Here is a 144,179-nt window from a genome sequence, read left to right as displayed (position 1 = left end):
CAGAGACTTTGTACTAGGGTCGGTCAAATAGACTACCCATACCAATGTTCTATCCAACCTCCACTTGTCTTTAATGTAAGGGAATGAAATGACTTAGATTTTGAAAGGCCTGGATTCAAATAAGGACTTTGCCTCACATGCAGCTGTGGGACTTAGAGCAAGGTAATTCACTCCACTGAGTGCCAGTTTCATCATCTATATATCCAAGATAATGGCACCACCCGATGGAAGAAAAGTGAAGATTAAAAGGAATAATGCATAGGAAACACCTAGTCCAGTGCGGGGAATGTAGTAAGCCCTCAGAAATCTTGGCTCTCTCCATAGCTCTTTCATCTCTCTTCAGCAAAAGCCAATTCTACTGTGACATTGGCCCTACTGCTTAGTATAAGAAAATAAGAAACAATTATTTGAGCTGACGAATTCAGATACAAGGCGTGATGCAGTCCACAATGTACGTAGTTCTGGCAGTAGCCATTTGAAGAACTCCTCCCTTTCCTGTTCTTGCAAAGAATGGGACATAATTGCTCGGGAATATATTTGGGGTAACCAGGACTGATCATTTTGCTTCCCGGCCACCACTTTGTACAACAGAGAGGAGTACTCTGATATTCTTCTCAGGTAGGAGTCTAACATGGTACCCTCCTGGGCCCCAACCTAAAACACAGCAGCCATACCTCGTCACTGTTGCCATCCCATCCTGAACGACAGCCACTGTCCCCATTCCCCATCCCACCAGAGCTCATCCTAGAGTTCCAGGCCATCATCTCTTGGTTTCAGGCTGAATTCCCATTTAGCTTTTCAATGGCGTGGCCTGCGTACATGAACCTCAGTATCAAGAGTGAAGGGGCAGGGTGGAGTGTGTACCCTCGAAAGTGCAGGAGAGCACTTTGTCTTTAAATGAGAAGTGAGTGCATTTTACCCTTTTCTCCTTGTTTTCTCTTAATAGTTTTGCAGGAAAGTGGTTGAACTTGGAATTCTGGGTCTACCATCCCCCTTAAGTGGCTTTGCTAAGTGGCCAAGCATCCATTTGGCCCTGGCTTTTCCTTCCATTAATTTACTACATTCTAATATCTGTCAGGAATTAATCTGGGGTCCAGTTTCCTGTTAGTAACATTCCTTCTATTCCAAGCATTCCAGGAGCCTACTATTCTGTTTCACAGGGTTATCATTCATCCTTAAAGAGGATGAAGGAGGCAAAAAGTAAAGATTAGGAGGCTGTGTAAAAGGTGGCGCTAGACTTGGAGTCGTGGGTTCAAGACCAAGTTCTGTCACTAACTTGACACACTCTTAGTGAGATACTTCCCCATTTTGAGCCTTCCTCTCTCCAACTGTAAAAACAGAATTGTTAAGGATTATTCAAACTCTAATATTCTGCAATGGATTTAATGAACCCTCATTCTGGGGCATAACCCATGTTTCAGACACTTTGCCAGGTGTGGAAAAACCTTTGTGGGCAAAGAAGTAAAAATTCTAGCAGGCATGGGTTTCCTGAAGCTCCCTAGTATTTCTGGTAGACAAAGAGGGTACTTTTGGCATGTGTACATCTAAAGGGTCCCCAGAGATCCTGATGTGAGCTACCATACACAACGTATAGTTCTGCTGGAGCTGAAGTCTTTATAGTATGTTACTATAGAGGCTCTGTCTGTCCCACCTGCCTGCCCCTTCTTACTGAGCCATATGTAATCTCCTCTATTTGGCCTTGGTTCTCTTTCCATGAATTTACTAAATTCTGATATTTACCAGGAATTAATCTGGGGTCCGTTCTCCTACACGCAAATTCTCATGCAAATAGCTACATAGATCTAATTCTCATCTCTCCTCTCCTCCCTCTGCCATAGGCATATTTTCACTTGGATTCTTACTTTTATCAGATTCCACATTATTTTATCAAATTAAAAGGGAAATTTAAAATTTGCAAAAATGGTATGAAATTCCAAGCTTTGTCTTGTAATTTTTTTTCTGGTAGTTTCCTTGAGGGGGAATAAAATGAGATAATATGCGTAAAAGAGTTTTAGGAAGAGACAACTAAAAAGCTTTATAGACTCTTCATAAAGTCAAGTGGATTGCTATGTAAACGCCATGTAAATCATCATCATCATGACCATATTTTTAAGAAGAATGTTACTATAGATACATTCTTCACTTGAAGAAGCTCAATTCTTAACAATGGAATGTTATAGAAATTCTCACTGACTATAAGCTATCAAGTTCATCTGTAAAGGAGAAATAAATCTATATATAAGCCAGTCTGAGAATTTCGATAGCAACAAGATTCAGAAAAGTGCAGTCAGTGAGCACAGTTGGGGTTAGTAGGACACATGTCTTAAAGCCACGTTTGTCTTTAAATGGTAGTGTCTGCTTGGTGGCCATGGCAAGGCCACCTACATCTAGTCTTACGTCGGCTAGCCTTGGATGAGTCACTTAAATCTCAGATTTCTCAGACTTAAACCCACCTTACTAGATGTTATCTAGACCTCTTCCTTTGTGGACATCTGTGGGTGCCATGAACTGAGTGGCTGCCTGGTTAGGGGAAGGGTGTGTCTTTGAAGTGGAACAGAGCTGAATGTGAATCCCTGCTTTGCCGCTAACATTAGGCCTGAGGAAGGTCACTTCCTTCTCTAATCTTGGTTTTCATATTTTCAAAGTGGGGTTAAAACCACCTACTTTTTGAGTTTTTCTGAGGATATAATGAGATAACCCATGAAGGGCCAGGCACACATAGAAAATGTTCAGTAAATGTCCATTCTCTTCCCTTCTCCTCTGTTATGGTATCCAAGCTTGGTTTTCACCCATCTGGATGCTCTAGTCAAGGGTGGGGGCAAAAGTAGGGATAACTTATTCTGAGTGTCCAAAGCAATGTCCTGGGCTTCTCTAGAGCAGAATCATGTGGCGTTTTAAAGGTTTAATTCAGAAGTTTGAACCTTTTGGGAAACAGCCAGGAGACAGCTGTGGAAGTTAATTGTTCCAGAAGTGGCCTTTGGTGCCCTGCTGCCCTCTCAGCCAGGGCAACCCTGGACTACCAGTTGGATCCATTTCCCTTGATCAATCCCTTTGGGTTTGAAGGGGGACAGAGATTCAGGAGGTGAAATCTGAAGGTAGATTCCAGCAGAGTTTTAAGAGCTTCCCAGCTTGGCAGGCAAACAGCCTTTATTTGGGAAATTTCACTTGGTCTTTAAAATGATATACTTAAAAAGAGGGCATAAAGCAGCAGCAGAGAAAACTAAGAAAGTAAGTCTTTTTGAGTTGAGCAGGTGGAATCTGCCTGAACCTCAAGGCTGTCTGCTTTGACCTAGTAACGAAGACAAGAATGTGTAGTGGAAAACAACCTACTAAGTTTTGGAATATTTGTGTCTGAAGCCACAGGCATGCCCATTTTAAGTATGGAACATACAAAATGTGTGATGGTGCCTGCAATTGCCCACAGGGATTTCATTTTCTATTGAATCTTGACTTTTCCCTAGAACTCGAATCAGGTCACTTACGGGTTAGAATGTACTTGACAAACAAAATATAATGTTGCACTTTTGACAAATAATTTCAGCTGTTTCTGTTAAAGAGTGTTTCACTTTAAGAAAAAAAGTTTTGACAAATTCAGCACCACTTTTAGCAAAACAGTGTGGCAGTTTCAATCAGAGTTACAATGATGTTAACACACAGCAGCATTCAAAGGAATTGTGGCCATAGGCCCCAACCAGGTGCCTTGATATACCAGACAGAAATTCAGTGAGACTTTTTTCCTGAGGTTGATATGTTCCTTGTATTTTTTTTCTCTGTGATTCCAAGAGGAAATGCTTATAATTATTGGCTCTCTATGTAATGATTATCACATTTTTATTTCAGAGCAAAGACTCCTGGAAACACATTCCTTGTGGTAACCTGAAACTCCCCATTTGGGCAAGATTCTGATTGATTTCAGCAGAACAAAGGGACAGTTGCATCTCGTTTGAAACCCAAATGAGGTGCTCCATATTTCATTCTAAATTGGGAGTGATAATGGTTGGGTAGTCATTACTTCGAGGGGAAAAATAAAACAACAATAATACTGAACAGTGCCGGTGTACAGTGGCTCTTTTCTGGGCTGGAACTGGCTAACCAAGAATTGAAAAGTCATTCTCTGGGAGCCTGAGCAGGAACCTGCAGTCTGCAAACACTTATTCCCATCAACACTACTCCAAGGAGGTGCCGAAAAGCAGGGTCCCTCATTCTGATCTGTGTCTGTCCTGGTATGAATTATCAGAGGGGAAACAGGAAATGGATCGACACTGTTCATAAGTAAGGAGGCCATGCAGGAAGGGAGGTCCTTCTGCTTTCAATCAAGAGAGAGGGTACAATCTGAGGTGTCATCAGTACATCTCAACAGTGGTAAACCCAGGCTTGTAGTGAGCTGGGTTTCTTTATGGATAGCATTACACACTGTGTGAGTAAGAATTATTTCTTGTATAGAATACCTGTTACATCAAAAATGTGGGTGGAAGGAAACACACTGGACTGGTGAAATAAGCAAGGCAAATAGTGTTTCTCCACTCAACGTTAGACCTGACAGAGGAAATACTATCATTATTATTGTTAATGTTATTTAATAATACCTTTCTCTATTCTCATTATGGAATACTCAGAGAGAGAAAGATAAAAAATCATTGCTTTGATGGAGACGTTTAGAATCCAGAGCTTAGAAGAAATTTATTCTGTGCCACTGGATTATTCATGTTGTAGTGAGCATTGCTAGCCTTGCTTTAATGTTATTGACACTGATCCTTGCTTTGTTGACATTTTGAGTAGGTACTATTAAGAGTTGGAAACTAATTTGCTTAATTTCAACCTTGCTAATCCAATAAACTTCCCTGTTTACTTTGCTTGCTCAGCAAGCCTTTGAAAATGAGACTTTTAAGTGACTTCCTTCTCCAGGATATGTTTGTACATGGGCACTTGGTCTTAATCAGAGAGGGATGAACTTTTCCTGGGGTGGATGTGGTTGGAGGTGCTGCCCAGCAGGGGCAGGAGTAGGACACTGGAAAACTGCCATCCTCTCCTGAGTCACTTCTTCTCAGTGTATAACTATGGAATTCCCTTTGAAATGAGTTCCCCAACACCAAAGAAATGCCCATATATAAATGCAAGCAGAAAATACATTCTTTTTTTTTTTTTTTGAGGAAGATTAGCCCTAAGCTAACTACTGCCAGTCCTCCTCTTTTTTGCCGAGGAAGCCTGGCCCTGAGCTAACATCTGTGACCATCTTCCTCTACTTTATATGTGGGATGCCTACCACAGCATGGCGTGCCAAGCGTTGCACCCGCATCCAAACCAGTGAACCCAGGGCCACCGAGAAGCAGAACGTGCGAACTTAACCGCTGTGCCACCGGGCTGGCCCCAACATGTTCTTTTATGATTTGACATTTTATTAGCCACATCTCAATTTCTCTCATTTGATGCAAATCAGTGGGAATTACTTATATTTTGAAGAGCGTGTTGGAGATGAGTTGTGTTTTAAAACCTATTTTTATTCAGTAGTTTAATATTTTAGCATCAGAGTCCACCAAGATACTAGCCATCTCTTTGCTATAAATCAGGTATATTTGAAACTGTATTGTGTATTTATTAAATTACTATGGCCATTTATGCAAAAGACCTGGTATTTTTCTCTCTACAAAGCATAAAACAGTCAGTTTTATAGAAATAACATACAAGTGCCCATTATAGTATAGAGTGGGCCCATCTTCATCAAGATAGTCCCCCAGGGCTTAGCATAATATCCTTCTGATGCAGAGCAGTTCAATAAATATTTGTTGAATGAATGATTTGTGTAGACTGCTGACAGGACACTCAACTGGCTGTGAGTAAATGCTTCATGTACTCAGAAAATATCACCAGAACTGTGTCTGTACAGAGCCAAAAGCACATTAAAAATTATTCAAACCAATTCTTTGGTAATACGTAAGCAAAACTAATGGCCTATTTGTTCCCCAATCATCCCTCAGCTCCAATTCTCAGTTTGTCTCTGTGTCCTGTAAAAACAAGCCTGGGGCAGGATACCCCATTATTCCCTTACATTTTGTTTGTTTTTGTGTTGTTTTTTGTTTAAGGAGAGTGTTTCTCCTGTAGTCCAAATGAAGGGTGGTCCTTTCCATTTCAAACTAATCATAACAGTATGATTGGAGAAGAATAGCCAGGCAAATTTTATTTTACTGGCCAAAAGATTAGTCCAATGTAAAGAGGAATTTTCTTAATTCTGAGACCACAAAGCTGTGGGAGAACTCTTGGATGAAACTCATAACCCAGCAGAGAAGGATGAAAGGAATTTAAAGGTGAATTTGGGGACTTTCGAAATTTAACACTGTGATCTGGTATCAGAGTTAAATTCTTTCCAAAGCCACTGTGAAATCAAGGTGGGGGAGGGGTGACTTACAGAAAGCTGAACACTATTAAAATTATATATAAAAATATTTACCAGTCTCTTTTTCTCTCCGAGCCAACACAAGTTTTGAAAACTTCTCCAGATAAGATGCTATTGTATTTTATTGAGCTACATGTTCTAACAAATTAAAAGATTGTTGTGTTTCGTACAGAAGATAAAAGTATACATAAATCAGCAAATTGCAGGGTTAAACAGAGATCTTGTACTGCAATTTTGCAAATCTGCAGATCCAGCACAATTTGAGGAGATAAAATACCGGTGAGGCTGAGAGTGGACTCGATCCTTCCACGGCAGATCAAAGGTAGATATAGCAGGAAATAAATTCCTAAATTAGTGGCTAAATGGTTTCAATGTGAGCATTCCTCCACGGCCTGGAGAGTCCTGTGCTCATGGGAGTTTCAAAGACATCCCCTTGTACACCCAATGAGAGAACCCGGAGACAGAAAATAAAGGAGCAGGGCTGCCTTGTATATTACTATACAACCTTCAACAAAGTTGGAGATAAAAAGTGCTTGTTTTTCCAAGAGCTAAACAATAAGGTAATGTGTTTTCCCCCCAGCGTGCCCAATTGACTATGCTCATTTATTAGTTCAGTGCTGGCCATGTGGTTGGTTTCAATGAGAGCCCTCAGGATGTAACAGGTCCTCAAGGATAATCACCCTGGTTTTCCTAGGGTTCATTCCACCAGGGGTCATCCCTCTTAGCTTTAGGGACTCCGGTTGAAGAGATAGTATACTGTTATTTGGTTAAAACTGCACAGGCTTCTGTCAAACCGAAGTTTGCATCCTGGCTCTCACTCTTACTCTCTCAAAGCCTTGATGCCTTTATCATAAATGGAGATTATAACACTGATTGACTGGATTGCTGTACGGGACAAATGAGATAAGTGTGGGGAGTTGTTAGTGTAGAGGGTGGTGTAAGGAGGCACTCAGTGCACGGCAGCCCCGTAGCATCATTTTCCATTCTCAGGAAGGGTGGGGATTTTGACCCTAATAGTTTATTTGATAACATCCCAATCAACTGGGTATCCAGTTTATGGTAAACTGTCTATGAGAAAGTTAAAAATGAAACAAGCAAACAAAAAGTGTTTATGTAAGTTTTCTAAATTACTTTTTTTTTAGTTTTTATTTGAAATTTGCAATTAATTCTTGTTTCTTTTTATAAAGATTAGTTAATTTTTGCATATTCACATACTTGCTCAAATGCTTTAATAATTCCATCTTAACCAATTTATTTGATGGGATACTTGCTATCAGTGTACTGGCTCACCCATATAAAAATTAAAAAGGATCACGATTTTTAATTTAACCATCATTAAAATTAGTATTTTTTCCAAAGCAATATACTTTGACCTAGAGATTCAAATTCTTTTCTTCTCCTTTTAAACTTAAGAAGTTTTTCTGTTGTGAGATATTTACTATGAATTCCCTCCAATTGTTACAGTTTCTTCTCTGAACACACCTATAACTCTGAGCTGAGCTGTGTTTTCTATCCTTCATATCCAGTATGTTCTTTTGAGTCATTTCAATCTTTATCCTTTTATTCCTGCTTTGCCCCATCTGTACATGTCTCAAATGTACTTATAAATGTACATGTATGCCTTTCTGAATTGAATTAATTCTAGATTACAACAGAGCACAGATTCCAAAGAATTTTCTGTTAAAGGGATACATCCGTGCAAAAGCAAAATAAAACAAAACCAAAAAGAAAAAGACAATAAAACCTAACAAGAGTTTAGGATAGGTAGATACTTTAGTTTCATCTTAAGCATCGCTAAAACTATAAAGGTCCCCAGGTTAACAGAGTGTACACCAGGAATGACAACCACAGAACACACATATTGACATTCCCCATGCCTATGCCCATGCAAGATGTTGCTAATGGGTCATGGTATTCTTCATCATGGATCCAGTATGAACCCTCAGAGGTCTTCATCACAGCTCTCCAGGCAGCTACCACCAATCACTTGGAAGTGGCACATGTTAAGAAATCCATTTGCCATTGCAAATCTATTAAAGTATTTTCAGCTCAACAGTACCAAAATGTGTAATGCAAAGCTTTTTTTTTTAAGCTTCTAGAAGAATTTTTGAGCACCTCTGTTCTTAAGTGACTCTATTTGCCAGAACCTACATTTAATGTCTGTTGGGCAGTTTTCCTCAGTTTCCCTTCTGAGGGTAGGCGGTAATCACAGTATTCCCCAAGTTGCTGTTCCTGATCATTTGCTTGTGGTTGAGATTGATTTCTACTTGGCTGCTAATCCCACGCTTCTAGTGGTTTTCTAGTTCCATCTTGCATCTTTTTTCCCTGAATGATTGATTGTTCTGACAGGTGATACAAGACAATTTGGGTGCACATAATGAGTTTACTGAGCACCTGTTATTAAATAAGAATGTGGAGAGATAAGAGACACAGAGGCACAGGGAAACCTTGCGTGTGCAAACTTGGCATTTGATAACTCATGAGAGCCACTTATTGAGTGTTAGTTATGTGCCAAACACTTTATCCACATCATCTATTTAATACCTCTGACAACCCCATGAGTTGGGCGTAATTATTATTTCCATTTTACAGATAAGGATATGAGGCTAACAAAGTCTAAGTTAATTGTCTAAGGTCACACAGCTATTAAACGCCAGAGCCTAGATTCAACCTACATCTGTCTGATTCCAGAGTCCATTCTCTTAACCATTATGCTTTCCTGCCTAAGATGTCAATAAAAATACTTCCTTCAGTAAAAACAAACTGAAGATTTTCTTGTAAGGCATCAAGCCAATAATAATGTCCTTTCATATAATAAGTCAATTCCTTCTGCTGTGAAAATGGAGCCTCAGAATGGTGTACATGATAAGACTCTGCGTAAACCTGCAGGAAAGGAAGGTCTACCATGCACTGCACAGAAACAGAAAAGAGAACAGGACAGCCTAGAGCAGGCTGCTTTCATATTTTACACTGAAACAGACTACAAATACGTGTGTGATCAGGCAACCGCCGTGGCCCCTGCTTTCAATTTTTTGTCTGTCCCACTAAGCCAGGAGAGAACTTGGGGAACTCCTCCCACTAAGCGATTAGCTTCAGGAAGGTTGAGACTGTTTTTTCTAGGCGCCCTTCAGACGCAGCACAGTGACTGGTACACAGCAGGTGTTGAGTAAATGTTTGCTGAAAGCATGAATGCTTACTGCAAGGGATGGAAGGGGGAAGGAAAAGAGGAAGAGAAGAGTGGGGAAAGCAAAACAAGGAAGGAAAGCTGGAGGAGTAAGGAAGAATAAAGAAAAAATTCATATCCTTTAACATCCTGCCCTGGTCCTGTCCCATGGTGGAACTGTTCTACCTACAAGTTTACCTGCTTGGGCCTCTGTCTATTATGGACTGTCAAACGCCTGAGTGTTACCCACTCTGGGCTTTTCTTCTCCTCGCATTCCACCTGTTTTGCAGCTAAGACCTCCTAGTGTTCATTGCCACTTTTCTCGGGAGAGAGCGGTAAGTGATGCTGGGGCAGTGGGGCAAATGGTAGGAGGCAGGGCCTCTAGGTTCTGCTCTCTGCCAGATTAGCCTGTCTCACCCCTGATCAAGTTGCTGCTAGAACAGCATCTGGAACCCCAGACACTAAGGACCCTAACCAAGGCCCACTTCTATCCAGACCCAATATCCTTTTAGGGTCTAGTGGTCAGTATTGGCTACTTGGCCAAAGGGAGGAATTTACCTCACTGTGACATTGTTCTATCTAAAAGTCACAGGCTCAATGTGGCTTCCTACTATAAAATAGGCCATTTCACCACTGGCCCACATGAGACCATCCTCAACCCTTTATCTGCTATGAATTAATTAGCTTTGTCTTAAAAAGCAGGCACTCTGCTTTTCATACAGATTCCTGTAAGTCACACCTGAAACAATTTTGGATTTTCCCACTAGTCTTTGAAGACCCCACGCTAGCTGCCCCTCATGTTCTTTCTCACCACAATGCACTTACCTGCTCAGGTATCATTCTCGACTGTCTCTCTCACATCCTATATCCAAACCATCATCAATCCTTTCACCGCCACATTTGAAATGCGTGCAAAATCAGACCACTTGTCACCAGTTTTAGTATTATGATCCAATCCACATCACTGTTATCATTCCAGTTCCACTGAATTAGACTCCTTCCTAGTTCCACAGCATCCACTTTTTTTTTTAACTTTTTTTGTTTTTTGAGGAAGATTAGCCCTGAGCTAACATCTACCACCAATCCCCGTCTTTTTGCTGAAGAAGACTGGCCCTAAGCTAACATCTGTGCCCATCTTCCTCCACTTTATATATGGGATGCAGGCCACAGCTTTGCTTGCTAAGCGGTGTGTAGGTCCACACCCAGAATTTGAACCAGTGAACCCCGGGCCACCAAAGTGGAACGTGCGAACTTAATTGCTGCACCATTGGGCTGGCCCGCCACAGCTTCCACTTTTGACCTCTTCATTCCACTCTCTACAGAGCAGCAGGTAGTCCTTTTTAAGACAAAGTCAGATCATGACACTTCTTTGATCAAAACAGTCCATTGGTTTCCCCCTTCTCACTCAAAGTAAAATCCAAAGTGCTTAACTTGTCCCACAGACTCCATATGAGCTGGCTGCCAAGCTCATCCCCAACACTGTCCTCTTCACTCTGTCTTTTCACACAAGACCCCTTGCCAACTGTGGAACATTCCAAACACCTTTCACCTCAGGGCCTTTGTGTTTATTCTTCTCTCTGCCTTGAATTTTCCCCAGAGATCTGCTTTGCTCAGTCTTTCACTTAATCCAAGTCTCTGCTCGTTGTCACCTCATCAGAGGTGACATAGTTCCCATTCCCTTATCCTGCTAAGCTTTCCTTCACAGCACTTATCATCATCTGACACATGGCATATATTCATTTACTGAACGTGCATTATCTCTTCATTGAGTAGAAGTTCCTGAGAGCAGGATTTGGTGTGGGGTACTAGAGTACCTCAGCACAATACTTGGAGCAGAATTGGTGTTCAGCAAGTCTTTGTTGAGTGAGTAATGCAATAAACATCCAGAGAGCTTTCCGGAGGGGTTTGATGGAAGGCAGGAGTAGTTTCAGAGTATTAAGGCCTAGATCCAACCTAGAAAGAAGTGAGGCCAGTTGCTCTTCTGACTACATGTGCATCCCCACACTGCTGTTCTGCAGTGGGCCTGAGCCCCTTCTGGTTACATTGAAGTCTTTGCTGGGCGAAACCAAGGTTGGGAGAATAGAAACACGTGGGCCCACCTATACTGCTTCCCCCCTGCCCCACTGTGGGCCCATGATTCCTGCTTGATAACCTAACAGCTCTTGGTAATAGTGAATAAATGAGTTCAGTCTCCCAAACAGTGAGCCAATAGGCCCTTTTAAAAGTTAAACTGAGTCACTGAGGCATAATGATGAGCCCAAGGTCATTCAGACAGTTGGACAAGAAATAAGGATTAAAATCTAGACTACTTCCCTTCTTTTGGGTGTTGGCTATCAAAAACATTGTGCTTGGAGTTGGTCCAAGTTTCATGGATGTTTTGTTCAAACAGAAATGAAAGAGAGCCCCTAAAAAATAGACTGATTTGTTAACTTTCCAAAGTTGTGGTCATTGTGTGCGATACGACAGATGAGTTTAAGCGATCAGAGCATTAGCAAGCCTCCCTTTGGGTTTCTGAGACTGCTTCTCTCTGTTTGCAGACATAATATTCAGTTTCTCCAAAACATCTCTGGTTACTGAAAGTAAATTTTGTGGGAAAATGGTGACGATGGTCAAACAAAGAGTTAACACAACCAAAACAAAAAATCCAGTTTGACATATTTTTACAACGTTCTTTACACTAGAGAGTGGTAGAGAAAAAACAGCATTTTAAGTGCTGCTCTTTTTCCCATTAGGTTGTCTGCTTTTACAGGTGGCAAGTTTCAGCGAGATCTAAAGGCGAAAGACTCATGCAGAGATGGTCTGGAGCAGAAAGACTTGACCCGCCTGACCTCCTGCCCATGCATACAACATAATCACTCACAAAATAGATACTAAAATAATGTTAGCAGCCGCCTGGCCTAAACTAATAAAACTGAGCACATTGGGAGTGAAGGCAGAAGGCCTGTCCTTAACTCACCCCCTCGGGCCTCGGCATTAGCTCTTCTCTGGCCTGAATTAAGGGAGCTCAAACCAAAGGGCTTTTTGCACCTCCCTTCTTTCCTTGTGTCATTCTGACACTCTCTTTTTTTTCTAACAGGGCCTGACTCAGTGAGTTCAAATGCCCTTCTCTTTCTCACTCACCACATGCAAACTTTAATTACGGCTGTCTCTACATAACACCAACATAGATTGTTGAGAGGCGAAACAGTTAGTCAAATCACTGAGTCTGGGGCCATAAAAGGAGGGAGAGGGAAAGGTCAGAGAGGTCACGAATGACAGCAAAAAATACCCCAAGTGTTTAGACAGGCTCCTTTTCACCACACTCTCTCCTTTTGGCTATAAGCACCAAGCCCTTTCCTTTCATTCTAGGGAACAAACATTTCTTCAGTAAAGTAGATCTACATTGCTCCAAAGCCATTCTCTTCTTCTTCTTTTTTTAAAATTTATTTTTTAATTTTATTGAGGTAACATTGATTTATAACGTTCTATAAATTTCAGATGAAACAGTAAGGAGATTCCTCAAACAATTAAGAATACAACTACCACATAATCCAGCTATTCTACTTCTGGGTGTTTATCCAAAGACTGTGAAGACACTAATTGGAAAGGACATCTGTGCCCCTGTGTTTGCTGCAGCGTCCTCACGGCAGGCGGGACCTGGAAGCATCCTCTTCTTCTTGCTGCACACGAGCTTCCTCCACTTAGTATCTCTGTGTTATCCACACTAGCTGGAGAACTGCTGATCTTCCCTAAAATGTTCCCTTTCATAAAAGAGAAATCTGAAATTCAAAATGTTAAAACCAAGTTCACAGCCTCAAAAAAGATAATTTAAAAAACTTAAATAAATAATAAATTTGAAGATTAATTTAAAAAATTAAAGACCAACCAGGGAACTTACATTTCTCAACTTAAAAGTTTCAAAGGAATGAATACTGATTGAGATGCCTTCCAGGTGCTAATAATAAACTAAGTTATATACATGTTGTAAAAGAACTTCCAGACCCCATTTCTCCTCCTTGTAGCTTATACAATAGTGATCATGGAATGAGTAAACAGGTGATGATTCCTTAGCTTTGCAGACTGAAGAGATATCAGCTTTACATGGGACGTTTCACTGCCTCCAGTGCTGCTGTCCAATGACTCATTTCAAGTTGGACTTACAAAATTCCCTCCAGGTTGCTATAAGAGAAGGATAAAACCCAGAGGCTGTAGTCACAGAGAAAACAAAGAGAGACAGAAAGCATCTTGGAGAAGAGCAAGATGAGCCATTTCCACTTATCTGTTCATGGCCCAATCATTCTGCCGAAGGTGTTGGAGCAAGCAACGCTCGTAGGAATATGGTTCATGAGTGCTCCAGATTAAGATCTGCATGTTCGAAATATTTCCAATAGGAAGACTGACAATGGACAATAGACTTGACCCTAACAGCTACAATCCAAGCTTATTGGGCTTCAGCTGCAACACGTCCAGCCTCTGGAATGTAATAAATATAATGAGAACAGCTTTTGATTTGCTGTAATAATGACAATAATGGTAATAGATAGCATTTAAGTGCTTTTGTGTATTTTACATTTATTATCTAATCCTGTTATATTCTAAATAAACACGTATTGCTTAAAAATTAAAAATTTCAAGGATTGTTGCTTTGAAAAGGGTAATTTGACAATCTGAACTTTCATGGACTGTTGCTTTGAGAAAGATGATTTGACAATATGTATAAAAATTATATGTACTCCTTTGAACCCCAAATTCCAATTTTTGCTACTTCAGTATAGAAATATTCATGCAAGTTTACACAATAATTTGTACATAGATATTCATTGTTGCATTATTTACAGATGGGAAGACTGGAAATAACCTGTTTATCAATAAGCATTTTTATAACTAAATTATGGAACATCCATAGCAGAGAAGTTAGAAGTACGGGCTCTGACGTCGGAAAACTCAGACTGGATTTTAGCTCTCCTTTCCTGTGGGGACTTGACCAAGATGCTTCACCTGCAGATACTTGTTTTTTCACCTGTAAAATAAGGAAAATAATCTAACCCATCTATTGGTGGCTGTGAGTAAAACTTCATTTTTTATTTTTTTTTATTTTATTGGGGTAATATTGACTTTTAACATTGTGTAAATTTCCTGTTGCATTATTATATTTCAGTTTCTGTATAGACTGTGTTATGCTCACCACCAATTGTCTAGTTTATAAGCATCACCATACACATGTACCTTTTTCCCCCTTTTGCCCTCCACCCACCCCCTTCTTCTCAAGTAACCACTAGTCTGTTCTCCTTATCTATGTGTTTGTTTGTTTATCTTCCACTTACCAGTGAAATGATATGGTGTTTGTGTTTCTCTAACTTATTTCACTTAGCATAATAGCCTCAAGGTCTGTCCCTGTTGTTGCAAATGGGACAATTTTGTCTTTTTTATGGTTAAGTAGTATTCCATTGTATATATCTACACACCACATCTTCTTTATCCAATCATCAGTTGATAGGCACTTGGGTTGTTTCCACATCTTGGCTATTATGAATAATGCTGCAATGAACATAGGGGTGCATAAGTCTCTTTAAATTGTTGATTCCATGTTCTTTGGAGAAATACCCAGTAGTGGAATAGCTGGAATCTGTGGTAGTTCCATTTTTAGTTTTTCGAGAAATCTGCACACTGAAGACAAAGCACATAAATCATTTAGCACAGCATCAGGCATACAATGAGTATTCCATAGTGTTATGATTCTTTTTATTATGATTATTATAACCATACTGTGGTTATAATAGTATGTTAATAATACGTTACATATAGTATGTTATAATGCCTATTACAACTGTAAGAGTCTATTATATATAATAGCATGTTATGATAGTGCATTTATAATAGTATGGACTACTATGCAGCTATTAAGAATAATGAAATAACTCAACCTGTGTTGGTGTAGAAAGAGTCCATCACCATAAAACACATCACTAACTAATAGCACCTTTCTTGCTGAATGCTCTTCCTCACTCTTCCTCCCAGCCCCATTAGACTGCAAATTACAAGAGAGTAGGGACCATCCTTGCCTTGCTCTCCACAATATCGCCAGACCTAGAAAGATGCCTAGCACATACTAAAACTAGCACTACATAAAACTTTACTGAAGGGACAAATGAATAAATGAGTGAAAAAATAAATAAGTAAAACATTATATATATGTATATTTAAAAGTCAGAAACAAATATAACAAATTGCTGACAGTGCTTTTCTCTGAGGAGGAGAATTATAGGAGGAAAGTAGATTTTCATCTACTTTTATACTTATCTATTATTTGAAATTATTTAATCAAGTAATGACAAAAGATATTGCCATGTCAGGACTATAAAAACCTAAATGATGCCATGAAAAACATGTATGCTTACAAACAGAAACTGGAGAAGAACATGCATACAAAAATGGATAATTTTCAGGTAAGTTGTACTCTATTTTCTCTTTTCTACTCCTTTGTTTTTACTCTAATCCTGTTGTTTTAAAATCTTTTAAATATATTATATTTAAGCATTCTGATAAATAAACTCTCAAACAGGGATAAAATGCATTTTCTGTAATTTTACCATAAGAACATCCACTATGGGTTTTATAATCAGAAAAGAACTTTATTACTAAAGTTTTAGAGTTCCTTAAATAAATTTAGGAAAACACAGAGAATGAATTTTTTTAAATGTAGAAAATTCATTAAATTTAGAAGAAATTCTTAGCATTTCAAGATAATCTATCTCTCAATCACTATTCTAATATTCTAGACAAAATTCAAATTGAAATGCAGAGAGGATAAAATCACAGAATTTATAGTTAGAAGACTAGAGAAATCTTATAAAGTTAACTAAAATCATGTCAAATCTACCACAAAGAAATACAGAGCATCAATCTCCTTTCAAACTGACATTCATATTAATTGGCTTGTTACTATTCTGAGCTAAATTGGAAGTTCCCTGAAGGCAGGAACTCTGTTTATTTTGCTCTTTTGCTCCATTTTTTTTTTACTCCAGTGCTAATTACAGAGCCTGGCACATTGTGAGCACTCAACTTATTTTTAAATGAATGAATCATCTTTTGAAATGTAACAAAGAAATTTAAAGGAGGAAGCAGAAGAGGTTGGAACAAAAGATAAGAAAAAAAGAGAGGGAGAGGGAAGGAGGGAAAGAGGAAGGAAGGAAGGAAGGGAGGGAGGAAGGAAGGAAAGAAGGAAAGAAGGAAATACTAATTAGAAAAAAAGAAGAGACAAGATGAGTCAAAATGACCTTTCTGTCCTCTTTTTATTTCTCCTTTCTATGATTACAGTGGTGAAACAAGAAATCATGCACACCAGGTCTTTTTTCAGAAACTGACTTCAGCAGCGGCTATGGCAACATTTTCAAAATTTATTAGTTTCTGGAAAAAAAGGATGAGACTTGAAGAGAGAGCCTGTAACAACATTTATTCTGGACCTCAGTCTAATCTGAAGCTACACATCTGGGAAGGGTAAGAAGTCAAAAAGCCCAATTTAGCCCTTCAGTTGTGGCAAAGGGCAGATGGCTTAAAAATAGCATGAAGAAAAAAGACAATAGCTAGTTGAAATTGACACCCTATTTCTTAACAGCTTAAATAAAACACAGAGATAAATCAAGCCCAAAACGAATGAGCATGAGCCACAGGTTACTTACCATAAACCTAATCATGCATTCTAAAAAGATTCTTCCTTTTTATTTCCATGAGGAAGATGGGAGCAGAAAGGTAAAAGAGAAGGGGAAAGGAAAATAATGAGCTATATTTGTCCGAAGCTTTTAGTTTTCTGTCTATTTTGATCTCTCCCTGAGATCCTTGGCAAGTCCATTTTGGATGGCAACAGCAAAATTAGGAAGCATTTTTGAAGTGAGCTTGATTCTTACATCCAGTAGGACTAAAGGAATACATACTTGCTTGTCAAGTTGTACACTCATCCTGGAGGGAAGAAGAGGACTCAAAGAACTCTAGGTTTTCGTATGTGCATGTGTATGTGTGTGTCTCAGGGAGTGGAATGAAATCAAGCTATAAACTAGGGATAATCATATCACTGTTTCCTTTAAGATACAATTCAAACTCCTTCATCGGCTATTTCCTGCTTGCTAACACAGCCTCATCCTCCATTTTCCTTCCCATGCATTTAGGGCGATCTTCTCACTGACCTCTCAGGAAGTCAGTCCTGCTCATTCCTGCCTTTTTGAACACTCTGTTCCATCTGTGTGAAATGTTCTTCCAAGCCTTATCTACCTGGCCTATGCATGCTCCAAAACTCAGTTTATAAAACACTTTATGGAACTTTCCCAAAACTCCCCAATAGAATTAGTTGCAGATTTAGTTGCCTCCTTTTCTGTGATCTCACATCTCTTTGCTTGTATGTCGACCACAGAGTTTTGTCATCTGTTCATGTATATTTATAGATATTTCTTTCCCACTAGACCTGAGATTCTCAAGGGCAGAAGCAATCTTATACTATCCCTGGCATAGAGGAGACACTTAACAGAGATATGTTACTTGAACTACATTGAGAAGTATTCAGACTCTGGCCATTCCCATAAAGAAGATAACTTCATGCCACTTCAGCTCTTAAGATGAAGGGAATGATTCTGAGAGGAACACTCAGGCATGACAGAAGTATGGCAGATTGACCATGCAAACACTGAGGAAGAAAGTGTAACAATCAAAGAGGTGGTAAAAATTAAAAAAAAAGAGCTGGTCCATTTGTACTCTCTACAGATTACAAATGGGGTAAGGGCATTAGCAGGACTTGAGAGGCAGCAGAGTCCAATAGATAAGAAGGAAAACAGACATGGGTTCAAATCACAGCTTGGCCACTTAACCTCAAGTGATATATACTTGGATGCGATCTTTCAGAATAAACGAATCTCTGTGCCCACTTTCTTACCTGTAAGATGTGTCTGTGGTGAGGATGAAATACATTAACAGGTGTAATTACTTAGAATAGTTATTGGCATGGACATACACAAATTCATAACTCACTACACCGGTGAAATTCTAAACTCCGAAGTGCCAAGTTTGGAAGCAGAATCTAGCTAAGGTACAAAGTTCAACAATCTCACTCTCAAGTTTGATCTTCTCAGCTTGTTCTCTTTGGAATGGCATGGACTTAAGCTGTGGGACAACTAAACCTCACAAGGTGAATTCATTTTCCAGTTAAAAAAAAAGCTATGCAGAAAATAGAACCTTCTGGAAAATAACTTAACACATCCTGTTGGTGCTTTGTGGAAACTTTAACGAGTGCTATAAGTATATAATAAACTGTGTGCATCTGTTATGTGCATAATAGGCTTCCATGACATACATGATATTGCTGAGAAACATGGTGGCAGAGACTTCCCTGTCAATGGGAGAATTGCTCTTGTTTCCCCTGATATGTAACTGAACTCAGTGCAGCCAAGGCTGACATATTGAATGAGGTTCTGCAATACTTCAAAACGGGTTTGTGTTTACACTTCATTGTAAGATTTTTTAAATGGTTTTAAATGACTCAGAGGAAGTTATGTAACATTTGTGGAGACACGTACTAGAAAATAAACCAGGAACCACAATTGTAGTGTTAGAGGTAGCTCCTGAATAAGGCTTCCTTCTCTTTTATTTATTTACAAAGTATGTTTTAATTAACAACCAGGTAAATAGAGGAGTTCCAGTTCTGGTAATGGCCAAGTAGCTTGTATTGGACTAAGCCTCTTACTGATGACAACTATAAATTCTGGACCAAAAAAAAAAAAAAAAGGCTCTTGGAAGGCAGTGGAGATAAATCAAAAGCAGGCAGATGCTAGAGGAGATATGACCTTTTAAAGATGGGATGCCAATTAGGTAAGATTCACATTTATCCAACTTTTCGGTCAAGGGCACTCCTTAGTTTGTGTGAGAATAAGACATAGAGCTCAGACAGAAGGAATCAATCTTATTGGACCAAGGAGTCAGAGGTTGGATTTTGGGATGCCAGCACTGCTGGGTTTTAAGGGCGAATATCCTGGAAAGGAGGTAGTCATGAGAAAGGAGCATATATTCGCATAAAAATTCCTCTCAAATTCTTGGCTGACTCTAAAACTACGAATGTGCTGGTCAAGACTCTAAGGAGAGATCAGTAGCATATGCAGCTGGAATTAAAAGAGCTGAGCAGAAATGTGAGCAGGTAAAGTGCTGGGGAGACAGAGTTTAAAGCTCAAGTCCTATCAAGTTAGAGGGAATTAGTAAACACCTTGGTTTCCCATTAAAACCTCGGAAGGACCATGCTTTAGAAGTCAGGACTCTATCCCAGAACTGAGGGCTAAAGACAGAACCAAAATAAACCCTTCCTAATAAATCCCTAAAGCCAAGCCTCTGTATAAATGAGATAATTTATCAGTAATTTAGCATTTGCTAAAACAAAACTCAACACTCTTTAAAAGGAAATGACAAAATTTAGAATCTCAATGGTGCATCTTCAACAACAAAACATATGGTCTTATTTAAAATAAGAAATTACTAGACAGACAAAGAAGCTGGAAAAAGTGACCTATAATTCAAGAGAAAATATAGTCTACAGAAGGAGACCTATGGATGATACAGGTGTTGAAATTAACAGATAAGAACTTCAAAATAATTATGATAAATATGTTAAGGAATGTAAAGGAAAAGATGGATATAACGAATTAAGAGATAGGGGATTTCAGGGGAGAGGTGAAAACTCTCCAAAGAACCAATTAGAAATCTTAGAACTGAAAAATAAAACATCAGAAAGTAAATCCTTATTAATGGACATAGTAACAGATGAAAAACTGCACTGGAAAGGAGCAGTGACCTTAAAGTCAAGTAAATAAAGTATTATTTACACCAAGCCACAGAAAGGAAAAAAAGATTAAAAAATAAAAGAAAAGAGCCTCAAGGACTTGCAGACAAAATCAAACAAACTTTTGTGTAATTAGGATCTCAGAAGGAAGGCAGAGAGAAATTGGGGCATAAGTGTATTTGAAAATCCCCCAAATTGATGAAAAACAAAAATCCACTGATCCAGGAAGTTAAGTGAACTTCAGGCAGGGTAAACAGAGAACAAAACATGGACTGTTTATCAAAAAGTTTGTATATTAGGCCATAAAATTAGAGTACTTTTCTCTGACTACAATGGAATTAAATTAGAAATTAACAACAATAATATATGCAGGAAATCCCCAAATATTTGGGAATTAAATAACACATATAAATGATCCATGCATCACAGAAAAAATCAGAATGAAAATTTGAAAAAAGTTTAAACCAAAAGGTAGTGAAAACACGATAAATCGCAACTTGTGACGTGCAGTTAAAATGCATGGGGAAAGTTTTTAGCTCTAAGTGCATATATTAGAAAAATAATTAAAACTTATACCTTATGAGGATGGGGAAGGGAGAGAGAAAATTAAATTCAGGCAAAGTATAAGGAAGGAAATAATAAAGATGAGATTGACAACCAATAAATCAGAAAACAGTCTCTGCCCCAAAAACAATAGAGAAAATCTGGAGGCTAAAGTCACTTCCTTGCAAAAGTGAATGAGTTTGATAAATCTCTACCAGGAATAATCTAGATCCAGAGAGAGAGAGAGAGAACACAAACTAGTAATAACAAGAATGAGAGGAGGGGACAGCATTACTCATACTACAGAAAATAAATAATAAATGGAGACTATGAATAACTTTGTAAGTAAATTTGAAAATAAAATGAAATGGACAAGTTCCTTAAAAAACAACTAACACAAGGTATAGAAAATCTGAATAGCTGTTTATATATTTAAAAAAATTGAGGGGCTGGCCCCATGGCCGAGCGGTTAAGTTCGCGCACTCTGCTGCAGGCGGCCCAGTGTTTTCTTGGTTCGAATCCTGGGTGCGGACATGGCACTGCTCATCAAACCACGCTGAGGCAGCGTCCCACATGCCACAACTAGAAGGACCCAGAACAAAGAATATACAACTAAGTACAGAGGGGCTTTGGGGAGAAAAAGGAAAAAAATAAAATCTTTAAAAAAAAAATTGATTTTATGGGGGCCAGCCTGGTGGCACAGTGGTTAAGTTCGCACATTCTGCGTAGGCGGCTGGGGCTTCCCCAGGTGGGATCCCAGGTGCAGACCCATCACTACTTGTCAAGCCATGCTGTGGCAGCATCCCACATATAAAGTAGAGGAAGATGGACACGGATGTTAGCTCAGGGTCAGTCTTCCTTAGCAAAAAGAGGAGGAGTGGCAGCAGATGTTAGCTCAGGGCTAACCTTCCTCAAAAAAATAAAATTGATTTGATATTTAAGACTTTTCCCCAAAAGATAACTTCAGGCACAGATGGGTTCACTGGGGAATTCTACTAAAAAATTAAGAAAAAATAATGGCAATTCTGCACTAAAAGCAGAGGAGGAAAGAATACTACCTAACTTGTTTATGGATCCAGCAGAACCCTGACACAAAACTCTGAAAAGTGCAATACAGAACACAAAATTACAAGTTATTATTTTTCATAAACATACATGTAAAAATCTTTAATAAAATGTCATCAAATCAAACCCTGCAATATATAAATATATAAGTATACACACACATATATACATACACAACACAATATTGGCAAATTAAATCCAGTGATATATCAAAAGGATAACAATTCATTGCCCTACATCAAAAGGATAATAGTATATTAACTCAAGTTGGCTTAACATTTGAAATGAGTCAATTAACCACATTAAAGTAGCAAATTATATGATCAACCTAATTGAGGCAAGAAAAGCACTTGACAAAATTCAACACTCATTCCTGGAATAGAAGAGCTTTTTCCATCTCATAAAGAACATCTATTAAAAACTTGTAAACAACGTGATATTTAATGGTGAAATATTGACTGTTTTACCTCTAAATTGGAGGAAAGACAAGGATACCCACTCTCACCACTGCTACATATTATCTAGAAATTGTACTCCTAGGTATTTAATGCCGCCAAATGAAAACATATGTCCACAAAGAGATTTGTAGAAGAATGCTCCTTTCAGCTTTAGTCATGATCACTCCAAACTGGAAATAACCCAAATATTCATAAACAGGCGAATGGATAAACAAATTATGGTATAACACTACTCAGTAATAAAAAGGATGAACTACTGACACAAAAACCAGTATGGATGAATCTCAAAAACATCATGTTGAGTGAAAGAAATGAGACAGAAAAGAGTACATGATGTGCAACTCCATTGATATAAAGACTAATAAGAGGAAAAATCGAGGTATAGTAATAGAAATCAGAAGAATGGTTGCCTCTGTGTCGGGGGAGCAGGGAGGATTGACTGGAAAGGGGCACAAGGGAGCTTTCTGGGGTAATTGAAAAGTTCAATATCTTGATTGGAGTGGTGGTTATATGGGTGTACACAATTGTCAAAACCCATCAAATTGTACAGTTACAATCTGTGCATTTTATTGTACATAAACTAAAACAAAAAATCCATAAGGCGCAAAACAAAGAAATGAAAAATAATAACCAGGTGATTAATTAAAGGCAAAATATTTTTATTGGTTGAGTTTGGAAAGGATTTTTACATGGGAAAATGAAGAAATGAATACCAATTCTCTACCATCTCTTACAGAAAACAGAAGCAGAGGGAACACTTTCTAACTTATTTTATGAGGCCAATATTACTCTAATACCAAAACCATACAAAGACATTGTTAGGAAGGAAAATTATAGACCAATATTTCTCACGAAGATGGATGCGAAAATCCTCAACAAAATATTAGCAAATTCAATCCAATATGTATAAAAAGAATTATACTCCATGTCTAAGTGAGATTTATTCCAGGTATGCAAGGTTGATTCAACACTTGAAAATTAATTAATGTTTCATCATATCAACAGACTAAAGAAGAAAAATCATATGACCATGACAATAGGTGCAGAAAAAGCATTTGAAAAAATCTAACACCCATTCATGATAAAAACTATCAGCAAACTGGGAATAGAAGGAAATTGCCTCAACTTGATAAAGAACAGCTATAAAAAACTACAGTTATCATCGTACTTAATATAAAAAATCTAGATGTTTTTCTTCTAAAATGGGGAACAAGACAAGACTGTCCCTTCTTACCATTCCTACTCAAGAGCATACCAGAAGTCCTAGCTAACGCAATAGGACAGGAAAAGAAAATAAAACATACATAGACTGTGAAGGAGGAAATAAAACTTTCTCTGTTTATAGGTGATATAATTTTCCAAGTAGAAAACCCCAAAGAATCAACAATAACAACAAAAAATTGCTGGAAATAGCAAGTGTTTAAAAAAAGGTTGCAGGATACAAGGTTAACATATAAAAGTCAATTGATTACCTATATAATAGCAATGAACAATTGGAATTTTAAATTAAAAACAGAACACCATTTACGTTAGCACCCAAACAGGAAGGAAATACTTATCTATAATATAACAAATATGTACAAGATCTATAAAAAGAAAGATACAAAACTCTGATGAAATAAATCAAAGACCCAAACAAACGGAGAGATATTCCATGTTAATGAATAGGAAAACTTATTATTAACGTGTTAATTCTTCTCAACTCTATAGATACAACTAAAATTTCCAAGGAGTTATTTTGCAGTTATTGACAAACTGATTCTAAAGTTTGTATGGCAAGGTGAAAGACCCAGAATAGTCAACACGATAATGAAGAAGAACAAAGTTGGAGGACTAGCACCACCCAGCTTCAAGACTTACTGTGAGTTGACTATATCTCAATAAAACTGGGGGGAAAAAGGCTTACTATAAAGCTACAATGGTCAAGACACTGTGGTATTGGCGAAAAGAATAGGCAAATAGATCAATGGAGCAGAATAGAGAACCCAGAAATAGATGCTCATAAAAATAGTGAATTGAGGGGCTGGCCCCATGGCCGAGTGGTTGGGTTCGCGCGCTCCACTGCAGGCGGCCCAGTGTTTCGTTGGTTCGAGTCCCGGGCGCGGACATGGCGCTGCTCATCGGGCCACGCTGAGGCGGCGTCCCGCGTGCCACAACTGGAGGGACCCACAACGGAGAATGTACAGCTGTGTGCCGGGGGGCTTTGGGGAGAAAAAGGAAAGAATGGAGTCTTTAAAAAAAAAAAAATAGTGAATTGACCTTTGACAAAGAAGCAAAGGCAAGCTAATGAAGACAGGACAGTCTTTTCAACAAATGGTGCTGGAGAACCTGGACATGCATATGAAAAACAAACAAAAAAGAATCCACGCACAGACTTTACATCTGCCCCCCAAAATAACTCAAAATGGATCAGACCAAATTGCAAAATTCAAAACTGTACAACTTTTAGGAAAAAAAAGGAAAAAATCTAGGTGACCATGGACTTGGCAATGAATTTTTAGATGTAACTCCAAAACTCAATCTACGAAAGAGAATGATAAATTGAACTTCATTAAAATAAAATAACTTCTGCTCTGCAAAACATATTGTTAAGAGAATGAAAAGATAAGCCACAGAGTGGGAGAAAATATTTGCAAAATACATGTCTAATAAAGGACTTGTGTCCAAAATATACAAGAATTTTACAACTCAACATTTAAAAAAAAACCCAATTTAAAAAAAATGAGCAAAAGATCTGAACAGACATCTCACGAAGGAAGATATACAGATGAAAAACAAGCTTATGAAAACATGCTCATTATCATACATCATTAGATAATTGCAAATTAAAACAGTGAGATACCGCTACCTACCTACTAGGATGTCTAAAATCCAAAACACTGACAACATCAATTGTTGAAGATGTAGAGCGACAGGAGCTCTCATTCATCGCTGACGGGAATGCAAAATAGTACAGCCACTCTGGAAGACAGCCTGGTAGATTTTTACAAAGCTAACCATACAATCCAGCAAATCTATTATTTACTCAAATGACTGAAAAACTGTTTCCACACAAAATCTCCACAAGAATCTTTATAGCAGATTTATTCTTTTTGTGTATGTGTGGGGAAGATTGGCCCTTAGGTAACATCTGTTGCCAGTCTTCCTCTTTTTGCTTGAGGAAGATTGTCACCGAGCCAACATCTGGACCAATCTTCCTCTATTTTGTATGTGGGATGCCACCCCAGCATGGCTTGATGAGCAGTGTGTAGGTCCACACCTGGGATCTGAACCTGTGAACCCCAGGCCACTGAAGTGGAGTACATGAACTTAACCACTATGCCATTGGGCCAGCCCCTGGCAGGTTTATTCTTAATTACCAAAACTTGGAAGTAACCATGATGTCCTTCAATAGGTGAATGAATAAACAAACTATGTTACATCCACACAATGGAATATTACTCAGCACTAAAAATAAATGACTTATCAAGCTAGGAAATAACATAGAAGAACCATAAATTTACATTGCTAAATGAAAGAATCCAGTCTGAAAAGGCTACATACTATATAATTCCAACTACATGACATTCTAGAAAAGTCAAAACTATTGAGACAGTAAAAAATTCAGTGGCTGCCAGATATTCAGGATGAAGGGGAAGAGAGGAATCGGTGGAGCACAGAACATGTTTAGGGAAGTGAAACTATTTTGCATGACGCTGGAAAGGTGGCACTGTGACATTACGTGTTCATCAAAATTCATAGAACTGTACAACACAAATGGTGAACCTTAATGTAAACTACGTACTTTAATTAATAATAATGCATCAATATTAGTTCACCAACTGCAACAAATGTACCACAATAATGTATGATGTTAATAATAGGAGAAACTGTATGGGAATTTTCTGTACTTTCTATGCAACCTTTTTGTAAATCTAAAACTGCTCTAAAAAAATAATACAATCTACTTTTTGAAAATGGAGAGCATCATCTCTTCAGTAAATCAAGTTTGGGAGAGCTTGGCCCAAACAAAATTAAACTAGTTTCTTTACTGAAAGAATTTTCAGAGCCTTTAATATGCTGACATGTTCTGGATTCCCTGCAAGAGAGGCAGTGTATACAGCTTTCCCCAAACTTACTTGACTGAGAAGTTGGTCTTTTTAGAGTACGTCAAAGGACTGCTGTTCTTCAGAACACTTTGGGAAGCACTGTAACAGAGCAGTGAATTAATGACTTTTAAAAAAACTTTCTGTGCATGCCTGAATAGAAAATGATACCACACATGAGGCAATTTCCCATTTTCCCAATGATGAAATCTAAAACAGAATTGTTATTACCTGTTCTAAAATATCAATTTTTAGAGAATGTAGTGAAATAATCAACTTTCAATTTATGATATTTAATTTCTTAATTTACTTATACACATGTACATGTGAAAATTGAGAAATATATTGCTTTATTCCACTCTCATATTTCATAAAACAATTTTATTCATATTTTTCATGTGCCTCTTCAACATTTACCTCTCTGACAGAGGGATTTCAACATGCAAAGAGACACTAGAAGTAACATGATGAAGATGGCAGAACCTCTGTCAACCTGGATTCCTGAATAATGCTTTGGAGACGAACTCCTATCAACGCACAAACATCTATCAGGACTCTTATGGATGTAAGTCTCATCCCTTGCTACAGCATCATCTCAAAATCCAGATTTCCATAACCTAAATCAGGTCCAGATGCAGTTGAGTCTCCTTTGGCATATTTCCTTAAATAGAGCTCCTCAAATACAATTCCTCCCAATTTCAATATCTGTGAACTAAAGAGACAGATTACCTCCGTACACACCAAACAATGGTGTTACAAACATAAGATAACTACTAAAGACACACCTGTTCAAAAATGGGAAGAAATTAAGCACACAGGGACCACAGATCCATAGAATTCTGAAATATAGCTGAGCATACGTTGAAAGTTCCTTAATTAGAATTTTTTCCTACTTCCGCCTAGGAATGATTCTTCATGACTCTATCCTCTGAGCTTCTGGTTCCACCCTCTGGATCATTCTACCATGAAAGGCAACCTGTTTTCAGCTGACTACTTTTCTCAATTTGTTTGCTGCTTATAGAAAATTGGTGGTCCAAATATCTCCTTTTATTTTGTACTATTTCCATCCCTTTCAATGTATGCTGATGGTGTTTCTGTCAACATTCTTCTCTTAAAATCTTCGTGGGTCTTCTACGAATCTTTTTTTTTTTGTCCACTCATTAAACAAAAGCCACATCTTCAGATCTCTTGGAGATAAGTCTTCCTGTACCTTGGTTTCTGACAAAATTGCTGATCTCAGAAGACGTTCGACTAAACACTTCTCTAAAGTACCATCTTAAATCCTTCTGAAGTCATATTTTTGCAGTCATACTCCATGTTTTATTATTAAAACATGTTTTCCTTGGGGCCGGCCCAGTGGCACAGTGATTAAGTGCGCACGTTCCGCTTCTTGGCGGCCCGGGGTTTTCCAGTTCAGATCCCGGGTGCGGACATGGCACCCCTTGGCACACCATGCTGTGGTAGTCATCCCACATATAAAACAGAGGAAGATGGGCACGGATGTTAGCTCAGGGCCAGGCTTCCTCAGCAAAAAGAGGAGGACTTCCAGTAGTTAGCTCAGGGCTAATTTTGCTCAAAAAAAAACAAACAAAATATGTTTTCCTAGCAGTGCCCTGGATTTGATCTTCTCCTAGAAGCTATTTCTTAATTTTAACATTGTTGTCCATCAGAAAGACTAGAAACTTTCATAACCAGCAAGTCATGGCTTCTTTTTTTTAAACATTCTTTCCTTTACCTTATCACTCTTCTCTCGCATTTTGCTTTTAGCAACAGGAAGAAACTGGGTAGCACCTTCATCACTTTATGTGACAATCTCCTTAGCCAGATCACCTAGTTCTTTGGTTACATTTTCTTCTTTCATGTCACTATTGGTGACAGTATGGCTAAACTCTCTGCTAGTACACAAGAATCCCCTTTCCTGCAGTTTTTAAATGTTTCTGTTAACATTTACCTCACAATTCTTTAAACTCTAACCAGCAGCCTCCTTGAAGGCCATCAATCTTCTACTAACAGTCTTTTCAAGAAACATTAGTCTTTCACTAACACTATTCCCAAAGTCCTTGAAAAGTTTATACTATCTGATTCCAAAACTACTGTTCCTCAACCTTAGTTAGTGTCTTCTTTTTGTTTGTTTCTTTCTGGTAGCACCTCACTTCCAGGTGCCAAAACCTTCGTTAGTTCTCTGCTACGGGCTGAATGTTTGTGTCCCCCCAAATTCATATGTTGAAACTTGATTAATCCCCAATGTGATGGTATTAGGAGGTGGGTGTTTGAGAGATAATTACATCAAGTTGAAGCCCTCATAATGGGATTAGTGCTCTTGTGAGAAGAGAGAGGATAGAACTTCTCCTCGCATCCTCTCTTCAACATGCAAGGACAGAGCAAGAAGATGGCAAACCAGGAAGTCAGCTCTCACCACAACCAAACAGCACTCATCAGAACTGTAACAAATAAACTTCTAAGACATGCTCTATTGCCACATAACAACGTACTCCAAACTTAATGGCTGAAAAGAATAAAACATTATTATTTCACACAATTTCTGTGGGTGAGGAATCTAGAAGCTGTTTAGCTAGGTGATTCTAGCTCATGGTCTCTTGTGAGGTTGCAGACAAGATGTTAGCTGGAGTTGCAGTCCTCTGAAGCCTTGCCCGGGGCTGGAGGATTTACTTCCAATTTGATTTATTTCCATGCCTGGCACATGGGTGTGGGATCTTGGCAAGAGGCTTTATTTCCTTACCACATAGACTTCTCCATTGGGCTAATTGAGTGTTCTCATGACATATAAGATGGCTTCCTCCAGGAGGAGTGATCCAAGAGAGAGCAAGGGGAAAGCTGCAATTTCTTTTATGACCTAGCCTTAGGAGCCACTCTCTGTCACTCCTACAATATTTTATTGGTTACCGAAGTCAGCTCTATTAAAGGTGGGAGAAAACTACACCAGAACTCCAGAAGGTATGAATCATAAGGGGCCATCTTAGAGGCTCGCCACTACAGTATGTTAAAGTGCCTAAAATTACTCCATCAAGTACAACTACAATAATCAACACAGCCACTTTGGAGGTCATCTCACAGTTTTCTAAAGCAGAAATGCCATCTTCGCTTTCATCTAGGTTGTTTGAGATAGAGCATTAGCACATTTTGGATTTTATACTATATTGTCATCGAAAATTTTATCCCAAACCACAAACCTCCCAACCCATTCATATAATATAACAGATATCCATCCTATTTATTCTACTCTTCACAATATAACCACTTAATGCATTGGTTTTTAAGGTATTCTTTAAAAACCTTAACATTTAACATTTGCAATTTTGAGATTATACACTAAGATATAATTATGAAATAATTCATTTCCTTTTTTATTATGATTCCTTTTACCAATTTTCTCAGGTGGCCTTCGTAAAACATCCAAGCCAGCACTGATTATAGTCATTTTAGGCTAATGTTTTTCCCCAAACTATACCTCATTATCTAACATAAAATATTTGACAGACTACCTGTAATAGTCTAAGGTCTTTAAGGCAAGTTCTTCCTTTATAAGTACTAATTTTGAGAAAAAAAAATTGCCTCATATTTAGACGTCGTATTAGTTTTTAGGGCTACCATAACAAATGCTGCAGACCGAGGGGCTTAAACAACAGAAATTTACTTTCTCACAGTTCTGGAGGGTGAACATCCGAGATCCAAGTGTCAGCAGGTTTGCTTTCCTCTGAGGCCTCTCCCCGAGGCTTGCAGAGGACCACCTTCTACTGTGTCCGCACACGATCTTCCCTCTGTCTGCGTCCTGATCTGCTCTTCTTACAGGACACCAGTCATACTGGATTAAGGACCACCCTAACAACTTCGTTTTAAATTAATTGTCTCTTTAAAGGCCTTGTCTTCAAATATGGTTACACTCTGAGGTACTAGGGATTAAGGCTTCAAAATATGAATTTTAGGGGGATACAATTCAGCCCATAACAGGCATATATGATATTTATACTTTGTCTTTTTCTATACAGGTTTTAGGATGACTCCCAAGAATCCAACAAAGATTATCTAAATTAAAAACATGGAAAAGAGGGGCCAGTGCAGTGGCGTAGTGACTAAGTTTGCATGCTCTGCTTTGGCGGCCCAGGGTCTGTGGGTTTGGATTCTGGGCATAGACCTACACACCACTCATCAAGCCATACTGTGGCAGCATCCCACATACAAAAGAGAGAAAGATTGGCACAGATGTTAGCTCAGGGACAGTCTTCCTCAAGCAAGAAGAGGAAGATTGGCAACACAAGTTATCTCAGGGGCAATCTTCCTCACAAAAAAGAAAAAAAATGGGAAAGAGAAGATGATAAACATAACCAGAGTCACAAAATAAAACCAGGAGTGAGGCCAACAAAAGCATTCTATCATGACTTCCATAATAACTTCGGGTGGCCCTCTGATTTACCTAAAAGTTTCCAGCTAGTCAATATAAAAAGGGAAATGAGGCCAATAGCACAGCTTTTTTTCATTTGTGACAGCCATCTAGGATACAATGCTGTGAGAGTGGTGTAACAGGTTTATTCCAAAATCATTCAGTATAGTGGGTTGAATTATGAACTACCAAAAGGTATGTTCACTCAGAACTTCAGAAAGTGACAATATTTGGAAAAAAAAGTCTTTGCAGGCATGATTAAGCTAAGGGCCTTGAGATGAGACCATCCTGGATTAGGATGGACCCTAAATCCAATGATAAGTGTCCACATAAAAGAAAAGGGGGAAGAAGACACACGGAATTTTATGTGAAGATGAAGGCAGATTGGAGAGGAGCATTTACAAGATGAGCACCAAGGATTACTGGCAGCCACCAAAAGCTAGGAGAGAGGCATGGAATAGATTCTCCCTCAAGGTTTCCAAAAGGAATTAACTTGGCTCACAGCTTGATTTTGAGCCTCTGACCTCCGGAGTTGTGAAAGCATATATTTATGTTGTTTTAAGCCTCCTTTGTTTATGCTAATTTGTTAGAGTTGCCACTGGAAACTAACACACAGGACATCATATTCTGGGATCACCATACTTTCTTCCCTTTCTCTTACACTTTCCATATGAATGTGGGTGCTCAGGATGTTAGCTGTGAGTCCCTGCATGATCTTAATCATCTCAAAGATGTGTCACTATATTCTGTTTACTGAGGCGGAAAACTGGACCAATGTATTTAATTTTATGTTATTTTAACTGTAAAAGCAACATAACAACAATGTAGTAAGGTAGGGATATGGACAATTGAATCCTCTATAATGACACTACTTATCATAAGTAGATTATTTTGCATATTTCTTTCCAGTTTTACATGTACATGTGCACATGCATATATAATGTATACATGTACTCATAGCTACAATTATATCATGATAAATTACTCTTAAAAAATACTCCAACGTAAAGGCTTATCTGAGTTTGCTACATACTTCTTGCATTTTTTGGATCATGACTAGGTGAAGATAACTAATTTTGCACATTTGATATAAAGAACAGAACCTAGTTTTGATCTAGTCCTTTGAAAACTTCAAATATTCAAGGCTATGTGGGTGCGTTATGTACTTATGAGATGGTTGAAGCATATCATATACTTATTAATAAACAGCACATGTCCAAGTTATCACGCTTCTTTGTAAAAAATGCCCAATTCAAAATAAAATTAGCAAGAAGAGTTGATTATTAGGGAACAATTGATTGCATAAAAGATTTGAGTTTTTCTCAACTTAGAGAGTACTCAGTTAACATTTTACTTTTGTTGTTGTCAGCTAATTGTGATATATATGGAGAAAGTATTTGCCATACATTTTCCCATGGATGAGAGTAAAAAAGAAATATATGAAATATATATTTTATGGTTCTCCCAGCACTACCAAAACCATAGATTCATGGGCTTCCAATCAGCTGTAAGCCTTACTCTCATCAATTGTGTTTTCTTTGATACCCAGAAGTAGATTAATAAATCTTCATGTAGTCTTTTAAATCTGTATGATGAAAGAAGTCAGCTGTCTGGCGGGGGTGTGCATTCCTATATGGTCTGTTGTGATTATTCTGTGATTCACCCCAGAACTCTCATTTCTGCTGCCATCACCATGGTCCTGTTCTTTTGCAGTAGTCATCAACCACAGCAATGAATCAAAGAATCAACATAAACTACTTGGTAAGTCAGACTCACAGCCTTTGTTGTTGGCAGTCCTTAGCCTTAATAGCCGTTTCTCCTACTTTTTTATAGCAAGGATGTCTGGTGTCTGGGTTCTCCTATTAGGCTTGGAAACACTGATACTAGTTCCTGAGAAGACTTGTCAACACTATCAGAAAAATCAGGTTTCACTCTATGAACTGAATGAAATAGAAAGTGAACTCTTCCTCTAGTCACTGATTTCATAGTATGATAGCTAAGTATTTTGGAATAACATTTGAATGCCAGGAAACACGCCAAAGATTTAATTTTCATGATCTCATTTAGTCCTCACAATGACCCTCTGGGTTGTCCCCATTTTATAGAAGAGGAAAATGGGGCCTAGAGAAGTTAAGGAACTCAGGCAACGCAGAGCTAAAAAGGAGCGAAAACAAAAGCCTTCTGACTTGAGATTTTCTTGCTTTAGAGTCTACCTTAGCCATGACTCCAAGCTGCTTCCCCAATGAACCAATTAAAGGACCATCTAAAACCAAAATATCTGCTTTTTATTTCCATTTTGGTCAGCTAACTCTGCTTATGTACAACTAATTGTGCTTATGTATGCTTTGTGAATGAAGAGCTAATCAGAAGACTTGCATAATATACCTTTGGACTGTTGCAATAAAAAGGTGCCCTACTGAATCTGACATTGGCAACCATCTTGAAATTATCAATGAATATGTTTCCACACAGCTTGTAATTATGTCTACACATTCTAACAGGCTTCTTCATGTTTTATTGGGAAGATGACCCATTTTTCTTCAAATTTCTTAGTCTGGCTTTACTTATTTATCTGAGATATTTTCTTTCATTGTAGAAATCCTTCAGGCATCCCATACTGTATCATTATAGGTTGGCATTTGACACCATATAAGAATCTGCAACAGCGCTATTGATTTCTGGATTTTTCTCATGTACATGGGTATCCTAATTCTGAGCATTAGTCTTTCTTTCTACATGTATGAAAGCTTTCTGATAGTGAAAGCAAAAATGAAGCCTTCACTTCCTCTGTAAATATTTGTGCAGTGACCTATGACTACTGGCCAGCCTGCCTGCCAACACCCCATTAGAAATCATCCCTTTTACAATTATCTACTATCATTTGATAACCTCTTGGGGTTAAGAGTACAGATGTAAGATCTCTGAGATTTCTGATGGGAATACTTCATATCCCAAGTATGTTTTCTCTTCAAAGTGACATCACCACAGGGAAACATTTTTCAAATAATTTGGCCATCAAGTTATGAAAACTTCCTTAGAAATATAAAGAAAGAAGTACTCTGCATCTCGAACAAAATTTTTTAGAATCTAGGAATGAAAGAAAAAAAAGAGAAAATCTTACTAGTTAATTAGTCTTAGAAGGTCTTGGTGTGGTGAGGTGACAAGGGCCAGCGAGGAATAGTGTCATCGCAAAGACAGTATTATATGACATTTGTATCAAATTCTAATGTCATGAAAGCTCATGATTACTGGCTTTTGCTCAAAAGACAGCTTTTATATTTAAAATTGGAGCACAAAGATGATTTAGTGTAAGTTATATAAAAACTTACTCCTAAACAGAGTAGTCAAACATCTGTCCGTGGGTTAAGATTTGCATCTCCAAGTTTCCTAGTACCTGCTATTATTTTATGGATAAACGTCACTGAGGAAGCTCTACAGCTACCTCTTTAACTTGTTCTTGTTACATGCCATCAAGTCATCTTTGACTCCTGGAGACCCTACGAATGAGTGATGTCCACAATGTCTGGTCCTCAACAGCCCTATTCAGCTTCTGTAGACTCATGCCTATGGCATCTTTTATGGAGTCAATGCATCTCATATTTGGTCTTCCTCTTTTCCTGCTGCCTTCTACTTTTCCCAGTATTATTGTCTTTTCCAAGGAATCCTGCCTTCTCTTGATGAGCCCAGAGTAGGACAGCCTCTAGTCAAGGCTTAATTTGCTCTAGGACCCACTCGTTCATCTTTCTGGCAGTCCAGGGTATCCTTAGAGCTCTCCTCCAGCACAATACTTCAAATGAATCAATTTTTTCCAGTCAACCTTCTTCACTGTCCAGCTTCCGCATCCATACATAGTAACTGGGAATATGAAAGTGTGGATAATATTGGCCTTAGTCTCTAATGACACTTCCTTATACTTGATGATCTTTCCTAACTCTTTCATTGCTGCCCTTCCAAATTTCTTTAACTTAAAGCACTGAATTCCTCCAAAAATGCTCTGTCAAGGCTACAAAGAAGATTGCAGAACTAGGAAACTGGACTCTGAGGAAAACTTTCCCCTTTGAGGACCAGAAATGGACCACTATGATAGAAGTAAGACCTGTGACGTGTAAACTTCTCAAATTCTAGTTCTCAGGGCATGGTGTGTATGTGCGTGTGTGTGTGTGTGTATTCCAGTGTTAAATTTTCTTATAATTTGTTGAGTCAGAAAAAATACATTGAATACATATTGAGGATCTACTTTATACCATCTTCTGAGTTATGCACCTCCCATGCAGAGATAATGGTAGTAACAATAATAATAGATCACATTTACTACAGAATTACTGAGTTCCAGGCTCTATTTTAAGTACTTTACAGGTAATATCTCATTTGATTTTTACAACAACACTATGAAGTAGGTACCGTTATCTCCACTGTGTAGATGAAGAAACTGAAGCTCAAATAGGTGAAGAAACAAAAGATATGCTACTAATAAGAAATGGAGCCAGAATTTAAACCCAGGCAGCCTGACTCCAGAGTCCACTATGTTATACAACCTTGTTCATGCTCCTCAGGAGCTCACAGCCTGGCGAGAAGAAAAGCAAACTCAGATTATCTTAGAGATCTGCAGAAAGAAAGAGGATGCCCAGTTATCCATCTTCCAAGTGTGGGGTCAGGGAGGACTTTATAGAATTGATGTTAAAGCTGATTCGTGGAGGGTAAGTAGCACTTCTAGATGAATGAGCTGAGGAAGGGAGTTTCAGATAAAAGCAACATGGTGAACACAAATATGGATTTGTGCAACAGCGTGGAGTGACAGAGTCACTGTAATGAATCAGTCACCACTGGAACGTAGGGCACATACAAAATGGGAGGCTTGTCTGAGATGAGCTGGATGGGTGGGTGGGAGACAAAGAGGGAAGGGCCTCACTTCCTATATCACAAACTAAGTTTTTCTACAAGCCTATGAAGGACTTTACGCAGGACATTTGCATGACCCAATTTTTATTTCAGAAAAGTAACCTTAACGTCTATGTTGTGTCAGATTTGAAGAGGCCAGGGCTGGAGGCAGGAGAACAGTTAGGATGTTACAAAACCATTCAGGCAAGGGATCCGGGAGCCTAAAGTCAGCCGTGATAACAAGAATGAAGAGATCTGTTTGAGAAATGTTATGTGCTAGGACTGAGAGAATTGAGAGGCTGACTGTGTCTGGGTGTGAGGGTGAGGGAAATGATGAGGTAATGGTGAGGTCTCAGGCTACTAGCTTGAGTAACTGAGTGGGTTATGGTGCCGTTCCCTTCCATGAGGCATATGGGATGGAAAGCAGAGGGAGGGAACACTCTGAGTTCTCTTTACATCCTGCTCCTCACCCACTCCTCTCTCCTCTGTGCCCCAAGATCACCCTGTGATGCCATTATTTGGATTTCACCTTGTTTTATAGTTGTATCTACCTGTCTTCAGCACTAGCTTATGAGCTCCTTGTCAGCAGAGACTTTAATGTATTTTTCATTCAATAAATGTTCTTTAAACGAGTGAATGAAGAACACAACCATTTTTTTAATGAATGGATAATTAACATTCAAAGGAAACTTCCTCTGTTAATATTCAACCGTTTGTCCCTGTTGTGCCTTCAAAATACTTGAAATAAAATGGATTCTTCTTCCACAAAATATGTTATGGGTTTGAAAGCAGGGATTGCACCACAATTCTGACTCTGGTCTGTTATTTTTCAGTTTGAAAATCCCCAGTCCCTTCAAATGTTCCACATACAACATAGCTCTCATATACTTTATCATCCTACTTGCCTTCCTCTGGACATGTTCCAGTCTGTCTGCGTTCTTCTTTAAATCAGATACTCTACTAATCCGACCCATACAGAATGCAATGTGGCCATTACTTCTGAAGAGGGGTGAAAATAGGTCATTTTCACAACTAAAGTCAGAATTATTTTAAGAAAGAAACTGTATTTATAAAATTAAATTAGTCAGCAGCTTGAGGTAGAAAGTGAGACCTTGAAGTCACGGGTTAGTAGGAGTCAAGTAAGCAAAAAACTAAACTATCCTATCTTGGAAACTAGTAGGAATTGTGGATTGGAGAAGAGTTGGAGATAGTTAGCCTAAGGACTTAATTTTTGGGAAAATTTAATTGAAATGCAACGTACATAAGACTGTATAAAGTGCATGAATCCAGAGTGTACAGCTCAATGAATTTTTAGAAAATGAACACACTCAGACTGTGAAATAGAAACATTATCAATACCTACCCCTTATTTTGTCCACTTCTGGTCATTCACCGCCATCAAGGGAAGTACTGACTGTAGGAGGTCTTATTTCTCTGTCCCCTAGCAATGACCCTCTGCTGAGGTCCAAGCCTGGATTGTCCAGTTAAGACGTCCCTGATGAGAAAGTTTCCCTCGCCTAGAGTAAAAACGTTGTGGATTATCAGTGTCAATCGACTATCAACCTAGGGCTTCAGAATCTCACCAGTTATTAGCAGGTTCCCTCCCTTGGTGGGGCCTTGTCTTCCATGCAACACAAAACTGCTTGGCCAAGGTTTTGGCTTAGTGTTTAGCTTTCTGCCCCACACAACTTTGGAATTCAGGGAAAAGGTCCCCCAAATCTCCATTTATGTCACTTCTGTGCCATATGACAACCAAAATCTCTACTACTTTCTTTATCCCCCATCGACCCATTCTGCCCTTGCCAACTCCAGATACTCAGACTCTAGCCTTCACCAAGAATCAACACGTGCCCCCAGTGACAGCTGTTGTTCCTCAGCTTTTCTCTGAATATTTCTTCTCTGTCTGCAATTTTACTCCCTTTAGTTTTCAATGTTTCTGAAGCTCTCTGCTGCTTTTAAATATATTGGGAATCAGCAAACTTTTCTGTCAAGACCAGATAGTAAATATTTCTGGCTTTGCAGGCCAATATGGTTTTTGTCGCAACTACTTAATTATGCTGTCATAGCACAAAGTAATGCCAAAAAATAGACATGGCCAGGTTTGGCCTGGGGGCTATAGTTTTCCAAATTTATAATTGTTGCAATTTATTGAATATTGCTAGTTCTTCAATGAGATAAGAGGTCCACAAGACCTAGTCCATTCCAGCTGGAAGAAGAACTCTACCAGAGGACTTTGGAGAACAAACATGTCTAATATGCAATTTGAAGTTCTTGAGTGGCTATGATATAAAAATTTCTCCTCATTTCCCTGAACTTTTAGGAAACTCTTCTGTATACACAGAGGCTTCTGTAAGTAGGATTTGTGTGTGTGTGTACCTATGTGTGTGAGTGTGAAAATAAAGTGGCAGAGTTCAGTTTTGCGGTTGATAAGTTCTGGTGCTTTAGGAAGTCAATAAATAATGCTTCTCTTTTTCCCACCCAGTGTCAGAAACAACTGAGTGAGAGACATAAGAGATATGAAAATGGAGCTCAAAATATCCCTTTCACTAGTGATAAGCTAGTTGTGTTTTGTTTTATTTCATTTCGTTTTGGGTCACATGTTTTTTCTTCTCTTTTTGCCTTCTTTTTGGTAAATTAAGGGTTCTTCATGATTCCATTGTGTCTCTATTATCGGCTTATTAGTTTGTTTGTGTGTTTTTCTTCTTTATTTGGTTTAAGTGGTTACTTTAGGACAAAGGAAAACAGTAAATTATAGCCTGCAGCCCAAATCCATCCCATTGCCTCTTTTTATAAATAAAGTTTTATTGGAATGCAGCTACACTCAGTCATTTATTTATGTCAATGGCTACTTTTACACTACAACAGCAGAACTGAGTAGTTGTGACAGAAACCATATGGCCTTCAAAAACAAAAATATTTTCTATTTTGCACTTGATAGAAAATTTTTTCCAATCCCTGTTCTAGGGCCTACAATACATACCTGCATTCATCACAGTCCCCTGTGACTGTGCATTTGTCCTTTTGTTTCTATCATTTGTTGCTTTATGTATGTTGAATCTATGTAATTAGGAACACACAGATTTAAGATTGTGATTATTTCATTTTATATTGATTCCCATATCATTATGAAATGCCTCTTTCCTTAAGGTCCATATTTTCTGATATAAGGATACCTACTCACAATTTCATTTGGTTAGTTCTTATACGACATATATATTTCTATCCTTTTAGTCTTACATTTTCTGGTCTTTATATTTAAAGTGCATCCCTTGTTAACAGCATATTGTGAAATTTTGTTTTTTATTCAGTCTAACAATCTTATTATTTTGCTTAGAGTATTTCATCTATTTGTAATTAATATAATTACAGATACAGCAAGGTTTGCATCTACCACCTCAACAGGGTTTTGTTTTTCTTGTTTAGGCCGTCTGTTTTATATTACTTCACTTTTTTCTTGTCTCCTTGTTGGTTAATCAGATGCTTTTATTATTCCAGTTCCCCGTCTGTAATTTGTTAGTTATGTACTTTTTTGCCTTCTTTGAGTGGTTATCCTAGAGGTTCTGGCATGACTTACTAGATTCTAATACAAATTCATACTTTTACCCTTTCTCAGATATGTCTAGACCTTTAAACTCAATTTGTCCCTTTCTCTCCTTTTTCATTATTTTTGTCATATACTTTAGTTGTATACATATTTGAAACTTCAAAATAAATCATAATAACTGCTTTTTACAGCCAATATTTACTTCTACACTCACATATATTTACATATACTATTTACTTATTTCCCTATTTATTTACCTTTTCAGGGACTCTTTTTTCACTCCTGCCCTTCCATTTGTCCCCCTGGAGTCATTTTATCTTGCCTGAAGAAGTTCCTTGAGTATTTCTTGTAAGGAAGGCCTATTGGTGGTTAATTTCCTTTGTTGTTTTTCTGAAAATATTTTTGTTTTACTTTCATCTTTGAAGAATATTTTCACTTTTTTTTTGTTGTTTGGCCCTTTAAAGAAATTATTCCATTTTCTACTGGCTTCCATTGCTTCCTTTGAGAAATCAGATGTAAGCCATTTCTGTTTCTTTGAATTTGTTTTTCTCTATTTTTCTGAATGCTTCTAAAATTTTAAAATTTTCTTTGCATATTTAATTTTAGAAGTTTGATACTCATATGCCTATATGTGGTCATCTGTGTGTTTATACTGCTTGAGGTTTGATGAGCTTTTTGAATCTGTGGATTGATGTCTTTCTTTAGCTTTGGAAAATGTTTAGCCATTATCTCTGACATTCTCTGTCTCTTCTCATTCTGGAACATCATTTATACATATATTTGAGCATTTCCCACATGTCTTTTATGTGATATTTTTTCCATTCTTCTTTCTGCCTATGTTTCAGTTTGGATATATTTTTATTGACCTAACTTCTAGGTCACTAATCTTTTTCATCTGCTGTGACCAATCTGTTGCTAAACCCATTTCATGAGTTTTCTGTCCTATAGTGTCCATTTAATTATTTTGTAGTATAAATCCAATTCTTGATTACATTTTCATTCCTTCATCTGTTTTGTCACCTTTTCAATTTTTTGTTAAACATATCAATCATAATTGTTTTAAAGTCATTGTCTGCTAGCTGAAATATCTGCTTCTATTTTCCTTTTATTCTTCAATTATCACCCATATCTTCTTGCCTCTTCATCTGATTAGTAATTTTTATTTCATTCTGAACATTGTATAACCCTAGAGCATCCAGATAATATTGTATTCCACTAGAGGTGGATTCCCCTTTCCTTTATTAGGCAAATGTGGTGAAAAGTGAACTAAGTGGGGCTGAGATTCTATTTTGATAAGATTCTATCTTCCTCTAGCTTGCCCTTGTTTTTATAGAGTGACTTTTCCAGGTTTTGATTGAGAGCCTAGCAGATTTCCATTTCCTTAGATCTAAATGATCGCAGGAGATTCAGCTCTGGCCTTCAGAGGTTTCTATCCTAGCACTCCAACCTCTTACCTCAAACAGCCTCAATGTCTGGCCAGCGTCTTAAAGGGAAGAACAATAATGAGCCTAAAGTAAGGCTCATTTTGATAGAGAATCTTTATTTCCTAAACTCTAAAAGAGTGCAAGAGATTTAATTCTGTATTTTAGAAGCTTTTGGCCTAGCTTATGGCCTTTTGAACAGCCCCAGAGTTCAGGAAATGGCCCAAGGAAAAAACTTTCAAAATTTCAACTTGTTACTGACTAACCAAAAAAGCATTGTGAGCTTTTCCTCCAATAAGAGGCCAGATCCTCAGTCAGCACCCAGTATCAATAAATGTCCTTAGGGAAAAAATGGCTTGTGATTGTCTTCTTGACTCTGAGTGCTTATCTACCCTCTGAATTTTTGTTCATCTATTCTTCCTAGTTTTCACAGCTCTGTGATGCCTTTAAAATACAAAGTTTGTGATTTATCTGACTTTTTTCAGTTATTACAATGGGAAAATGGATCTTCCACAACCTACTTTATCTTGCTGGAAAGTGGAAGTCTCTCCACAAACTATTCTTTATTAGTGAGCAAAATCCATGCATTGTGTTTAGTCCAGTGCTCAATAAATATACGCTGAGTACCTTTATATCAATAAGGAATACATTTGGCTGTGAGGAATAGAAAATCTGACTATAGAGCTTAGAGAAACAACAGTTTCTCCAGCTCACATAATAAAAACTTGAGAGTTAGGTAGTTATTAATATTGTTTCAGCAGCTCAGTGATGTCAGTGTTGATAATGTCTCTGAAATTCTCTTGGCACTTCCCAAATGCAACTCTTCTCAAAGTCACCAGATGGCTACAACTTCAAATAATATTTCCACATTCAATGCAAGAAGGAGAGAGGGGGAAGGGCCATGACAGTCAACTGTGTTTTTTATTGGGAAAACCATAGCTGTCCAAAACCTCTCAACTAATTCTGGAATTTTATTTGATTGACAAGGCTGTGTCACATAGCCACCACCAGCAATAAGGTAAGGTGGGGAAGTCAGTACTTATCTATGTATGAATTGATCAGGTAAAGAGTAAGTGTGACAGGTTGATCTAGGTAAAGAAAAAATAAGTGTAAAGGACAATAGGTGAGAGAACCTATCAGACTTTCAGGAGCAAGAAACAGAAATAAGTATACTTCAAACAATTAAGTCACTTATCTCACATAATAAAATGCCTGGAGGAAGGGTGGAGTAGGTTAATTTAAAGGCTCCACAGGATCATTGAGGATCCATATTATTTTATCTTTCTGTTCTGCCATTCTCAACAGTTGGCAGGTCCACTCACAACCATAAGTTGGCTATAGCAACCCCAGGCACCATATCTTTACACATCAAACTCCAGAAGTTAAGAACAGGAATCATTCGCATCTTGGATCTCAAGAGCCCCCAACAGACTTTGAGTCTCATTGGACAAATTAGTGTCACATGATTAGTATCAATTACTGGCCTAAAATAATCATTTTTAAAAGGTAATGAGTTGACCACTATTTCTTCGAATAATTAAGATTTAGCCCCAAGAACTCAGGAAAGGCCCAGCCTTCTGAAAAGATTTATCCTCTGTAGGACCAGTAAATATGTTTAATGCTCTTTAGCAAGGAAGAATAAGAGAATGGCTACTATACTCTGTAGTGTTTGCTACGGAGAACATGAGACATTCAGGAAATTCAAATAATTCAGTATGTTTAGAGCATAAAGGACTAGGTCAGGAGTGAGGTTAGTGGAAAAGCAGGAACAGGCCAGGTTATCATGGGCCTTTTAAGTCACAGTACTGAGTTCAGACTTCCTCCTGAAGGCAATGGGGAGCCATTGAACACTGAACGTTTTTAAGCAGGGAAAGTACAGAATCAGATTTTCAATTTGGAAGTAACTTTATTATGCAGAATGGACAGATGGAATCAAATTGATGAGAGGAGAGTATAAAGAACACAAGGCATGGCTACAAAGTAATGAGATATTTTCCAGGTGACTTTTCAAATAATAATAGCTAACATATACCTGAATTAACTCATGAGATCTTCACAACAGCTTGGTAAGATATTTAACACTTGAGGGAACTAAGAATCACAAGGGTTAAGAAACCTGCCCAAAGTTATATAGAAAGTTCCAGAGCTGACATATGAACTCCAACAGTCTATCTCCAGAGACTGTATGCTTAACTACTATGCTGTAATGCTTATAATGTTAGCTTGGAAGTAAGTCTCTAGTATCTCTTTCATACCACCTAAACTTAGATGGATGTAATTTTCCCGAAGAGACCAGATAAACTTGAGAAGGAAGCATAACTGGGTAGAGATGGCATTTGACAAGTTGTAAAGATTTAATCAAATGAAAAAATGTTTGTAAAGCTTGTGGCACATGGAAGACTCTCAAAATTGTTTGACCTCTTTCATGTCCTTCATCAAATAGCAATGCCATGGTGAAGTAGACATTCCAGACTGTCCACCATTTCAGAAGTCAAGAAGTGAGTGATCTATGATTACTAATGAGGAAGGTATAGAACCAGCACTAGAGATGGGGATCCAAACATGGGATCCTGTGAACTTGGAAGAAAAAAGTCACATCTTGGTTTTTACTAACCTCTAACTGAAATTTATCATATGCTTCAATTTTGACCATAGGCAGAAAACCTAAGTAGGATAACCGTGCCTCTAGCCATGAATAGAAATCAGATATTTTCATATCACATTTCAGTATCACAGATATTTTGCAATGTTTTTTACATTCATCACTATTCTTAAATTATATCAGTTATTAGATATTTGTCATTGAATCTTGTTATTTAATAAGTCAATAGAGAAGTGTACACACATACAATGTTCTATTATAAATTTTCTATATGACTCTATCTCTAATAAACTTAAAAATATTCTGATAACTCGATTTCAAAAAAATTGGTTTCCATTGTAAGCCTATGTATTTTATTTGTTATATCTAAAAACGTTATTTTGAGAAGTCCATGGACTTCACCAACTGCAAAAGGGGGTCCACGGCACAAAATGCGCTGCATGAAAGGAACTCAGGCAGTGGTGGGGGTGGGCAGCAGAGGGACCAGGGCAGTGTGAATCCCATCAGTCAAGTGCACGAAGCATTTTGGGGCAAGAAGCCCATCGCTCTCCTGCCTGTGACCCTCAGCAGAGCCAGGGCAGGATGCAGATGACCCGGACCTGGCAGCGTCTGAGACTTTTTCCTGAGCATTCTTGTAAAACAGCAATCACATTGCCACATGTGCCTGGAATTTGATTTCCAGGCCAAGTGTCAGCTTTTCCATGCTAAGACTCCCTCAGGTTTTGGCCCAGGTTCTCCAGCTGCCAAGGCCCAGCCCTTTCAATACCTCGACCACCTGCCAGAGAGAACAGATTCGTGGAATTTTGGCTGCCACTTCTGAGTCGCGTTGTTAGCCACAGGCTTCCACCTGCAGCCTGGGGAGGCCTAGACTACAAGATGCCTGAGGAGACACCTGGCTCTGACCCGGCCCTGTCAGGGTAGCACGTCCTTCCCTAAGGGCCAGGAGCATTTACCAATCAGGCCAATTTTCTCCTCTCTGCTCCAAAGAGGTATTTTCTTCTCAGAGTGAGTCTGAGTTTTTCTAATCTTATCTAGAAATCTTAGTTTCTCTCAAGTTATTCTTTTTTCTGTAATCCAACATCAAATTTACCACAGGAAATGGTAAGAAGAAAGGCTTATGCAATGGGAAGATATTGTTATAAATAGGAGTCCTTGTTGTGACTTTCTTAAATAAACAGATTTCTAATACTTCCAGGCAGTGGTAATGCTACTGTTTAGAGGCTGCTGAGACTATTTGCTTTGTAAAAAGGAACCTATCTCCTTCCAAACTACTCCTCCATAAGTGAAGTGAGCCCCATTACAACCTTGGTTTGGGGAAATAGTCCCAATTCCTCACACTAGATAAGAGACAGGGCTAACCACCTAGAGGTGATGGCCTAATTGGTGTGAGTTGCAGGGATGAGAAAGAAAATGCTCTTCCCTTAGCCATGCAGCCAGGACCTGAAATTACATATATACATATATATATATATATACCCATTACATATATTTATCTATTATTAAAATTTATAATGCTTCCAAGAGAGAAATACAGGAAATTGTTTCAATTAGTAAGCTCTTTATACTATTTATCTGATCTTTTTCAATCACAGACCAGTTGATTATGGATGGCGAGAGAGAAGGGCAGTGTATCATTAGGTCCAGTAAGGAGGCTTAGACATTCCCCAACCAGTGAGAAAAAGAGGAACCAAAGCAGAACCCTGGAGGAAATCAGCAATTTTTTAAAGGCTGCATTGAGGAGGAGAGCCAGTGGAGACGAGCATCTGGGTCCTAGACTGGTGTTGAGCACTACTAGGCAGTCAATGTATACTTATTAAATGAAGCACTAGAAAGTGGAAGAATAAAATTATTGCTTTGTTTTGCCATTTTTATGCCCTTACTGCCATCCAACCTCTGAGGGGAGCCGGGTCTTGGCTTAAATTGGTAGAATCCCTAGAATTTGTCATTTCAAAGCTTTTCTGACCTTTGAGTAACTGAGATTATCAATTGACAGGTAACTGACTCAGCAAGGGGTCTATTTCTATAACTGTCAGGCCCAAAGGAGTACAGTTTAAAAGTAGGAGGGGGTAGAGATGAAACTTAAACTGGGAGGGAGTGGGAATGAAGGAAATGAAATAGCAGCACTTTTCATAATAACACAAAGTATTTTTTCCATTACAGACGGACAGACTTGTAAATTGTAAGGGAGTTAGGAAACTACTTCTCTTCCTATTTGTTTGGAGTCTATTGCTTTTAAGAACTAAAATATGTCCATAAGAGCTGAACTTGTTTACGTTTTCAACAAGGGAGGTATAGATCTTTCAAACAACAAGTGGAATAGATGGATAGATAGATGAGTGAAAAATGAAGAAGAGCATAAATTAATTGAATGTCTACTGAGAACTTTGTACAATACTAGAGTTGATGGGTATTTATTCATCCCCAATTAAGTGCGGAATATAAATATGGAGAATTATCCTTGTGTTTTAGTATTAGTAGACTTACATGAAGTTTCAGCTTTTAATCTCTCAACTAATCCTATCTTTGGCTTTTACTAACCCAGTGAGTTTTAGTGGAATATATGACTTGATAAAATATCAAATGGATTCAATCAAACCTGACTTTATATGTAAGATGTAAGATGTACCAAATGTTTAAATCTTCATAGTTTAGGCAAATACAGACAAATTTTTTTCACGGTATCTGTGTCTTATACCATAAAGAATGCCAAAAAAGAAAAGAATTTTAAATGAACTTAATCACATTTTAATGAGTCCCACATTCTCACCTAGATGGCTTTATCAATATCATGTCCTGAAAGAAAAAAAGGAAGTACACTTTTAGCTCATGTGTGTCAAAAAGTCTAGACAATCAAACCAGATAATCACTTTGGGAACTGAATGAACTATCCAAGTGGCCTAAATTGGTTAACTTCTATAATTCCTAACTCTAAGTTTTGCTCATTAGAATAATTGTTAATGCAGATTTGAATTAAAAATACAAAGGTCCAAAGGTCCAAAATATGCTGTAGAAATATCACTTCATTAGCAACTCTTGGATATCTTTAGTTGAGAGCTGGACAGAAATGGTTCCTGTCAAACTTCTTGGGTTGCTCACAATCAGGAGGTTAGGGTTTTCCTTTTCTGTGCCCTGATAGTTATGCAAATTGAAAAGAGTTTGTAATTTCTCTTTCTATGGATAAATTCTGACTTCCATTTTTTTAAAGGAAAAAAGTAATAAAAAATGGAGAGCAAGGGCATTCTGACTGTGGCGTTCAATGTCCTGCTAGTTATATTGTACATCATTCTTCAAAATGAGTCTCACAGTACTTAATGCTAACAAAGTGATTTTGTACAGTGTTTTACTTGATCCTATGATTTTCTAAGATTTATGGATAACCTAATGTACTCTTATTAGATAACAAACTTAATGGAGGAACTATTTTTTATAAATTCTTGTAGACCATTAATACCATTTACAATATTTTGTCTCTTAACTATTTGGGATTTGGGGAACATGGGACTGTGGACAAAGATATTTACAAATTTACCTTCTAATAGGTATCAGTTGTACAAAAGCGACAACATGTGATTCAATTCAAGGGAAGCTTCAGCATTCAATTTAAATGGCCTTAGTGGAATTGGAATCTAATGAACTAAAATGTGGCCCACACTGCAATTTGTCATAATATTTAGTGTGTTAGTTGAATATGGACTGAGATGTTCAGAGCAGAGCATTTGTTATTCATTGCTTCAAAATCCAAGTGATGTAAAGTCAGGTCGTATCCATCTTAGTGATGAGGTGATTGAGTCATATAGTGCTGCAATGTTTTGCTATGAGTCCCACAACTGTTCAGCATCAAATTTAGAAATATATTTTTCAGGAACTGGAAGTGCGCTCATTGAAAAATGACATTTTCAATTATGTGTTCCAAATACTCCAATAAGAGAATGTTTTCAATTTGATCAAAAAGTATTTGGCTACAGTATACGCAAGAGGCCAGAATTAACCCATGAGTCGCAACTGTTTTATAGTCATTCCTCATTTGTCCTGGTTGTGGCCCAGATATAAGTTATTGTTACAGGTCCCAGAAAAGATGAAAAGGAGAAATGAGTAGTTTTATTCCAATGGCACAATCATTTTCCTCACCCAAATTCTTTAGAATTTGAAAGGCCTCAGTGAAAATAAAAATTTTACTCTTTTATTTTGGTGTGGGAAGTAATGAGGAGAAATTCTAATTATTACTAGCCATATAAAGAGAATTTGTGTCTGAATGTTATTGATATCTTTAATGCATAGGTTTTAGGAAAAGCAAGTATAATTTTGTCATCTACTAGGCACCTGGCTCAGTTATTCGGGGTGTCTTTTTTAGTAGAATGTGGAATGCAGTGGAAAATTCTACGGAGATGCCTGGATGTCATATACATGAAGAGGCAGGAAAATAGAAATAGGAGCTACCACTTGGGTTCCATACCACCATTTCCCTTCGTGATCCTTGAATAAGTCATTTCAATTGTTTGGGATGTTAAATTTTTATCTGTAAAATGAAGGTATTGTGCTAGAATAGCATTAAGGCCCATCATATCTAAAACACTATTATTGTTTATCTACTTTTGTTTGCTGGTTTTTTAGTCCCATTGATGTTTTGGGGAGACTTTAAGGACAAAAAAACATTTCTGTAACAGCCTGAGCGCCTGTATATTATTTCACGTAGTTGAAGCACTCTGTAAGATAGAATAAACTAAAAGCTACAGGCCAGGATGAGGAATTTCTGATGGCTAAAATCAGGCCCTCAGAGTACTTCTTTGAGAAGAGACAAATATAAAAAGATAATAGTATTGCTGTCATTAAAGCAATAGTAACAAAAAACACATGGAGTTATAAAAGTCTTTAGCAACAAATATTCTAAAGAGCTACATCTTGGGGCAATTAACTCCATAAAAGTGTCCTTTGGACCTGAATTAATGGTTCTTTTTTGGTGATTTTTTTTATCTTCAATTTTTCTTCCTTGTTTTCTCTTTATCTCTTTCTTCCTACCACCTTTTTTTCTTCCTCAAACGGAAAACTAGGCCACTGTTTTTATTATTATTATTATTATTATTATTATTATTATTATTTATGATAATTTTAGATTTGTATATTTCCTCATCTTAATTTAAAAAGCAGAATAGTCTAAATTTTCCCTTTTAAAAAACTGGGGCAGGCCCAGTGGCACAGCGGTTAAGTTTGCACGTTCCACTTCTGGGCAGCCTGGGGCTCATCGGTTCAAATCCTGGGTGCAATGCTTGGCACACCATGCTCTGGTAGGCACCCCACATATAAAGTAGAGGAAGATGGGCATGGATGTTAGCTCAGGGCCAGTCTTCCTTGGCAAAAAGAGGAGGATTGGCAGCAGTTAGCTCAGGGCTTATCTTCCTCAAAAAAAAAACTGAAATCACATTGCTCTTTGCATATGTAGTTCTTGATCATTTGTGGGTGTGTTCTCTACCCTGGTATTTGGCTACTCCTGTTGAGTTCCTTTACCTTACCAGATCTCCTGAAGCACATCAAACTTTACTATGGAAACAAATGAGTAGTAATGAAGGTTCTTTTTTGGCTCCAAAATTGCTCCCAACAATCAGGTTGTGGCATCTCATTTCCTTCAGAATTTAAGGAAAACAAATAAGACTACATTGCCATTACACTAAGCATCTTGGAGCTTTAAGCATGTCGTGATTCTGTTATACCTGACAAAAGGCTGATACTTAACCAATTTCACTGGAAAATTCAGTATTTTAGCAAAACAGATTCATCTAAATGCAGCCTGAAACTACAAAGGAACCGAAAAACCAAGGAGCAGTCCCTTTTAGTGGAGCAGCACAGATGCCTTTGCTTTCTCCTTGGCAAGGGCCATAGTTTTTGCCATTAGACATTTCATTTTCAAGAAACAGCTGTCCAGTTTGGACCTGTCATTTTTGTGACTATGATTAGTTAGAGATGTTAGAAACAGCAAAGTGACTCACAGAAGCGGAGTCTACCAAGGCAGGAGAGGAAGCCCATGACCCAACTGTAAGTATGTTTTTGGGGAAAAAAATTACTTAATGGAAACTAAAAAAGTAATTTTCCTTCTGTGAGTGATTGTCTTGAGATTTCTCTTTTCTGAATAAAAATATATTATAATTAATAACTACTTTTAGACATACCATTAATTTCCATGTGATGAGGGAATGCTTATTAATTCCTCATCGTTTCTAGAATTTAGGACAAATTTGAAGCAAGCAATGACCTTTATGGCTTTTAGATAATAATGATAATCCCTTGATATATATGTTTTATTTTGCATTTTATAAAACTGTCCTATGCTTTGTATGATGTTTTATTTTATCCTGACTGGTAGAGATTGAGAGTATCTTTATTATAACATCACAGATCATTACCAGCCCAGGAGTGAGGCAAGTCAAACATTCTCAACTTTCCTGCCTGTACTGCTTGCCTCATTTTTACTACCATAACAGTTATCATCTGTACACACTGATAAGTGCTATTTACTGGATCAAATTGTTTCATCTGTTAGCTGTTGTTCTTTGAGGAAAGAGACCGTGTCTTTCATTTCTTATTTATATCCAGTTCTTAACTGAGAACCCAGTAAATCCTCAATAACTTCCACTGGTCATTTGATGTGATTGGATCTTAGAAAAGTTGATGTAGAAGCAGCCAACAGGCTGAGTTCACCAGGAAGTAATAACCTGGTTCATTGCTTGATACTTCCTAATCCATAAGCCACTTGCTTTGTCCCATTGCTTACCTGTATCTGTTATCAGAACTCTCATTTTAGGTTGATAAACTGCTACACACCATTTATCAGAAACACTGTGTCTCAGATGTGAAAACCAAGCCTCTGCATTCCAAAAAGGCAGAAATGTGTAGACAGACTTGGTCAAATGTTGGGGGTTAAAAAGTGAGTTGGGAATTCAGTTATTGGAAATATGCCCAAGAATAAAGTTTGTTCCAAAATTAACATACTGACAATACACACACACACAGATATTCACAAACATTCATTCAAACTGCTGATTGCCTTTCAATACCCAATCTCCCATTCTTCCTTTCAACCTCAGTAAGAAAACTTCTCGTTTTCAGTTGGGCATGGAAGCCACTGAGAATAAAGACTACATTTCCAAGTTTCCTTTGTGGCTTGGTATGGCCACGTGAGTAAGTTCTAGCTGATAGGATGTAAGCAATCATGTCACATGCTTCCTGGAAGTGTTCTTAAGAGGAGTAATTTCTTTGACCTCTTCTTGCTTCCTGCTGGTTTGAATGCAGGTGTGATGGCTGGAGGTTAGCATTGTTTTGGACCATTATGTAAATTCCACTTGCTAAGGTTAGTAGAACAACAAAGTAGGAGGAGATTGAGTACCTGACACAGTGGACACCAGAGCTTCCATGGATGATTTTTTATTGAAACAGAAATAATCCTCTGTCTTTTCCAAGCCATTGTCATTTTGATGAAATCACTAAAATTAGATCAAAAAGGGAATTACAAATAAAAGTGAATGGGGACTTCCAGTTTAAGTTCAGATATAGAAAGAGCAGCTTAAAAGTCATCATTTCCGTCCTAACAACAAGAAAAGGCTGGGAAAAAATAAAAACTTTCCTTAGACCCATCAGAGAACTGAGGGCACAAAGAAAATTACCTCCCAAAATCTGGAGAGGTAAATCGAGGGAGACAGAAGACTAGCTAATTTGCTTACCTGAAGCAGATGTTTGTGGAATATTAAACTAGGAATTTTGATAAATTGTTGGAGGCTAAGTGTGGGACAGCATAAGAGTGAGAAGGTCCTGGAGGTCTCCATTCATAAGCAAAATTTTCTTCCAGGAAGTACACCAAGCTCTCGTAGGGTGGATCAGGGAGGATCTGGAGGAAGTTCCCCTTGGCCCCACGGAGGGGGCAAAGGAAGTGTAGTCCTGGTGAAGTCCACTAAGACTCTTCTCTCATAGGCTTAATCTCCAGGGAAGATGTTTCCAGAGGGGCAACAGTGAAATCCCAGCTGGGGTCCAGGAACTCTGTTCCACTTTAGTTCACCTAAGAAAACAAATCCATAATCTGTAAGCGAGAAGTCTTCAAGGACATAGCTTGGGAAGACTGAAGAATGCCCACTGCAGTCAGGGAAGGGATTAGGGACAAAAGGAAGAAATCTCTATCCCTAGAGGAGGGACAGAAACACTCAAGAAGCCCACACCCCTGAGACACAGGTCCACCGTGCACTCCAATGACTGAGACTTAATCAGAAGATTAGAGAATCCTCCCCCACCCCCACACCCTACTATGACACAAATAAGCCTCCAGTAACCAGAGCAGTAGATTACAACCGGAAGGGCTGCAGGAGACAGATGTCCCGTGAGGAACAGCACAAAGGGAAGTCCCAGAGCCAAGAAGGGAGACAAAACAAGGCCACTACAGGAATTTGAATCCTCTGACATTCATGGATACAACAAACATCAAACACAACCCAAATTCTTGTCAACCTGACATAAATCCTCACACTAAAGTCTGTTTACCTCATTGTATATTGTCCTGTACTATATGTCCAGCTACAACAAAAATTACAAGATATGCCAAAAACGCTGTCTGAAGAGACAAAGCAATCATCAGAACCAGATTCAGATATGACACGGATTTTAGAAAGGGAATTTAAAATAACTATGATTGATATGTTAAAAGCTCTAATGGAAGAGACTGACAACATGCAAGACCAGATGGGTCATGTCAGCAGAGATAGCGAAACTATAAGAAAGAACCAAAAAAAATGATAGATCTGTAAAAGAGAGTAACAGAAATAAAGAATGCCTTTGATGGGCTCATCAGTATACTCAACAGAGCTGAGGAAAGAATCAGTAAACTTGAATATAGACCAATAGAAATCACCTAAACAAAATGCCAAGAGAATAAAGAATGAAAACACAAACAGATGAACAGAATAGAACATCCAAGAACTGTGGAACAATATCAAATGCTGTAACATATGCATAACTGAGATATCGGAAGGAGAAGAAAGGGAGAACACAGCAGAAGAACTATTTGAAGAAATAATGGCCCCAAATTTTCCAAAATTAGTGAGACACACCAAACAACACATCCAAGAAACTCAGAGAACACCTAGCATGATAAATACCAAACATGCATGCACACACACACATACACACACACACACACATACACTTAGGCAACTGCTCAAAACCAGACAAAATCTTGAAGGCAACCAGAGTGGGGAAAAACTCCTTACCTACAGAGGAAAAGGATAAGAATTATAAAAATAAAAGTGTTGTTTAAGGTGAAAGTGGATGGCTGGTTTGTGTCTAAATATTTGAGTTGCCAAATAAAATTATAACTTTGGCACTTTTTAAAAGCAAGAACTGGAAACAACTCCTAGCCATTATTACTATAAGACATGACTGATATCTTTAGCAGGTGTCAGGCAGAGGATCGCAATTGTAAAACCCTGTATCCGTTACTTTTCAATTTCAAAGTGTTCATTTACTCTTTAGTGCTTCAATTGAGCCTCGTCGATTGACAACATTATCTATCTGTTTTATTTTCCAACTAAAATATTGTTCCCAAACCACAGGAGTTGTCACATAGTTCTTAACTGAAGGTCTAAAGGGAACTCATGTTGCAGAACAGAGAGTTCTTTGTGTGCCTATTACACGATTTTAGGAGATCTTCAGAAATTCACTAACAATAGAATGTATACTCCCTTCCGATATTCGATATAGGATAGAGCTGGGGCTGGATGTGTTTATCGGCAAACAGGATAGAACCCCATTCCCATTGCTTTGTAACTATCTGCACCATTCTAGTTAAATAAGCTAGCTCAGAATATGGCAGCAGCTTAGGACCAGCTTATGTAAGTATATTCACAGGTTTTTTTGTTTCAATCCTGTTTTCCCTTGCCTTGAAGAAGCTCTTTAGTCTGATGAAGTCCCATTTGTTTATTCTTTCTATTGTTTCCCTCAACTGAGGAGTATAGTGTCCGAAAAGATTCTTTTGAAACTGATGTCAAAGAGTGTACTGCCTATATTCTCTTCCAAAAGACTTATTGTCTCAGGCGTAATCTTTAGGTCTTTGATCCATTTTGAGTTTATTTTGGTGTGTGGTGAAAAAGAATGGTCAATTTTCAATCTTTTGCATGTGGCTGTCCAGTTTTCCCAGCACCATTTGTTGAAGAGACTTTCTTTTCTCCATTGTAGGCCCTCTGCTCCTTTGTCGAAGATTAGCTGTCCATAGATGTGTGGTTTTATCTCTGGGCTTTCGATTCTGTTCCATTGATCTGTGGACCTGTTTTTGTACCAGTACCATGCTGTTTTGATCACTGTAGCTTTGTAGTATGTTTTGAAATCGGGGATTGTGATTCCACCGGCTTTGTTTTTCTTGCTCAGGATTGCTTTAGCAATTCGCGGTCTTTTGTTGCCCCATATGAATTTTAGGATTCTTTGTTCAATTTCTGTGAAGAATGTTCTTGGGATTCTGATTGGGATAGCATTGAATCTGTAGATTGCTTTAGGTAGTATGGACATTTTAACTATGTTTGTTCTTCCAATCCATGTGCATGGAATGTCTTTCCATCTCTTTATGTCATCGTCAATTTCTTTCAAGAAAGTCTTGTAGTTTTCATTGTATAGATCCTTCACTTCCTTGGTTAAGTTTATCCCAAGGTATTTTATTCTTTTCGTTGCGATTGTGAATGGGATTGAGTTCTTGAGTTCTTTTTCTGTTAGTTCATTGTTAGTGTATAGAAATGCTACTGATTTATGCACGTTAATTTTATACCCTGCTACTTTGCTGTAGTTGTTGATTATTTCTAATAGTTTTTCTATGGATTCTTTGGGGTTTTCTATATATAAGATCATGTCGTCTGCAAACAGCGAGAGTTTTACTTCTTCGTCACCTATTTGGATTCCTTTTATTTCTTTTTCCTGCCGAATTGCTCTGGCCAGCACCTCCAGTACTATGTTGAATAGGAGTGGTGAAAGTGGGCACCCTTGTCTTGTTCCTGTCCTCAGAGGGATGGCTTTCAGTGTTTGTCCATTGAGTATGATGTTGGCTGTGGGTCTGTCATATATGGCCTTTATTATGTTGAGGTACTTTCCTTCTATACCCATTTTATTGAGGGTTTTTATCATAAATGGGTGTTGGATCTTGTCGAATGCTTTCTCTGCATCTATTGAGATGATCATGTGGTTTTTGTTTCTCATTTTGTTGATGTAGTGTATCACGTTGATTGACTTGTGGATGTTGAACCATCCCTGTCTCCCTGGTATAAATCCCACTTGATCATGGTGTATAATCTTTTTGATGTATTGCTGTATTCGGTTTGCCAAAATTTTGTTGAGGATTTTTGCATCTATGTTCATCAGTGATATCGGCCTGTAGTTCTCCTTCTTTGTGTTGTCCTTGTCAGGTTTGGGGATCAGAGTGATATTGGCTTCATAGAATGTGTTAGGGAGTTCTCCATCTTTCTCAATTTTCTGGAACAGTTTGAGAAGAATAGGTATTAAGTCTTCTTTGAATGTTTGGTAGAATTCTCCAGAGAAGCCGTCTGGTCCTGGACTCTTATTTTTGGGGAGGTTTTTGATTACCGTTTCTATTTCCTTACTTGTGATTGGCCTATTCAGATTCTCCATTTCTTCCTGATTCAGTTTGGGGAGATTGTAGGAGTCTAGGAATTTGTCCATTTCTTCCAGGTTGTTCAATTTGTTGGCATATAGTTTTTCATAGTATTCTCTTATGATCTCTTGTATTTCATTGGTATCTGTTGTGATTTCTCCTCTCTCATTCCTAATTTTATTTATTTGCGATTTCTCTCTTCTTTTCTTGGTGAGTCTGGCTAAGGGTTTGTCAATTTTGTTAATTCTTTCGAAGAACCAACTCTTTGTTTCATTGATCCTTTCTATTGTCTTTTTTGTTTCAATATCGTTTATTTCTGCTCTTATTTTTATTTCCCTCCTTCTACTGACTCTGGGCTTTGTTTGTTCTTCTTTTTCTAGTTCTGTTAGGTGTCGTTTGAGGTTGCTTATGTGAGCTTTTTCTTGTCTAGTGAGGTGAGCCTGTATTGCGATGAATTTCCCTCTTAGGACTGCTTTTGCTGCATCCCAAATGATTTGGTATGTCGTGTTCTCATTTTCATTGTCTCCAGATAATATTTGATTTCTTCTTTAATTTCTTCAATGATCCATTGTTTGTTCAGAAGCATGTTGTTTAGTCTCCACATTTTTGCACCTTTCTCTGCTTTTTCTTGTAGTTGATTTCTAGTTTAATAGCATTATGATCATAAAAGATGCTTGATATTATTTCAACTCTCTTGTATTTATTGATGTTTGCTTTGTTTCCCAAAATATGGTCAATCCTTGAGAATGTTCCATGTGCACTTGAGAAGAATGTGTAACCTGCTGTTTTTGGATGAAGTGTTCTATATATATCTATTAAGTCCATCTGGTCTAATTTTTCATTTAATTCTATTATTTCCTTGTTGATTTTCTGTCTGGATGTTCTGTCCATTGGTGTTAATGGTGTGTTGAGGTCCCCTACTATTATTGTATTGTTGGTGATGTCTTCTTTTAGTTCTATTAAGAGTTGCTTTACAAATTTTGGTGCTCCTGTGTTGGGTGCATATATATTTATAAGTGTTATGTCTTCTTGGTGGAGAGTCCCTTTTATCATTATATACTGTCCCTCTTTGTCTTTCTTTATCTGTTTTGCTTTGAAATCTACCTTGTCTGATATTAGTATAGCGACACCTGCTTTCTTTTGTTCATTATTAGCTTGGAGTATTGTTCTCCATCCCTTCACTCTGAGTCTGTGTTTGTCTTTGGGGCCGAGGTGTGTTTCCTGGAGGCAGAATATTGTTGGGTCTTGTTCTTTGATCCATCCTGCCACTCTGTGTCTTTTGATTGGGGAGTTCAATCCATTTACATTTAGAGTGATTATTGAGATGTGGGGGCCTACCGCTCCCATTTTGTGTCTTGTTTTCCGGTTTTCTTCAATTTCCTTTGTTTCTCATCCCATGGTTTAATCTGTTCTGATGAAGAGCTGCTACTCTCTGTTGTTGTCCTTCTACTTATCTCCTCTGCTCTTGGTTTTGTAGCCTCTTTCCTTTTTTGGATTTTTCAGGAATGAGGGTTTTCCTGAGGATTTCCTGAAGAGGAGGTTTTGTGGCAATGAACTCCCTTAATTTTTGTTTATCTGGGAAAGTTTTTATTTCTCCATCGTATTTGAAGGATATTTTTGCTGGGTAGAGAATTCTCGGCTGTAGATTTTTGTCCTTCAGATTTTTGAATATATCATTCCACTCTCTTCTAGCCTGTAAAGTTTCTGCTGAGAAATCTGCTGATAGCCTGATGGGGGTTCCTTTGTAGGTTAGTTCCTTTTGCCTGGCTGTCCTTAGTATTTTCTCCTTGTCGTTGACTTTTGCTAGCTTCACTACTATATGCCGTGGAGTTGGTCTTCTTGCATTGATAAAGTTTGGAGATCTATTGGCTTCTGTCACCTGAAGATCCATCTCTCTCACCAGATTTGGGAAGTTCTCAGCCATTATTTCTTTGAATAGGCTTTCTGCCCCTTTCTCCTTCTCTTCTCCCTCTGGTATACCTATAATCCTTACGTTGCATCTCCTAATTGTGTCTGATAATTCTCGGAGAGTTTCTTCATTTCTTTTAAGTCTTGCTTCTCTCTCCTCCTCTGCCTGCAGCAATTCTATATTGCCATCTTCCAAATTGCTAATTCTTTCCTCCATATTATCGGCCCTACTGTTCAGAGCATCTAGATTTTTCTTAATCTCCTCTATTGTGTTCTTCATTTCCAATATTTCTGTTTGGTTCTTCTTTATCGTATCAAACTCTTTTGTGACATAGCTCCTGAACTCGTTGAGTTGTTGGTCAGAATTCTCTCTTAACTCATTGAGTATTTTAATGATGGCTGTTTTGAAGTCATCATCATTTAGGTTATATATCTCATTTTCTTTGGGATTGTTTTCTGTGTATTTGTTATTTTCTTTCTGTTCTGGAGATTTAATGTATTTTTTCATATTGCTTGATGTTGTTGATTTGTGCCTCCACATAGAGATAGAGTTTAGTTGCTCCTTTCACTTGTTTCAGCTGCTGCGGTGGGGGAGCAGCTGTTTATACTGCACCAACCAGGAACCCTGTCTGCAGTTGCTATCTGGGCCTGGGCCCCTCCTCATAGTCACAGTGGTCCTTTGGATTCCCTCCTCTGCCATGGGGACCATCACAGGGGGGCTTCAGGCTGCTGGTGCCTACTGTTGCAGACCACCTAGACATGCTCCCTCCTTGGGGTCTGCAATGGTGTTATGGGCTTTTCCAGCGGCCAGGGGTGGGATCACTTATATTTGTCGCTCCGTCGCTGTCGGCACCCACAAAATCTCACTTGTCCACTATGGGTCGCAGGAGAGCTATTGGCATCTTCTACAGTCTGTGGTTAGTTCACCTAGCTATGCTACTTTTGTCCCGGGGTCTTCCAGCCTTGTGGTTGCCGGATGGGTGCTTTCTACTAGTGCTATGCAGAGGCTTTCCCTGAGGCTGCTGTGAGCCTGTAGGGTTTCCCCCTAGGCTACGGAGCTGGGTCACTGGAACTCCCCCCAGCCCCAGTCCTGTTCCCCGGGAACTCGGGGAGCCCTTTGCCCTATCTTGGGGGGATAGCCCCTCCGGGGCTCAGAGCCGGCCTCTGGAGCTTCCCCCAGCCCCAGTCCTCTCTGAGATCTCCAGCAATCCCTAGCCCCAAGGGGCAGGCAACGGCAGCTGGGGGTCACCCCACCCTCTGGGATTCTCTCCGGGACTTTCCCGGAGTTGAATGCTGGGCGTAGCCCCTCCGCTAATGGCAGACAGAGAGTTTTGTCTGCTGCCCGGGCAGAACTCTGGAGTTTCCCCTCCGGGGCGCAGAGCCAGCCTCTGGAGCTTCCCCCAGCCCCAGTCCTCTCCGAGATCCCTGGCAATCCTTAGCCCCACGGGGCGGGCAACGGCAGCTGGGGGTCGCCCTGCCCTCTGGGATTCTCTCCCAGACTTTCCCAGAGCCGTGAATGCTGGGAATGGCCCCTCTGCTAATGGCAGACAGAGAGCCTTGTCTGCTGCCTGGGCAGAACTCCGGAGCTTCCCCTCCGGGGCGTGGAGTTGGCCTCTGGAGCTTCACCCAGCCCCAGTCTGCTCGGAGATCTCCGGCAATCCCTACCCCCACCGTGCCAGCAGTGGCAGCCGGGAGACCTCCGTACCCTCAGCGACTCTCTCTGGGACCCTCCGAGCGCTGCGAACACCAGGCGGAATCTCCCCGCCAATGGCGGGGAGAGACTCTCCCCGCGGGCCCAGGTGTGCAACTCCAAAGTTTCCTTCTGTGTTTAGGAGTAATTGCAGGGGGTTTAGGTAGAGTTCTGGTCACCTGTTTCCACCGTCGCTCCTCTGTTGTGTGCTCGCTCCTGCCCTAGATGTGTGTTGATCTTCTGGGGGCGTCTGTTGGAAGAAAGCCGCTTGCGGGTACTAGGCTGTTCGGTTGGGGTTGGAGAGTTTTCACCTATTTCCACATCCTCCTGGAGGAAAGTCCATCCGCCTTCCGATGTATAGTCGCGTGGGTCTCTCAGACGTCCTGAGATGCTGTCTGGATATCCTTTGTTAAGCGATAAGTGTCCAAATAATTGTAGACTCGAAGGGGGAGAGACAAAGAGGACTACTCACGGCGCCATCTTGGATCCCTCCTCACAGGTTTTTTTGACCTTGAACTTTGCACATAGTTCTCTGCATCCCTATCTTGTGATCTGGAACTCTTCCCATTTTTGAGAGTGTTTCTGTAAGTTTTCTACAGAATGAATGGGAGCAATAAGGCTTATACCTGAGCAATATCTGTTCCATGGAAAAGGTGGCATCTGCAAACTCTTCATTTGCCATTTAAGATGCTAATGAGCAAAAAAAGTTGGGTTTTCAGGTCTTATATTTGAGAAGTCTTTTTCATTAATTTCAAGAATTAGAAAACAAGTTCTTGGAATATATAATGGAAAAAGCAATTTCCGAACAATGATTTATGCACTTATGTTCACATATTTGGACACATAAGACACAGTGAGCAGTAAAGAAATTCTTCTGGCTGATGGATTTTCATCCTAGAAGTGAATGCTATACTTTCTTCCAGACTGAATTTATTCCCAGAGAACATTCACCAACCTAGTTTATACAAGTTAGCTCACTTAGGCTTCAGAGAGACTAGGGACAGAACAAAGAGAGAAATCTCAATCAAATGGCACAGAAAGCAAGAAAATGGAACACAGACTTTTAACTTTATATACATAAGCACTCTCCTCTTCCAAAGAAATCAGAAGAGAGAGGAGTTAATAAACTTGATTCTACAAAACACAGGTTTACGTAGCAGAAATATCACAAAGATATGGGTTTTAAAGAAGGAAGACAGCCAGTATTTAATGAGCCTACTATGTGGCAGACAGTGTGTTTCTATTTGCTCACTCTCCCAACTCAATCACAAGCTACATGTCAGAAGAGCCAATACTTTTCTCTGTTGAGTAAAGCCCCATCTGAAAGATGAAAGGTTTCAACCAGATCTGGTAGGGCAAATAGGTATTCTCCTGCATGCCAAGGGTGATCATTTCCTAGGGCTGCTTGGAAAGCTTTGATGAGAAGGACCAGAAAGCCACACCCAGACCCAGTGTCTTATCCATTTGGGATGCTATAACAAAAATACCATAAACTGGGTGATTACAAAGAATAGAAATGTATTTCTCACAGTTCTGAAGGCTAGGAAGTCCAAGATCACGCTGCTGTTGGATTTGGTATTTGGTGAGGGTCCTCACTTCCTCATTGACAGCCATCTTCTCACTGTAACCTTATATGGCCAAAGGGGAAAGAGAGCTCTCTTGGGCCTCTCTTATGAGGTCATTAATCCCATTTGTGAGAACGCCACCTCCCAAATGCCCCACCTCCTAATACTATCATCTGGGGGGTTAGTATTCAACATATGAATTTGGAGGGGACAGAAACATTTAGTCCATAGCACCTACGGGAGATAGTTAAATAGATGAATGATGTCGTTCATGGGCCCAAGAGTAACAGCACATATGATATGTATTTCCAGACCCTGAACCAGATTGTCTTTAAGGCCAAGTGTTGTTTAAAGTGTGTAACAACTGATATAGCACAGGACTGGCCAATCAGAACAAACAATCGACCAATCAAAATGGATATCAGCCATTTAAAAATGGCATGACTGTACCAGTGCATATGGGGTGAGATACAGCCTACTCTAAACTAATGCTCAATGGCAACATTCTACGGTTACATTAATTCTCAGTGGCCTATTAAAATAGTTAAGAAGGAAGTTGTGATAGTCAAAATCCATTTATGAGAGTCTACGATTTCTTAAGTTATGAATAGTTTTTTCCTTTAGAGACAGGAGACTGGAATTTGCCTCTAGGACTGCCTATGTTTTGGTTCTGGCAGTGGCCCCTAGGCTGAGGCGGTTATCTTGTTGCAAAGATAAAGATTCTTATTCTGAGATGGAAAGATTGGAGCCCCTAAGGAGCTAAAGTGTTTGCATAATAAGTTTAAATATTGTCATCATTATGGACAGAGTTGTATCTCTGAAGCTTGATGTCTATTTATAGGAAATTTGGGGGTTTGTTCTCTCTGGGACCCTTAGAATTGTGATAGCTTAGATTCCAGATAGGGGGGAAACCTGCCCAAGGCACTTCCACAGAAAAGGAAGGTGGCCTGTCCCCTGCAACCTTGCAATTAGTGGAGGCTAAGAAACCAGAAGGGAAACTTCTAGGGAAGAACTAGACCCATGCTTTTGGGAAGCAAGTTTCTGATTTCTGGTATCCAAGTTATGTTATATTGTTGTCATTGATGTTGAGTCCTGCATTATAACTCCATTTATTATCTGCAACCTTTCAATAAATTTTTCTTAAACAGTACAGCTTGATCAAGCTGTTTTGCTCTGAGGAATTAAGGGTTGGGTCTGTGTGCATGCTTGGGCCAAAGAGGCAGGAGGGGAATAGCAGCATAAGGAAAGCTGGTTTCTGGTTCAGAAAAAGGACATCCAGTGAAGTGGAGCAGTGGTCAAGAGCCAGACCTGAGGGGTTAAAGGACAACCAAGATGGGCTATGGACCTTGGGGAGAGTACTGTAGGAAAAACTGGGCTTCCTATCATCAAACATGAGAAATTGCACTATAAATCAGGCACTAAAAGATGGTGTGATTCCTTAAGACTGGAGATGCAAAGAAGTTATTTGTCTTCATATCCTCAAGGTGCTCTGTGTACAAAGTCTGGAATACAGTAGACATATTCACACCACTCTCTGTTGCCACACAAACAAGCGGAAGCACTGATGGAGAGGAGGCATAGCATGGCCTGGAACAAGCCTGTTTGGATTCAGATCTCACCTAAATCTTTACTCACCTTGTGATCTCAGACAAGCTTCCTCATCTCTCCATGCCTATTTCCTTGACTGTCCAGTGAGGATAATCCTAGTATTTACCCTCAGAGTGTCTTAGTAAAACTCCAACAAAAAGCCTCAAATAAAGTGTGTAGCTCAATTTCTGGAAATCAGTAAATGTTAAATAAATATTAACTGCAATATATGTACATATATATATTTGTGTATGTATATATATACACATACATGTGTGTATGTGCATATATAAAATTATGTGTGTAGGCAGAGATATATACACACTAAGTTTTCCCAATAACAAAATTTCTCACTTTAAATTTTATTATACATAATCATAATAACCATAATCAAAATAAGCATTCCATTCTGCAATTTATTTATTTATTTTTGTCACTGTGCTGTGCATTGCATCCCCATGACTTATTTACCTTGTAACTAAAAGTATATACCTTTTGACCACCTTCATCCATTTTGCCCACTCCAATCCCCCTGCCTCTGGCAACCACCAATCTGTTATCTGAATCTGTGAGTTCTTTTTTTTTTTTTCAGGATTCCATATCTAAGTGAGATCATACAGTATTTATCTTTTTCTGTCTGATATTTCATTTAGCACTATGCCCTCAAGGTCCATCCATGTAGTCACAAATGGCAGGATTTCTCTCCTTTTTATGGCTGAATAATATTCCATTGTGTATATATATCATATTTTCTTTATCCATTCCTCTACCAGTAGACGCCTAGGTTGTTTCCATGTCTTGGCTATTGTAAATAATGCTGCAATGAACTTGAGGGTGTAGATATCTTTCCAAAATAGTTATTTTGTTTTCTTTGGATAAATACTGAGAAGTGGAATTGCTGGATCATATGGTAGTTCTATTTTTAATTTTTTGAGGAAACTCCGTACTATTTTTCATTGTGGCTGCACTAATCTACAATCCCACCAAGAGTGCACAAGTGTTCTCTTTTCTCCACATCCTCACCAACACTTATCTCTTATCTTCTCGATGATAACCATTCTAAAAGGTGTGAGGTGATAACTCATCGTAGTTTGGGTTTGCATTTCCCTGATGATTAGTGATGTAGAACACCTTTTCATGTAGCTGTTGGCCATTTGGATGTCTTTGGAAAATTGCCTGTTTAGTTCCTCTGCCCATTTTTTAACCATGTTGTTAGTTTTTTTCCTATTGAGTTGCATGAGTTTCTTATAGATTTTGGGTATTAACCCCTTATCAGATATATGATTTGCAAATATTTTCTCCCACTCCATAGGTTGCTTTTTCATTTTGTTGATGGTTTCCTTTGCTGTGGAGAAGCTTTCTAGTTTTCTGTAGTACCATTTGTTTATTTTTTCTTTTGTTGCCTTTGCTTTTGTTGTCAAATCCAAAAACATCACTGCCAAGACCAACATTAAAAAGCTTACCCCCTATGTTTTCTTCTAGGAGTTTTTGGGTTTCAGATCTTAAAGTTATGTCTTTAACCCTTTCTGAGTTAATTTTTGGGTATGGCATGACATAGTGATCAAGTTTCATTCTTTTTCATGTGGCTGTCCAGTTTTCCCAACACAATTTGTTGAAGAGACTTTCCTTTCCCAACGTATATGCTTGGGTCTTTTGTCATAAATTAATTGACCATATATGTGTGGGTTTATTTCTGGGCTCGGTATTCCATTCTGTTAGTCTATGTGTCTGTTTTTAGGCAATACAATCCTGTTTTGATTACTATAACTTTGCAACAGAGTTTGAAATCAGGGAGCATAATGCCTCCAGCTTTGTTGCTCTTTCTCAAGATTGTTTGGGCTACTCCAGATCTTTTGTGGCTCCATACAACTTTTAGGATTGTTTGTTCTATTTCTATGAAAAATGCCATTAGAATTTTGATTGGGATTGCACTGAATCTGAGGATTGCTTTGGGTAGTATGGGCATTTTAATACCAATTCTTCCAATCCATGAACATGGAATACCTTTCCATTTATTTGTCTTCTTCAGTTTCTTTCATCAATGTCTTATAGATTTGGTGTACAAGTTTTTCACCTCTTTGATTAAATTAATTCCTAGCTATGTTATTCTTTTTGATGAAATTGTAAATGGAGTTGTTTTCACAATTTCCTTTAGAGTTGCACAAATAAAAAGTAGAACTAGCTATACTTTTTCATTTTAAAATTTATTAACAAATCACCTAATGAGCATGTACTGTCATTGAAGAACTAGGGACATAGCAATATAGAAGACAGATAAGGTCATTGTCCTCATGGAATTTACATCCTTATTCTCATGTTGAACCAGAGGAAGTGTTAATGTTAAAAATAGCAGGGACTGGTCTTATTTAACATTCCTCAAAATAAAAATTTAATTAAAAAATGACATTTTCAATTAACATTTTAAAATATGGAAAAGGAAAGAACAGAAAGAGAAGTCACATTGTGATCTTTTTTCAGTGGCTTCGTTTTAGGTGTAGAGGGGTTAGGTTCCTTGGTTGGTGATTTCTTTGTTTTTCACAACATCATCTACAACTCTGTGCTTAATAAAAGTTATTAACAGTAACAACAGTGATAAAAATCAGCAACGGTCAGAGACCATTTTGTTCCATGAGAGCAATGGAAAGATTTATGTTGGCTTTGAGAGAAAAAATATAAATTACCCACAGAGTTTAAGCTCAGATTGCCTGGATGCTCCCACATGCAGCCGCTAGAACAGGTCAAAAGAGGGCTAAGGAGAGGATGTGCCTTGGCATCTCCCCTTGCTAGTGCACAGGACTGCCATTGCTAGCGCAGAACAAGCTCAAGGCCAAACCTGCGAGCAATAATGATAATAGCTCTCATTATTGAACAAGTACATATATTAAATCACTTAATCCTTACAACAACCCAAGACAGTAGCTACTATTATTATCCTCATTTCACAGACAAGGAAATTGAGTCAGAGACAAATTAAATAATTTGCTAAGGCCACACAACAAATAAGCAGTGTAGTTGGGATAAGACACAGGTTGGCACCAGAATCTGTGTGATTTACCACTAGACAGCACTGCCTCTCTTATCTTCCTTTCAACTAACTGTTACCTTCCCAGTGAAGCAACTTCTCTCAGCCTCCTGCCAATGGTATCCCGACCAAGAATAGAAAAGTCTCCACGTTCTATCCAATATTCTCTGCCCACCCAAACCAAATGGTCTCCATTGACCATTACCTAGGGGCTCTCTTTCTGTTTAGGTCACAGAAAACATGACAATTTTTCTTTTTAATATAAGACTTCTCTGATCAAAGAATAATGTTTCTTCATAAAAAACTCAAAGGAAGAAAAAGCTTTTATAGTTCCATAACCTAGATATTATATATATGTATATACACACACACACATATACGTATATGTGAGTTTGAGCCATTTAACATTGTGACATACGTTACACAGTGGCTGTCACCCTAACTAATATATAGAAAACTAATCTACACTTATAGTTAGCTTACAAACTGGGTTACCCCTTCCAGGTACTTAAGCATTTAAATCAATAAGGATGCACACAGTCCCTTAGGAAAATCCTTATAAGCCCACTAGGACAAGATTTAAGGAAAAACTAAAACTGTCAAATATCTTGAAGCCATACCACATAGTGATTGTGATTTCCTTATCAGCTTATGGTGGAATCTGAACTTGGTATCAGCTCCATCTTTGACTCAGCTGAGCTACCCAGTCCCCAAGTTCTTTTGGCTGACACCTAGCGGTATAGTTACGCATCAATCAGGCTTCAATCAAAGAAGCAGAACCACTAGAAGAAATATATATATATTTCTTATATATAAATATATATAAATTTATAACTATATATATATATATGTATACACACACACATATACATACGAATTGTTACAAGTATTTGACCTAACACAATTGTGGGAGCAATTTTCTTTACATCTAATGCTGGGGCAGTGATGGACACCAGTTCATGATGGGAACCTTGGGTCACATGATAATATGGCGTTCTATGTTTAGTTTCAGTTTTACTGAATGCCCAGTAATTCAGTTTTGACTAATGCCCAGTAATAAGTCAAAAGCTTTTCTCGAAAAGAAAGTAGTTGTCTGTAGAAGATGGCATGGCTTTGCTCCAAAGTCCAAAGAGTATGAACTATGGTTCCTCTATGGAGGCTCACTAGAGGCTCTATGCAGCATCTCTATCTGCCACCGACACCTCAAGCACCATCATATTTGTTGAGTCACATAGTACATGTGGCAAAGCAACTTGCATAACAGCCTGGACCTGTTCCAAAGCCTTGTTTTATTCTGAACCTTACTCAAAAGAGGCAGCATTTCAGGTCATGTGGCAAATGGGTTGGAGTAGTATGCCCAGATAGGTTACATGCTGTCTCTCAAATTCAAAAAAAAAAAAATCCACTAGGGATTGTGTCTCTTTCTTAGTGATAGGAGAGGCCAGAAGCAGCAACTTGTCTTCTACTATAGAAGAGATAACTCAACATGAAGTCCTAGAAATTTAACCAAATGGCAGACCCTTGAATGTTTGTGGTATTTGTATTCCACTCCATGGCATACAAGTATTTTAACTGTATTTCTACAGAAGTTTTTACTCCTGCTCACTAGGTCCAAGCATTCAATAGCACCAATGTAATGGACTACCATCACGTCCTGTGGAATAGAAAGGTAATCAAGGTCCCTGTCAACTGTATTGTGATATAGGCCTTGAGAGATGCTAGAACCCTGAGGTAAGACAGTGAGGGTGTATTGCTGGCTCTGCTAGCTGAAAAAAAACTGCTTCCAATGGTCTTTACTAACAGGTCTGGAGAAAAAAGCATTAAGAAGATTAATAGCTCCATATGAATTCCCAGGGGAAGTGTTAATTTGCCCTAGAAATAAAACCACACCTGACTGTGTTCACAGCAGTGCATTATTATTCTCCAAGATCTGGCTGTCTTTCACACAGATCAAATAGGCAAACCACATGTGGATGTGGTGGAAATCACCACCACTGCATCTTCTAAGTCCTTGATGGTGGCGCTAATTTCTGAAATTGCTCAAGAAATGCAGTACTGACTTTGGTTTGCTGTTTTTGCAGGTGGAAGCAGTTCTTGTAGGTTTCACTTTGCCTTCCCTCCCATTCTAGCCCTCACTCCACAGGTTAGATGTTGGGATATGTCAATTACTGAGTGTGTTTATTCCAATTATGCATCAAAAACTAAGGAAATAATCACAGGGTAGATTCAGGGATCCAATGGTCCCACTGGGTGATGCACCTGACCAAAATTCCATTGATCACCTGATCTCATAAGCCCCTACTTTGACTCCTAGACCACAGTGGCATTTTGGGTCTCCAGAAATCAGTGTCATTTTAAAGCAAGTATCCAGTCATCCTTCCAAAATCCATTTCCCCTTCTCCACTGTACAGTCACCTTGGTAACTGGACAAATAGACGTCCCTTTGGGGAAAGCTAGGAGAAGGATTAATGGGATACATTTTTGGCAGTATAGCAGGATTCTTCCCCAGAGGGACCCAGGTTCCTGTTTATTGATGGAACCCTGGGTTCACAAACTGGCTCAACTTTGAGAATCAATTAAGGGGTTGTAAAGTTAAAATGCCAGAACTTTCTTGGTGTCCTGTAAACAAGGTATCCAAGGGCTCAAGAGATTGGAATGTCATGGTGGACTTGTCATGTAAGACCTGCTCAGCCACCCCCTCACAATAGCCTTCAAAAGCCCCGAGGATACTCCTTTTACCAAGACCTGAGTCATGCCCAGTGGAAGAGAGAAGCTAGTGCATGCGCTGTGGCTGCTGAATCACATGAAGAACAATGAGCCCAGCCAGCTCACATAGGTACAGAGTCAGACAGCAAAGCTAGGGGACAAACTAAAGAGCTAGAGATGTGAACATTCTTGTACAGAATTCCCATGACGTGCCTGGGGACAGATTTTTCATATATTATCAGTGGGTAAGGCAATCAATCATTCTTGTGAGATTTTATTAATGGGCAGGTCTCATAAAAATTAGACCTATACTGAAGCGTCTCTACTGTGTTCAGGAATTAATTTCAGTACACCAGCTGTCAGGCTTAAAGGAGATAATAAGGCAGTTGCCTATTAATACAGTTTTAGTAAGGCTCTTCTTTTGTGACTTTACATGTAGCAGATGCATATTATTTTTGCTTATTCACAGACAACTTTTCTATCAGCAAGCCTGGCAGACCTAGAAGTGACACTTTGACAGAGTGATAAGAAGAGAAGTAAGTAGAGTAGGATACAACTACACCCATCAAAGGCCTGTTGAGAGAGAGAGTTCAAGATACAAAAGATTCAGCAATCAGAATGGACACTACAAAAGGTTGTGCATGTCTTACATATTCTGTATTTTTTCCCCTGTGATATCTTCGCAATGCTTCCATGACGCCTACACAACTATACATCTCTCCTCTCTCTTTCTTTCTGTCCCTCTGTGTCTTCAGTCTACCCTTTAGCCCTCTTCCACAATAATCTTCCTCACATACTTGTGATTTCTTGGTTTAATACTACTTCCTGATATCTGGTTTGAATTTTCTAGTCTGTTTCTGAATACCTATTTGTCTTATTATCTATATCAGTTAAAAAATATTACTGGGGTTCACATTTTTCCCACGAAAGGAATTCATCTTCTGAGGTTCAGTTTTTCATTATTTCCCCTCACCACCTGACCAATCAAAATAAAATGCTATTCTCCAAAAATAAAATTAAAAAATGTGGGCTCAGAGTATCTCAGGGTTTGGACTTCAGCAAGCCTTGCATGATATTATTTTAAGGCAGAAACTGGCTCCTCACTGTTCAGATATAAATATTCTCTACAGCATGATTTTTCCTTTTGGGATTAACCTCAGTGTAATTCATTGAATGTTTTCCAATTCAGCATTTTTCTGTTGGAGTCTGTGAAATATCACGAGATCTTTTGCAACATTCCAGGCAGGGAGCTGTAAGAACTCAAGTCTTATGTTGTATATAACCATTTAAAAGCATAAAAATCACTCTGTTGTGATTAACTCATCTTTACATGAGCCACTGGGTTTTTAACTTCAAATTGTCAATGTAGTTAATGTTGCTTTTACTTGAATTAAAAATATCTTCATTCCTGTCACTTATCTAGTGACAAGATTGTAACTATGATCAACTATGCAGGCAGAATTCTTGATCAATATAAAAACCACAGCCTTCAGAAGAAGAGGTTGCTTATATATTTGGAGGTTTTAAATATAAGTTCTTTGCCGCATACTGCTTCAGTGTTAAGTTTGGGAATCTCAAGAACAAATCCCAAAGTTCCTTAATCACACATCATGATTTGATTGATTCCGAAATAATACTTTTAGTCATTGTCTGCACAGCTACTGCATTTTAAAAAACAATCAGATACTGTTCTCATTTCTAAAGCTAGTCGACTTGACCCCTATATTCTCTGGGCAATATATTCTCAAACAGCGAACTTTCCCATCTGTGTATCCAGATAAGGATTTAAGAAGCTATGCAGAACATCTCCTTTCCTAAAGTATCTCTTTAGGGTATCACTGAGTTTTGCTGTTGAGAGCACATGATATTTACTGCGATGTTCTTATCAGAGACCCAAGTTCTATGTCTCTATAAAAGATGCAGGAGAGCACGCATGAATGGAGTCTTCAGAAGCTTACATTTCACTTTCTGTAACTGATTTAAAACACGATTATAATACTACGCCAAATGTAAAAATGTATAATTTTTTAAAGAATTGAAACCCATTGTCATCCTTTCTTGTTACACATAACACATTGTTAGTGGAGAATACACACACACACAGCATCTCAGAGCATTGTGCATCATAGTTATCAATTGAAAGGGTCACTATCCCTTTATAAGTGCCTCTATATAGGCAAAGTGCACTGTGCTTGGGCTGGGAGGTAGAAAATGCTTTCTAGGAAATGGACTCATAACATGAACCATGGCAATTTCTATTATGTACCCCCTTCAATGTCTACCCCTAAGCTCCTCCAAAAATAAAATTTGTTTCTACTTGCTTGTCCTTAGGACATAACATCTAACAGCTCCTGAAACCTTAACTGTGCATCATAATTATCTGGGGTAACTTTTTATTTTTAATTCTTCTCTTCATTTATGTTCTTATTTTTCTTTAACTCTTTATATTTATATTTATATGACAGCACATTTATAATAGCTGTCAAAGTACTTGTCTGTCATTTCTGAGGATGTTTCTATAGACTGATTTTTCCCTTTGTTTTGGGTCACATGTTCATGTGGCTTGACACGTCTAGAAATTTTTGATTGCATGCAGCCAAGTGTATCTTACATTCTTGAGTGATGGATTCAATTGCCTTCCTTTAAGTATTGAGCTTTGTACTGAGAGGCAGTTAAGGTATTTGTGGATTAGCTTTATCCTTTTGAGGCTTGTTTTTAAGCTTTGTTAAGGTAGGTGCAGACTCTCTCTTACTCTGGGGCTACGTTAGCACTATTTCTAGAGCATATCCCACCTAGAATCTCTGCTGAATGTTCTGGGTATTCAATAAGGACTCTCCATTCTGACCGGTCAGAACTGAATGTCTCCTAGCCCTGTGGGAGCTCTTGGAATTGTTCGGCTTACTGTTACTTGTCAGGTCGTGCTTGGACTAGTAGAGCTCCTCCCTACAAATGCATGGCTTCACAGCCAGCAACACTCAAGAGGAATCTTATGCAGGTTTCTCTGTATAGCTCTTTTCTCTCTGATTCTTTGCCCCACAAATTCTGGCTGCTTCAGCTTTCCTGAACTCTGACTTTTATCTCTTTAACTAGGTATGCTCTGCTTCAGATCCCCCTTCCTGCCTGAGTCAAAGGTGTCTTCAGGAAGAAGGCTGGGAGATCATAGGGTTCATCTCTTCAGTTTCTCTTCTCTCGGGGATCACAATTTTGTGCTTCATGTTGTCCAGTGTCTGAAAAGTATTATTCCATATATTTTGTCAAGTTTTCTAACTGTTTACAGCAGAAAGGAAAATCTAGTTCCAGTTATTACATCACAGATAGAAACTTGGAGTACTTTAAAAATACCTCTATGGACAGGCTATCCCCACAGAGATTCTAACTTACTTGCTGGAGATGGAGGTCCGAGCTTTGATGTTTTATTTAAAGTTCCTAAGGTTATCCTAGTGTTTATTCTAGACCAAGAGCCACTGACCAGAGGAAGTTCCTGCATCAGTCTTGTAGGAAAGATCGGGTTCACATAGTTAGAATAAGCGGAGGAGGCTGAAGCCAGAGAGTGCTTATCTTCAGAAGCAGGTCATCTCTTGGGGATGAAGAGTTGTGAGAGGCAGGAGGAAGAACAGTCTTTCTACCTCCTCAGGCACAATCAAGTAGGAGCTGTTCTAGTCTTCCCCTTCACGTTTTCCTTCTCTTCTTTTCCCCTATCCTTCCCTCTTTTTCTCAGAGTAGCTGGGTGGAGAGAGGCCCAAGTAAGATTTATATCAAGGACTCTCATTGGCTGCACAGTGGAAAACCTGGTGTATAGGTCAAATTGTATCTCCCCAAAAAAGATGTTGAAGTCCTAACCTCTAGTGCCTGTGAATGTGACCTTATTTGGAAATAGAATCCTTGCAGATGATCAAATTAGGATGAGATCATTAGAGTAGGCCCTAATCCAAGATGGCTGATTTTCTTATAAAAAGGGAAAATTTAGACACAGAGACAGACCCGTACAGAGAAAAGATGATGTGAAGACACACAGAGAAGGCCATCTACAAACCAAGGAACTCCTGAGGCTATCAGAAGCTAGGATGGAGGCATGGAATAGATCCTCACACCACCCATGCTGACATCTTGATCTTGGACTTCTATCCCCCAGAACTGCGAGATAATAAATTTATGTTGTTTAAGCTGTCAAGTCTATGGTACTTTTTTACAGCAGTCCTAAGAAGCTAGTACACCTAGCAAGCTTTAAAAATTACATGTCAGGCATCAGCTACAGAGATTCTGATTTCATTGGTCTCAGGAGCAACCTGAAAATAGACATTTTTTAAACTTTGTCAGGTGATGTGCAGCAAGGTTTGAGGACCACTGTTCAGGAGATCCAGCTTGGTATTGGTAGAGAAAACTCATTACAATTTATTGTCTACCCCTTTCATCCTTCCCCAGCAGACAACCCTGGATACCTCCCATTTTTTCAGGATTGCCAAAGTCTGAAACTCAATGGAACCCAGGTTATGGCTTCTTTCTAGGGCTTCTTGCATAATAAAGCCACATAGAATCCACTATTTTTAGGCTGTAAGAATTAATATGTGAAATGTAGTCACATTACAGCTGCAAAAATCCCTCTATTAGCTTTATGTTAATAAAACTTTTTTCGTAGTTTTATATGGTCAGCAAACAACTGCCAAATCATTAGCCTCTGTTTTCACTTGAGTGCTGTGTGTACTATTGATGTCCACTGGCTTGCACCCAGAGAGGTCCTGGCTCTTAAACAGTTGTGATTTTGGGGAAGCCCTCCTTGACCCCAAGGTCCTATTTGTGTCTGGGATTCCCAGCTCTTTTTCCATTATCCCCCTCAACCCCATGCACCTGTGTGGGAACTGAGACCAACATCAACTTTCTCTAGGCTAGGCAACTGAGATTCTACACTTCATCATGTTTGGATATTACTTCTAGGAAACAGCCATGCCAAAGATAAAAGGCTAACATGAGTCATTATCATTTGTCTTTGATTAATAACTAACCATGGAGACTTGTCATCCTAAGACAGTCAGAGTAGCATTTCCTGTAGTAAAGATGTCCCAGAAGGTGTTGGAAGGTAAAGGGGCAGCAGGCCAAATGGTTAACAAAGTGTTGTGCTTGTCAGAAAATATTTTGGAACATTTAGCTGCTTGTTTTTATATCTGTGGGATATTCCAGAAAGCAATCAAATGTGTGCCTCCAAAGGACAAATCTTTGGATATAGCACAAAAACAGCAACTGCAATAAAAACACTTCCACCCCAAGTCCTCCCCACTTCTGCTCATGGCATCACTATTCCTCCTGACACCCTAGGCCGAATTTCAACTATCTTTGTCTCTGCTATCTCCCTCCATTTTTACATCTCAACAAGTATTCAATTCAATCAACACATATTTGCTGAGCACCTACAGTGTACCAGGTATTCTTTAGTGCTAGGGACATGACGATTTCATGTACGTTTTAGTTCTTGTGAAGGAAGCAAATAATAAATTTACAATATTCTGGGTGGTTATATGTGCTATGAAAAAATACATTAAGGATAGGAAATAAGGGGAGGGTGATAGTTTATTTAGGGTGAACAAGGAAAAACTTTGATATGGTAACATATGAACAGAGAAGTGAAGGAAGTGTTGGAGTGAGCTACATGGGTATCTGTGGAAAGAGCATTCTACAGAAGACACGGTAATTGAAAAGGCCTTTGAAATCCCATAGAGAGCAGACATACAGACTCTGTCTATTCATTTTTGTTTCCTCAGTGCCAAATCCAGACACTTGAACACAGTCCATGCTCAACATTTTTTCATTTAGTTGAACAGAGAGGGAAAAATAAATAAGTAGGCAGGTATTCAACTGCTATTGTTACCAGTATGACTGTATCAGTTGTTTAAGGTCAGCTTCTGATCTTTTTTTAAATTAATTTTTATTTTTATGGCCACAACATTGGTTTATAACATTATAAAAATTTAAGGTGTACATCATTATATTTCAATTTCTGTGTAGATTACATCATGTTCAACACCAAATGACTGATTATAATCCATCACCACACACATGTGTCTAATCACTCCTTTTGCCCTCCTCACTCCCCTCTTCCCCTCTGGTAGCCACCAATCCAATCTCTGTCTCTATGTGTTTGTTTGTTGTTGTTTTCATCTGCTATTTATGAGTGAGATCATGCAGTATTTGACTTTCTCCCTCTGATGTATTTTGCTTAGCATAATACCCTCAAGGTCCGTCCACATTGCTACAAATGGCCAGATTTTGTCTTTTTTAGGGCTGAGTAGTATTCCATTGTGTATATATACCACATTTTCTTTATCCATTCATCCCTTGATGGGCACCTAGGCTGAATCCAAGTCTTTGTTATTGTGAACAATGCTGTAATGAACATAGAGGTGCATGCATCTTTATGCATTTGTGTTTTCATGTTCTTTGGATAAATACCCAGCAGTGGAATAGCTGGACCATATGGTAGTTTTAGTCTTACTAAACCACACTGTTTTCCATTGTGGCTGCACCAGTTTGCACTCCCACCTGCTGGTGTATGAGAGTTTTTTCTCTCCGCATCCTCTCCAACACTTGTTGTTTCCTGTCTTGTTAATTATAGCCATTCTGACAGGCATGAGATGATACCTCATTGTAGTTTTGATTTGCATTTCCCTGATAATTAGTGATATTGAACATCTTTTCATGTGCCTGTTGCCCATCTGTATATCTTCTTTGGCAAAATGTCTGTTCAGATCTTTTGTCCATTTTTAAATTGGGTTGTTAGTATTTTTGTGTTGGGATGTATATGTTCTTTATATATTTTGGATATTAACTCCTTATCAGATATATGGTTTGCAGATAGCTTCTCCCAACTGTTAGGTTGCCTTTTTGTTTTACTGATGGTTTCCTTTGCTGTGCAGAAGTTTTTGGCTTGATGTAGTCCCATTTGTTTATTTTTCCTTTTTTTTTTTTTTTGCCCAGTCAGACATGATACATGAAAATACGCTGTTAAGACTGATGTTGAAGAGTGTACTGCGTATGTTTTCTTCTAGAAGTTTCATGGTTTCAGGTCTTACATTCAAGTCTTTAATCTATTTTGAGTTAATTTTTGTGTATAGTGTAAGATAATGGTCTACTTTCATTCTTTTACATGTGGCTGCCCAATTTTCCCAACACAATTTATTGAAGGGACTTTCCTTTATCCATTGTATATTCTTGGGCTCCCTTGTCTAAAATTAGCTGTCCGTAGATGTATGGGTTTATTTCTGGGCTCTCGATTCTGTTCCAATGATCTGTGTGTCTGTTTTTGTGCCAGTACCATGCTGTTTTGCTTGCTATAGCTTTGTAGTATATTTTGAAGTCAGGGAGTGTGAAACCTCCAGCTTTGTTCTTTTTTCTCAGGATTCCTGTGGCTATTTGGGGTCTTTTGTTGTTCCATATAAATTTTAGAATTCATTGTTCTATTTCTGTGGGAAATTTCATTGGAACTTTGAAAGGGATTGCATTGAATCTATAGATTGCTTTAGGAAGTATGGACATTTTAACTATGTTAATTCTTCCCATCTAAGAGCACAGAATATCTTTGCATTTCTTTGTGTCTCCTTCAGTTTCTTTCAACAATATTTTATGTTTTTCAGTGTACGAATGCTTCACCTCTTTGGTTAAGTTTACTCCTAGGTATTTTATTCTTTTTGTTACAATTGTAAATGGGATTTTATTATTAATTTCTCTTTCTGCTACTTCATTGTTAGTGTATAGAAATGCAACCGATTTTTGTATGTTGATTTTGTATCCTGCAACTTGACCATATTCATTTATTATTTACAAAACTTTTGTGGTGGATTCTTTAGGGTTTCCTATATATAAAATCATAGGTCATCTGCAAATAGTGACAGTTTCACTACTTTCTTTGCAATTTGGATTCTTTTTATTTCTTTTTCTTGCTTGATTGCTCTGGGTAAGACTTCCAATACTATGTTAAATAAGAGTGGTGAAAATGGGCATCCTTGTCTGGTTCATGTTCTTAGAGGGATAGCTTTCACTTTTTTTTTTTTTTTAGGAAGATTAGCCCTGAGATAACATCTGCTGCCAATCCTCCTCTTTTTGCTGAGGAAGACTGGCCCTAAGCTAACATCCATGCCCATCTTCCTTTACTTTATATGTGGGATGCCTACCACAGCATGGCGTGCCAAGCAGTGCCATGTCTGCACCCGGACCGGCAAACCCCAGGCCACCGAAGCAGAACGTGCGCACTTAACCACTGCACTACGGGGCCGGCCCCAAGGGATAGCTTTCAATTTTTCTCCATTGAGAATGATATTGTCTGTGGGTTTGCCATATATGGCTTTTATTAAGTGGAGGTACTTTCCTTCTATACCCATTTTATTCAGAGTTTTTTTTTTATCATAAATGGATGCTCTATCTCGTCAAATGTTTTCTCTGCATCTGTTGAGATGATCATATGAGTTTTATTCTTCATTTTGTTAACGTGGTGTATCACGTTGATTGATTTGTGGATGTTGAACTATCCCTGCATCCCTGGAATAAATCCCACTTGATCACGATGCATGATCTTTTTAATGTATTGTATTCGATTTGCTAGTATTTTGTTGAGGATATTTGTATCAATGTTCATCAGTGATACTGGCCTGTAATGTTCTTTTTAGGGGTTGTCCTTGTCTGGTTTTGGTATGAGGATAATGTTGGCTTCGTAGAATGAGTTAGGAAGCTTCCCCTCCTCTTCAAGTGTTTGGAAGAATTTGAGAAGAATAGGTTTTAAGTCTTCTTTGAATGTTTGCTGGAATTCATCAGAGAAGTACTCTGTTCTGTATTTTTATTTTTTGAGAGGATTTTGATTACTGTTTCAATCTCCTTACTGGTGATTGGTCTATTCAAATTCTCTATTTCTTCTTGATTCAGTTTTGGAAGGTTGTATGACTCTAAGAATTTATCCATTTCTTCTAGATTATCCAATTTGTTGGCATATAGCTTTTTGTAGTATTCTCTTATAATCTTTTGTATTTCTGAGGTCTCCATTGTAATTTCTCCTCTTTCACTTCTGATTTTATTTATTTGAGGCTTCTCTCTTTTTTTCTCGGTGAGTCGAGCTAAGTTTAGCTAAAGGTTTGTCAACTGCATTCATCTTTTCAAAGAACCAGCTCTTAGTTTATTGATTATTTCTACTAGGGTTTTTTTAGTGTCTATTTTGTTCATTTCTGCTCTGATTTTTATTATTTCCTTCCTTCTACTGATTTTGGGTTTTGTTCTTTTTTCCAGTTCGCTTAGGTGCACTGTTAGATTATTTGAGATTTTTCTTATTTGTTGAGGTAGGCCTGTATTGCTATAAACTTCTCTCTCAGAACCATTTTTGCCATATCCCATGAATTTTGGCATGTCATATTTCCATTTTCATTTGTCTCCAGGGAGTTTTTGATTTCTCCTTTGATTTCTTCATTGACCCAATCATTGTTCAGTAGCATTTTGTTTATTCTCCATCTATTTGTGGCTTTTCTGATTTTCAGCCTGTGGTTGATTTCTAGTTTTATGCCGTTGTGGTCAGAAAAGATGCTTGGTATTATTTCAACCTTCTTAAATTTATTGAGACTTGTTCTGTGGTCTAATACATGATCTATCCTGGAGAATATTCCATGTGCATTTGAAAAGAATGTGTATTCTGTGGTTTTTAGATGGAATGTTCTGTATATATGTACTAAGTCCATCTGGTTTAATATGTCACTTAAGGCTAATGCTTCCTTATTGATATTTTGTTTGGATGATCTATCCATTGGCGTAAGTGGAGTGTTAAAGTCCCTACTATTATTGTGTTACTGTCTATTTCTCCTTTTATGTCTGTTAATAATTGCTTTATATATTTAGGTGCTCCTATGTTGGGTGCATAGATATTTACAAGCATTATATCCTCTTGCTGGTCTGTTCCCTTCATCATTGTGTAGTGCCCTTCTTTGTCTCTTGTTATAGTTTTTGTTTTAAAGTCTATTTTGTCTAATATAAGTATTGCTACCCAAGCTTTCTTTTCATTGTCCTTTGCATGGAGTGTATTTTTCCATCCTTTCACTTTCAGTTTATGAGTGTCTTTAGGTCTGAAATATGTCTCTTGTATGCAGCATATATATGGGTCTTGTTTATTTTATCCAATCGGCCACCTTACACCTTTTGATGGGAGCATTTAGTCCATTGACATTTAAAGTAGCTATTGATAAGTATGTACTTATTGCCATTTTGTTACTTTTTTTCTGGATGTTTCAGTAGTTCTTCTCTGTTCTTTTCTTCTTCTCTTGCTCTCTTCCCTTATGGCTTGATGGCTTTCTTTAGCATTACGTTTGGGTTTCTTTCTCTTAATTTTTTGTGTGTTTATTATAGGTTTCTGGTTTATGATTACCATGAGGTTCATATATAATAAGCTATGTAGATAGCAATCTATATTAAGTTGATGGTCTCTTTAGTTTGTCCTCTTGCTAAAAGCTCTACTGTTTTACTCCCTTTCTCCCACATTTTATGTTTTTGACATCATATCTAACCTCTGTTTTTCTGCATGTGTATCTGTTACCTTCTTAACATGGAAATAGGTAATTTTAGTACTTTTGTCTTTTGATCTTCATCTTAGATTCATAGGTAGTTAATCTGCTACCTTTACTAAATATTTGCCTTTACTAGGTATTTTTTTTAATTTTTCTTTTTTTCAGATGTACATCATATTTCGAATTCTGTATACATTACATCATGTTCACCACCCGAACACTAACTATAGTCCATCTCCTCACATGTGAGCCTAATCACCCCTTTTGCCCTCCCCCCTCACCCCTTCCCCAAAGGTAATGACCAATCCAATCTCCAATGCTATGTGTTTGTTGTTGTTTCCATCTTCTACTTATGATTGAGATCATATGGTATTTTTTTACTTTTTGTTTTGATGATTTCCTGATTCCTATTTGTGGTCTTCTCTTTTCCACTTAAATAAGTCTTTAGCATTTCTTGTAAGGCTGATTTCTTGGTGATAAATGCCTTTAGTTTTTGCTTGTCTGGGAAACTCTCTATCTCTCCTTCATTCCGAATGATAACATTGCCAGGTAGAGTATTCTTGGCTGTAGGTTTTTTCCTTTCAGCATTTTAAATATATCATGCCACTCCCTTCTAGCCTGTAAAATTTCTACTGAGGCATCAGCTGATAGCCTTATGGGGTTTCCTTTGTATGTAACTTGTTGCCTTTCTCTCGCAGCTTTTAGGATTCTCTCTTTATCTTTAATTCTTGACATTCCAATTATAATGTGTCTTGGTGTGGACCTCTTTGGGTTTATCTTGTTTGCTGATCTCTGTGGTTCCTGTACCTGGATGTCTGTTTCCTTCCTTAGGTTAGGAAAGTTTTCAGCTATTATTTCTTCAGATAGATTCTCTGCCCCTTTGTCTCTCTGTTCTCCTTCTTGAATACTTATAATACAGATATTAGTGCACTTGATGTTGTCCCAGAGGTCGCTTAGACTGTCCTCATTCTTTTTAATTCTTTTTTCTTTTATTTGTTCAGCTTGGGTGATTTCCTCTAGTCTTTCATCCAGTTCCCTGATCCGTTCTTCTGTATCATCTACCTTTCTATTGAGTCCCTCTAGTGAATTTTTCATTTCCAATGTTGTGTTCTTCGTTTCTGATTGGTTCTTTTTTATATGTTCTAATTCTTTATTAAAGTTCTCACTGAGTTCATCCATTCTTCTCCCAAGATCAGTGAGCATCCTTATGACTTTTTGTTTGAACTCTTTGTCAGGTAGATTGTTCATTTCTGTTTCATGTAGTTCTTTTTCTGGGGTTTAGTCCTGTTGCTTTACTTGGAATGTATTCCTTTGTCTCCTCATTTTTCCTCTTTCTCTTTGTTTGTATCTACGTATTAGGTAGGTCTGCTACATCTCCCAATCATGGAGAGGTGGCCTTATGTAAGAGATGCCTTATGAGGCCCAGTAGTGTGCTTCCCTCTCATCACCAGTCCAAATGATCCAGAAGTGACCCCTGTGTGGGCTACGTGAGTCCTGTTTTGGCAAGGTTGCTCTTGCTGCACATGTGCAGGGAGTCTAAGCTGTCCCCCTGGCCAGCTGGTTGTAATGCTCAGCTGTGTGGGGCTGCTATGGACCCTTCAGTCTCTATTGGGTGTGGAGATCCCCAGCACAGTTGGCTGCAAAGTCATTCCTGTTGTAGTTTTTCTGTTAGTGATTAGGCCTCCAGCATGGCTGGTTGCTAGGCTCAGGAGCTTGCAATTGCTTTAGACCACCCCCTCCAAGGCTGTGGTCATCTCCCTCAGGATTACAGATGAGTGATGTTGGCCCCAGGCAAGGGAGCACCCAATTGTTTCAGGCTTTGGAAGGTGGGGCTAATCCCCTATGTGGCTGTTTGAGAAGTACAAGTCTGCTGACAAGCCCCTCCACCCACAGAGCCACACGCACTGTCAACATAGACCTGGCCCACTAATGTGCCCAACTCACCAAAGCAGACCCAGTTGCCCCACTGCAGAAGCCCTACACACTTCACCAATGCAGACCCAATCCTTGCACACGCCCTGCCCCACAGATGTCACCCACTTGCCTGGCTGCAGAGGTTCAAGTCACCCACCTATGCAGGCCCATAAGTTGCCTGAAGGCTTGCTGTTGAGTGGGGCCTGTCCCTAGGGTGGGTTGCCTGCCCTGGCTGAGCTGAATTAAATCACTGCTCCAGTGGATAGAGCAGGCCCTGAGCTAACAGACCAGGGGAAGAACCCCAGTGGCGTCCACCAGCATCTGTGTCAGCACACCTCTACTGCTGCCGTCAATGTCTCAGTCCCTGGAGAGGTCTCACCTCTCACTGAGATACAGCCAGAGCCTATCAGATGTCTCTTTTCACCAAAGTACTGTGTACCTTTCTTTCTGATGATTTTCAGTTGCTTACCCAAATGGGTGAATTTGTGCATGGGTCCTTTAAGAGCAGGCTTTTTTCCCTTTATGTCTGATGGCTTTTCTAGGGGTATTCCCAGTTGTTGTTAATAGCCAGCAAAGCCAGATATTATGACACTCATCTCTATTGTGCAGAGTCCAAAAGCTGTTTATAGTGGTAATGCTCCCCTGCTCAGATCCCCTGCTACTCCAGAGAAGGCTTTGTATCTTAGGATTGCTCCTGGCTAGCTGTGAAGCACCACAGGTCATGAAAGTGGCTTATTTTCCTCTCCAGAAAGGAATTTCTGCCTTTTCCACCTCAGGCAGCACTGTCTCTTGTTGTGGGGTTCTTTTTATCTAGTTTTCCGTTATCTCTCAGGGGTAATTGTTCCAAGAGTATTTGTAAATTTGTTGTGTCTGTGTGAAGAAGTGAGTTCAGAGTCTGCCTAAGCTGCCATCTTGACACTGTCACTGAGGACCTTGTTCGATTTGGGCAACAGCAAGAGTTCTGGAGGCTGGGAAGTCTAAGATCAAGGTGACGGAAGCCTAGCTGTCCGGTGAGATCCCTCTTCCTGATTCAAAGACAGCCAGCTGTCTTCTCACTGTTTCTTCACATGGTGGAAGGAGCAAGGAAGCTCACTGATGTCCAGCTTCTGGTCTGATTGGTCAGTGCCCATGCTGATCAGTCAGTGCCCGAGCCAAAGCAGTTGTCAAACATCTTGAACATCAACCTGTTAATAAGTGAGCAGTAGTTATACTACAGCTGCAGAAAATATCTTCTTAGTTCCAGGCCAAGGACCATGCATTTTTAAAAAACACTTGTTAAATGAAAATGAAAGGACTAAATCCATATATGAAATAGTTAAGGGTGAAGATATGAAGGAAATGCATTTCTCTAAATTCAGTTATGAATTGGAGTCACTAGAGCACTTGACACAGGGCCTAACACATCATTGGCCATCAATACCTGTTGGTTGAAAAAGCAAAAAGAGCTAAAGATATGTTCTCCAAATCACAATGTTGATGACACATAAGGTAGCCACGTCACTCAACATCCTTTGATTTAATAAAAGACAGTGACCACTGGACAGACTTAGTTTGCTCTTGTGGCAGATTATATTTTCCACACATGGCCTCAACAATATCTCCTAACCTCTATGTTCTTCTAGACTCTTGTTATTCCCTACCCCATCCAAATGTGGAATCTATATCTCCTCTCCTTGAACCTAGTTGAATTTTGTGGTCTGCCTTGATCAACTGAGTATAGCTGAAGAGCTGCTGTGTGACTCCTAAGGCTAGGTCATAAAAATGCCACGTAGTTTTGCTTTCACCTTGGGACGTGCTCAAAACCAAGACACAAAGCTGTGAGGAAACTCATGCAACTCACAAAAAGACCCATAAGGAGAGGAACTGAGGACACTTGGCACAACTCTGGCGGAGCTCCTAGAGGAGAGCCAGCATCTATTTGCCAGTCACATGAGGGAAGTATCTTGAAATGGATCTTCCAACTCCCAGTAAAGCTGCCACAGCTAATGCTGCATGAAGCAGGAATGAGCCATCCCTGCAAGTCCTGCCCAATTTATAGATTCCTGAGAAAAATTATTGATTAGTGTTGCTTTTAGGCGTAAGTTTTGGGATGGTTTGACATGCAGCAGTAGAAAACAGAAGGGCTACTGGACACACAGACAGTCACTACAAACCACTTGTAACAGTATATTTATGTGCACAGCCCCTGGAAAATGAGAATTAGGAGTTCACACCAGTGGACCAAACCAGGGAAAGAATTTGAGAGTTATATATGACAAAGAATTTCCTTTTTAAAGGAACCAGACTGGGGAGAACCTAAGAAGGATTAGGAAAGCATCTTAAATGTTTTATAAATTGATTAAGAAGCTAATTAGATATCTGAAGGAGTAACTCTACCTGGCTTACTAGCCTAATCCACATTACTTATTACTTATGTAAATACTTTCTTGAGTTGTGTTTCTACTGCCTTCACGTCTCTTAAAAATGCCAAATCTTATTAATTTGAAGAAATTGATTGTTAAAGTGGAAATAGAAAGAAACTTGGATTGTTGTAAGAATCAGAGGCCCTAGAGCAGGGATAGCAAATCAAGTGTCAGTTCTGATCACGTGGTGGTAGCTATAGAGCCCCATGTTGAGAAGAACTTTGAGAAAGAATGCAGACATGGGAAAGGGTAACTTGATCAATTAGTGATGCTTCCCATGGGCATAAAAGTGAAGCATGGAAGTGCCAAAATCAGATGTCTGCTATCACAGCCATAATCTTGGGGCCAGTGGACTTCTTGAATATCAGAAACTAGATAACTCATTTCCGTGAAATGGTGTAAAAGTAGTTCCAGGGGGTCAGGATGTTCTCCAAACCATAATTCTGTCTATGCAGCTATAAATAATTCCAATGAGGAAGAGATGGTGAAGTAGCCTAAAAATTAGTGGGTACACAGAGAACTTTTCAAGTAGCTTATCTTTGAAAAGAAATGCACAAAAGATAGAAATAAAGGCACATAACCAAAGATCAACAAAGGAATGCAACAAGCATGGTCTCCAAAATAATAAGCTGGGAATAAGCTCAAACTTGCAAATATGGAAAGAACACCAAAAGAAGTTGTGAGTGTTGGGGGAAAGAATAATAAAGAGAGGATAGAACTGCAACGTTAAGGATTATAGAAAGGTAGCAACACTTGTGAGACATCCATCTCCTCTGCCAAAACAATTCATCTTTCATTTGGAAAGGGTGAAACTGATATTGGAAAAAGAGAGTGGAATGAAGCTTGGTGCAGGCCTAGTGCTTATAAGTGCTCTAATGAGTTCAAGGATCCTAATTAGAAACCACTGCATCCCAGAAATGAAGAGATCAGCTAACTTCTGACAGTTATTTCTGTGGCATACTGAGAGTGGGAGAGTACTTAGAAGAATTCAAATATTTTCAAAATGGTGAAGAATATTGATTCTACAAAGTATAGGTCAATGAATTTGATGTTGGCACAAGGTAAGATTCTAGAAGACATCATTAATAGGAGCTAGTATGAGTTTTCTTAGGGCAAGCCTTGTTGCAAAAGCTTCACTTCATTTTGTCTTAGGGTTTCTAGAAGAATAAATCAAGGCTTCTCAACAAAGGTGTCTAAATTTTAGTGAGCTTCTGAACAGTGTCTCAAGGCATCCATGAAGACAAAACAAGAAATGGGAAGCATTAGAAGGATTCATAACTGGCTTAATGACTGCTTTTGCTTTCAGTTTGTAGGGAGGCTTCTCATGACACACACTGGGGCTCTTTCTTCAACCATATCCCACTAAGCATTTTATTAATGGAATGCTGGTCAGAAGTGTGAACAATCAGAAGCTAAGAAAATGTTGTAATACTGCATGGATTTTGTAAGAAATGTAAAAAAATTTGACATGATGAGATAAATGTGGCACAATTCAATAGGCACACATGTATGGTTCTGTATCGCCAAAAAGTCCGCTGAAACAGAGATGAGATGGTTGTTAATTGTAAACTCAGTAGTTGGTGCTGAGACTACAGCAGCTACCTAGTTCTTTGTTCCTTGAAATCTAAAGAATATATAGCCCCAACGTGAAAATTGAGTTGAGCCTTCTGTCATATAGAAGTCATATACTTTCTGTCCTTTTCTCAAGTAGCCAGACAGCCTCTCTAGAGCCTTTTGCTCTAGTTTGTTTTAACAAAAAGAGAGATGTTTGAATGAAGATAAAGCTTCAGACATCAGGATTTGGGGTATTTTTTACCAGTGATTATCTTTTTCACTCCTCTTAATATAAATGGGCTGAATATTCCAAAAAATTAATTAAGGTGGCCAAGGGTAGCAATAAATGAAGACCTAGGTCCCGGAAGAATTATCTTACCCTGATGTTTAAGAATCACAATAATTAAGATAACTGAATTATAACATTTATTAAAATTCTCACAACTCTTTGATGTTTCACCAAAAGCAGTGTAAGTCATCACATCATTACTAATGAGATTTCTTCCTTTCTGAATTAGTCAATTGATTAAACTAATTATTGCAAGAGAAGGTCTTGCAGAAAGTCGAAAATATAGATCCATAAGAATAATAAAAATAGAAACACAAGACATTTACACTAACACTAAGCATTGTATATGCTTACAGATCTTTTTATGCATATTATATGTATACACAAATATGTATATATACATATATGCTTTAAAATACTTGTGTATTTGTTATTCAAAATCAGATTGTATCACACATGCTGTATTGTAATCCACTTTTTGATTTACCAATCTCTATGTTTCCACACCAGCAAACATTTACTTTGTCTAATTCCTAATCTAGTTTTGAGTTTGCCCAGTTGTGCCAAATGTCCTTTAGAAGTGAGTGGTTCAGACCAGGTCCAATCCAGGACCACATGTTACATCTGGTTACTCTGTCCGTTACCTCTCTTCTCATCTAGCACATTGCCCCAGCCGCTGTGTTTTATGACACTGACTCATGGAACTGTTTTCCTCCGACTAAAGGCTTAAAGGATTCAAGTTAAACATTTTTGGCTTGAACACATAGGTGATGTATTGCATCACAACGGAGACACACACTGTCTGGTTGCCTAATAAGAATGTTGAATTTTTGTTTTAAGTGGAGGAGCTTTGTGGATAATAAAAATGGTTTTGCATTGAAATAAAGATAACATCAACCAAAAGAAAAAATTGGAATATTTGAAAACTAAATTTAGTGCCTAGGACAGAATAGAGAGTAGTTGGAGGATTAACAACTCGAAAGAGAGGGAGGAGCACAAAACAGCTCTTACATTTTTCCTGTGTCTCTGTTAGCAGTGATGTGTCAGACATCAAACAGCAGAACCTTCTCAGATTTATCTCTGGAAGCAGTGCTCCCCAAAGGTGAATAGGAACACTGAGAAGTCTGTCTACACCACTTATAAAGAGAGATCACTGATTTTTTAAATATAAGCTTTCTCCCATATTAAGAGTCTAGGATCTGATTTGAATATAAAATATTTGCCATGTAAACCGAGGACAGAGTGGCCTTAATAACAAGAACCCACAGTAAGGTCTCCTCTTTTACATTCATGCATTTGTTCTGATAGACAAAAATCAAGTTCTCCAAAATATCAGACAAGCTCAGAGGAGGTTATAAGAGATGGTTCTATAATCCTCTTTCCAACCTGCAAGCTGCAGTAAGCTACAGAGTTTCAGCAGTTCCTCTGTAGTCTGGGACAGGACTTATGTGTGCAGACGAATGGGCCACATGTGGCCTGAACCAAGCTGGGGCTGGTGTCTTTGCTCACTCAGACTTTTTGCCTACATGGACCTCAGCTGCTGACATGGGTTAATAGGAATAGATCCAGGAAGCCAAGAAGAAAAAAATGCTGCTGTTTGATCTAAAAGGAAAGGTAAGGTAATAGCTACAGGGAGGAGGAAACAAAAAAAGATAAGATACCTGGAAGTTCTCTCCTGTGTTGGGAGGAGCATAGAAAGTCTTGCACAGCTGTACAGCCAAGAAGCCATTTGTAATGACTCCATAATCCATGCCAGAGACACCCCACTTCACACCTCAAAGGAGAGAAAGGGAGCAATACCCCTGGAGGCTCAGAGACAGATGTCTCACATCGGAACCAGGGAATAAGAAGCTGATTGTACATCAGGTGGGATAAGCAGATGAAATTGTCACAGCAGAGGAGATTTCCCTTCTTAGAAGTTGTGAGCCAGGTATCAGTCATCTTCATTTCCTGCTGACTTTCCAGTCTGCTCAGAATGCTGTGGCTGGCCCCAAACCATTATTTATCTTTCATGAAAAGAGGAAACAGATCTCTATCCCAGACGAGTTCACAGGACTGTAGACCCAGGCCCAGGGACTGCAGAGACACCAGGAAGAATTTTTAAGAACCCACAGTGTTGGGTGCTGTCCCAAGTTAATGAAACAGATGCCACTCGTGTCCATGAAAAGGTCACATCTAGCACTTCACCGTAGTCTATAGGTTTTCAGTCTTTATAGTCTATAGGTCACTCAAACATCTGTCTAGAAGGTATTTCATGGGTCTGGGAAAAAATATTCGAAAATGGGGGGTTAATTGTAAAAGAATTTTTAAAATATTTTCAATGCGGTAAGATAATATTTTTTAAAATGTAATGGATTTTTTTCCTGGCAATTTTTCACTTTATCTTCTCCATGCACAAGCAGATGGGCCATTCTGGGCTCACAGAACCTGGAAAGATACAAGGAAAAAAGCAAAAGGATTCTTCTTGGCACTGTTTATAAAAGCCTCAGCCCTTGGAGGAATAAAAAGGTTCCTGGGAGTAGATAAAATGTTTGAGAGCGAACATGCAGGAGAGTGAGAGAGCAGGACACTTCCTGTGCATCAGACAAAGACGTCCCAAATGAAACAGAGGTAGAGGATGAAACAGACAAGGACATAAGGAGAATAGAGAGGTGGGTGGGCCATTTGACAGGAACAAGGATTTTTTTAGCAAAGGGCTGTTGTGAGGGGCTTTGTAGAGCACCCAGGAACCACGAGGGAGCTGAGTCAGCATCCAGACCAGCCCAGCCTTCACTGTAATGAGCAGTCTTTCTACTCCAGGGTATATGTTAGCTGACCCTTATGTAGGTACTTGGAGAGGACTGCACTTGGTTTATATCTAACACTTTTCTGATAATCAGCAAACAGAAGCAATGCCAACCATAATTGAAGTAATTACTCCCTTGTAATTTCCTAGGACGACTGAAGAAATGGTGTTGGGAAAAAAAGTCCTCAGGACTCAACCAGGTGCTGAATACAGCCAGCTCAAGATGCCCCTGAGCCAGGACAGTGAAGACCACAGCTCCGTTACAGTTGGGGCTCATCAGGTTAGGAACTTGAGAATCTGGTGCAACGTACGAGCCTGGTAGCACCCATACGTGGTTACTAACAATAGCCCTGGAATAGTTTCTCAGGATCCCTCTGCTATTCCAGGCATTAATCCTTTAGTTGTTGTATCGTAGGAAGGCTGGGGCATGGGCAGTCTAGGGAGAAGGGCTTGGGCTGCTAGGGAAGTATAGAAGACCTAGGCTAGGAAAGGGATGCAGGATATCATCCATTTACCAATTGTAATGAAAGTTATTCAAGATTTTAATAACTTGTGCAGCCATATATTAACCTCAATAAAGATATTGTTAAAATGATGATGGTCAGAATCCCAGAAATTCTGGAGGTCAATGGGATGCCTCCAAGCCCCAGTATCTAGATTCAAAGCAGGCCTCCCATCAATGACAGTAGTGCTTTCCACCTGTGCTCTAGAACAGTTTTAAGAATGTTGAGAGGCAGAAGTAGCATCAACTAATTTCTTAATTACTTACTGGAAGGGCAAAGGAATAGTTTCATGTTTAGAGTTATAAAGCCCACTGCCAGAGAGAGAAATTGAAGTAAGAAAAGGTAGGACAGATATAGAGCAGACTGGGGCTACTCTAAGTGAAGCCTTCTTTTCTAAGCTTCAGCAGACAGAATCTGGCCACCATTCCTACTCCTTTCAGTTATCAGATCCAGTCAAGGGATGGAAAGAAGAGGAAGACCAGGTTCACTCCAATAATGAAGGAAGCACACTTTTAAAGGAACAAGGGGGTGGCTCCAGCCAAGGTCCTGGTGGTTAGGGCTGATGAAGAGCTATCATGACAGCTGAGAGGTTCAAGAGTAGCTTCACAGACCTTTGGGCAGGAGGGCAGGGAGAGGTCTTTAAAATGCCTCCAAGAGCTGGTTGCCTGGGTGGATAACAAGATCCACTTTGATCAATTATTGTGAGAACCCAGGGAGTTGAGAAAATTGAGATTAGATGAGTTTGGGATCCTGGACAAATTTAAAACATCTGGAAATAGCAGAGACCCATCAGAGTAGGTCCATGTCAGTTCACCCCACCATTTCCATTTCCCCATACTGATGGGATCATGAGAAAAGTTGGTGGCAAAAATGCAAGGAGTTTAGAGTTAATGATTACATAGTGGGTCACGAGCTACCCTTAAGTTCACATCATTCTAAGGCAAACATATTAACCACTTTTGATTGAGGGTTTAGAGATTTTAGCTTTATGTGTCTTCTATATTGAAGTGCAATCCATACTTTTACTATGCAATATTAAAATGGAATTTCCTGAGGAGTAACGTGGTCATCAGGGATGTAGACATGCCTGTGCTGGAAGCTAAAATCCTGGGGCATGCTGTGAGTGTCAGTGTTGATTCAATAAATCCAACCTTGGTGTCTTGGTTGTATTCAGTGTAGAAAATCCAAGGATAGAATTAAATGATCTCTGACTTAAGGGACAGAGAGGAACAGAGAGACAATGAGGATAATTGCATTTTCTGATTTACAAACTGTTGATGTAGAAAATATCATAGGTTGGATTCCCTAAGAAATAGATTCTGAGGCAGAGATTTGCAAGCAGAAAGTTTATTGCAGAGTGTGCTCAGCAACAACAACTGTGAAGGAATGAGGGCAGCAGAGAAAGACAGAAGGTGAATTGGCATGCAGTCGCAACAAAGCCAGTAGCCAATCTCACAGGGAGTTCTGATTCTGAGGAGGTCTGCAGAACCACTTTCAGTCAAGGGAAGAGGACCAGGCCTTTGTCCTGTGTATCAGTCACTGGATGAGAGCTGGCCCTGGAGAGGAAGCATTACCTTGGATGAGGTAAATCCCTTAGAGAGGAGACAATTCCTGGGGAGGGACAGAGCCATGTCTGTCAGCAGGCAACAGTGCCAGAAGCTGGTGGAACCTCCATCATGCAGGAAATCTGTGTGGCACATCATAGCATCCACTGCAGGGGGGAACTCTTCTTTCACATGGAAGAAGCTAACTTAAGGTGACACCCTTGGCCTCTCTCCACATTGTCTCTTACCCTTCAGTGTTGGGGGTCGGAGGGGAGAACTGAACTGATTGATGAGTTTGGAAGGAGAAATCAGGCATGCATAGCTCAGTTTTCTTCCTTTTCTCTTGGATGAGAACTGCCAGCAGGGAGAATGAGGATGTTTTCTTCTCTACTTTTCTCCTCCCTGCAGGAAGGACTGTGGGTAACAGCAAAATAGAATAGTGAGAAGCTCACTCACTGTCACACATTGGTGTACACTTCTGGTGAGCAAAGTACAGGAGGAGGAAGGGACGGGGCAATACCTAAGTGCTCACTGGAGAACTTATAAGAGAAAATATCCCTAAATGCTCCAACTCCTGTGGTGCCTGTCAGACTGAGGAGAATAGGACCACAGTGGAAGTTGAAAGCTGTTCAAATGTCAGTGTAGAAAAGAAGCCCATGCCTTGAAATACGAGGTTTGGCTTTCTTTTCACTGCCAGTGCTACCTCAAACTGTTAGTCCTCCACTCTCAAGTAACATCTCTGTACCTCTGAGGGCAATGGTATCCCACTATCTCACTCTCAACCTCATGTTCTTTCTGATCTCTACTGATCTTCTGATAATCCCCTACCTGACTGAAGGTTTCAGCATCTGATTCACAGTTTTCCTGTTCTTTCCAGTTCTTACTTTTACCTGTAACGTTCTCCTTCACTCCATCGCTAAGCCAATGAGCAAAGAAATGTCAACTGCTTCTTGATTAGAAAGAAAGACAAAGAGAAAAAATGTGTATGGGGCATGGGCAATGTTGATTGATATTTTTGAAAATTGTTCCATCACATTCTCTGTTATTAACAAACTTTATCCCATCACACCCTTCAGGAATCCCCTCAGAAGTCCTTCCAAGGTCTCTGTGGCCCACAAAACCTCTCTGAGAGAAGAATAAGTCACAGGCTCTTGACCTAGAGAGATTTAAGTCTAGCTAGGCAATAAACACTTAAACAAGTTTACAGACTTAGAAGCCATTTAACTATGCAGGGGTGGGGTCATGAAGACCGTTCATGAAGTCTAAACTGAGCAGGGGACAGTTGAGGTGGGCCTGGAAAGATGAAGAGAAGAGAGGTCAAGTCCACTTAGAAAGCTGTAAAAAGAGCAAAGAAAGAGCCTGGAGGTAGGAAAGAGTTTGAGTTGTACTGTTATCATCACAGCTTTAATATCCCTAACTTGAGCCCTAACCTTCCCAACTACCCCCAGTCAACGCCTACCACAGGTGCTTACTGGACTTAGTATGTTTAATTGAAGAAGCTTTCTTTATTCTTATCAGATCTGTTCTAGAAAATTCTTAACGTACTCTCAGTCCATAAAGAATACATTTTACATGCTGTATATGGAGCTCAGTTAATGTGTGAAGATGTCCAAAAGAATTGTCACCCTCTTGAGAAAGTCAAATACTGTATGATCCCACTCATAAGAGGAAGACAAAAACAACAAATGATTACATAGAGACAGAGATTGGATTGGTGGTTTCCAGAGGGGAAGTGGGGAAGGAAGGAGAGCAAAAGGGGTGATTAGGCACATGTGTGTGGTGATGGACTGTAATTAGTCTTTGGGTGGTGAACATGATGTAATCTACAAAGAAATCGAAATATAATGATGTACACCTGAAATTCATATAATGTTATAAACCAATGTTACTGCAATAAAAAAGAAAGAAGAAAGAAAATACACTAACAAGAAAAAAAAATTGTCACCCTCTTAACAAATAGCCAAAGAACATTTCTACAGTTAAATTCCATCTACAAAGTTGAATCAATGTGATGGAAAATGGCTATATGAAAGTTTGATTCACTTGCACCTTTAATCAATTCAAAGGGTTTCAGATTCCCCTGTTTACCTGTAATGGGCATTGTTGTTTCCCTGCCTAAAAACCAGTCCCTCTCCTTACAACAATAGTTATGACTTTCGTATGGTGGTTAAGCTGGGTCTCTTCCATTGCCTCTCCAGGTCCACTCTCTTACCTCCCCACTCTGCTGTATGCTCCTACACTGAACTACAGGAACTCCATCACAAACTCTCCCTAACTTTGAGAGAATAGCAGATGGGAGGTAGGAGAGGGACATCAGGATGCTCATTTCTCTAGCTTCCTCTTTACAAGGTTATCGTGGGCTGGCTGTGCCTCTCCACTAAAAGTCTCAGTCCTGTCAGGTGACCCTCTTCTTGCGGCCACTCTGTCTCCAAGTGTTGGTAAATACTCCTTTCTGTCACACTTTCAGGCCCAGGGATATTAACAGCTCCTGTCCCTACTGGCTGCAAGACATCATGCTCTTCCTTTTGGTTTCCCTATACTTGCCTGCACATTTGTATATAATTCCTTTTTTAAAATTCTTATCAATTTCTTCAATTCAGTCGTGACTGATCCATTCTTCCCAGGGTCTCAGGTCCAATTAGGAGCCCACTCTGCCACCCAAAGGGGTGGAGCTTGTAACTCAAGTCTACGTCAGTCAACATATCTCTTTCACTGGCCAGGATAATGGGTGGGCATGTGACCTTTGCAGGCCTAATCAAAGGAAATGTCAATAGTTTTTCTGAAAATGGAAGAAAAAGATGTTCACTATGTTCTGCTGGACATGAAGCTGGAAAGATGTATAACTGGGAGCTGCTGGAAAACATCTTGCAACCATAAAGGTATGCCTGAAAACACCTGGGAAGAAAAAGCAGGAGGTATATATAAATGTGACATGCAGAATAGTGGCCAACAAAGATGTCCACATCCTAATCTTCAAAACCTGTGAATATTTTAGGTTATGTGGTAAAGGGGAATTAAGGTTGCTAAGCAGCTGACATTAAGATAGGGATTATCTGGGTAGGCCTAACGTGATCACAAGTCTTCTTTATAATTGAAGAGGGAGAAAGAAGAGAGGGAACTAGAAGATGGCTATATGAGAATGACTCAACCCACTGTTGCTGGCTTTGAAGATAAAGGAATGAGATGATGGGCCCAGGAGCCTTTACAAGCCGGAAAAGGCAAGAAAATCAAATTCTTTCCTAGAGCCTATAGAAGGAACAAAGCCCTCTAACACTTTGACTTTAGCCCCAGGAGATCCATTTCAGACTTCTGACCTCCAGAACCATAGGAGAATACATATGGACCATTCTAGCCACTAAAACTTGAGGTAAATTTGTTACAGCAAAAATAGCAAACTAATACTAATAAAGAAACAAGCAATTGGAGTCCAGTTTGCTGTCACTAAACTAAAAGAATCTTAATTGATACACTGCTGAAATCATCCAATTTACAGGTAACAACCTACCAATAGGTATCTTTTCCACTGACCTGCCAAGATGCTCTTTCAAAAGTGGCTAAACAAGGTTTTATGAAACGATGTAGGAAGCGAGCAAGACAGTGGAATCAGATTGGCAGAATGGCAGAGATATTGAGAAGGTGAGGGACTTAATGTGTAAAAAAAGAAAGAGGGTAGTATATTCAAAGGCAAAGAGGAGAACAGTTGCGAAATGCTGGGAGAGAAAGGGTGTGTGAGGGGTAATACATCATCCCAGATATCAGGAGTCTTATGTAAGCACTAGAGAATAATTTTAATCATCATTATTATCTTAGCAATCCCTTATTCTTTAGCAATTCATCACAACACTTTTTCAAGAAAGTCATAACTCTATCTCACTGATGAGAGTTTTAAAGATTAGAGAGGTTAAGCAACATGTCCAATAATATAGACAGCTAATGAATGACAGCTGGGATTAAGCCTCTCTGACACCAAAATCTACAGACTTACCCAGTTGGTTATAATGTAACCATAGACACAAGCTCCCAAGCCTCAAACTTCCAACCATCAAATCCTCACAGATGCACACAGAGCTCAATAATTATATGTCTTTCCATATTCTGCTCACTAGGTTTTGACGAAGGAGGTACATATGCTTTAGAGAAAAGAACCTTTGGCTGGAAGTCTGACTTCTTCCCTCTATTCCCAAAAAAGCTTTGTCATTTACAGCTGTGTGTCTTGAGCAAGTTACTTCACCCCTCTGGGTTTGAATCTGTTGTCTTTTCAGGGGAATGGACTTGTTGATTGTGAAGTTCTTTCAAGTTGTTATATTCCTTGTGTTTTTTATATAGCAAAGCTGAGGAATTTAAACAATGAGCTGAAGCATTTACATTTCACAGAATAGGTAGTAGGGGGCCAGCTCCAAAACAGGGCTATGATAAACTATCTGAAAAGAATTATCCAACGGTTGAGTATAAACACGAAGAGGTAAATGCCAGTGGCAGGGAGATGAGAAAGTTATAGAATGCCACTCATTTCCTCTTTTTTTAATTTTTTAAAAATTTTTATTCAATTTACTTTTAAAAATTTGTTTAAAATGTATTATGTTTATTTCAAAAATTTATTTCAAAAAATAGTTCACCCATTTTTCCTGCCCACTTCCTTTCACTTCTTGCAACTACCAATCTGTTCTCCGTATCTATATCCTTTAAAAAGCCAGAATTCACAAAGCTAATAACTAGGAGCAAAGAAAGTTTTCCATTCTAGCAACTTCTGTATACGTGGAGGCTCGCTCATATCCTAGCAACTTAGACTACAAAAGCCTTAACAAGTGCTGAGGTGCTATGAGTCTCTGGGAAAAGTTTCATGTTGAAACTTTGGCCTCTAGCCACCTGAATGAGAAAGACCAAGCTGGCATTGGCACTACCTATTGGCAGCCAGGATAAGCTCTCAGGTTGAGGGAGTAGGCCACAGGCAGGATGGAGAAGGAGGAGAAAGTGAGGGATACAAGGTTAAATTCCTGGGAGTTATGAACAAAGACGCCAAGGCAGGGAGCCAGGTATATCACTCCTATCTGTCAGGGAATGGCAGGGAGACAGTGACACAGCATGGTGGGCACTCTCCTGGCTGCAGCTTCTGAGCCAAACTCTTCTTTTGTTTCACAGAAACAATGCTGAAAACAGTCCAGGGAAATAAAAAGCCTGGACAAATAGGATGATTTGTGGCTGGCTGTGTTCTCTGCCTTTGCCTTCAGTATAATTAGTTCTTCATGGCTTCTTCATGCCTCTAACTAAATGGACTTGCGTATGAAGACAACAAAACCAAGAATCTGGGCCAATAAATGTGAAGGCTGTTTGATATCCCACAACAACTACCTACTGTTAATCAATGTGCACATCTGTGACAAAACTATCTGAAACATTTGTAGTAGTGCCCAGGAAAAACAAAGAGTAAAGGGATGGGAGGGAAATTTGAGTTTATGTTCAAGTCAACAAGTATAATGAGGAAAAAAGTCATTTCAATCATTAAAAAGGTATGGGAAGTACTGTGTATTTGTGGTAAAATGCCACAAGGGGTCAGTTCCTGGCTGTTGTCAGTCATGAATGTCCAAGTTGACCAACAGATGGAAGGTATGTTGCTTGAGTTGCCCTTGTAAGTTCACAAAGATCAGGTGGCAAACCAGCCATTCCCTAGGTTGATGAAATCTCTGAGAAAAATACTCAACAAATATTTATGGAATCCTTACCCTGAGCATGGCACTGGGACAGGAGCTGTGGGGCAATACAAAATAGAAAAAAGACTTGTTCCTAGGACTCAAGAGACTTACAACTGTTAGAGAAAATGTTTGCTTTCCCTGAGGAATTCAAATGCTTTTTATTATGAGTATATAAAGGAATCAGGCAATTATTCATTTTGCTTTGACTACCTTTGAATTCACCTTTGATAAATGTATCAGATTCTGTCTCTTTAAAATCTCTGTTTTAATTCCTCCATCTCACCTCCAGATCGATTCCCTATTCTACTCATGATTTTCCTGAATCTGCAGCCATGAGAATAGAAAAATAGCTATGAGTAAGGAGGGCTGAGACATGTTCTTAAAGGTAGAAAGGTGTAAGTGCCTCACACGGGAAGGGTAGGGTTTAGATGAGGAAGATATCAATTTCATCTGGATAGAAGCTGGGACATCTTCTAGAGGAGATGACCATTAGAATAAGGGTTGCAAACTCAAAACCCTACAGGGGCCCGGCAAGCAATGTAAATAAGATAAATGAACCAGGTAGAGATGGGTGAATGGCAGAATTCACACATGTTCACTTTGCAGTTCCAGCCTTCAGGGCACCAATTGCCTTTAGATAGAATTACACTTGAAAATCCCTTAAATCGACTGTAAGTTAGAGAAGCAGTACTTGAGCCCCAAAAGAATAATGCTTGTCCGCACATATGTGCTATGATACCAAGTTAATTGGTATTTGTTTTGTCATATCCTTTTTCCAGTTGCCTGCTAGATGATGGAGCTAGGAGATTCAAAGAAACAATCATGTAGTCATTTCTCTTGAAAAACAAACTTCAATCCCTGTGAGTTTAGGTGCATTTTATGCTATTCTCTTTTATATTCCATCATCAAAGTACACCTATGGTAGTGCATCTCATACAGGAAGATGACATAGATCATATTGAATTAGTGGGCATCATCTATCATCAGCAATTGACCATAAGGACTTTAGTATTTTAAGCAAGATTGATATCAATGATGAGCCATAAATGTCTCAAGTCATCATGAGGCCATTTCTAATAAAGTGTCCAAAAACAGACAGAGGAATAAAGAAAGTAAGAAAAGCAAAGGGAGCCTCAAAAGGATATTGTTGGCTTGCAACAATACCCTGGGTTAAACCGAACCAACAATTGGGATATAGGAAGAAAATCGCATTTTGGCAGCCTGGTCAGGCCTGAAATGTTGCTTCTAAATATCAAATTAGCGGTAAAGCAGTTTCTTCAGCACTTCACTCTCCAAAGTTTCATATCTGACTATTTCACTACACCAAGGCGTTTGGGAAACAGAATCTTCTTGATGGCATTTCAAGTCTAACATTTTACTCAAATGTGCACTGTACAATTCAGTCAATTGTTTAACAGAAACCAGGTACAAGGGTCAGCACACCTGGCTCAGTCATGAGGCTACTGAAAGAGTCCAAGTTTATAGACTTTTTTAAAAATCTAAAATAAACTGTGATTGGATTTCAAGGGTTGAAATGAACTCCACAATGAAGTAATTCGATAAAACCACCTTGAGAAAGAAAAGCAGCAGAGGAATCAGAATTCTGTGGTGAGAACTGAAGTCATTTTGTGCCAGAAAGAATGATCCAGTGAAACTGTTAGAATCTAATCAGGACCAACATTTGCATGTTAAAGGGCTCAAATCTACAGCTCCCTTCTGTAAAATTAACGTTTTCTGTCTTTTGAAGAGAGTATTGGGTCACAAATGGAATAAAAATAAAATACCTGCCCTTTCTTCCCTGCCTTACCCCCATTCCTCATCCCCCACATTATTTTCATGAACAGAGTCCTGTGCAGTGAGAAGGAAAAGTGCGAAGGTTATGAAAAGACATTCCAAGGAAGGAGAAATTTGCCTGGACCTGGTAGTTTAATTTTTTGGCTTCTTTTCACCCACTACAATAGTGAGATTTGTTTTTAGAAAAGGGAGAAGCAAAAACTCCCTGAAGTTAGAGCTCTGGTGTCTGGCAGCTCGAGTCAGATTTCCATGGAACAAGGGAAGGCAACTTGTTGTCATATATGTTATTATCAAGTTGTCTGTGAATAAAGACCATATTGGGCCATAAAGCAAACTGTCCCAAACCCAGGGAAATGCATCTGTAGTGATGGGGGTTGGGGGGTGGGAAGGATGCTTCTTTATACCACTGAGGAAACATCTGTGGCTTATACAAATTGGTTTAAAAGATTGACTGGCAGTGGTATCCCTGAGGAATAGATTGATCTCACAAGCGATATATTCATTTTAAGAAGAAAAAGTTTACTGAAGTTTCAGACGTCTGTCACTTTACAAGGCACAGCTCTAAAAGAAGCAGGTGAAAATGTAACAGACCCAAATAGAGCAACCTACATAACTTCAAAGAGGAGGACAGGCAAAAGTTCAAAAGAACAAGGTGTAGCTGTGGTTTGGCTGCCTTTCTTAAATGATTATTTCCTTTCTGGAAATAATATAGCCCACTTCCTTTCTGGACTAAGCCACTTAAGAAGGAAATGGAACTCCTTAGTGACAAAGGGGAGAATGGAGAAATATAAATATCTTCTGAAAGACTGACAGACTATATGTAGTCACAAAATTATGCTGGGTTTTGATCATGCAGGCTCTTGACTTGGCTTCCTCCTCTCCTGCCTGCCCTTGAGTTAGATCATTGCCTCTTCTGCCACCACAAGAGCGAAGGCAGGAAAAACCAGGAGTGAAACACACAACTAAAAAGGTGGTCCTGTGGAGCCAACTTGAAGTCTAGGGCCTTGTGCAGATCATAAGTGTTTCATAAAATCTTCTTTGAGAAAATATGAAGGGAAAACAATGCTATTACAATTAGATTTATGTAACAGTCAAAAACAATATTGTAATTTAAAAAAATTTTAAATCAGAGTACAATTTCAGAAGTCTTTAACCAACCAAAAATAGGGATAGTCTACTAGGCATGAAATCCATAGTTGAAAATTAATCAAAATTTAGGAAAAAGTGTTGTGTTTTTAATCAATTACTTTGCCATATTCTGGGTCCTACCCCCTTTTTAATCAGAAACAAATGAGAATTATGGATATATCTGAAAGTGCTTTGTAAACTCTGTATTAATACTCACATAAAAGAGCTTTTTAAAATCATTTTTGGTATGTTGGCTGCTCTAAATTTAGTTTCTTGTTATGAGCCCCATAAAACATTTCTGAAAGTGCTCATTCCAACTTTCTATGATTCTATGATATTTATTGAGCAGTGACCATATTCCAGCTATTGCTCTCAGTTCTGGGGATACAGCAACAAATAAAAGATAAGGCTTCTGCTTTTGTGGAGCTTACATTTAGTGTGTGGAAGAGGAGAGAGAAATAAACAAGAAAACCAACATGAATAAATTGCATTAAAAGAGTGTTAAGTGTTATAAGAACATCAAACTGGGTGATGCAAGACATAATGAGTGGAATAAGGTACTTTAGCTTAGGTGTTTAGCCAAGGCCTCTCTGACAAGAGATCATGGAGCTGAGACTTGAATATTAAAAAGGAGTCATCAGTGATGAGAATGAGCTTATTTCTTTTTTGAAAGATAGAAAGGTTAGGTGACTGGAATCTAGTAAATAACAAGGAAAGTGGTGTGAGAAAGTTTCAGAGAGTTACACAACAGACATAGGAGAGGGTCTGGTAAACCAGGATAAGGGGTTTGAATTATATCTAAAAGCAATGGAAAAGCCATTGAGCATTTTAAGCAAGGGTGATATGATCTGATTTGTGCTGTTAAAAAGTCGCTTTGCCTCCCCTCTTGGTCATGACCAACTAGGTTGTTTAGGATCAGACTTCCCACTCAGAACTAAAAAAGAAACAATAAGACTAACAGTTGACTTCTCAACAGACACACAAAAGCTAGATGACAATGGAATGACACCTTCAAAATACCAATAGAAAATAACTGTCATCTTAGACCTATACTTACTTTTATTTCCTGTCTACGTATATACCAACAGAAATTCCATTATCAGTGAATTAGGTACATGAATTGAGGTGTATTCATACTTCATGTATTATTTCATTCATGTAAACATCAGACAAAGGAAAAACTAATTTATGGCATTAGAAGTCAAGATAATGTTTTCCTTTGGGGAAAGAGAAAAGGATGGTGATAGGCAAGAATTAAGGGTGAGGGGTTTCTGGGGTTCTGGTAATGTTTTATTTCTTGACTTAGGTATTGGTTAGGATTGTGTTCACTTTGCCATCATCTAGTGAACTGTACATTCATGATTTATTCACTTCTGTACTGTTTGTATTCCAATTTTTTAAACAAATTCACTTTGTTGTAAAGAGAACCAGTAGTAGAGGCAATGAAACAAAAAAGGGAAGATTTGCTACAAAGCAATTTCACTGGTCCAGGTGAAGAATGATGGCTATTTTGACTCAGATATTAATAGTAAAATTGGAGATAAGTAAATGTATAAACCTATTAGAGATACATTGGAGACAGAGCCAACGACTTACTGATGGATTCGATGCAGAGTATGCAGGAATTAAGGGATCATGGATGATTCCTACCTAATGGATGGATGGCGGAACCAATTGCATAACAAGACAAAGTAAGAGGTTAAGCGTATATTTTTGGAGTGAGATAGGGAATTAATTTTTCCTTTAATATTAAAATTGGAATACTATGAGACACTTCCATAAGGCAATCTGGAATACAGGGGCATGATCAATGCTGAAAATTTCTACTTGGGAGTCATCAGCAAACAGATGGCACTTCCATTAACAACCTTGTCTATGTCTCCTCTATTATCCTATCTTTAAAGAATTAGGAATGACGAAGGAGATGGAATGATAATAATATCTATTTTACTATTTGTCAACCACTATTCTAGATGTTCTATATGCATTAACTTGTTTGATACTTATAACACCTCCCCTCTGAGATGAAAAATATTACTGTGTTAGCTCCATTTTACACATAAGGAAATGGAGATACCAAGAGGTTAAGCAACTTTCACAATACCCCACAGTTAGACAGTGTGAAAGCTGAGACTGAAACAAAGAAGAGTGAATCTGAAGTCATCATCATCATCTTTAAGGGCTATGTAACACCACCTACCCAGGAAGAGAAGAGAGGAAGGGAGAGAACAGGTACTCCAGTTATATATTGCTGAAACAATTTACTGAGTTAAGATAGCAATCATTTTACTATGTCTTACGGTTTCTGTAGATCAGGAATTGCAGTCAGACAGTGCCTGGAACAGGAACAGCTGGGGTGGAGGTGGAGGAATTAACATAGCTAGGGGCTGGCCAAGTATCTCTATCTCTCCATGTAGTCTCAGGGACTCTTCATGGGATCACTCCATGTGAGCTAGATTGGTCTTCCTCACAGCATGGAAGCTTTGGGACAGTCAGATTGTTCACATGGTAGTTCAAGTTCAAGGTTCCAAGAGAACCAAATGAAAGCTGTATTACCTTTTATGTCCTAGCCTCCAAAGTTACATAACCTCACTGCTGCTGTAGTCATAAGCCCACCCATATTCAAGGGAAGGCAACACAGCCTCCCAACTCTTGATGGGAAGAGTGTTAACATTACATTGTAAGAAGAAGATGCAGGACCAGACATATTGTTTCAGCAATCTTTGCAAAATAAAATACTCCAAACAGGGAGAATAGTTTGGACAGTGAGGAAAGAAGAACAGATGCAGAAGGGGAGGGAAAAATGCATTCAACCAATATAGAAAAGCTTCATTCAACAAGAAATTGTCAAACACCCTGTGTCAGACACCACTAAGAATTACAAGTACCTTAGTAAGCCAAATATGGTCCTTGACTTAAGGAAGCCAAAATTGTCTAGGCGGGAATGCTGCATATAAAACAGGGTAGAAGGATTGAGGAGTTCTTATACAAGGACAATAACAGGATTCATGAGATTTTATGGTGTAGAACAGGGGTCGGCACACTACAGCTCACAAGTCAAATACAGCCTTCCACCTATTTCTGCAAATAAAGTCTTATTGGAAACACAGCCATACCCACTCATTTACATACTATCTATGGCTGCTTTATGCTACAAAAGCAATGTTGAGTAGTTAGGACAGAGAATATATGGCCGCAAAAGCCTAAAATATTTACTATCTGGCTCTTCACAGAAACACCTCTCCTGTAGCATACTGTGCATCCACTCAGAAGAGAGAGAATAGAACTGAAGCCATGAGGGAAAGTCCCAGATTTCTAGCATGGCAGAGAGGAATATACAAAGGCCTCTGGTTTAGGAAAATGAAATTATTGGCCAACCACTCACTAGCCTCATGACCTTCACGAAGTTACTTCATTTCTCCAAATCTTAGTTTTCTGTTCTGAAGGATAACCTTAGTTGTCCTTTTACAGCCTAGGAGTATGGTGTGAATTAAGTAAAATAATGTATAAGCAAATGCTTTGTACACTTTGAAATGCTAAACATATATGCTGCCATTTTTTCCACTCCATTTTCTCTCAAATAAAGCTTCATTGATGATATTTCATTTCATCTTTATTTTTACACTCAGGACATAATTTTTGTGTTTTTTTTAAATAACTTTCAGTGAGCACATCTTTTCCTATTTTGGTCACCAAAATGGTCACTGTATGATCTGTGGTCCTTTCTTGCTTTAAGACACTAGAAACTGTTTTTAAAAAATCATGACTTCTCCAACTACTCTTACTTCTCTGATACTTACTTACTCCCCCCTAACAGAGTCCTCACTCTTCTCTCTTTCACTTTGAAATTTTTTCTTTACTCCATTCCAACCCATATTCCCACTTTTTCACATATTGCTTTCGGAGGGATGTGCTATTGGAAGGAGGCATCTAAATTCTCTGATGTTTTTCTGACAAAGTTCTTTGACTTTGTCCCACAATTGCTCAAAAGTGTTGGCGAATTCTAGGTATTGGTACATTCTAAGAATTTCTGAGAAGATCCTTCTGTAGAGATCTTTGGGAATCTCTCTCAAGTCAATGACCTCATAACTATATTAACCAGAACAATTCAACTCAACTTCAGCATATTCTTATGAGTCTACAACATGTAATCATTAATTGTTGGTCCTTCATTTTCTGTATTCTCTCATCATGTTATCACACTAGCTGCCAATCCACTCTAGTCTAGAGCACCAATCACCTCCTTTTACCTTCCTCTTGCTGAGTATCTTCTATGCAATTTACAATCTCCAAAGGATTAGATTGGTCAGGAAAATCTGACCATATGGAATTTGAGTAGTTATAAAACTTCCATTATGAAATCTCCCATTTAAAGGTTCAGATGAGACTTTGAGTTCTTGTACTTCCGAGCCAGCTGGTCATTTAACACACATTCCATGCACAGGAAATGTCCATTACCACAAAGTATGACAATAAGCTCAAGAATGTTATGTCCAAGGACACAAACAGAGCAGGAGGATTTCAAGAGTTCTTCCAGGGAGAACCACAATATGATTCTGGTATTTCATGGTGAAGATTAATTGGGAAATTAACTGTGGATGACAATACAACAGAGAACTCCTGACAAAATTTAAACAGCATTACTACCTAGTTGAGGAAGTGAATGAAAACAATGAAAATCTTGCAGACAGCATGTAAATGTCAGATTAAGAGCAGCAATGTATTTGTGGGAATGGAGTAAAGAAAAAGCATCTAGAAAGAGTTTGAGGGGGAGCTAGATCATATATAGTGAGTTTTTAAATGTCTTAAGTAGGAAAACATTCTACCTATATAATAAACCCACTGTGTTTCAAATTCCTCACAAAATTCCTTTAGATAAAACTCATTCTGACTCTGGCCACATTACAGGCTTGAGCAGAGCTTTTAACTTGAAGCAACTTGTATGAAATTGCACATTCATTGGACGTTGAAATGGTCAATTACATGCTTTGTTGAATGAATGAATTTGTGTCCAGGCAAAAATAAAAACCTAGGCCAAGATTGAGTTACACCAGTGGGTCAATGTAATTTCCTTACATGTTTTCCATTTTCTACTTCTTTGTGTTATATTTAGATGTGTCTGTGTGTTTCAGTTCTGTATGTGATTACTCTTTTGCCCAAGGTGTTCAGGAGGGGTACTAGAAAGAGGGTGATATGATGTTAGGATAATTAATTGAGTCGTAGAATCTTAGATCTCAAGCAGCCTTAGAAATTACCTAGCCCTGCAGTTTCAAAACAACCATACACTGACCAGTGCTGTCCTAGATTAAAGCCTAACAAACCCATAGCAAAATGAGAAAAATAATGATGATGTTCATGTGTGAGCATCCGTGTGTGTGTGTGTCCCCCTGTGGTATATTTGCCAACTCCTGCTTCTTAAAAAGAAATGTCCACTTTATCATATTAAAATGTCCTTTCTCTTATGAAGTGCTAATTGTAGCAGATGTTAGTTTGTGTGTAATTTCATGTCTTTGCTTGGCAAACTAAAATTATGGCAACATTGTGTTTGCCCTAACCTCTGCCCCTGCCAAGTTTTTGAAATTTTGTTGGTATGGTACATGTAATCTGAAAATCCTACTTCCCTTGCTCCCAAAATTATCTTGTCTAACTAAAAGCCTGTTGTACTAATAAATAAATCTAGAGAGACTGTTTGGGGAAAAACCTCCTTTAAAAGTTAGCAGAAAAAAAATACATGAAATTCCCTCCATTCCTACTCCCTTCTCCCACAAAGAATCAGAATGCTTTCCTAAACCTTGAGTTTTCTCCTTTGGAGAAGGTCTGGTCACAACAGCCGCTCCTTCACATTCCTGGAATCAGCTGCAGTATTTGTGGGTGAGTTGGAGTCTATCGCCTTTCCTGTTGAATCAGCAAAGGGGCAATTGTTAAATGGTGCCAAGTTTCCCAGGAGGAAGAAAAACATGGCATATCCAGAGCTATTCCAGAGATCAGGCTTAGCTGGTATCAAAAATTCAATCCTGGCCAATCCTGTGGCCCAGGAGGACATTGATGTTGGCGACCAGGTCACCTTTTCCATTTCTTTCTTTACCTATACCTGGCATGTTTACCAGAAGATAGTATTCAAGAATACTCTCTCCATGCAAATGAAATACTGTGTTATTACATCCTGAATGATTTGGGGTCAAAGAGCAGAGAAAGAAAATTAGAAGATGTTTTACCTTGATTCAATATCTACCAAGAACCACTGACCAATACACATATTTTTTTTTTTTTAAGATTTTTATTTTTTCCTTTTTCTCCCCAAAGCCCCCCGGTACATAGTTGTGTATTCTTCGTTGTGGGTTCTTCTAGTTGTGGCATGTGGGACGCTGCCTCAGCGTGGTCTGATGAGCAGTGCCATGTCCGCGCCCAGGATTCGAACTAACGAAACACTGGGCCGCCTGCAGCGGAGCGCGCGAACTTAACCACTCGGCCACGGGGCCAGCCCCCAATACACATATTTTTATTTTCACTTATTTAAAACATTTTCAAAGATGGACAGATTGCTAAGGACCCAAAGGAATAAATTACAGATAAACCAGCAAAAGTACATGGGAGATGATCCACTCTCTAGGAATAGATGATTCATTATTGCCCTTCCTATTCAAAGATGACCTTGTGGATAGGGTGTTTACCACTGGGTGCAACTGTGACCAACCAGAAGTCCTCTCTACATTGTGCTCCACGAAGGTAGCTCTTGATTTTGTAGGTCCTGGCACCGAGCACCCAAACTACACAACATGTTATCTCTGTGTCTGAAACACCAACCTTCCCAGGGTACCAGTCATTTACTTATCAAATACCTACTATGTGTCACGGTAAGGTAATGCAAAGATGCATAAGGCACAGTCCCTGCCCTTGAAGATATTTGTCTACTTGAAATTTATGGAACACCTACTGTATATTAGGTGTTTTAGACTGAACTGGGTCCCCCCAAAATTCATATCTGGAAGTCCTAACCCCAAATGTGACTGTATCTAGAGATAGAGCCTTTAAAGAAGTATTTAAGGATAAATGAGGTCTTAAGGGTAGGGTCCTAATCTGATATAACTGGTGTCCTTATAAGAAGAGGAATAGATACCAGAGATCGCTCTTTCTCCATGCACACACAAAGAGGTCATGTGAGCATATAGCAAATTAGTGGCTGCCTCCAAGCCAAGGGAAGAGGCCTCAGCATGAAACTTACTTTGCCAGCACCCTGATCTTGGACTTCCCAGCCCCTAGAGCTGTGAAAAATAAATTTCTGTTGTTTAAGCCACCCAGTCTGTGATAATTTTTAATGGCAGCTCTAAGTAGACTAAGACACTAGCCAATGTCTTAGGCATTTTACACATGTACTCAGCATGCCACAAGGTGCTATCTCATTTAGAAGTGTGCTTTCATGTATGTCTCAATTATAACCCAGGCAGGTTCTAGTTTGGGAATGGGGTTTGTTGTTTTTTTTTTTTTACAGAGCCCTCTGTGTATCTCTTCCAGTATCCAGCTTCCCTCTATAAACCCATTCTCAGAAAATTCAGTGCTCTCAAGCACTCTGTGGTTGCACTGAAGCTTTTCCTAAGGTGCCTCTTCTGAGATGAAATGATTCCCTCTCTCAGTATTCTCTCTCCCTTACTTCCACCAAGATCTCATTCAGGGAGGAGTTTAGACAGATATACCTGTTTATGTGAAGAGGTCCAAAAATGAGAACCATTATTTCTCATCTGAAGATTAGGAGTACATCACTACCTTGCTACTTAAAGTGTGGTCTGCAGACCAGCAGCATCAGCCTCACTTGGGAGCTTGTCAGAAATGCAGACTCTCATGCCCTTCTAAACTGATTTGTATGTAGTAGAGTTTGAGAAGCTCCTCTCTCCTAACAGTTGAAATGATTAGTCAGCGGTGTGTCCATGACCCAGGCAGAGCCTCAGCGAGACTCAGCTACATCATCCTTGAAATGGAAACATCCAGTCAAATAATCTTCTTTTCCATTCTGCCCTTTCCAGTTATCCTACCTCTGTGAAGTTCATTCTCCTTGCCAAATGCTGTTGTGCTATGATGTAGTGCCTTCTGCCTCCTTTCAGCCACAAACACAATCTCTTATCCCATCTGCCTGAGTCCCTCTCTGTCTATTCTGTAACATGGTCTCTTCACTCTATTTTAAGAAGCTTTCAGTTCCTTCCTCACCTAAGATCTAGACCTGCTACTATGCTCTCCTTTAGATCCCAAACCTTCTGATCACCAATTTCTCCTCCTTTTCACTTTACTCAGGACTTTTCTCAAATCAACTCCAGCAGAAACTCTTCCTAAGGTGTGAAGAGCGAAGGCTTTCATTATTTCACATCTTTTCACAATTAGAGTTGAAATTTAAACATATTCATGTGTGCACACACACAACCAATTAAACAAAAAGCAGATATCAAAACCACAAAATAAAAAAAGAAAACAGAAAAAACAGTATCAAGGGAGTAATATGTGCTCGACATAGCACTGACTGCAAAGATCCTGAGGCAGTAGGAGCTAATAGTTAATGAGTGTGGGAGATTGGAGTAAGACTACCCAAGTTCAGTCCCTGATACATCTCAGAATAATCATGAAAAAATAACTAACTCCTAAAGTTGTTCTCTCTCCTTAAGGGCAGGAGTATCTTGTGAAATATCTGGCCATTGGAACACTCAAAGATGCAATTGTTTTTCCTAGCTAATACTACAGTGCCATGAAAGTTGATTCTGCTCCAAGAATATGAGAATATTACACCTCCAAGAGTATGAGAGTACTATAGATACAAATAGAGCATAGTGGCTTACAGTACAGACCCTGACTACCAGGGTTTGAATTCCAGCTCCCCCATTAATGAGCTGTGTAGCTTTGAACAAGTTACTTAAGCTCATTGGTGATAATAGTGTCAATAAAAAAAATATTAATAATGTTTATATTATAAGATTGTTAAAATGATTAAATGAGTTATTTTGTGTAAAGGTACATAAAAAGTGCTAAATATAATAATGTCAAAAATATTAGTTATTATTTTAATATCATAGCCTATTGAGTACAGGGGATTTTTCTACAAAGTCTTTCATCTCCCACAGCAATCACCAAGTCCAATAAAAACTATCACCTTACATGCAGCCCTTAACTGTGGTAATCAACCTGCCCACTGTTGTTCTAGAGGTCCCTTTATCTCAGAGAAGTGAAAAAATTGAGAAAGAGGGGAGCTCAAACATTGGGCAAAATTGATGAAGGTGATAAATAAGTAAATTTTTATTTAAATTATCCATTCAAAAAGTTCAAATTATTTACTGGGTATGTACTGTGTCTTTGTGGAACTAGCGGTATAGCAGCAGAGACAGGCATAACTAAGTAAATCCAAAAATAAACATATAACTTCACACTGCAGTAAGAGCTCTGAAGAGAAAAAAAGCATAGTCTCTCCCTATTATAGAGAATAATAAGGAGGACCAATCTGGGGAATTAGGTTATAGTGGAAGAATCCGGAAAAAAACCCTCTTTATTGCACTCAATAATAATGCACTTCCCAAGGTATTTCTAAAGAATCACAGGTTGCATGTGGCCAACTCTCTTTTAGAGGAATTCTTTGAAATTCCTCTTGAAGCTTCACAATTCACATTGTCTTATTAAATTTTGCCCTCAGAGGGCCTGTAGTAAGGAATACTGTTTTAATAAGCAAACTTGGTTTATCCGTTCTGTTCACTTCTTTATCCCCAGAATCTGCAATAGTGATAAATATATCAGTGAATTCAGTAAACGCTGGTGGAATGAATGAATGAATGAATGAGAAAATGAATAAATGAACAAATCACGGAACCATTTTTACATGACACCTATCAAACTCTCTAGAACTAATGCCCTGAGGAATAAGTGGTGGGGGGCGGGGGACTGAAGAAACACCATGATGGAGGGAAAACAAAGACCCAGCCTTTACCACAATTCATGCACTTCCAGAATTAGTTGAGAGGCACAAGTGTCATGACTTAGTCCAGGGGAGAGAGTGAAGCTAAAGACTTCTTATTCCTCCTGTTTTGATCTTGTACAGACATATGACAAAATCTCTATGCTTGGCATTTAGAAGTTTTCTGAATGCACTTCCCCTTATTCTCCATGCAATTTTTATGTCTTCTCTATGCTGTTCTGATGTCTTCTTCCATTCTGATGATTGATTACATTTAAACCATCCTTGACAGCTGTTTTTAGGTCTTCAGTCATTGTCGGGTGGGGTTCAGAAATTTTCTTTCTCACAATGTTCCAATTGTCACGTGTTAAATCTGGGTTTCGAGGAGGCTGGACCATATCAGATCCAGGTCCAATCCATCATGCATTGAATTAGTCACCAAGATATTCTCTAACTGTAAGAGAATAGTGTAGTAGTGCCATCCTGTTGCCAGACAGTTGTGGTTTTGAGACCTTCATCACTCAGCTGTGGAACAAACCACATTCAGAAGTTTGTTCAAATAAGTAGTATGGCTGAAACTTCTATCCAAAAATTATGGCTCTACCATAGTGGCAGAAAGTAGATTAATGGTTGCCAGGGGCTGAGGGAAGTGGGAAATGGAGAGTGACTGCTTAATGGGTATGGGGGCCTCCTTCAGGGTGATGAAAATATTTTGGAACTAGACAGAGCTGATGGTTGCACAATATTGTGAATGTACTAAATGAAATTTAATTGTACATTTTAAAATGGTTAATTGAATATTATGTGAATTTCACCTCAATTTAAAAAAAAAAAAATATGGGGGCCAGCCCCGTGGCCGAATAGTTAAGTTGGTGCACTCTTATTCAGCAGCCCCGGGTTTCACCAGTGATGATCCTGGGCGCAGACATGGCACCGCTCATCAGGCCATGCTGAGGTGGCGGCCCACACAGCAGAACTAGAAAGACCTACAACTAGAATATACAATTGTGTACTGGGGGTCTTTGGGGAGAAGAAGAAGAAGAAAAGAAGATTGGCAACAGATATTAGCTCAGGGCCAATCTTAAAAAGAAAATATATTTATATATATGGCCCTAGAAGACATGATGAACAAGAAAAGGAAAGAAAAGAAAAAAATACTCCATTAACAGAGAATACAATCTCATGCACCCAGAATCTTCAGGATGATCTGAACTGTGGAGCTCACCCTGCTCCACTTTAGTGACAAGAAGGAAGATGGAGTATTGCATTTCCTAAGAAAAAGAAGGGCTGTGGTCCTAGGTACTTGTCATCAGGACTTTTTTTACTTACTTGAGACATATGAACATATCTGTTTAAAGCAGCTTCTGGATCTCAGGATGGGATCACAGTGTGAGGACACTGGTGTAACATGAGGAGAGCATAGTTACAAAATCCAGTGTTTTTTTAAAAGGTTTCTGTGAGTCTGGAACTAAAATATGTATGTGTAATAGGTATAGGAGAGGAATTGCCAGGGTGGGAAAAATGCAGCTGTGAGGAAGAAAAAAAGAGAGAAGTGACTGTTTCTTTAAATACATGTATTAATCACAGTTCAGATGCACCTCAAGGTAGGAAGCTGCAGCTGTGAAGGGGAGAGCAGAGGGAGGACATGATTATTATTTTAAATATATTTATATTAAATCATTACTGAAAATGGGGACCCAGACTAGGAATTTGCAGCTGGGAGGAGGGTAAAGGGAAGTTAGTCCCTATCCTCTGAAATGGATGTGTTAAATGGGTCTCCAACTAGGTCAAAGGGGGCATCCTCTGCAGCTGGAAGTGGGAGGACTGCTGGAGAATACTAGTTTGTCTACCTGTCACTTTGAAATATGTTCCTTCACTCTCAGTGTAGGAGCCTCTTGCAAAATAAGGAACTTATGAAAATGGGAGAAAAGAACAACCAGCTTCCTAAGTAGACTGCTTTGATTTCTCATCTTTCAGAAACTCCATGGATGTGGTAACATAATGTCATCTTTTTATTCCTCTAGGGGAAGAAGTGTCAACATTCTTGACATTCTTTGGATGTTAGATAGGGAACTTCTTTAGGGCAGAGACTTTTAACCTCCCAGATTAATTGCCATATCCCAGAACATAATACAATGTCTGGCACATTTATAGGTGGACGGATGGATGGAAGGAAGGATGGAGAGATCGATGAACAGATGCTCTCGAGAAACAAGGGCCAAATATGCATTTAAAAAGGGACGTGGGCAGCACCCAGGAGGAAATTAGATTTTAGTTTAAAAATCTAGAGTAATCTTGAGAATCTTCGTAGACAGAATAAGAATGAGAAAACATTACATTAACTTAGCTACCCCTTCTTGGAAAGGTGTAGTAGAGCCAAGAGAAAACCAGCCAGAAGAAGGTGATAAGAGAAAGTAGCTTATGGAATCACTTGGAAAGAAAATCTCCATTATTCCCCCAATTATTCCATCTTATGAAGAGATTTTATGTCTACAATATCACTCAAGAAATAAAGCTGGCATATTGGAAAATCTCTAGTTTTGACAATCTCACAGGCCTGGCTTCAAAATTAGTTCTGCCACTTGCTGGCTGTGTGACTTTGAGTGAACAGCTTTATCTTTCTGAATCTCAAGTTTCTTATCTATAAAATCATGATTATGATAATAACAGCCTCGCAATATTGTTGTGAAAATTAAACCACAATGGTATAAGTAGAGTGTCTGGCATGTAGGAATATTTTTTAAAATGTTCATTCTCTCTCAAGTAGGTACAGTGGTATACTGGAGCCAGGTTGTACCAGCTCATGAGAGCCAACCGTGTGCATTTCTTCTCAATGCTGTATTCAGTGTCATCAAGTTGCTAGCTTGAATTGGCCACAGTGGGAGTATTTACACCATAGAAATTGTCAAAGACAACGATCAGGATTTTTTTCCCAGAAACCCAGTTGTTAAACATTTGTCAGCATACCACTGACTAACATCCTAAATGAAAGTGTAGAGAGTAGAAAGAATTCTGGTTTGGGAGTCAGGAGAACAAAGTACTAATACAAGATTTGCAAATTGCTATTTGTATAGTCTTGAATAATTCACTTCACATTCTGAGCCTAAAGTTTTCTCATCTATAAAATGAGAGAGTTGAAATAGATCAGATTTCAGTTTCTGCTAATGATGAGTTGCTATTTGGATATCTCTCTCACTAAAAACTTAAAATGAAAATATATAAAAATATATTCTTAAGAACAGCAAAGACCTATCAAGAGAGTAAGGAATTATCAGGACAAAACAGAAGGTAAACAAGGAACCAGGGCAGTAAGGAGAAAATAAGTTGCTTTTGCCTTGAGGGCATTTGTTGATTCCAACAAATTTTGATTTTGATTTTGCTGGCCTCAATGGGAGATAGAAATTTAAAAGCCTAGACCCAAATAATGTGAGATACTTAATAGAAGAATATCCCCACAGTAATCTGAAACTTTAAGATAAACCTACTCTCTCATGTTCTTGCAATCCACTTTCCACAGTTCGGGAAATCTGAAGTCGTGAACCTGTATGATAGTGGCCCCAGACTTTAGTTCCTTCATGGGTCTGAGAGAAGCAAATAAAATCCTCTCAGGAAGAAAGTGTCTTCATCCTAGGCCTCAATATTCTTACAAGTACACTTTTTTGTATGATGAATATATTATAGTCAGAGATGGCTGGGCATTTAAGAAAAGAAGGCACTATGGGTGATAAGCAACAGAAATAACAAGCCACAGAAAACAGATCCACGAAAACTTCAGATACTAGAATTATCAGATGCAAAGTATAAAACAACCACACTCAAAAGATAAGCTTGAAAATATATTCAAGGAGTAAGAAAACTATAAAAAGTAGCATGGTAGATTGTTTTTAAATTTCAACATAACTTCTAGAAAGAAAAAATAGAATAACTCAATTAAGAAAAATGCTCTTAAGTCATAAAGCGACAGTCTGAGGGCAAAATCCAGCCGGGATTCATATGGGGGATTCTGAGGATTTGGCTGACAGTATTTAAATAAAATCTTGAGCCAATCTTTAAAGATAGGAAAATTTCACTTAAAATTCAAATTTTGAGCTTCTTTTATAAATGAAGATCTAGCAACACTGAGTCAATTCACACAGGGCAACAATCGACTAAGATGGAGCTCATACTCTCCCCACCGCTTTCTATCTCCCCATCACTGACGCTGGATGAGTTGCCATTTATCAGGGGTTAGCAAACTCTTTCAATAAAGGGCTGTATAGTAAATATTTTAGGCTTTACAGGCATACAGTCTCTGTCACATGTATTCAACTCTGTCGTCATAGCATGAAAGCAGCCATAGACAATACATAAATAAATCAGTGTTGTTGTGTTCTAAAAACAGGTCACTTACAAAAACTTGGAGCAGCCTGAATATACCTTTTCACTTGCACTACTGTTTTTCTTAGAGAAATATTTCTCCCTACTCATGTTGCTGTCAACAGTGGAGAAAAGACATCTATATACTAGAGGACCGTGTTTCGAGAAAAATAGACAAGATCATAGAATTGGCCATCTCCACTCATTTGCATTACCTCTCTGGCCTCTGTAGGCCTTTATATTGTGTCACCAAGTCTAAATGATCTCTACAATTCCTTCCAACTCTATAAATTACACCCTAATGACAATTGTCAATGTGGCCAGAAGTCAGAACCCTGGGCACTGCGCCTTCCTCATTTTTCTCATCAATTATCAAGCGCTCCCTAAAGTCACGTGTTCTGAGGTTATAATAGATACATAACACAAACCACTTGAGAAAGGTGCAAAACAGTACTTTCCTATCTGCAGAAGTGACTGATGAAGATAAAAATGCTGTTTCTTCTATTTTTGTTTCTTCTGCTATGATCTTAATTTTTATAAGGGTTTTTGCTTACCAAGTACAAAACAAGAAAAGACAAGATGAACATTACTCAAGTTCTTTCAGTGGCAGGTAATTTTAAAAAGCATTGATACTCCAGACGAAAATAGATCCATTCTATAGTTTAAAACCAACTTCCAGCATGAGAGTTCACCACAGGCAGGATTTTGATGTGGTTCAAGTTATTCTAATGGCTTTGCTGTTTTCCTTGACTCAAATCACAGTGAAACTTTTTATTGTCTTTTGAATGAAACCATAGTCTCAATAACAGTGAACACAGAGAAGAAATAAACCAGATTCTCTCTGTAACAATTTTCTGAGCCCATTCTGAAAGATAATTCCATGTATGCAATCCCTTTATAGGTAAGGACCTCATGTTTTCTCCAGGCTCTTGAGCTTCTTGGATAAGATGCAATAAAAACTATCTAATCCAAGATTCTTCTCTAGACTAAATTGGGTTATAATATTAATATATTTCATCAATTCCAAGAGGGATATTTTTCAAATTTGAATATCTCTATAATTGAAGTGACTCTCACAATGTTATCTAGTTGACAGTTGTGATATTTGTCATTGTAGGCACATGAACAAGTTTAATTATTAATCCTGGTGGGATGATTGAACAATGGCAACTCCTCAATAGCTAAGTTAGCAAACCATTTAAGAACTATATTAAGAGAGAAGAAGAGCACTTGTTGTCTGACCATCTTTTATTAACACCTACGGTCAGATCAAGAAATTCGAAGCATCAAATTTGCAGAGTAAGCATCAATGAGTGGAAGAAAATTCTAAAGACTATAACAGAAGATTATTTTAAGAAATATGCATCGCTAATGCTTTCAATAGAGATATTATTATATTCTCTCTATTGAATTGTTTCAATAGAGATACAGAGAACGTTATTTTGTGGGAAAAACATAGATATCAATAATTGTGAACTAAAAATTGATTCAGGCTGGGACTTCTGGCTGCAGTAAAGTTAAGAGATTGGCAAATTCTCTCCCCAGAAAACAAGTTTAAACTGAACAAAACTGTCAAAAATAGGCATATAAGGGCTCTGGAAATTGATCAAAAATAAACAATGCATTGAGATGCATTCATTCATGATAAGCTAGTAGAAGTCTGAATAAGAACATAGGATGTCTGCAGATTTCATGCTCTGTCTTTTTAGGGCAGTGAAACTATTCTGTATGATACTACAATAGCGGATACATGTCAGTATACGTTTGTCAAAATCCACAGGATGTACAACACAAGAGTGAACCCTAACATAAACTATGGATTTTGTGGATAATGACGTGTCCGTGTAGATTCACCAATTGTAACAAATGTGCTACTGCCTTGTAGGATGTGGATAATGGGGGAATTTGTGCTTATGTTGGGACAGGGGGTGTATGAGAACTCTATATTTTCTGCTCATTTGTGTGGGGAACCTAAACTTATTCTAAAAAATAGTTTATTAATTAAAAGAAGACATATTCAGAGTATACAAAGAACTTTTACAATTTAGTGATAAGAAGACAAACAATACAATTAAAGATGGACAAAACATTTGAATATATATTTCACCAAAGAAGATATAAAAGTAAGCTATTAAGCATGCAAAAATGTCCAACATCATTAGCCATCATGAAGATGCTAATTAAAACCACATTGAGATACCACTACATAACCACCAAAATGGCTACAATAAAAAAGACTGATGATAAAAAGCGTTGGTAAGGATATGGAGAAACTGGAACCCTCATATATTGGTCATGGGAATGTAAAATGGTACAGCCATATTGGAAAATTTGGGCAGTTTCTTAAAAATTAAATACACAATTCCCATATGGCCAAGCAATTCCATTCCCTGGTATATACACAAGAGAAATAAAAACATGTGTTCACAAAGAGCCTTGTACATGAATGTTCATAGCAGCATTACTCATAATAACCCCAAACTGGAACAAGTGAAATATGTTTAAACAAAATGTGACATATCCGTACCATGAACTACTACTCGGCAATAAAAAGAACAAAACACTGATATGTGCCACTCTATAGATGAGCCTCAAAAACATTGTGCTGAGTAGAAGAAGCCAGTCACAGCAGAACTACATATTGTATTAATTAACTACAGATTCTATTAATACAAAAATTCCAAAAAAGACAAATTCATAGAGATAGAAAATAGATTACTGATTGCTTCAGGCTAGGGGTAGAGCACAGATTGAATGCAAACACACATGATGGAACTTCTTGGGGTGATGAAAATGTTCTAAAACTGGATTGTGGTGATGGTTGCAAAACTCCATAACATTTCTAAAAAAATCGTTGACCTATACTTCACACTGGGTGAATTTTATGGTATGTAAGTGACATCTCAACAAAGCGATGTATGCACAAGAAGCTGAAGACCAAGGAGGGAAATTGATTTACTCCAGATCGCAGAACTAGTTTTGTGAGAGTCAGAACCAGAAATAATTCCCAGTCAATGGACTTTTCACTGTGAAGTTTCTGGGATATCACACAGGCCACTGAAAAAAAAAATCACTGGATTAACTGCTTTAAATCATTTTTGGAGAAAATGTGAGGTATAAATTGGTGATAAATGAATAGAAACACTAGTAGGTAGACATATATTTTAGACATTCAGTATCAATAAATTCTAGTCACTTATATCCAAACACAAATTTTATTACAGGATCTTTATGTTCTGAAATATCTACTCTCTTATTCGGTGTTGTTCATTCTTGCTGCATGTGTGGAAATAGTTTGCCTACTCGCGTCGTGGAATCCATTTCCCTGCGCAGGGCGCCTTCCTCAGCCTGTCCCTGCGCGCAGAGCACTGGCTGGATATGCACCTGAGTGCTGCACAGCTTCCCACAAGGTCAGTTTACTCTTCACGGTGTCCTGGAATTCCTACTAGGTCGACCAACTCAGCCAAAATCACCGTCTTCCTTCTCCTCACTTTTTCTTGACTCCAGGGAACCCTCAAGGTTTGTCAAGGAAATAAGAATCTCAACTTCATACATGCAAAATATAGGAGACTGTAAGAATTTTTTTTTTTTGATCTCCATAAAAGAATTAAAACTTCCCTAGAAACCTGGAAGCAAAATTTTCCCTATATATCTTTTAAACTTGGGGTAGATGAATGGAAACCCATGTTTTTGACTTTAAGCTGCAGTATATGTCTTGGACATATGAGATCAGGAAGAAATTTATCTTAAATACCAAGAGTCCTCTCTTTTTCTCTTCTGTGTTCAAGAAAAAATATGGAGCCCTCTGGTGGTAGAAGTACTATACTCACAATTAAGTTCCCTAACATAAACCTCTCTGGGTAATCTCGCACCAAAAATTTACATTTCACATCCAGAAGCTTGGCAATTCTTAATCTTCAAAGGGACCTTTTACTAAAATCAGTGCAGGTTTTCACTTTATATAGTTGTTTGTGCCATGTGTATGTTTTCCTGGCAAGGGGTTTGAAGCTAATAAATGTTTAAATTTATGGAATAGCACTTCCTAATTTATGTCAAAGTAAAACCAGAGGTTAGAAATGAGCTCTGAATCACTCTGATGATTAGATTGTCACTCTGATAGTCCCTAAGCCCCATAAGTATAAAATGGTTTCAAATATAAAAACCTTTTGCAAGTATTACGGTTTATTTGGAAATTATACTGCACCCCACACCCAACATTTAAATCTCTTCATTGGCAGATGAAACTGTTCTTTTGTATAACACTATGTAACATGTAGCTTAAAAGATGCAATGGGTTTCTTGAAGTAAATGATGCTGTTGCTTTTTTGGTTCTTGAGAAACATAAAGAGACTTATTATAAGGAGTTGGTTCATGCAATTATGGAGGCAGGCAAGTCCCCAGTCTTCAGGGTGAGTTGCCAAGCTCCAGATTCAAGAGAGCTAATGGTTTAGTTCCAGTCTGAGTCTAAAGGCCTGAGAGCTAGGAGAGCTGGTGGTATAGTTTCTATCTGAAGACTAGCGGGTTTGAGACCTGGCAAGAGCAGATGTTTCAGTTCAAGTTTGAAGTCGGGGGCAGGGAAGCCAATGTCCCAATTCAAAGGTCATCAAGCAGGAAGAATTCTCTCTTACTTGGGGGAGGGTCAGTATTTTTGTTCTATTCAGGCCTTCAATGATTGTACGAGGCCCACCCACATTAGAGTGATCTACTTTACTTGGTCTACTAATTTAAATGTTAATCTCATCCAAAAACACCCTCACAGAAACGCCTGGAATAACATTTGACCAAATATCTGGGCAATCCCTGGTCCAATCAAGGTGACACATGAAATTAACCATCACACAGCCAGAGGGAAAAAAAAGATACATTATTACATACCGAGGAACAAAGATAAGAATTACAGTAGACTTCTTATCAGAAATCATGCAAGCAGAAGATCACAAACTCACATCTCCAAAGTGCTCCAAAGAGCCTGTCAAGCCGGAATTCCACATGCGGCAGAAATATCCCAGAAAAATGAAGGTTCTGGTAACATAAATCCATACACAGTATAAAATTACATAGAACTACACACAGACACACACAATTACGCTACCACTTTTATAAGATGCCTTCTAACTCCTAGGAATTGACCTACATCTTTTGGACCATAAATCCAATTGGCTTTGGTGGTTGATGGGAAGTAGGAAAAACTATGCTTTGGCTCCCACATTTCTTTCCCCCTCTCTACAGAACAACAAGAAAACATAGTCATTAGCAGTGAAGGTCAAACTGCCTGGTAGAAACAAGGAAGAAAAAAGGCAACAATTGCCTAATTCAATCCTGAAAGTTTTTGTTTTATTTTTTAATCATCTAGGGCTCAGTTTGACATATGTTGACTCATCCAGTATCAGTTAAGAGGTATCACTTCCTGACAGAGCAGACTTGCTTCAAAGGCTTTGCTGGGAAACATTATTTGGTGGGATGAAAGGTCAGAAATAGGTTAGACATGTGCCTTTTATATAGCTCACTATATAAGCGAACTTAACATTACTTGGGTTATTTCCTTAGAACTCACACTGGATAGTTCTTCAACTCGTGTTTTATTTTCAGAAAATTGAAAGTCTCCTCTCCCCTTCAGATTCAGTCACACAAATTGCATCAGATCTTAAAGAAAGCCATACCTCAAGACCTCACAAAGAGGTATCTATTACCAGGAGCTCTAAGCAAATGTTCTTTTAATTAGCTACATTCATCTTTAATCCCTGTTTTGACAGAAACTCTAACATAAACATACATTACCAATACATAAAACCCAGCTCAAAGTATGGTTAATTTTTATATTTGACAGATCCAGTTGGAAAAAATAACTTTGACCTTTCTCCGTCTTTGTGTGATGTCACTGCAACCTAGTCTCAGAATCTACGACAGAAACAGTGGCATCTGCAGCTAAAGTACAATAATGATTCTTAAACTGCTCCTTAAAAGTGGCAATAAAAACTCTAATAAGACCTCTGGGCCTTATGTCGAAGCAGCTGCAAAATCAAGTTAAATAATTTTTGCAGGACTACAGTAATTATAAAACTGATTAAAGTTTACCTACACTTCATTCCTACAGGGTTTTCACCAAGGACTTAGAAACCAGATGGTTCAAGACTACACGTGATGGATATATTCCATGAAGCATGTCCGTTGTCATGGAAACAACAGAAATAACATTATCTTTACTGTCTATTCCTTCACAAAACTGTACATTTAAGAGTTACCGCCAATTTAAGCAAAATTCAAATGAATACTTAAGTACCAGGTCAAAAACAGTGCCTTTACCCACATTTAATACTAACGCCTGACTGCTGTTAAATTCACTAAAATGTCTTTAGTGAATCAATTTACTTTCTATAGGGTGTTTAAAGAAAGTCTTCACAATTTTTGGAATTTTAATACTCTGGAGAGAATTAGAAGGACTGAAGATCCTGAGGAAGTGGGGCTGGGGCTCAGAGATTGCCTCTCCTGGAAGGGAGAGTGGTAATGGAGAGAAGCATCTTTCCTGACATTCCTGTGGAAAATCTAGTCCCGCTTCTCCTTAGAGCTAACTCCGCCAGCTACACTCCGCATTTATCTTGACTCTCCTGCTAAGGAAAGGTCTTGCCAAAGTTATTCTCTCCTCTTCAACCTCAATCATAATAACAATAATAATAACCAAACATTTCTTGAGCGCTTACTATGTGTCTGACATGCATCATCTCTTTTTATCCTCACCACTACCCTTTATCACTAGTATCCCTATTTCATAGATGAGGGAACTATGGCTTAGAACAGTGCTTCTCAAACCATAATGTACATATGAACCATCCAGAGAGCTTTTCAAAATACACAGACCTGGAGCAAGGACAAGAGTCTGCATTTCTGACAAGCTCCAGGTGATGTGGATGCATGCTTGCCCACAGACCACACTTTGAGTAGCAAGGACTTGGATGGTTGAGAAACATGCCCCGAAACACCTAATGTTAAGAAGCAGAGTCTGGGATTCCAGCCTGTAATTTCCTGGCTCTAGACCTACAGCTCTTAATCACTATGCTCTCTGCTCTCCCAATTCTATCGTACCCACCAGGGCAGGCTCTACTTAAAAGTAAACAACAGCAACAACAACAACAAGACAGCCCTGACAACTGCTATCCCATTCTTTCCCCTCAGCCAAGGTTTTCAAGCTAATAGTTTATACCTGCTTCTGGTGTTTCCATACTATCCACTTCATTGCCACTCGGAAATCTCACTTCCAAATCTATGACTTCTTTGAATATGCTGTCCCTTTCTATCATCGATTGTTCCGTGGGAAATGGCCCTGGTCTTATTTGTGTCCAAACTGCATACATGCCTTTTTTGCAGTACACTGTATATTGAGATGTGTATTGGATTCTTACACATGTAAATGTAAGATAGGTAAGAAGCTGAAAACAAGCTACTATTTAAGTAGGGAAGTGAATCAAAGGGTAGTTTGGAAAGTAGAAGATAGGAATCAAGAGAAAAGTAGGGCGACCTGGGTAGACCTGAGGACTTGAGGCAGATGAGAAATGACTGAGGGTGGAACATTCAGAAGGTGGAAGATGAAATGCCCCAGATCTGGCCTGGAGATCCAAAAGAGAAACCAGACTGATCTGGAAAGGTCTGGGTTAGTAAACAAACTTTTCAGGGAACTAGACTAAGAGGATCTACCACCAGTGGAAGCTTCCTCTCCAGCTAGACTGAGCAGAGTGCTGGGACCCCTGTACCTGGGATTGATTTATCTTATTTAGAATTTGCATTAGAATTATTGTACTACTATATTAGAATCTGTATTCAGAATTTTCAACCAGTGGTAAAATATTCCTGTCTGGGTCAAGTCTGCAGACCATGTAAAGATCTGCACATAGGAGTTAATTTCAGGGAGTTCCAGAAATATCTCCTGAACTAATCCTTGTCCCTCCAGATGTCTCTCCCCTATGCTCCCCTGCTCTAAAAATTTCCTACAATTGAGCAAGGCTTTGGAGTCAAGCAAATGAAGTCAAATCCAAGCTCTACAACTCACAAGCTGCATGATCACAAGCTGCATAGCCTCAGTTTCACTAACTGTCAAACGGCAGTAATATCTTACACTGCAGGGATGCTGTGAGAGCTAAATGGGCTAATACATGTAAAGAACATCTAGTATCACACCTCAAACCTATGGGATTGGGCTCCGACTGTGTTAGCTTCTTTCAAGTCCCTCTTTGATGCTCCAGTGTCCTTTTTCCTTTGCTTCTGTGATATTGGACCTTCCTATTTTGTCACACCTCTGATTGCTCATTCTCAGACTTTTTTACTGATTATTTTTCCTTGTCACTTAAAATTTCTGGGCCTCATTTCTTTGTCCATAGGTAGAGAGGGTTAAATCAAATCATCTCAAAATTCTGAGATTCTTATACTAAGATTCCGATGCACCTACTTTCCTCTCTTGCTCCTCAGCTAGTTCATGCACTCTTAAAGTCTGAGCCAGCCTATCCATCCTGCTGGTGTCCAAAGCTACATCTGCAAGGCCAACACTTGAACTGCTTCTAGCCCCAGTTTCAAATGTCCTAAAGGAAATCCAAAACCAAAGAAAATTTTGCCCCCAAAAGCTCCTTTTTCAGTCTCCATTTTAGCACTACCATTTTTGGAGTGGCCCCTTCTCTTCAAACCTTGCAGCTATCTTGGTTGTTTTTTTTAATTTGTCCCCTGTGGCAGTCAGTCACCAAGCCCTGTGAATCCTTCCTTCACAGAGTCCCTCATAAGCAACCCCTCCTCCCCGTGTCCACTGCCGCCATCAGGACCCAGACCCTCATTGTCTCAGGAGTATTTCCATAGTTACCACTCTTGCCTGCCTGACTCCATTCCTTCCCCACAGGGAGAACTTAACAGCACTGCCAAGCTACTCTGTATCTTTCCTCATGCCCGGTTCCTCGTTTCCTCCCTTATCCTCTACAGGTGCTCCACTGCCCCAATTTTCCCACAGTGTGCTCCAGCCTTTTTTTTATACACAAGACCAATAGAACAGTAGTTTTCTGCAGTCATTAGACTTGTTGATTGCTTTGGTATTGTAGCTACCAAAAACAATCACAAAGGGATCATTACTTTTTGAGAGAATACTACATGCCATGAACTTTATCGTCATTGCTTCTAATTCAGCCTTGATGATATTCTGGAAATGCCCCAAGAAAAAATAGAAAATAGAGGTTCTGCTGTCTAACACATTTGGAAAACGACTGTTCAGTACTCTCATAGGTAGTAACTTTTGTCTTTGGGTGGGTGGGGTAAACTATCAGAATCTATTTCTTATTTTTTCATGTATCTTGGTGACAGTAGAGGCCACTCCCCACTAGAGAAACCGAAAACTCCTCAGGCTCATTTTCCCAGTCTTCCTTTCAGGGTCTTGGACACATAGCCTAGACTGTGTCAATCAGATTTAAGGATCCTGTATTAATTTTCCATTGCTACTTTAACAAATTATCACAAACAGTGTGTTAAAACAATCCAAATTTATTTTCTTAATGTTCTGGAGAACAGAAGTCTAAAATTTGGGGTTTTACTGGGCTAACATCAAGGTGTGGGCGGTGCTGGTTTCTTCTGGAGGTTCTGAGGAGAGAGTCTATTTCCTTGCCTTTTCCAGCTCCCAGAGGCCGCCTGCAGTCTTTGGTTCATGGCTGCTACCACATATCACTTCACACTCTTGCTTCTGTCATCACATCTCCTACCGCTGACTGATCCCCATACCTCCCTTTTACAAGGAATTTTCTGATTACATTGGGTCCACCCAGAAAGTCCAGGATAATCTTCTCAACTCTAAATCCTCTACTTAATCATTTCTGTGAAATTTCTTTTACCAGGTAAGATAACATATTCATTCACAAGTTCTGGGGATTGGGACATGGGTGTCTTTGGAGGTTATTCTTGAGGCTACCACAGACCCGCAGCTAATAAGACAAAGAACCAAGACTGTGGAGAATCCGTACTGGGAGCAGGAGGTGACCCTAGAAGTCACCAATGAGCTCCCAAGGGCAGCAGCAGCACCCAGTGTCAGCATCCACAGCAGAGCCAGTGGAGCAGGGCACCTGGACTCAGTGACGGGGGGATGTGCTCCCCAGACTAACTTAGTCTATGAAGGTGGTCCTGGTGCCCCCAACCTTCTTTGTTTCTGCCCTTTCTCCAAACCTGGCTCTACAGCCTTTCTGCCATTTCTCTGAGCCACCCAATATCCTTCTAATACCTTCCTTTTCTACTTACATCAATCAGAATGAGTTTCTGTTGCTTGAAACTAAGAACCACTATTTAATGTTCCCTTCTTGCATAATCAAAAGGCAAATTAGCTGAACACAGGATTTTGGAGGTACCAGATGAAGATATTTATTTAATTGTGCTTTTTTCTAGTGCTTCCCAACTTTATTTGACCACAAAATCTCTCTTTTTTGCACTATGTTCTTCCTAAATAGTGTGTCATAGAACAGCATTGAAAAGATGTTACCCTCAATTTTACAGATAAGGAAATAAAGGTTTAGAGGGTTTAAGTAAGTTATACAAGCTCACACAGCTGCTATGTGCCAGATCCGGGATTTAAAACTTATCTGTCTAACTTCAAAGCTACTCCATCACATTCCCCCCATTAAAATGCTGTATTGTAATAATTAAAATTACAAGTAAAAAGATATATTTCTAAATATTTGGAATATCATGGTTTTTAGGGGCTCCTTACAATTATTTCATCTGTTCATGTATTTACAAGTCACAGGATTTCCCAATATGATAGCACTACTGGAGAGAACGATGGCGGGGAGACCTTCCCAGGGTGTTTATCACATACATACGTTCTATAGAGGAAGACAAAGCTCCAGGGTAACATTTTAATGTGAAACAATGTAGGGTGTTCGATTCTGCATATACTCCCTCCCGTTCAAGTGGCAGTAGGATTTTTCAATATGCACTTCCCTCAGGGAAAGCACTAGAGAGAGACAATTAAACATTACATTCTTGGCTTTTTAATTCTGAAATCAATTTTTGTAAACTCTGAGCAGCAACAATAGTCTTAAAAGCCATAGCTTTCACTTGCAGGGTGATGTAACTCCAACCACCCCGCAAAAGGAAAAGAGGGCTCCATCAGCTTGTGAAAGAGAGGAAAGAGCACAGCACCACCAGCCAATCTGGACCCCAGAAGCAGTATGATAATAGAAACTTCAGAGAAGTCTGACGGGTTCCTGAGCAGAATCAACCATTTCCTGGCTGCTTGCCAGAGCATCAGCTGGGAGACTACAAGCCACATAGGGAAGCTCTACCTCCCACCTTGTTCCTAAGCAGTAAAGAAGCAACGAATGAAGAAGGTTTCTAGGAAGACAGACCTCCAAGCAGCGTCACAGAATCCTGAAAATTCCAGAGTGCTGGAGCGAAAACCTCCAGCCTCGCTCTCACACACTCCTCCACCCAAGCATGCACACAGGTGGATGGAGGGGCTGACAGACCAGAAATAAACCAAAAGAGGCCTCCTGCTTTCTATGAGGACAGCATAGAGTCAGGAGAGAACAGAGTGAGAGGAGCCAACACCTGGGAGCCATGGAAGAACTGCTAACACCAGCAGTGAGTGATGCAGACTTAGACAGCAATGCCCAAGGCCTCATGGGATGATTACATCTGGAAGAGGCCGACAGGACAAGAGGTGATCAGGGTGTGGGGGCCTGGAATTGGCCATCTCAAGATATGTCTCTGGCATGAGGATTAGTTGGGGCTGGTTACTTTTAATAAATTGGAGACAGGAAAGCAACTGAAAAGTAGAATTTACTTACCCTTTGTTGAGAGACATTTACATTGTAAAGGAAATCTCCATTTGTAAAGGTGTCTCCCTCTCTGTACCAGGAAGAAGGGGGAATGACCCTATCTCTAGAAACTCTCATCAATGCAGAAGGCAAGGACTTAAGTCAGCATAATAATCTTTTTCCTGTTTACTGTGCTTGTCTGGTAACCTCCTGTAACTGACTCCCCCCACCCCAAACATCCTCCTTTGTCTTTAGCTGAATATGATATTTAAGGTGGTGGCTTCAGCCATTTTGGTGAGTTGCTCAGCTTGCCTGAGCCTCTCCCATGTATGCATGTTATAAAGCTTTGTTTAATTTTTTCCTATTATTCTGTCTCATGTGAATTTAATTCGTTCTCTGGCCAGAAGAACCCACAGTGGGTAGAGGAAATGTCTTCCTCCCCTTCAAGGGACACATGCCAACCTCCTCACACCACCCTCTATGTATGTCATATGTGATACACACCCACCTCCAACCCAGAAGGAAGAGAAAAATCTAGATAAAGGGGAAAATCTTGATTTGGCTGATTAATTATCACACTCTCCCCACAAAAGGATTAAGTAGTAGACTGGAAGTTAGTGAATTTTCTAGAACTGGCAAGATTATATTTTCTACTACCAAGCCAAGATGGGTTTTTTAATCTAAGATGAGTTTAGTTATAGATAGATAAATCCATTACTTTTTTTTGGTATATCTGAGTTTGTGTCTGTGAAATTCATACTCTGTTCACAAGTCTTAAGGAAATGTGAATTTCCTGTTGGTATGGTATGACTTGTTAGGGTATTCTTTTTTATTATTCAAATTGCTCTGATATGCCCCAATTATAATGTTATGAGACATAAACTTGAAAGAAGGTTTATTTCCGTGGTGGAGGGAGAAACTGAAACAGGTGGGCGTCAGCTCTGACAGTGGCTAGGAAGCATGAGAAGGCCTCATCAGTGGACCACTTTGCTTGTGAAGGCAGAAGCAGTGAGCTGACAGGCAGCTTATGGGCCACCTGAAACAGCTTTGTGAGCCACTCAAGGCTCATGAGGGAACAGATTGGGGACCACTGGTGTAGGGGAGGAAACAATAAAAATGCATGAGTGTAGAAGAGAACTGGAATAGCAAAAAGATGAAATAAGCTATAGTTTCATTGAAAAAAAAATGTAAGCACCAAGAAATAGATCCTGTGGATTCATAGGGGACTCTTGAAAGATGTGAAAGCAAAAAACAACTCAGTTTTCTTAAATTAAATAGAAAAAGGAAAGGAAACCAACTGAGAAAACAGTGAAATAATGCGTTTAGCAAAGAGGGCTGAAGATCCTTCTGAATAAATTAATGCTGTTCAAATTCTTAAGAGAAATTAAGACTTTCAGAAATTAAACAGGAGTAAAAAGGAAGACATAAAATGAGTAGGAATATAAATAAAACAAAAGTTCTTGTAAGAGGGAGTGTCTCATGTTAAACAGTTTTCCAAAAAGAATGCAGTCATTAGGGAAGCCAAAAGAGGATAAGAGATGATGATAAGTCAGATGTACTAAATTGTTAAATTTTTTTGACTATTTAGAAGAAAAAATTTAAATAATCAACTAAAATATAAATGCTCTGTGGGCCCAAATAACTCGAATTATTTTTTAAAGATTTTATTTTTCCTTCTTCTCCCCAAAGCCACATGGTACATAGTTGTGTATTTTTAGTTGTGGGTCCTTCTAGTTGTGGCATGTGGGACACTGCCTCACATGGCCTGATGAGCGGTGCTATGTCTGCGCCCAGGATCCGAACTGATGAAACTCTGGGCCACCAAAGCAGAGAATGCAAACTTAACCACTCAGCCCCAGGGCCAGCCCGTGAATTTTATTTAACATAAAATAAGTAGCTTTTATAAATTAAAGCTAAGTCATCAACCATTTTACTAGTCTATCATCCTCTCCATTACAGAGACATGAGACATACAATTCTTACATACCTTATTCAAGGCCTGAGGAGGGCAGTTATAGATAGACTTTTATCCCTCAGTTTCTCATTTTAAAAAAAGAATTGTACATAAATTGCATATGACTATTATGTGAAGTATGTGGTATCGACACTGGGAGAGACATACATATTAACAAAACAGAATAAGAGCCCAAAAAAGACCCACCCATATATTGACTCTTGGTCTATGATAGGTGCCAGCCACTACAGATTAGGGGAAAGGGCAGGCTTTTCAAGATGATGCTGGAACAATTGGCATCCAAATTGTTAAAATTAATTAATTAATTAAATTGGATGACTATTTCACATTATACACAAAAATGAAAAATCAACTCCAAATTGGTTAAACATTTGAATGTAAAATGAAAAAACTATAAAGCTTTTAGAAAATAATAAAAGAATGTCATCATGATCATGGGATACATGACAGAGACAGTGCTGTAGGTTCATGAACCCAGTATCCTTTTCATTGTGGCCACTCTAAGAACACGTTTCCTAGCCTTATCTATATTTCCTAGGGACCACATAACTGGCATCTGGCCATTGGAATGTAGGCAGAAGTGACTGACATATACCACTACCAAGACCAACTCCTATAAAACTTCCCACATGATTCTCCTTCTCCCACCTTATGTCTCTTCCCTCATCTTTTAGCCAAATGCAGAGGATATGGTGGAGGACTTCAAGGTCCTAGGAGATCATGGAGCTTCTGGTTGGAAGGAGCCTGGGTCTCTGAATGACTGAGTGGAATAGAGGCCCCTCCTCACCAACACACTATAATGTAAAGATCCCATACAAACTTAAAAACATAGATAGGGACCAGACCCATGGCTGAGTGGTTAAATTTGCAGGCTCCACTTCAGCAGCCCAGGATTTCACCAGTTCGGATCCTGGGCGTGGACATGGCACCACTCATCAGACCACACTGAGGCAGCATCCCCCATAGCAGAACGAGAAGGACCTACAACTAAAATGTATAACTATGTATTGGGGGGCTTTGGGGAGAAGAAAAAAAGAGGAAGATTAGCAACAGATGTTAGCTCAGGGCCAATCTTAAAAAAAAAAAAGATTACCCAAAGGAAAATGGACAAACAAAAGAAGACATCCAAATGGCAAATGATCAGATATAAAGGCATGAAAACTCTTTAGTAATCAGGGATATATAAGTTAAAAACATGTTTTATACTCACTAGATGGGCAAAATGTAAATGCCTAATAATATCAAATATTTGCAAAAATAGAGAGCAAAGAGAACTCATATCTTTCTGGTAGAAGTATACATTGGTACAAGCACTTTGTAAAACAGTTTATCATTACCTAATAAAAATGAAGGAATGAATACCCAATGACACAACAAAATTAAGCATATATATACAAGAGGAATCCATGTACATGTACACCAGGATATATAGCCAAAAGAACGCATCTGGAAGAACCCAAATTTTATTCCATTAATAGTAGAATGGATAAATAAATTCTGGAAATGATCTATGATTACATGAAAAACGTCAATAAGTCTCACAAACATAATATTGAATGAAAGAAACAAGCCACAAAAAAATACATGCAGTATTGTTCTGTGTAAGTAAATTTCAAAGATAAGCAAAACTAAATTATACAGTTTAAGTATGCGTAAAGATCGTATAAGAAAGAAGGAAATCATTAAAAAAAAGTAAAAATAATGATTACTTCAATAAGTGGCTTGTGGTTACATAGATTTTTTTCTGTAATGAGTTGTTAAACTGTATGTGTATATTTCATTCTCTTTTCAGTATATACATTATACTTGCAATAGAAATATGAGAAAGAGAAAAAATGATAGAGTTAAATTATAATTTATCTAGCAACCAAGCTAAAATTATGAAAACTTTGGAGAAGTAAAAAAGTAGAAATCACCACTATATGAAGAGAAGAAATTCAAATACCAGAGACAAAAAACAGTCATTATTGCAAATGAAAATATTCTAATGTCTTAAATATTATTCAGTAGCAGAGAGATGATTTTTAAAAATCAATAATAAATTAACAGCTACTTTTTGGGTTTGATCATAAATGATAATAACTTCTGTTTTGTCCAACTTCAAAATTCCAACTCTTACAAATATCTTTTAGAAGCAAAACACACACCACATAATCAAGTCAAAGGACAAACAACTCCTGTGGGGAGGAGATATTTCAGCTGAGACTGGAAGATAGCCAGAAATTGTCTAGTGAGGAGTATTCTAGGCTGAGGGAACAGAAAATGGGAAGATCTAGGGATTCAAAAGAACTGAAGGGAGACCAGCCTGGCAGAAATGCAGCGGCAGCAAGGGTACGAGAAAAGAGATTCCAGAAACTTGGGTTTTGCTAAAATGTTACTGGATCACTCGACTCTATTCCATCAACTCTGATAACTACTCCCTACAAACAGATCATTTCCCTTGACTCTGAGTTTAATACTGAGCACCTAGACAAACTATCAGTGGGGCTCTGCTGTGCCCGGAGATACAAATCCTCACACTACTTTGTGTTCCATCAGAACTTAAGCTTTCCCTTTCCCGCTGTAATGTCTGTAGACTTTCAAATAAAACGATTAGGATTTAAAGCAGTGCTTTTCCAAATGGGAGCAGGCAGGTTTTCAAGGTGTGATCCACTTACCCTCCTTATTGCAAGAAAATGCCTGACTCTTTATACTTACCAGAGTTAATGAATTTTATTCATGTTGACAGGAAGAATAATAGCTTTGAAGTAAATAAGCATACTATGCTTTAAAAAGTCCACTCTGTCTCCCGGCTTCGTTTTCATATACAATACACACATTATTTCAGATAGACATTTAAGAGGACAGATATATACCTGGTACTTTAAAATAAATTATACACTTTCTGTGCCAAGGCACACAGATGGTCCATTTACCACTTCAGGGGACTTGCCATTGTTTTTGAAGCAGTAAAAATTTCTTTTTCTCACTTTTTTTTTACTTCCTATTCTCTTTCATGATATTCACTAATACTATGAAATTCTCCAGACATTTGGGAAGCCATTAAAAAGTGGAGAAAATTTCTGTTCTCTATGGAAGGTGGATCTAATATTTGTTTTTAAACCAAACAGGTGTGTTGAAAAAGGAGGCACAGGGATTTACACTTCTGCAGTAACATGGCCTTTGGTTCAAAGGCAGGCAAACCAATGTCAAATCACATCAACTAGCTGCTTGCACATGTGAGGAACTCAAGCCCTGTTGGTTAGTTGATTGATTAGTTGGCTAATGTAACAAGTTCAGCTTGCTTCCTTTGTTTGGGCCCCAAGAGTTCTACGGAAATTAGGAAGGGATAAAGAATATCAGAGACTCTTAGCGAGGAGGGGACACAATCATCCCATAAACGATGTTGAAGGTCATATTTTATAAAGACTCTTTGCAAAGAGGTAGTTTAAGATGCCCCTTCAGAATCCCAGATATTCTTTCCAGTTGACTATATAAAATATTTCACAATACTTCATGAAGAATTTATATAAAGTCTAGATGTAGATACATTCATGAGCAGACGTGAGTCAATCACACTACTGAATACCACCATTCCAAAAGAAGATTACAGAAAAAAAAGGAAGATATTTATGCTTTAAAAAACAATATTTAATAAATATCTACTTAGCAACAATTATTTTTCAGTCATGGTCTGGGTACTGGAGATATCACACCGAATAACGCATACATAATATGTGCTTTAGTAGAGCAAGAATAGATTTAAAAAAAAAAAAAGGAATGAAGAGAGTTCCAAACTGAGATTAGAGGGGATGAAATTGCACCGAGGGCAAGGTAGTGAGGTCAGAGCAACTTTTCTTGTTTTCAACAGCATTTTGTTTCATAAATTAAGAGCAAGAATTACAGTTATAAATTGTAAATTCATTATTAAAGGAATTGGGATTGCATAAATGGTCAGAGCTAAAGGAAATGGGGTAAAACGATTAAACATTTTATCAAAATGGAAGCTAGGATTTTGCCCACTGCTACAGTCCTTCAATCTGTCATACCCATTGTCACTGAAACAGAAAACAAAGGAAAGGACGAAAAGATGGAGGGATGAATGGTTAATTGCTTGAGCTGGTTAGTTGACTGATCTTGTCAAGGTAGAGTGAATTATACTGATAGTATGGAAAACCTTTCTAGTATCTAGGTATCCACTAAAAATAAGTCCCTTATCCTAATTCAGCATATGAGGATTCCAGATTGGATGGCAATTTAATGGTTCTCCAAGACTTATCATACAGCCTTTTATCAACAATACTTAGAGATAATTAATCCCCAGATGTTATTCAATATTTGTACCAAGGCTTTAGTCCACACCTTTCCCTCTTGCTCCTCTGTTGTCCCTTTTCGTGTATTGTTCCTTTACAAACATTTTGCTTTACCTAGCCATATGAACTTGTGAGTATATTTCTTTGTACAGAAACACCGTGTTTCATGGATTGTTCAGGAAACCAAAGAGAAGGCAAATCAACAACAAAAATCCACAATGAAACCAAAATAACATATTGTAACAAATTTCTAATAGTCCTTTGGCAAAAAACTGTATTTTTTTTATACTCAATAAATTCTACTCTTTGTGGAATCTGGGCAACTCAGCAGTTATTCAAAGGCCAAAATAAGTGGAAACTCCAAGATCCCATCTAATTCAGTTTAAACAGCATGCTCTTTAATCCTCTGCTGGAGCAGCCTCCTTTCTCTTCCTTTGGCCCATGCGGCCAGTCCAGCAGAGGGTGAGTTTGGTGCACTGCCGATCCTGAGTACGCAAAGGGGGTGAACAGGTATGAAATATTTACAAGCAGGAAATATTTGCATTAGTGCAAATTGAGAGACTTGGTATAGTCACAGATTTAAGGCAAGAAGTTGTCCTTTCTCGGCAGAGCACTCAAATTTTCTCAAAACTATCTTTTCTGTCTATGACAAAGCCCATCACTTGATCATGAGGTATAGAATCTGAACAGGTAAAGCCTAGCTGCACTGCCAAAAACAATAGCCGCTAACCACATGTGGCTCTTAAAATTAAATAAAATTTAGAATTCAGTTACTCAGTCATACTAGCCACATTTCAAGTGTTGAGTAGCCACATGCAGCTGGCAGCCACAGTTTGGGCAACACAGAAGATCATTTTCCATCATCTCAGAATGTTCCATTGGACAGTGCTGTACAGCCTTCCTAAGAGGTTGCTCCTTAGCTGGAGGAGAGAAAATGAGACTTCAACAAATCCTGTTGGATTAAAAACCAATTGTATTTGCTTCTCTGTAATTCTTGCAAGCTTTTGGTACCCATCCCCAAATTGGAAACTATTATGCAAATATTTCATTTCCTTCTCTTCCATTTCAAATTTGTCTACTTGCGTTGCTCAATCCCACTCCCTTAAATTTGGCATCTCAAGCTCTTTACTGCCTTTCCTGGGCCAGGCTCCGAACTTCCTCCCAGCATTGCCTTTGCTTCTATTAGATCAGTCTAGATCTTGTTATGTTTTCTCATCATAACAATACGTTTTTTCATTTTAAAAGCTCTTCCCATGGAAACCAGTACACTTATATCCAGAGGAAGAGGAAGAAAGGGGCACCTGAAGTAATAGAATTCATTAAGCCATTCAAGATCAAATATTCCAGAGTTCTCTCTTTTCCTCCAACCACATCTACCCCCAATAAGAAGTACTTAGTCATAATATCCCAGCCTAATAAGAGATAAATTTATGAGTACATGAAAGTCAAACTTTTCCCTCAAGTTTCTTGACCTTGACATGAAGAAAATGTTATAACTAAATTTCAGATTGTGTTCTTTTGGGCAAAGGTTTCTCTTATCCAAATATACCTTTTGAAGCCAGTAGAACGGACTTGCTGATAAATGTTTCAACACCACCCTTTATTAAAACAAGTTATTTCTGTTGTTTACTATGTGGTTAGACCCTGATGAAAAGCAGATCTTCACCAGTGCATTTTTGTGCAAATTCCTTACCTTTCTGTTTACAAAAGAAAGTGAAGACCTTTCAGGGCTATTTGTCACCATGCCCTAGTAGCCAACAATGCACACTGCCAACTGCTAAAGGTTTCACTTCCTAATTAACTTTCCTAGAAGCATAAAAACTGTCTGAAAACACAAAGATCTCCCATTTAACCTTCCCTCATTCCACTCGGCTTAGTCTCAGTTGGATGATGAGCGGCACGTTGAACAATAAAGTTCTCAAGTAGGGTCAGAACCATCCTGCACACACTCAGAGTAATCTGAGAAGGCTTTCTGCAAGACAGATTAGTTATCTACTCATTTAGAACCTTTTTAAAGGATTACAACATTAAGGCAGTCCTGTCCCAAATCCATGCACGAATGTTGAAATTATTCTCAAACATACTTATTTCCTTCATTCCCAAGGTGAACTGCATTTTCACTTAATTACTAAGGATATTTCCCAGTCCTTGGCTGAGGTATTCCAGATCACACATGCACACAATATCTCAACGTATTAGTAATGGTGAACTTTATATAGAATCATTATTATTAGAAAAAGTAGAATTTTCTTTTAAATCTTTGTTTGATTTAGGTGTTTGTAACAAAATCCATCCCACTAAAGAATTAAATAACTGCTCAAGTGTCCTACTATTATTATGCTACTGCCCATTTTAATTGAGGGAAATCCTTTTGGCAAAATTTTTGGATATGTTCGTAAAAAATACAATACTGGTCATTTTTACATACTTTCTCACAGATGCAGGGATCATTTTGTCCATTTTACAGGAAAAGGAAATAAGGAACAGGAAAGTTAAGTCACCAACTTCAAGTTGCACAATTTGTCATCCATGAAACCAAGAGTGTACCTGACTCTCATTGAGGCACATGTTTTAAAGGGAAACTCATCCCAACCACTTCAGCATACTCTACCCATCTTAGAGAAGGAACTAGGATAGCTTCTCAGGTAGCAAGTTCCTATTCATTTCAAAATATCTCAAAATCTTTGCAATGCTTTTTTAATAACTAGAAGTAGTAAGCAATGAGCAGCTATAATACATCTGGCATTCCTGAATCCATGATTCTGACTTTCTTTCTGGTAAGACCACTTATTTCCACAAGTTTCACCATAAGTTCAGTTTGTGGAGCTCTGTCTTTTCTCTAGACCATATTCAAGGAACCCTATTGAGCAGATACCTCAGGATACATTTCTAATTCCCTGATATCCCCAACTTAATTGGGCTGGCTAAATCATCAATTATTGCATAATCATCTGCTTTCCACTACTAAAAATCACTGCAGAGAAGATAAAAAATTCAATTAGCCACACCAGTTCTTTCCAATAGCCTATAGTATCAGAGAAAAGTCAAGTGGCAGAGGACACTGAGTTTGGTAGAAGAAGGCAGCTGGAACTAAAGATAATACAGTGTAGATTCAAGTAGAGAGTGCCCCTTGGTCACTGGGAAAAGCCCAACTGAAATCTAGCAGAGCTTATATCCCTCCTATGACTCACGTATAGGGAAAGAATGCCAATCTTGGTGAAGCTCCCGGGGACCAGTGGCTGGATTTGCACACAGAGCCTTTTCTGGGATGGGTCTTTGGAAGTTACTTATCTATTGACTTGGAAATTTAAAGGCAAAAGTAACTTTATTTCACTCAGAAAACCGAGAGAGGAGATTCATATCTTGAAGTCAAATAAATGTGCATGATCTTCTTCCCAAAGGATATTTAGAAAGGCTGATTGGGTCTAAGTACTGCCTGGTTACTGTTCAAAACATAGCAACCATTTGTACAGTGGAAGAAGCAATGACACTAATAAGTTGTAATTCTCATAGAGGCAATCTGGTCACTTGCCAGATCATCTTAAATTGACGGTGACCAGGAAAAAAAAAAACTTTCAAGGACTGTCAAGAACAAACTGGCCTTGCTTCAAGTGAGAATCTGAACAATTATTTATCTAAACATTCTCATGCAGAGTAGTGGCACTGCTTTCTTACTTGAAGCTTTGCCAGTTAAATACATAAGAAAACAGCAAATCCCACCTGAGCCACGTTTTATTCTAGCTTATATATATGGCCAAGATGTAAAGAGATAACCATGTGTAAAATTGTTGTGCAGTGCCTTTAACTAATCAAGCAGCAAAGGGAAAGGAAGATGAAAGAATTTAGGACCGTGTGGCTGATTATATAATGGCCAGAATAAAGTTTGCTTTCCAATGACAACTAAGTACAAACTCTGTCTTCTCAGATGAAAGTGTGGCTTGGACTGTAAGCTTCACACTTCGATGTTATTTTCAGCAGATCTTACGCAAGTGAGGGAAGTAATTAAGAGGGAGTGAAGCTCACCTATCTAAATCTTGAGTGCAGCAGGAGAAGGGAGGCAGCAAAAAAGAGATCCCTCTTTTTGGTTACAGGAGATGTGATGAAATGGTGTAGCAGACACCAGGGACAGATTAGGAAGACAAATGGGAGCAGGTGCCAGGGCATGGGGAGGTGAGGCATGGTGGGCCAACCATTGGGTCCACCAATGGACGTGCACAGGAGAAGACCTTGAGAATGTTCAGAAGAAGACAGGAATCCCAAGTGCAAAGATAAGGTTGAATTTGAAGTCAAAGGAGTGAACTGATACGGAATATGGAAGGAATCAGTCACCAAATAATTTTACCTGAATGATTTGCTCATGTGTCAGTGAACTTCTATGAATCCAACTCCGGATCCACAGCTCTTGCCATGGGGAACAATTAGAAACAAAGCTTTCAGCTACCCAGTGGGAGATAGAAAAGAGATAGAATCAAAGTAGTGGTTTCTGAGGTCAAGCAAAAATTTCATGTGCTAGTCCACACTGTTATAGTTCATACCATTTATTTTTTTTTTCCAAAATAACATAGACATACACCAGCTCACATAAATTAGCATCAGCATCTCCACTTACTTGGGACTAAGAAGTTACATAAAATCATGATAGAGTAGGAGAAAGGCAAGAGTATCAGGAGATGTGCTTCCAGAATTTTTCAAAGTATGAATATCTGCCCTTCACTATAATTCATAAATTATTTTTATAAAAAGCACTCCATGTGATGAAATGTCAGTGGTGATTCTGAGAAGTTAAAGAGAAACAATAGCAGGTTCTATGCAGATGAACAATAGCACCGGATAGTGTTAATGGAGAGAAAAATGAGGGGAGAGCAAAAAGCAGACAGAACATAGTAATGACGTCTAAGGTCAAAAACAGGAGGAGAAAATGTAAACATATTATTAGTCACTGCTACTGCAGCTGTTCTACTAAAAGTCACTGTGTAACACTTGCTAGTGTGTGGTTAATGAGGACCTAAACCACAGATGCTAATTTGAAGCTTCTTATGTTATTTTTAAAAAGCGATATCAACAGTAACAATTGTTTAGAACTTAGGCTAACAAAAGATGTTTTTTCAGAGAAGAGTATTTTATCACTGACATTATTTAGGATTGCCAATGCCTGAAGCTTTTAGTCAGTTTCACTATTATTTTAAATTCTCCTATTGCCTGTCCCTTGGAGTGAACAGCTCCCATCACGCCACCTTTGGGGTGCCTCTGGTGGGAAACCAGATTACAGTTCAAGGAGATTTGACAAATGTATCCATCCATGAAACCACCACCACACTCAAAATATGAAACATTTTCATGAGCCCAAATGGTCCTCTGTGCCCCTTCCCTGATCTCCACCATGGCCTTAGCAATCAGTGATCTGCTTTCTATCACTATATATTTGATTTGCCTTGAGTTTCATATAAATAGAATCATACAATACGTATTCTTTTGTATCTGGCTTCTTTTGCTCAGCATGCTGTTTTTGAGTCATCCATGTTCTTCCATAAATCAGTAGTTCATCCATTTTAATCCTGAGAAGTATTCCATTGTATAGATGTACCATATTGTTTATCTGTTCATCTGTTGATGAACATTTGGGTCGTTGCCAGTTTAAGCTATTATGAATAAAGCTAGTTCGAGCAAATTTTTATGTAGATATGAGTTTTACTTTTTTGGGGTTAAAACCTAGGGCTGCTAAAATTGCTGTGTCATATGGTAAGTGTATATTTAACTTTACAAGAAACTTTCAAATTGTTTTCCAAAGTGGTACCATTCTATATTGACCACCAGCAATGTAAGAGAATTTTAGTTGCTTCACATCCTTGTCAGCACTTGGTATTGTTAGAGTTTTTAATTTTAGCCATCCTAGCAGATGTAATGGTGTCTCATTATTATCTCACCCTTTCCTTTGGCTGTGTATTTTTCATTAAATTAGTGAATTGTATTAGATTCTTTCCAAATTCTTTTCTTAACACTCTCAGATCCCAAATGTAGCTAAGGAAAGAATTCAAGCTGTAACCATTTATAAGGATAACATATTTCTTCAATGATAATAGGGAGATTCAAAGCTTTAATGATGAGAGAAAACTAAAATTCCATACACTACTTTTTGGTCAACCGTACATTTTACCTAGTACTTATCCAAAGAAAACTGAGTATTCCTGAAGCTCTGCAATATTTTCTTTTCCTACCTTACATGTAATTACATCATACAAAGCATTTGCTTTTCTCTATAGGGCTTGTTTCTTTTCCATATTCTGGGTAAGTTTTATTTTTTTTCTTTCGAACTAAGATTAACAGACAAAAGAAGTTTCAGAGAAAAGTGAAGAGACACACCACATAATTCTTTCAGATTAGGAAGAGGTTTCCTAAGGCAGACCCTAAGCCAATTGCTCCAGAGTGAGGCAGAAAGCAGAGCTGCAGTCTTACAGCTGTACATCAGCGAAGGACATTTTATTTTACCCGGTAACTAACTTAACACTTTTGAATTGTCATGTCTGTTGTTGCTGAAGAATCACATTGCCAGTTGAAGGTGATGATTTCGCTCCTGTGGAAAAACCCATCCATGTACACACAAACACATTCTCTGATACACTCCTGGCTGATGTCCTAAGGTCTAGATATGGGTTTGCACAATCTTTATTTAAACATCAGTGACAGGGGTAAAAAATATTGGAATTGATAATAAAACGATGAACGTGAAGCTAGTTGGAATATTATTTAAAAGGAGCGAACACATGCATTCTATTTTACAGCATAAATACAGTAACTTTTTCCTTCTGTTTGAAGACACACCCTTTGTCCTACCTCTACGTGGACATACATAATCTTAGAAATTTAAAGCTGATAGTGGAGTGGAGGTAACGTTAACGATTATCTAGTCTAACAACCTCATTTTCCAAATTAAAGCAATTGAAGCTTAGACCAGGTAAGTGACTTGTCCCCAGACCCTCTTGTAGTTAGTGGCAGAGTTGAATCTAGAACCTAGATCTCCATTGCTCAATTTGCCATACTGTTCTGTGTCCCATGATGGCTAAAAGATAGAATTTGAGCACAAAGCTTAAGAAAATAACATGCCGTATTAATAAAACATTTAAATAAATGTGATTTCCTAATGGTTTAGCAAAATGTAAGTAAAAATTTCTAAAAAGAGGGGGCTGACATAAAAAAAGACAAAATTGGCCCATTCACAACAACGTGGATGGACCTTGAGGGTATTATGTTAAGGGAAATAAGCCAGTCAGAAAAAGACGAACTCTATATGACTCCACTCATAGGTGGAAGTTAGTATATTGATAAGGAGATCTGATCGGTGGTTACCAGGGAAAAGGAGGGGTCGGGGGAGGGCACAGAGGGGGAAGTGGTGTACCCACAACATGACTAACAAAAATGTACAACTGAAATCTCACAAGATTGTAATCTATCATAACATTAATAAAAATAAAATAAAATAAAATAAAAATAAATAAAAAAAAAAAAGAGGGGGCTGACCCAGTGGCATAGTTGTTAAGTTTACATGCTCTGATTCAGCGGCTCAGGGTTTGAAGGTTCGGATACCAGGCATGGACCTACACACCATTCGTCAAGCCATGCTGTGGAGGTGTCCCACATACAAAAAGTAGAGGAAGATTGGCAATAGATATTACCTCAGGGTTAGTCTTCCTCACCAAAAAAAAAAAAAAAAATTCTAAAAAGAAAAAAGCTAGAGTTACTTCCACATGGTGTTAATTTATTCCTCCCCTAGTCTCCATGGTAGAAAAATGAGGAAGCCAGGGTGAGGAGTTCCCTTTTCTCAAAAATTACCTAGAAAGGAATTCAATACCATCTCCAAGTTTCTAACACTGCTACTTCAATAAGGAAATTAATTGTTCTTTGCAATCAAACATTACAAAGAAAGTATGGCATGGCTCTTTGCATTCCGGGTGAACTCATGGATCTTGCTCCCCTGCATTCAAGAATATGTGAGGGTACAAACAGACTAATGTCTCGCAAAGCCCTAGACTGACAAATAAAGCAGATATCATGAGGATTTTATTTGGGAAACATTCCCAAGTATTTAAATTTCCTACACTGCTCCCCACTTTCTAATTTTGGATAAAATGAATAATCCTGAATTAAATGATTTTCTCATGTCTCCTACCTGACATTCCACAAAGCCCAGTTCACTTCACAATTTGGCTCAAATTTCCTGGAAATTCAGCAGAAATTCGATCTTGGTTTTTGAATGTTGGCAAAGGAATCTGCTGGCCACTCCAAGCTCCCCCTGGCCGGCAGCATGTACTGTCTTCCCTCTCTGGAGGACCCGAGGGGGTACGGCTTTACTGTGTGTTTGCGTTGGTTAGCCTCCCCAAGTTCAGGGTGACGTTTCCTTTCCAGAATTCGGGGTCTACCATTCTCTCATGTTGATCACCACACCCTAGGAGGCAAAATAAAAATCCTAGGGCCATAATGACAGTGAAAAGTTGTACAGCATCCTCCAACAAGGCGAGTTCAGTCTCGGGTTCTTTCCCTTGCCAGGCTCCCAGCGCTCTTACACACAGTTCCACCATTCTTTGACTCGATTATCCTAAACACCCTTTAGCTACTCTTCCCTTTGCCGTGTGCCTCAAAACACTATGGGGTGAGAGAGTGTATCACTCCTATTTTATCATTTGGGGATTCTTGCAATAAGTTAAAATGGTTTTCTGTATAGTATCTCTCCATGCCTGAAGAATTTCAGTCAGGGAAATTTCAAAACTTAAACCTAATTCTCTTTTCAAAATATAATCTGCTATATTCTTAAATTAATAGGCACATTTAGAGAAATTGCACTGCAATTTTGTGATGGCATTAAATTCCAAAGTGACTCTCTAAATTTAATGATTCTAAAATTCATGGTATTCAGCAAAATAAGAAGGCAACCTGCTGACTGGAAGAATGTATATCCGATAAGAGGTTAATATTCAAAATATATGAAGAAATCATACAAGTCAATGTCAAAAAAACAATCTAGTTAAAAAATGGGCAGAGGACCTGAATAAACATTTTTCCAAAGAAGACATACAGACGGCCATCAGGCACATGAAAAGATACTCAACATTACTAATCATCAGGGAAATGCAAATCAAAACCATAATGAGATATCACCTCACACCTGTGAATATGGCTATTATCAAAAACACAAGAAATAACTAGTGCTGGCAAGGATGTGGAGAAAAGGAGACTCTCGAACAATATTGGTATAAATGTAAATTAGGACAGCCACTACGGAAAACAGTATGGAGGTTGCTCAAAAAATTAAATACAAAGCTGCCATCCAATCCAGCAATTCCACTTCTGGGTATATCTCTAAAGGAAATGAAAACACTAATTTTAGAAGATATCTGCACCCCCATGTTCATTGCAGCATCATCTACAGTAGCCAAGATATGGAAACAACCTAAGTGTCCATCCATAGATGAATGCATAAAGAAAATGTGGTGTATATATGCAGTGGAATATTACTCAGCTATAAAAAAAGAACGAAATCTTGTCCTTTGTGACAACATCAATGGACCTAGAGAGTATTATGCTAAGTGAAATGTCAGACAGAGGAAGACAAATACCATATGATTTCACTTATATATCTAATCTAAAAAACAAAATAAATGAGCAAACAAAACAGAAATAGATTCATACACACAGAGAACAAACTGGTGATTGCCAGAGTGGGGAGGGGTAGGAGGGGGGGTGAAATAGGTGAAGGAGGTGAAGAGGTATAAACTTGCAGTAATAAAATAAGTGAGTGATGGGGATGTGATGTACAGCATGGGGAGTACAGTCAACAATACTGTAATAACTTTGTGTAGTGACAGATGGTAACTAGACATATCATAGTAACTATTTGTTGAATCACTACGATATACACCTAAAACTAATATAGTATTGTATGTCAATTCTACTTCAATAAAAAATAAATGAAATAAAATAAATTTTAAAATAAAAAGGAAAAAATAAAATTTACGATAAATTAAACAAGTGAAAATAATAAAATTGAGGGGCACGGTGGGGAACACTGCTATAACTTAAAAGCATCAAAAAGCTTTAACAAGTAAAGCATTTTTGTCCTAACCTAGAACTCAGTAGATGGAATGCGAAATTTTTTTTAAAACTCTAAGAATACATAAGAATTTAATAAATGTTAAGGGTGAAAATTCAGACTGGAACACTTATTTATTGAGAGAAAAATAGTTCCCTATCTCACGGCATGCACTAAAATGCCATGTAGATTACAGAATTAGATTTTAAAAAAGCAAAAGGGAATTTTTCTTTTAAGTCAGAGTAGAGTTGGTCTGTATAAGCATAAAATGATACTCAAAATAGAAAAGGATGAGCTCGTTATATATGACTTCAGGAAGGTGAGAATAAATAAACTTACAAATGTCAAAATTACCTTAAATAAGGGGCCAGTCCAGTGACATGGTGGTTAAGTTCGGCACTCAGCTTCGGTGGCCCAGGGTTCGCAGGGTCGGATCCTGGTTGCAGACCCATGCACTGCTCATCAAGCCATACTGTGGCAGCATCCCATATACAAAGCAGAGGAAGATTGGCACAGATGTTAGCTCAGGGACCTCTTTCTCAAGCAAAAAGAGGAAGACTGGCAATGGATATTAGATCAGGGCCAGGATACCTCGCCAAAAAAAAAAGAAAAAAATTACCGTAAACAAAATACAATGACAAAGGACAACTGGCGAAGTATCTATAGCACACATAATAGCAATGGATATAGTATATATTTATTTATATATAGTTAATATATGTAAGTTGTTTTTATAAATCAAACAGGATAAAAATGAACATACCAATTCAAATGGGCAACGGATACCTACAGAAAATTCATAAGACACCATATTAAACTGTCCCATAAACATATGAAATATATATGATGTAACAGTCAGTGAGTATGGTCTAAAATCCAGTATTCCGAAGAAATAAAAATTAAATAAGATACTTTTCACCTACTAAATTTACAAATATTAGAGAAAAATCCAATGTTGATGGTGTAGAAATAGGCTTTCTCATCATTACTACTGAGAGTTTAAACTGGTAATTTCTGAAAAGCAATACCAGAAATCTGTATCAAGAGCCTTACAAATGTCATACTTTTTGATCTTGATATTCAAATGCTAGACATTAGGCCTGAGACAATAATAAAAATTATGCAAAGATGTGGATACAAAGATGCTCGTCATAACAGCATAATTTATGAGAGGTATTTTTTAAAAAATGGAAATACATGGGCAAGTCAGTGCAAGGGTGAAGTAGTAAAGACTCTTTCTCCATACATCTCTTTTTACCCACACATTTCCATAGGCATGCTGGGGCTGAACATTTGAAGTTGTTAAAAACATCTGATGTTATAACGATAGCCCTGATTGAGGCCAGATATATGAAAGGACAATAAGGCATTAAGCTTTGGGATCAATGAGAAAAACTTTACATTAAGATCACGTTGGGTGCAGATCTCTGAGATTTCAGTATGCCTGGTTGACTTCCCAGAAACTCTGACTACCTAGAAACATTGGTAGATATTCACAACCAGGGAGGCATTCAGACTTTCTGGGTACACATAGAAGTGTGTGCTTTGTCTGTGAAAACTAGGGTGACCCTTCTCATTTTGCCCGAGATCGTCTTGGTTTACTTCTATTGTCTGGATGTAAACAGTTAATAGCCATTTCCTTTCACTCTCAAAAGTGGTCTATTATTGGGATGATAAATTATATGTCATCCTAATGACCCATTTGTTTTAGTTAAAAAAATTCCGTTCATTTTAGTTAAAGGGTGTTTTGGAACAATGCAACATGTTGAAGAGCATGAAAGGAAATAGCTCAATGTAATTCATTTTGAAGCATTTGCTAAGGGTACTGTCCATTATATTATGTTGTTCTTCTCTTTGAGAACTCATGAGAGGCATTTCTCTCTGGTCTCAACTACAGTGTAGCTATGTTTCTCCTGAGCATCCGGTGTACTTTGTCTTCTGAACTCAATTGCAGAACTGGTCGTGTTTCCCACTTTGTATTCAGCCATTGCTAGCTGCTTGGAGCCAACTGTGATGTTCACCTTCAGTCTAATCATGGCCCTCCAGTTCTGAAAGACAAATTATTAGGTCTGTAACTTACCATTTGACCTCCCCTGCACACTAGAAATACTTGTTTTTCATCTTATGGGTTTAAAAATAGCACAAGTATCATTTCAACCACCCACTATTAAACAATAAGATTTCTGTTCTTGAAAAGATACATGTTATGATAAGAGTATGATAGGTGTCAGCCAGTGTACATCACATCTGTCAGGTCACCCCTTTTTACCATTACTGCATTAGTGATACACTCCAGAGTTCATTCAAGAAAGGAAATCAGAGGCTTAAGTTTCGGTGATGAGCTGATTAAGGAGCTTATTCCTATAACTAGTATCTCCCACCTCTTTCTTTATCTAGGTCACTTTTATGAGTTCTGCAGCTACAGAAAACTTGTCACTCCAAATGGCACCCAGTGAGTTAGAATCTCTGATTGATCTAAGGATGTGATATAATTCTTCCTCCAAATGCTAAAATGAAGGCAGAGGCAGCTATTGATGGAGGTTCAAGTAGCAGGGCAAGCCTGGGATTGACTCCTACCATTTTTAACACTGGTTGGCAGAAGGTAGGGACTGAAAATTGAAAATAGAGGGTGTAGGCAACAATATACTCCAATTTTTATTTCCTTCTTGGTATCTTTGGACTGAACATCCCCATTTCTTCAGTTATAAAGCCATACTTTAAAAAAGATGTAGTCATACTATCTTTGCAACTTTTCTATAAATCTAAAACTATTCTAAAGTAAGAAGTTTATGTTTAAAAAAGGACAATGTCTTTAAAAAACCCACTCTGTATGCTAGCTGTTAATGCTGGTAAGCAAATATTTACAGTTCTCTAGACTGCAGGCACATGGTAGGATTGCATTCCCTGGACCGCTGTAGTTAGGTAGGGCCATGTGACCACCTCTGGCCAATGAATTGGGACTGGAAGTACTACCTGGCATTGTAGTTAGGTGCTGCTATAAGACACCACTTTCCCTCTGCCACAGTGATTGAGAATGTTTTAGCAAGTGGATGTTCCACTACCCCTGGGCTTGAGTAACGATGAAGGAGAAGCAGAGCAAATTCCCAGGTGACCATTGACGGGCATGTAATGAGACTGGATATGAACCTTTGCTATTCAAGCCACCAATATTTGAGGGCATGTTCCCACAGCATAATCAAGCTGATGTGGATGCAACATGCCAGGACTTTAGATAGAATGGTGAAATTCAAATTTATTTGAGTATGCTGTGTGTGTGTGTATGTGTGGTTTATTAAATGGTCCCTCATGCACTATTTAGTATAACTATATGTTCTTGTTTGTCTGAAAGAGTTCAGGTTAATATCTATTGTCCTGGAGTAATTAATTATAGAGTTGTCTTTCACTTTCAGAAGTGCCCCAGGTTATACCACATGATGCAGTCATGCTAGGACTCCTGCATACTGCCAAGAAATGTATTAGACTTCATAGTATGCAATTTGTACACAAACCTCAATATAAACTTCCATCTTATTCTCCTAACATTATTTTTGCTTTTCCTCATTTTTCCAATTTATTGAAAAATTTCTCCATTTTCCTGTAATGTATGTACATTTTAATCTTCCCATTGGGAAACAAATTGATGTTAAGTGATGTGTACTAATAATTTATTTTAATTAATTTTAAATTATTTTTAAATCAATTTATTAAATATACATTTTTATTTTTAAATGTGTTTGAAGAATTATAAATGGCTTTCTTCCATTTAATTCTGTGACACGTCCTCCATTTAACATCATTGCCTTTCACGTTCCAGAAAAGCAGCACATTCTGGTGACTGATGAGCCCTGAGATTAACTAGACAGTATGCTATGAATGCTGTATCAGTCAGGACTTTTAGTTGCAAGCAACAGAGGTAGATTCTGGCTGAGTTAAAAAGAAAAAGGAGTTAATTAAGAAGATATCAGGTAACTTACAGAATGGTTAGAAAAGTTTGAAGATGGGCAGGCATGTAAAATTCTCCCCAAATCTAGAACCTTTTCCAGTGAGGAAACAACTTCAGCTGATAGGCTCTGCAGTCATAAAGAGGAGGTTCTTATTATTTACTTCCTGAGTTATGAGCTCCTGAATCAAATTCTGATGTAAGAATCCCTGACTGATATGTGTGCTTGTAATCTACCGCAAAGAAGTTTGGAAAAACAAAAATCTAGCATTCTCAGCAA

This window comes from Equus asinus, chromosome 12, assembly GCF_041296235.1.
Source record: "Equus asinus isolate D_3611 breed Donkey chromosome 12, EquAss-T2T_v2, whole genome shotgun sequence".
In the NCBI taxonomy this organism is placed as follows: Eukaryota; Metazoa; Chordata; class Mammalia; order Perissodactyla; family Equidae; genus Equus; species Equus asinus.
This window is presented reverse-complemented; position numbering follows the sequence as displayed.